At 28.2% G+C, this 119736-nt stretch overlaps 2 protein-coding genes and 1 long non-coding RNA gene across 12 annotated transcripts in view; 2 read left to right on the top strand and 1 right to left on the bottom strand.

Annotated features, from left to right (window-relative positions):
- Nucleotides 1–23721, bottom strand: part of deltaCO (coatomer subunit delta) — a 26368-nt gene extending 2647 nt beyond the window's left edge. The window contains exons 1-12 of one of the 3 annotated variants that reach the window (XM_016054946.3): nucleotides 23391–23721; nucleotides 23094–23184; nucleotides 19556–19595; nucleotides 17936–18159; nucleotides 15924–16103; nucleotides 10916–11112; nucleotides 8281–8375; nucleotides 7596–7665; nucleotides 6265–6430; nucleotides 4386–4533; nucleotides 1938–2049; nucleotides 1242–1437 (exon numbers count right to left, since the gene is read on the bottom strand). In XM_016054946.3, the coding sequence (XP_015910432.1) occupies nucleotides 1242–1437; nucleotides 1938–2049; nucleotides 4386–4533; nucleotides 6265–6430; nucleotides 7596–7665; nucleotides 8281–8375; nucleotides 10916–11112; nucleotides 15924–16103; nucleotides 17936–18159; nucleotides 19556–19595; nucleotides 23094–23096 (1431 nt within the window). In that variant the 5' untranslated portion in view covers nucleotides 23097–23184; nucleotides 23391–23721. Of the gene's footprint in view, nucleotides 1–1241; nucleotides 1438–1937; nucleotides 2050–4385; nucleotides 4534–6264; nucleotides 6431–7595; nucleotides 7666–8280; nucleotides 8376–10915; nucleotides 11113–15923; nucleotides 16104–17935; nucleotides 18160–19555; nucleotides 19596–23093; nucleotides 23185–23274 lie in introns of all 3 variants that reach the window. The other 2 variants (XM_043052428.2, XM_043052427.2) reach the window with 2 other exon arrangements.
- Nucleotides 23722–30150: 6429 nt separating this feature from the next.
- Nucleotides 30151–84587, top strand: LOC107441620 (DENN domain containing pinstripe). Of its 8 annotated transcripts, XM_071184068.1 has the most exons (30): nucleotides 30151–30469; nucleotides 33124–33233; nucleotides 35588–35758; nucleotides 38990–39264; nucleotides 41760–41866; nucleotides 42492–42617; nucleotides 43069–43253; nucleotides 44971–45310; nucleotides 48739–48935; nucleotides 49587–49772; nucleotides 50813–50909; nucleotides 52035–52194; nucleotides 53582–53675; nucleotides 54050–54085; nucleotides 56107–56232; nucleotides 58441–58593; nucleotides 59791–59887; nucleotides 60879–60914; nucleotides 62461–62547; nucleotides 65476–65608; nucleotides 67024–67152; nucleotides 69082–69203; nucleotides 70584–70729; nucleotides 72002–72120; nucleotides 73084–73181; nucleotides 74077–74148; nucleotides 76135–76217; nucleotides 76884–77007; nucleotides 78089–78272; nucleotides 80338–84587. In XM_071184068.1, exons 1-30 carry the CDS (start codon nucleotides 30367–30369, stop codon nucleotides 80519–80521), a joined length of 4080 nt encoding a protein of 1359 aa, XP_071040169.1. In that variant the 5' UTR covers nucleotides 30151–30366; the 3' UTR covers nucleotides 80522–84587. The 8 variants fall into 8 exon arrangements, with proteins under 8 accessions (XP_071040169.1, XP_071040174.1, XP_015910435.1 ...); XM_071184073.1 differs by lacking the exon at nucleotides 54050–54085; XM_016054949.3 differs by lacking the exon at nucleotides 60879–60914.
- Nucleotides 84588–95590: 11003 nt separating this feature from the next.
- On the top strand, nucleotides 95591–101780 carry LOC139426205 (uncharacterized). The gene is made up of 2 exons (XR_011637409.1): nucleotides 95591–96403; nucleotides 101623–101780. It is a non-coding gene; the product is annotated as an uncharacterized lncRNA (long non-coding RNA).
- The last annotated feature ends 17956 nt before the right edge of the window (nucleotides 101781–119736 follow it).

Here is a 119736-nt window from a genome sequence, read left to right as displayed (position 1 = left end):
CCAATATAATTTAAAAAGTAATATTACTGATATATTTGCTATAAATCACATAACAGTATTTATTAAAAGAAATGAAATATTAATGTATATTCTCAGTAGTTTTAATTTGCTAAACCAGGTAGTTTTTCAAGTAATAATTGTCTCTTATGTGAACTGAGGAAAAATATAATTTCCAGCTTTATTTTTTCAATTGATAATTTTTATTTTCACTAAATGTTAAGTATCAATGTAATCGTTTTTATAATAATAGATTTAGTATGCAATTGTATGTCAACACATTATTTATTACCTTAAACTGTCTGGAATTTATTATTAAAGGGCTGCGCTTGCGTAAAATTTATTATTGTGGAAATTCAGCTTTTTTGCCTTTTGGCTAATCTCATCCCTGTTTCTAAAAACATCAATAAAAAAACAATAATAATTAATTTTATTATAATGTACGCACTGATATAATTGCAATAATTAACAGGGCTTGGCAAAGAAGTACCAGGCTTTTTTTGCAAACACGGGTAGGGTTTTTTTAAAGAGAAATGCATTAGAATGTGTTTAGTTTATAATGCGCTCTGAAAATAAAATGCACCACGAATGAAGTAGAACCTGTCCCTATATAGATTTGGTCTCCCAATCATTGGCAAATGTTAAAACTGTTAGGGAACTTAGAAGTAAATCATTTTTGCAAATTTTTTTTTTTTTTCCCAATGGCAGGCGCTGAATTTGAATCTTTGCCTATACTATGCCAGAATTGTTGCTCATTTCGCGCAACCCAGTGGGCACCTGTGAACCAAAGTCACGGAGGAGAGCAACATTGCCCACGCCACACTGCCACAAACCCGTTTTTGGCAATAGATACTGATATCTTTGCAAATAGATACTGATATCTTTGTGTGCCATCAATGTTTTTTAAAAATTATTATAATAAGAATATTACCTTAATGTACAAAAAAAAATTTTAAAAATCTATTTTTGTTACAATAAAATTATTCTAAAAAGTGATAATCTAACTAAGGATTCAGAGGTAGAATACAATTATTCTTATGTGACTTAATTTATTTTAGAGTTGACTTCAGTAAGAACCTAACTTTATTATTGCAAAAGTGATGAAAAAGATAAATATGAAAATTTATATTGTAATAAAATCATCAAGAATTTTACTAAACCATATTTGTAAGAAGAATGAATATTATTGTTTTAAAGAGTAGTTATTTAACCTTTCGGGTAGATTATATTAATAAAAATATTACCTTGATATTACAAAAGGATGAAAAAGAGTCAAACTCTACTGTTACAGGGAAAAAATCTGAAGGTTTTCCGCTACATGTGAATTCCATAGAACCTGATTTGTTGTTAGAATCAATAACTGGGAGTTTCCAAACAAGCCTATTTTTTCGACTCTCATGCTCATACATTCCTTCACATTCAGTCACAACTGGCGTGCTCCTAAAAAATTGGAAAAATTTTTGAGAGAGGAAAAAAAACTATTTTTGCAAGTTAAGTTTTAGTAGTCTTACACCAAACAAAAGTCCAAAATAACATGTATAAGCATCTTAAATTATAATAATAACTGACACTGGATTACTCAATTTTGAATAAAAATAATTTTGAAAATTATTGAATTTTTCTTTTTAACTTGACAATAAAAAAAAATGTATCTCTAAAAAAACAATTTAGGCTGATTTCAAGTTAAAATAAATAATCAAATAAAAATAAATGTTTGGAAAACATCAAATGAAAGAAGAAGTTTTCCATTGCATGGTGGGAGATAATAAAAAAATTACAGAAAATATATTGTGTCATTTTAGGACAAAATCTTTAATTTAAAATAATAATAAATCATATAATGTTTTGAAATTGAACTCTTATTTAATATGAATTCTAAATAGATTGAAGAGTTTTAAAATATTGTATTGTCCTTAGAGTATGATGTAAATTGTCCTTACGGCACAGGAATTTGAATTTCAACATCATTTAACTCTAATGCTTCATTCTGCAATTCATACTCAATATTTACATCACATCCACCATTGCCATTCTCAGAAGGCCAGCAATTAACTAAAATGGAAAAATGAAATTAGTTTTCTTTCAGTTTTATATAAAAGTATAACTTCAATAATAACAATCAAAAATACCAATTTTGAGTAGTTTTGGTTTTCAATTAAAACAAATAAAATAATATTTATAATAAAATTAAATTATCAACTCAATAACTTATCAAAATCAACTTATTTTTCAGTACATTCCCAAGAAAAAACTTTGCCATACAACTTAGTAAAACTGGCTTCAAAAAAAGAACTTGGAGCTTTTCTTAAATAAATCTAGACATAAATATAAGTTATATTTAATATTGTTTAGTTATATTTCCACATAATTTATAAAACAAGCTGTGCAAAGAGTTAAAACCAGTTTTTCAAAATAAATTGTTTAACCATTTACTGGTTAAATTTAAAAACCATTATATATCTGGAATTATTCTAAAAAAAAAAAATTCTTTCGGTAATTATAAACCTTTTTGGTTTTAAAAAAAAGTTAAACTGATTTTGATTGTCAATTTAGAAAAATGGGAAGATATTTTTTATTGTAATCACTTAAAATATAACATCTAAAAAAAGATAAACCGGTTTTGAAACAATATGCTTATTTCAGATATGAAAAAAAACTATGTAATTTTATAATTAATTTATTTCAAGCAAAGAACAATTCAAAAAAAATATATATATATTTCAAGTGAACTAATCAATATCATTAGATAAGTTGATAAATATGTAGCAATGCAGATTTTATAATTTATTTTCGTAGGTCCCATCAACTTGATCAAATATTAAAAACTACTTTAAAACATATTAATAATTATAAAGACTGTGATTTCCCCCACTTAAATGTTATGCTTTCTTTACAAGCATTTCTAGGGAAAGGAATGAAGAAATCCAACTGTTTTTTTTTAAACTTTAAATGTAGCGGATAATTAACTGTATGCTTTCCTTAAATAAATAGATGCATACTAAAATGTGTATTTGATAAACACTGTTTTCACCAAATAATATTGTGTATAAAAAAAATTCAGCTCTTTTGGGTGATCACAGGGGTTCAAGTGTTATTCTTCTATGATTATTTTTTCAGGAACATTTTATCAAGCAACTTATATACAAAACAAATCCAATGAGATACAGCACAAAAAATTAATAAAAAATCACTTGATTTCCTTATTCTTTTAATTATGTAATTTAAACATACATAAAATAGGCTCCTAACTTTTACAGTTTTGTGAAGGACGTTATTACAACACTCTTAACGTTTTCAAAAATCACAAATGTTAAATTTATCTTTCATCTACATTTTAATAAAATGGAAGAGTATTTCTATCACATGATATTAATTATTTAGACATAAATGTAAAAGTAAAGACATTTAAAACTAATCCCATTTTTAGTTTGCAGTGTATGTTGAAATCTAAAGAGTAACACTGATTTAATTTTTAGAGGACTGAACCGAAATTGCATTTTATTTCAATTTTTTTAAATTTCCTGTTAATATTTAGACTAATAAATATCTTCCTTAGACACTCTGTATTTGAAAAACAAACCATATTTTTAAGCAAGAGATACATCATTTAAAGAATAAATAAAGCATCATATTCAACAATTAACAATCAGATTTTTAGAGGCAGAAGCTATATTATTTAATTTTAAATAAAGAATGCTAGATCTTCTTTCTTTTTTCAAATCATTAAATAACCTTTTCTTTTTTTATTTCACATGTTTTAAATATTTACACCATATTCTGTTTACATATTCACAAGGCACATACTAAGAATTTCAAATTATCAGCCAGTAAATTAGCCAAATATCAGAAACATTCTCAAATTTTTGAAAATCTTAGCCAAATGCAAACCTTAACAATTTTTAATGATTAGTTTTTTTCTATACAAAACTATTTTATCATTGTTTGTTTCAGGCTTATATTATTTGGACCCAATTCTAATTGGTTATGCGGCGCATCTGAAGAAAATTGCCTAATTAAATAAAGAATACTGTTTTGTTTATAAAAATTTATTTTGATGAAATTTCGAGGATCGAGTTAAATATATATTTTTCGTTGCAGAGAAAAATCATTCGCCAATACTTTCTCCAAAACACAATTTCATTCGCCAAATGTACAATTTTATCGCATTTGGCGAGGTGGCGAATGGTTAGAGAGGGCCCTGTATACATACAACAAACCTCATATTGCACATTGGTTTAACCTAAGTACAGAACAGAATTTTTTTTGTGTACATTAGAAAGGTTTAGGTACAAAGTAATCTTATGATTTCCAGTAACAGAGCAGTTACAAAAACTACTTTCAAAGCTCTGGTTTATCATTAAACAATAATAATAATAATAAAAACTTACTAAATAGAGGGATGTGGCTCTCATCCTGTGTTTGAAAACGCCATTTCAAAACTCCAACATCCACATTGACCGGGAATGGTTTAGCAGAATTTTTCATTCCAATGACTTGCGAGCTCTTAAATAATTCCTTATCAATGTTAGGATGAGTCTAAAATAAACGAAAAAATATATATATAATGACTTAAACAAAAAACCAAACGCTATTAACATAAACATAAAACAAACAACTATTTATCAAAATAAGGAATATTAAAATGATAGATTTTAATGACAAACATGTTAAAAGATAAATCGTTAGCAGATGAAGTTTAAGTCAGATACAAAAAAAAAAAAAAAAGTAGAAGTTTAAGGAAAATACAAAAAAAAAATATTCTACCTATACAAAGAACCATATAAGTCCAATATCAATATAATTACTTCTCTAGCTACTATGCATTTTTTTGTATTCCATAAAATAAAAAAAAATTTAATTGAATTATCTAAACATTTCCATACAATTAGAAACTATTTATTTACTTACCATACAGTTTGAATGATACATTTTTAAAAAAATGAAAAAATTCATTTCCTTAAAAATCAAAGAGTTCAAATTAAACATCATTTTACTAAAATTAAAAATTCATTTAATTCAAAAGAAAATTGATCTAAGCAGAATTTACCTTGCAATAAATCTGTTTATTTTCAATGTGCATTGAAATATTTTAATGTTAGAACCTTTTAAATAAGTTTCTTGGTATCATTTTTGCATATTATTATTTTTAATAATTTATTTTCTTTTAATATAAAAATCATGTTTTTATATACAAAGTTAATATATTCAAAGCTCACCTAGAATTTGTTAACTACTGATGACCAATAGTAAATTGTTTATAACTAAACAATTATAACTGAATTTTTAATAAACTTGAAAAGAGGGGGCAGGAGAAACCTTATAAAACAAAAAAACTCCACAGCAGGAAAAATCATTCTATATACACTGATTTTAGAAAGAAAGAATGTTATATCAATTAATTGTCTATTGCAGACAACAGGAAAATGTACAACGGGGTCAATTAATCACAGACGTCCAAAAATATCATACCTGATGCTCAATATTTTAGTAAACTTTAACATAAAAAGCTGTTACTTTTTATTCTAAGACATATTAGCTCTTAAAAAAATGCTCATGACAGTAAGAAATTTTGCCCTTTTGTAGGCCTCTGTCTGATACTTATAAACAAATGCGCTAATAAACGAGTTTAAAGAAAATGTGCTGTTTATGTAAACATGGAAAATAAAATTTAAAATGCTTATCAAAAACATTTTTAATAATAATTAAATAATGAATCCTATAATCTCAAAGAAGAAAAATAATTTTCAAAAAATGGTAAAGTGAAATTTTAAGGTGAAAAAAGAATAAAATAAAAGGTAAAAATGCCTATTTATTAGTAACATTTTTACACATTTCAAAAGATGCAATAAGAATTTTATGATATACTTTTATAACAGCTACATTTTTCCATACTTCAGAAATCACAAAAAAAAGACATAATTTGAGATTTGACATTATAATTTGAGAAAGCATTTAATTAAGGTTTATGTCATTATTAAATGAGATTTAAATAATATTTTTATAATAGATCTTAATTACTTTGAAAATCATTTTGAAAAAAAAAAATGTTTAAATTTAAATAAAGCACATAATTCAATAATGTTCATGCTAGATTTAAAAAAGGTTTAACTTAAACTAGTTTAAGCAGTGATTTTTTTTTTTCTTTTAAAAATTCTGAAGCAGCCTTTAATATAAAATTAGTTGAAATAACTGCAAATAAATCCACTCACAAAAAATTTATAAGCATGTGGATAAGGAACAAATGAATCAACATTAATATAAACTTACCTGACTCTGAGCACCTTTATCATCCTGGTTATCTATTTTGACACGAATCAGCCCAACCTTTTCATCACTAATATTAAGGATAACAATACCATGGACTTCTAAATTGTCAAGGCCGCCATCTCTTTTACCAACAAGAGTTATCTTTTCCTCACAACGTAAATGAACACTGAAATTAAATTTCGTGTCTAAGACAAGAAGGATAAACAGATAAACAATAAACTTGATTCAAGGAAAGTACACTCTTAAAAGTGCAATAAAAAAATATAAACACTAAAAAAACATTGTATAAATGTTAAGTTATTTGGTAGCCATGAAATTAATACTTAGTGGAAAAAAATTATTTCCAAGAAACATTTTATTCATCCAACATGCAACTAACTCATCCAAACTGGATCTAGTCATGATTAATGCTAATTATAAAAATTTCATTTCTTACTTTTCAAATCAAAATAATAATAATTTTACACTATGCGGCAGAAATTAAAATTAATCAAGACAATAATATATATTGTAAATCTATTCCAATCTAAACAATTATGCAGATCAGGACAAGTTCTTAATCTGGATAGCTAGGTTTTTATTGTATATTGCTCTTTGGCACATAAAACCTAATTCTCCCTGCAACCCCCCCCCCCCCNCCCCCCCAGTCTTTAGCTTGAGATCTGGCGATCTTTAATTTTGTTCTTTTAAAATCCACCTACATTTGTATCTGACAAGTCTTGGTCTTCCCTTTTTTTCCAGCCATTAGGGGCCCAAGATAGAGCAACATTTGCATGTTTTAGTGCAAACTCCATTCACTTCCCCCTAATCTTATTGATTTCATCTTCTAATGTACTTAGGTTTGCTTTATCTAATATTGTTTTGGTTTTAATTTTTACAGACTAAATGATTTTAAAAAAATTTCTGAGACAATTAATTTAACATATCTCAAGACTTTGCAAGTCTGACTAAGACACTATGTTAGAAAACCATATAATAAAATAACTTTGACTATTTTTTATAGATCTTTTTATATTGCATTGAATGTTTGTTGGTCAAAGACAGAACTGAGATACGTGAATTCAACTACATTGTCAAATTCACCTTCACCAATTTTTAATTTACTTACTGCTATATGAGTTAAAATGGATAAAGATGAGATATATTGCATCATGGCTAACATTATTCCAATATGACTGATTAACAAGTTCGGATTTGGTCCATACTAATTTTCATTGTTAGAGTTTTACAGTACATGTTTTTCTATATCTTTTTAATATAAGATACTTTTAGCTACAGAATGTATAATGAATTGATAACATTAAATATATGGCAAAAGGGCAAACATTAACCTTTCAGTGTGAACTTGAGTAGGAGACTTTGCCCCAACTGGTGACTTAGCACTAGAAGGATCAACTAGACCTGGAAATAAAATAAACAAATGTGAATTGGAATAAATTAATATATAAAACGAAAGAAAAATAAATAAATAAAAATAGAAACAAAATACTTAGTTCCTGTTGCAAAGATAACAAGAATGTACTGATTATTTACAAAATCATTTGTAAGGTAAACAGGTTAAAAATATCAATAAAACAATTTTAAAAATGTAAAGCTGGTTAAAAATTAAAAATCCATTTTAATAGCACTACAATAGTTAGACCATGAATAGTAAAATTTAAGTTCAAGTTGAAAAATACATTTTTTCTTTTAAGAAATTTCAGCAAAAAATTAATGATGATCTAATTACAAGACTAAAATATAGAACGTTAATTACAAGCATTACAGTAATTTAAAATTACAAACTTAGCCATAAAAGTGCTTTAAAAATCAAATTAATAAACCACAGAGATGGTTATTTTAAATTTTATAAAAATTCACAGAAAATATTAACAAGATAAAGTTTTTTACAATTTTCTCTTTAAAGCATTGAAGTAATTATATTTTTAAAGAAAAAAAGCAAATTACAAAATTTAAAGATGAATATTAGGCAGAAATACTGTCACAATAAATCATTATTTATAAAAAGATACTTACTTTCACCTTCAGATTTCAACATATCAACAAATAAATCAATATCCTTATTTTTGTTTCCGAGTTTCATAGCTTTACCAGTAGCAGTTGGACGAGTACTGCAAATTAATATTATTTTAAGTATACTACTGAAAGACAAATTTATATAAAGCACACAATTCTGGCTTCATAATATAGTATCATCTACAGTATTAAAAAAACAAATATCTATTAGTCAATCAGTATTAATTTTTTCTCCTCATCTTTGCCTAAGTTAAAATAAAAGCAAAGAAAAAAATTAAACACTGGATGTTAATCTTCTAATTAGTTTTCAATTGCATACTGGCTCTCTGGTAAGGCTGGTTATTTACTGCTTTAAAGAAAAAAACTCACAATTTTCAATTAAAAAATATTTTAAATTGTTATTTCTTTGAAGTTAACTTATGAACTTTGATAAAGAAAATTATGAATTATAACTTAAGGTTTCTAAACTTATAATGACTTGAAATTTTATGTTACAGTAAGACCTCGATTATCCGAGCTAATTGGGACCGCTAGTACCTCGGATATCGAAAATCTCGGTTAATAGAAACCATGCATAAAAACCTTCCGTGCTTGCGAATTTAACTACTTTTAAAGTAAAAAACAATAGAACGTTTTTTAAATGATGAATTAAGCATATATGACTTATGTTTCACAGCTAAAAAGATTTAAAAAGGAAATCAACTTTAGTAGTAAATTTAAAAAAGTAAAATGGAATTTTTTTTAACTATACGTAGTTAAATATCAAAAGACGCATTCTCAAAAATAGCACAAATCTCAAGAAAATTTTGTATTTTTAAAATTTAATATACATTAATTTGTTAAATTCACATTCTTTTAAAAAAGTCTGTTACCTTTCGTCGAAAAAGTCCAGAATTTTTATCATGGGCTGCCCTATAGCGCCAATTTTTGAGCAACAGGAGATCCATCGGTGTAGCATCGTTTAAAAAAAAAAAGAAGAAAAAAAACTTAGGCTTCGTTATTGCCTCGGTTAACAGAAACCTCGGTTAATCGAAGCTCGGATGATCGAGGTTCTACTGTATATAATTTTAAAAAATCCAATCATAAAAAATAAACAATTAATATTATTTTGTTTTTGTAGGAAACAGTTTAAAATTATTACATTTCATAATTATCTAGGCAGAATAATTTTGATTTACAATTTTTTTCATAAATCTTGGGAAATAAGCACAAAACAAAAATTACACGAAGGACACAACAGTGTTTAATTATTGTCCTAATTATTATGACCATATTTTACAGATTACAGCTACTCATCAAATCTTAAGGATTGAAAATCCAAACCAATGGGGGAAACCAACATGTTTATTAAGAGAAAATGCATGATTTCACACCTAATAAATAGCACAGAATTAATAAACAGCATATTTAAGGAATGAAAACATTGGAGTTCCGTTTTGACATGTCAATGTAATTTTAATGAAACTTTCAATGTAAATTCATTTTTTCTAATTTGACTATACACAAATATAAATACAGGATAGCCACTAACATGAAGAGAAAAAAAATTTAATTTATCGAATTTCCCTGATTTTTATAACCAGTGGCATAAACTTAATTATTAATTTTCAGTTAAGTTTTAGAATTCTTAATGAGGCATAAATGAACAAGTAAAAAGGATTTTGTAATATATTTTATATATAAAATATAAAACATGTATAACCTGATATTAAGTTTGAAAATAACCAATTATTTTTGCTAAGCAAATTAGAACAAGATTAACTTTTAAAAAAATTGAACTTCCAGGTACTTTAAACACAAATGAACTTATTTCTCCTGATTTTTTAGGTATTTTTATTATATACCCTGACATTTCCAGATTGACAAAATTCCCTAATTTTCTTAATTATCTTATACTGTGGTCACTCTGAAATATTTCAGAAAGATGCTAAGGAGAACAAATTAAGTCCTTAATTACGCAAATATTTCCCAGGCTATAAATTGCAACCCTGTGTATGTACATTTTTGGTAGAAATATAATGAAGTAATATTTCATATTACATTAGAATATTTTATAAATTTGTCAATACAAATAAACAAAATATATAAACAAAGGAAATGATAAGATAAATTATGAATATATTAATTGACATCTAATATTAACTAACAATTAATTTTAAACTTCTTAAATACCTACAGATCCTAATAATCTCATTCATAACAAGATTTTTTTTTATATAGAATAGTTATTTAAAGTTATTCTATTTACAGTTCATATTTTTATGGAAAATTAGTAGTTTATCATTGGAAAAAATCAGTGCACTGTCATTGAAATGGTTCACTAATGATTTAGTTTCTAAGAAATAAGTAAAGTAACAATCAAAACAATGTAGGTAGGTACTTTATTTACGTCACACTAGAGCAGCACTATGAACTATTGGTGACAGTCTGGAAAACATCCCTGAGGATGATCCAAAGACATGCCATCACAATTTCGTTCTTCTGTAGAGGACATACAAAACAATGTAGACTTTATTTAGTTTTATTTTTTATAATTTTTTTATATAAAATCTACATTGCAAACAATGTAGACTTTACATCAAAAAAATATCCTTGTTTGTAACTATGGAGATAAGCAAAGATGAGAAAATTGTACCTTGGAGTTACATATGGCTGTTTAGTAGGTGCTTCAGGAGAAATAGGAGCTGCGTCTCCTACAACAGGTGATGGTGGATAATTCATACTACTGGATGAATACGATGGGTTGCGTCCCTTTTTCATGGCTTCCTGTTTTGCCTTTTGCAATTCACGAGCCTTTTCTTTCATCTTCTGCTTAGCCTCCTTCTCTTGAGTCTGTAAATATCAAAATTTCATGTAGGGGTGCTCAACCTGCGGCCCGCGGGCCAAATGCGGCCCGCCAACCCTCGATGTGCGGCCCGCGGCCGCAATCTGAACAAAATGAAAAAAAAAATTAAATATTTGTTTTTGAAGAATAATAAAAAAAATTCGGTAATTTAAATTTACACTTTTAAGTTTTTGACGCACCCAATCTCAATCAATGTAGTTTTTCGATGGTTAACGCTACGGATTTCAGCATAGTTTTAAAAATCCCAATATTTTTAATACATCATTATTACGATTTACGAATTTTAATTACCACTTTTGACGCTTTTCGTATGTGCCGATTCCAATGACTTTTCGGTAGTTATTGCTACCCATTTTCAAGTAGTTTCTGAAATAGCGATTTTTGAAAGTTATGAAACGCTTTATTTGTGCAAACCTCATGGAAAATCTAAATGACTTTAGATCCTTTCTTCAACAGTTATTGCTGCACATTTCCGCCCGGTTTTTAAAACTTCGATATTTTAGCACGATATTATTACGAATCGCGAGTAAAGAATCGCTCATTTAGATAACCATTTTTTGACATGGCTTATTTGTAACGATTTTATCGCAAATCAAATTATTTTTCAATCGTTATTTTAGAAATTATTGCTACACATTTCTACAAGGTTTTGAAAGTACCGATATTTTTTATACGCTATTGCGACATTTTAATTTCAAATCCCGCATTTAAATTACATAAAATTTTGATGGACTTTATTTACTCCAATTTCATCTGAAATATAAAAGTATTTTGGCTATTGTTTTAGTAGTTATTACGTTTTCCCCGTGATTTAAAAAGATTATGATATTTTTAATACTATGGTTTGACAGCAAGCGAGTTTTGAATCGCGCATTAAAATAATTATTTTTTACGTGCTCTGTTTGTGCCGATTTTATCATTTGCGTTGTACCGATTTTAACACGCATTTTTTAAGAGGTTTTTCGAACGTGTTTTTTCTTCTTTCCCGTTATTGCTGCATTTTTATTTGTGATTTAGAATATACCTGATATTTTCACACAATATTACAACTCGTGAAATTCGATTCAGTTTTAATTTTTTTTCGTAACTTAAAAAGTAATTACGTATCTTAGCCAAATCAACACCTTCCCAGGAAAAAAAAACGAGATGTGTTTATATTAAACGCGGTCCGTTTTGCAAAAAAAATAATTCAAAAAACGGCATAATTCTTTAGTCCCATGAACACGTGCAAGTTTAACAACACACATCGAACCTATTCTTTTTGTTGTCACATGTAATTTAAAAGTCATACATCGTAATTTGTATTTACGCTATCTGAAAATTGCGCATCGCATTTCGTATTAACATTAACGAGATTTAAAAATAATCCATCGCGTTTCGTATTTACGGGATTTAAAATCACATATCGCGATTCGTGTTCTGGCGTTTAAAATATCATCCGTTGCTACTTTTCTCGCAATTCATATGCACGCGTTTTAAAAACCATATATCGCGATTCATATTCATGCATTTTAAAAATCAAGTGTTGTGAGTAGTCCTTTCGCAATTTAAAAGCCACACGATTCGTATTCACGCGATTTGAAAAACAAGCATCGAGTTTTTTATTTACGCAATTTAAAAATCACACATGGCAATTCGTATTCAAGCAATTAAAAAATAACACATAGCAATTCGTATTCAAGCAATTAAAAAATAACACATCGCTATTTGTATTTCCGCGATTTAAAAACCCAGAAAGGAAGAACACCATCTAGGACAAATTCCAAAACTGATTATGTTATTTGCTCTAAGTTTAATACTACCCACAACAACAGCTTCTGTCGAAAGACTGTTTTCCAGAATGAATTTGGCCTGTTCAAAATTACAGAGTAGTCTTTAAATACAATCATTACATTTTCATTTAATGGCTCAAAAAATATCACATGATCAAGTAGATAAAATTATCACAATATTCAAAAATTTTGCAAATTACAGTATAACCATTAAGAAATTTTTTAAACCATTTTCTACCTTCTTGGAGCATTTTATATCATTTATGATTATATGCTGGGAAATGATTTGTATATCATTAAATTTTAACTGTATAAAAAATTTAATCAAGATAAGTTTCGTAAAGTAATGTAAATTTTATTGATTGTTAATTGATTGTGTATTAATTGTAAATAGTAAGTGTCATGTTAAAAATATATTCGTCATAAAAAGTTGTAAACAAGTATCTTAATAGTTTTTTATTATTAAGGAATATAGTTCCTTAAAATTTAATGTGTTTTCTTTCTTTCTTTTTCTTCCCTCTCTCAGCCTCTTATTATTAATTTAAAATAAAAATGTCTGAAAGTTAAAGTACATTCCCTAATAAATGCTAAATCTTATTTTCCACTTAAGGGGTTTTGTTTTAGTTTTAATCATTTTTAACCCTATAAACTTTCTTTAAATCAAAGTATTTAACTTGAATTTATATTAATAACTAGAATATTTATTTATTTGAAATTTAATTCTATAAAAAAAAATTTAACGTTAAAATTTATGTTTAAATGGACTTTTGTATTTTGTAATGTGATAAAAAAAAGTTCAATTTTTCCATAGTTTTTTAATTATTTCAATTTATCTAAATTTTTTCTGATAAATTGATTCTGATTTTAAAATTCTGTTTTCCTTCTTAAGTAATCAGTTTTGCATTTTCTAATTTTAAACGTTTTAAAGTATTGTATATTCTGCAAAGAGATTACAAGGTTAACCGACAAAAAGAATTTAGTGTTATATAAACAATAATGTTTATATAACAATCACCACCAACAATTGCTTTCAATATGTCGGTCTAAACACTTTGGCATGCGGCCCTTCATTGGTCAATCTGCTGTGCATGTGGCCCTTCACTGAAAAAGGTTGTGCACCCCTAATTTAATGAATAAAATAAGAATAAAAAGTAAATAGGTTTCATTATAATAAAGAAAAATAAACATTAAAATAAGTCCTAAAAGAAACTTATTATCTCTTGAACATCATGTTTCATGATAATTTACACTTGAAAGATATATAAATTGAATACTACAACAAACAACTTTCAGGTTCAAACAAATGAAATCACATATAAAATCAATCCTATTTAATCTTCATTACCTATTTAATCGAAATGATGATAACTATGAAATAACACATTTAACATCATTTAGATTGAACAGGACTAGAAAAAATACTTTAGTTTCAAGACAGTTGTAAGGTTAGTCAGAGGTTGTTCAATAAAACGTTAATCTTAATTTACAATAACTCGTAAATGCAATTAATATTCACAGTTATAGGTTCTCTTGTTCTAATACAGAGTGCTTAATAAATACCATTACATTTAATGTGATACAGAATAATTTTAGCAATTTAGTAAATCTTTTATTTCTATTTATTTAAACAAAAGCTTAAATAAAGCAGATTTTTTTTTAATGATAGTAACATAGAAAAGAATAAAACTAAAAGACTGACCTATATAGAAAAATTATTACTGAACAGATTTTTTAAAAATGCATCCCAAAAGAAATTTTATTTCTTCTAGAACGTGATGTTCAATTTTAATTTAAATGTGTAAAGGATTAAGAAACAGATAAAATAAAAAAAACTGTCTTCGAGTTTTAAAATAACCAAAGTAAGCCTTTGTGATAAAATTGAATTTGATAGAAAGAAAAAAAAATTTTAAAAAATCACAGATGGAATCTTTAGTAAAACCTACAAGTGTTTCAATGTAACATTGGTGCAACTTCATCAGAAAAACAAATAGTTAAGCAGATATTTTGTAATTCCACAGGAGTAACAATAAAGAAATAAATATTCAGATTAAAAAAAGGCAACATTAAATTGGCAGTAAAAATCGACAAAATTAATGCTTTCCAAAAATATGGTCTAGTAATAAGGTCATTAATAAGAGTTTTTAATGAAGTGGAAAATTGTGCAGATAATCAGGCTAATATATAATATACATTTTTATTTTTGATTTGCTTATTCAAACGTAAAACTAAAAAAAAAATTTATAGTTTCTTTGCTTAAAAATAAAAGTATTTTGTTTCTTTTTTTTTTACTTTCAACTAAATTTCAAAATCACAAATATAAGGATACTAAGATGTCATTAATTGAATTACCTTTACAATTCTATAAAACCTTAATCTATATTTATGCTAACTTATTTTAATTTAGATTTCCAATAACAAGTTCACTTATTTGAATAAAAAGGGATCAAAGTTTGAACAGAGCCTGTTTGGAGAAAAGGGATTAAAATCACTAAAGTTTTATGCTTTAATAAAAAGTTTATTCAGACAGTTATAAATTGACTAAGGAATTTTAATGATGATAGATGTTGAGCTAAATCTGATCATTTATGTTCTGTTGATCTATAAGCCAACTATAGAATGTTGACTGTTAACATGAATCGGGCCTAGGCGTTCTCAATAACATTAACAAACCAAAAGGATAATATCACAAAATATACATAATGATAAATAGTGAATGTTATTATGGGTGTTGATAAACTTTGTTTAGGTATCAATTATACTAAACAATAAAAAAAATATAAATAAGTCAAATTAAAAAAAATATATAACAATATTGTTAAATATCAATACTTTTTTACAACACATCTCAATCTTAAAATTCGAAACTATTGATTACAGTAATCGAAATTTGAGTCGGCGATGACTTGGAAAAGCAGTCTCTAGCACATGATCCCTATTATCAATAAGTTAACCTTAATATTAACCTTTATTTAAATGAAGAAATGAAATCGATATCTTGTAAATAAGTAAATTCGTAAACTACATACTTGGCGCACTGCTTGGAAAACTTTTTCTTCGTGTGAATCCATTTCCACAAAGGTTCTTATCTGAGCTAAGTTCACATTTTCCCTATATCCAAGAGCAACAATTTCATCAAAAGCAAATATCAAATTATATGCATTATTCACCACATCCGTTTCATCCATAAATTTGCAGTATTCAGGAATCTAAAACATTCAGATCTTGAAGTAAACTTTTTTTCATCAATTCCTTTATTTAATCACAAAATCCTAACAATATTTCACTAAGATTGCTTTTTTTTGTGATGTTAAAAAACAAACATAAACAATATTATACCAAACATATTTTCTAAGTATTTCCTTTTAAAATTGTAATCTGAAATTAAAAATTTACAAAGCAATTACAGGCATACCCACACAAACCTTCTCTAAAACCAAAAATTCTGAATGGTTTTTACTCACACTATGGTTATTTCCCGATCGCAATGGTTTTATTTCAGATTTTCCCCCTTTTCTTAAATATACTTAAAATTAATACAGAACCACGATGGCTCAACAGTTGGGAACTCATTGTGAAATATTGAGGTTCAATCCACGGTGGCAGCTTGATGCAAACCCAGTTACAGATTGATAGGCACAGGCTGGTCCTGCAAAATAAAAATAGCCAGTGCTCACAGCAAACTGTCCAAAATTGTGACCCCCTGACCCACAACAAACAGTTGCAAAAATGCTTTACATTTTTATTATATTTGATATATGAGCTTTTTGAAAAATAGTTGAATAGTTAGTTTTGGTTACAATGTGTAGCAGTTTCAAGACTGGGTTGGGTATAAAGCTAGTTACTTTATATTGTAAAATATTATTGACGATTCAAACCAAAAGCACATCAATCAAAATTCTCTTATGGGAAGTAACATAAGAGAACTAAAGTAATAAGGAAATACAAGACAATTAATATTTATTAATGGATCATAAACTTGATTTTTATGAATACTGTATAAAAACAGAATTACAATTCAAATCATAAAAATTTGTGTCGCATTTCCCTGTTATTGCAAAACAGAAAAGTAATGATCATGATTTGCCTTGCCATACTATCTCTTATAGGAGAATTTCAAAACAATGGCTAAGTTTAATTTTTTTTCATAACTTTTTTTCCTCTTATTTTATACTACAGTAGGGAACCGATTATCCGGAACGGTCGGGACCATCGCTATTCCGGATAACTGATTTTTCCGGTTTTCTGAATCGCTACAAAAAGCCGTTTTTTTTATTGTTAAACCCTACTAAAAAAAAAAAAATTGGAAATAATCTTAAAAATAAGAAAAAACGATGAAGTAATACACTAATGATTATTTCCAAAATGATGGTAAGGTAAAAATCTTTAAAAAAAGAGAGAAAAATCGTAAATCTTATGAGGAAAAAACTTTTTTTTAAAAAAATGGTGAGAAAATTTATCGAATTTCGTTCCGGTTTTTTGGTTTTCCGGTTTTCTGATTTCCGGATAACGGGTTCTTTACTGTATATATATACAATATAATTAAAATTAAAAAAAGCTTGAGTTAATTTCCAAAATACACTAATTATAAATTCTGATATGCTATTTCACATTTAAAATTCGTTTCAGGCAAATAAGCTTTTATGGCAATAAAATACATTGCTACATTTGTTAAATATTTTGAGGTGCTATAACATGAAAAATATAAATAAAAAGCATATATTATAATTGTAAAAAACAAGAGCATATACACTTTAACTAAATTTTATAATAGGAAATAGAATTTTTAAAATTTAACATACATTGAATTTCAAAATTGAACATTATTGACTAATCATAATATATTGAAATTAAACATGGAGGGGAAAAAAAAGTAAATTGATAATTTATTGCCACCTGACAACTAAAAACATTTTTCTGTAAAAGGTTGCGCAATCCTACTTTAAACTAATAATAAAAACCATCAAAGCATATTTAATTAGCAAAATAGTATTTAAGAAATAAAGTTGTATTAAAATTAAACATAAAAGCTTTTATTTACCACTCTAGTGAAGAGTCTTAAAGTTTCTAAATCTTCCAAAATGTTACTAGCTTTGGTAGTAATCAACAAGGTATAGAGCTTCTCCATAGGCTGATAAACATAACGTACACTTTCTGTCTCAACAAATGTGTGCTGCCGACTGCCAGTTAATAGCTTAGGAAAGGCAGCCAGTAGACCCTCAATCCTAGCTCGAGTCATCTCCACAAATTGACGAGACACAATTGCTATTCAAAGAAGCGTAATATTCAGATTAATAATTTATCACAATTAAGCTATAAATACTGCTGCTACATGTTTAGGCAAAAAGAATTAGGTTTTCGAACATGTCACATTTGAGCGAGACTATAAAACCACATAACATGTTTTCCAAATTAGCAAAGAATATCTACATTTCCTTGGTTTTCATCAGCATAAAATTAGCAAACAATGTATCTAGGCATTTTGTGTTAACTAATTATTCCTTATATACCTATATTTTCTGGTAGTATTTATATCAATTTTGAATATTATTTAAAATTAAAGGCTTAAAACAAAAAGGAGTATTCTGGTGCTTTTAACTTATTACACAACATTTTATGATAAACATAGTTAAGATGGTTTAACACTTATTAGCCATTTTACAATTATAAATCAATAAATAAGTTATATTAACTTTGATTATGCTCATGTGAAAGCACATGTGAAACAGTTTTCATTTAACATATGTAATTAAAATAATGAATACCAAATTCTAAATATTATTCGGAATGAGCTTTCTGCATTCCATTAAATAACACACTTGATGAAAAATATTTATCAAGTTATTATATTAACCAAGAATTAAGTGGAAACTTAAAAAACAAAATAGTAAATAAAGTTGCAATGGTAACCAAAAAAATTAATTAAATTTATATTTCATCCCAAAAGATTTGGGTACAATATTTGTGTGGATACAATAAAAGCTTTGATTAATGAAACGTTAATTACTACTTACTATCTATTATTAAGAAGAAAAAAATTGTGAGTCACAATCAAAAACCATTTAAAAAAATTAATGCATTGCAACAAAACATGCACTTTTAAATAAGATATAGGTTTTTTCTTGCAATGTCATAAAAAAAACTAATAAAAATATTAAACTATAACATGAAATTAGGAATAAAAATTTAAAATTTCGAAAAAAAATTTTGATAAAACACCTGATAAGTAAGTTTTTTCTTTTTTTTTTAAAAAAAAAAAACCAGCTCTGTGAAATTTTTGAAAAATTGAATAACAGATAAAATAAATGAAAAAAAATATCAATCAACAATTCTTTTTAAAAAAAAAAATGTAGTAGAATTAGAATTTTGGATTAACTGAAGTAAAACTTTTTGAAGACATTTTTTCTACTACTTTTACATTTAATTAAGAATTGTATTTATGCATATTATTTTATTAAATTTTATAGTTCATTTCTTCATTACAACAGCAGTATTTTAATTACAACAGTGTATACAAGTAAGTAAATCCAAAATCATATATTTTTTCTATTCTCTGCATTATCTTCCAACTTTCCTTCTATTTTTAAGAAAAAGAAAAAAAACTATCCTTTTAAGAAAATTGAAGAACAAAATTAATGAAAAAAAAACTAATCAAAGTCACCTTTTCCAGACTTTGTAGTAACACTTGCCGCAAGGAGAACCTAAATCATGAATAAAAAATAACTTGTAATTTATGGTACAAATAAGCTTATTATATTTAATAAACATAAATTTATATTTTTAATTTTTGATTATTCTCATAAAATGAAAATAAATGGCATAAGTTAAAATAAAGAGACTTATATGTATGGGTAATTTTCTTGTTAACTTTTGCAACCTTAAGCAATATAAACATTAAAATATTTATTCTCACTATTCAATGGTAAGTTTTGCTCAAGATACTCACAAGAAAAAGATTTATGCACCAGACACATTTTGTATTATCCCCATTACTGACCCTTATCCCCAACACACATATCTAAACTTAAGTAATTTACTAGATAATGAAAGTGTTATAGTGGCAAATGCATGTACTTGAATGTACAATCAATATTATTAGAATAATTTGTACATTTTGTCCTAGGCATAAGTTTGCATGTTCTTCTAAAACGTAACGTAAAAACACAGAAGTAAAAGTACTTCTGTGTAATTACTATCGCAAGTATGAAACGCGCCAATAAAACACTATAGATGGCTCTATATCAATAAAATATAACTTACAGGTTTCAAAGTACACTCTTTTCTACAAAATAGTCAAGTTCAATAGTAGAACCATTTCATTTAGGATCAATAAACTTTATTTCACCTTTAAAAATCAATGGATGACTTTATTGAATGTAATTACTGCCCCTCTAATTTTCTTCTAAGAAATTGCCAGCAAGTAAAAAAAAATTTATTTGTACAAAATGTAAAAGTTTACTTTAAAAAATATGGATAGTTTAATTAAAGAAATAAACAAGTTTTTCATCTATTTGGCAAAAACTACTGTTTTGCAATTACTGTCCCCACCTAAAATAAACTTAAAGGGGACAATAATTACTCATGGGTCTATGATTACTTTACTTTTGAAAAACTATTTTGCCTGATTTGTTGGGTTACATTATCACATATTAATTTTAAATTACCCTCCCTTTCTCTATTCCTAGGGAGAACTCTGTATAAACAATACAAAGTTCAAAATTCTAGTTATAATTCCTTTTCTTAAAAAATATTAATAAAATTTTAAATTAGATATTATTATAAAAAAATTTCTATTCTTACTAATTCATAGAAAAAAAAATGAATATTTTCTTCATGTGTTTCTTAAAGCGTCTAAGTGAAATAATTATAATTTTCTTCGTAATTACAAAAAGTGTCAAAATTTTTTAAAAAAGTTTTTTGATTGCTGGTCATTGATTAGTATACTTAAATGTATGGTCTATTATCAACCTTAAATTAATTAAGAGATGAATTTTACCAAATTGTCTTCGGTAAAAGTTAACATTTTTAGAAAATTAGTACCCTTTTACAATATCTTAAACAAAAAATGATAAAATAAATACATAAATATCTCAATTGAAGTAAAAGTATACAATGTGAAATTTTTATTTTCTAAAAAAATTGAAATTTTTTATTGAGAAATTGAAAAAATTAGAACAGTTTTATGTTTAAAAATAAGTAAAACTCTAAAATTAATTCTAAACAATATGGAAAGTTATGTAATGAGCAGTTTGCTCACCCATCATTATCTTCAAATGCAGTAACAACTAATTTATGTTATTAATAAATACGATGGTATATATATGAATAAATATTGGGGATATTTCCATATCAACGCCTGTTTCTTTGTGCCAACTACCAAAGCTAAGATGCAAAAGGTTTTTTATATTTGCCAAATTTAAAAAAAATATAAGTTGCTATTTCCAGAAGATCCTTTCTGAGATCTTTTTGGTGCAGGTATTGCTATAAAACTCTTCTTTTTACTTTATATTAATACTTTTGTATAAATTAAAAAAGAACTGGATGAATTTTAAGTTTGATTGTATTAACTATGCTTAAATTTTTACCACTTACAGGATGGCTACAATTGCTCAGAAAAAAAAATTCCTCTACTTTTCCTGAGTAATTTTATAGAATTTCTCTGAATTTAGTAATTGATGACATAAATTTTATTATTAATTTTTGCTATACTTGCTATTAGAATCTTATTAATTTTAAAAAAATATTTGAAGATTATTTTCTTGTAAGATTCTTGGACTTTAATGTACCTTGAACTAAAAGAACTCTTTTTCCCTGACTTTATTATTTTAATTCATTTACCTAGCTTTTCAGAATCAGTAAAAATCTCTGAGTTTTCTGTGGCTACTCTGCATTTACCTCTATAATTTATGCTTCATAGTTATGTTATGTAGAAAACATAGAATACGTGCAAGTATTACATTTGCTGACTAACATTGCAAAACTACAATCTTAAGTGATAATTTTAAATCTTATAAAGATGCTGCATGTTAAAAAAGTTTCATTTCTCACTGTGTGATATTTTAATTTATTTATTTCCAGTTTATCTCTTGCCACTACGGAGTCGTCGACAAAACTTGGCACCAATACAAAAATTTGATTGAAATCATTTAATAAAATAAAATTGAATCATTAGAACAAATCCCAAGCTAAGCATTGACCAGCTCCGCAAATACGTTAAAATCTAAAATACTACTAAAATACTTGTGTTTTGGCAAAAGTATTCACGAATTATTTTTTAGACCAAAAAATATATATATACTCCCCTCAATTCTACTTTTTATTCAATTACAGTATTTTCAGTTAGATACACGTTGCATAACCAATTAAAATTATATTTATGTAAGCTTAGAAGCATTAGACAAACTACTGTAAAATACAGAATATCACGGTCATTGTCGGATCATGCAACATTACGAGACGAAATATTTTCCTACAGTTTGCATCAATAAAACAGATTACGAGACGAAATATTTTCCTACAGTTTGCGTCAATAAAACAGATTAAGTGGTAACAAGATGAATATTATCATCTAATTATTTATGCAGAATTATGCTTTCATATGACAATAATATAATCTTGCCAAAGGTGTAACCTTATAATACTGCTCTAGTATAAAAAGTTAACCCTTGATCAAAAATTAACCCATTCCTATTTCTTTTCCCATATGATGATAAAGCAATACCTAACTTTTTTCATCCTCTTTCCCATTCATTGCTCCTTTACTGCTCTTCAAGTTCTCCTTTTGATTCTTGATTTGAATTTTAAAAAATTTTAAACTCTTCTTGATTTGAATTTTATAAATAATTAATTTTATAGTAAATTTGTATTTTGATTTAGAGATTTACATGTGAAAAAGCAATAAAAAAAAATTAAGATTTGCCTTTAGCTCAGAATTTTGAAATTTGCTAATACTTTTGATACTTGGCTAATAATTTAAAGTTCTCAGTGTGGGCCCTGTGGAAGATACGTCAAAATTTATTAATTCCTGTTTCTCATAAATTAACGTGCTAACTATTACACAAAACCTTTAAATATGAGCAGCAGGCGCTTTTAAACTCATTTTTAACTTGAACTTAACATGATAAAAATATAATATTCTCAAAAATAGACTAAATATTTAAAAAATTAAATTAATAAAAGACAAAAATTGTTTAGGATACCATTTTAGTATTTATAAAATCCTTGCTATTTTTCAAATTTTACAAGGCACTTCTCAATTTTAAATTCCTGAAGACCAAGTAATTTGGTTTCCTGAAAAGAAAAGAAAAAATCTATTACAAGACTGATAATTAATAGAACCAAATCAAGATGGATTGTAAAGAATACAATTATTTCACAAACATAAACAATGCAGGATTCAGGAATATATACTAGAAGTTTGCTCTTTCAAAGTTAAATGATATTAAAAACTTGGATATTTTCGAAAAAACGATTTTCATTTAGCACAAATTACACACCTTATTGAGAAAAACTGTACAATATTCAAAATATCAACATAAACATCAATTACGTCTGCTACCGGAGGATAGCACTAGTGACAACTCAGATCTATCATTAAACATATTGCCAATTTAAGGTTTAAAATTTTTCTACATCATTTCCGTTCGCGAAACTCAACCACATTAATCAATGAAAACTGAGATAAATCTATTAAAAATTTCAATAAAACCATTTAAAGTTTTATTTTAAAATTAATTCGAAAGGAAATCTCACGATATTTGATAAGTTGTCATTAAAGGATTATTTTCACTGCATTTGCGTATGGAGCCGCATGTCTGGTTGTGGATTTGTGCGAGCGATTGAATTGGCGATCACAACGGGTCTCTCCCCAGATGGCGAATACGCCATCTGGGGAGAGACCCGTTGTCCTTCTCCCTTCCCTCTCCCTAAACTTGCAGCCTTCGAACACGGACGGGGACGTCACTATTCCCCTGAGTCTATTCTATACCTCCTTTCGATAGTAAAACAAAATCCTAACCTCGCAACCCCCGGGGGGAGCGGTGAGGGGAACCCAAGCCCTCGAAAAAAAGTTTGGACCCTCCCACTAAGAAGTGACGTTTTGTATCGATATTAAGAAGAAAGAGACCAATGGCTTTTGTTTATCCTTTAATCGTTCTCCCTCTGCTTGGGGGTCGTGACCTCTTTCGAAACAACGATGTGTGAGTTCACAGAGTTGTTTATCTTTGATCTTTCTTCAAGAATTTAATATGTAGTATTTGTTTTAAACTTGTTTGCATTATTGTATTTATTATTAGAGAATCGATTCACTTATAACTATATTTACTAACAGTTTGCGAAAAAAAGAAATATTCTTATAATAAAAAATAGCATCAGATTACAAATCAAATACATCTTTATTACTTTTTCTAAAAATCATACTTTGAATGTTTTTTAAAATAAATGTAATTGATTCATTCAGAAATTTCATTACTAGATTATGAAACTTTAAATTTTTTAACTTTCTATTTTTACTTATTTTATTATTTAAATTTTTTTTATTATATTTATGATTATTTTATTACCTTCTATTATTTATAATTATTTTTTTTATATTTGCAATTGATAAAATGCGTAGCTTTATACCACTAAAATCTTTTAGTTTTAAAGTTACATTAAGTATCAAAATAACGCGCAATAAATAAGTTTTAATAAATAGGTAGAATGCATGAAATAAACTTCAAATTAGCATTTTTTAAATAATTGTTAGTTTAAATAATCAGAAAAAAATTTGCATTACAATTTTAAAAAAAACTGCCTTTTCAATTTTTCACTTTCTTTTTTGTTATGACTCTTCTTTTTTTCGAAATTGCAAACTTATTCATTTAATAAACGAAATTGCGCGTTAGTTTTTCAAAAAACATTATTTTCTTCTCTTTTATAATATTTTTTATAATAAATTACAATTCGCAACACAAACAGTGCAATATTATTTTTCAAATTTAATAATTTATCACTTTTTGGAAAATTGCATTTTCAATCGTTGTGTCATATTGAACTAGGTTTGGAAAAAAATTCTTTGCTATTAATTTTTTTGCCCTTCATTACCCTCTTACATTAAACCCAACTCAGAAGACAAGGATACCAAGTAGTCACACTTTATTTAAGAATTTCATGTTAGAGTTTTTAGTAACACAATTTCACTGTTGTCGTTCTAACCATATGGGTATTTCTTGATTTTTTTTATACCACAAATTCGTGTTTGAAGTTTAACTCGTTACAAATATTTTTAATACTTTCAATTAAACACATTTTCAAATATAAAATATCCTCAATTGTTTCTATATTTGATGCGGAATTTTATTTTTTCGCCTTATCATTTACCATAGTGTATGTAAATAAATTACGAAAAAGTCATTCGGAAAAATATTTGTTTTAAGTGACACATAAATTTGTAAAAGACTTTTTGAATTAGCATAATTGCATCAATCAAGATAACTTGAAATATTATTTGAATAAAACCAATAAAGCACTAGTATAATAATGACCAATGAGTAAAACAGAATATGCTAGTTAATATTTAAAAATTAAAAATACTAAGCTAATTATTAATACTTAGCTAATATTTTTAAAAAATCTCAAAACAGAGAAAAAAATTAAACTTGATTTTTTTCTCTCCCTAAAATTTGTAATACCAAGAGTAAGTATTTTCAAAAGTTCAAATGTCAAACAACAGTTTAAGAAATAACTAAAAAGTTTTCTTTAGTCAAGCATTTTTTTAGTACAATTTTTAAGCAAAATTTTTAAAACAACGCGATTTTAGAAATTTTTTAATATTTATTTTAACAAATTTTTTTCTTAAAATATTACATAATTTTTAAAAAACAAATTTTCGAGCATATTTCGTTATTATAGTTATAAAACTAGAAATATAAGTAATTTTCTCTTGGAATATTTAGAACAGGAAAATTAAGGAAATAAATAATAAAAAAAAAGTTTCCTAAATCTGAATCTGCATCTAAATTTATCAGCAACTTTATAATAATTCAAAAACAATTTTATTTAAAAAGTTTCCTTTCTTTGTATTCCGGTCTTATATTGCCTCCATCTTAGAAGACAAGGATGCCGAGCCGTAAGAACTTTGTTAGAACTTTTGGAAGATGAAACTTTTAGTTATACAATTTCATTGCTGTCGGTCTAGCCATATTATTCGCGATTTTATTTTATTACAAATTCATGTTAGTAGTTTAACACGATGCAAATATCAATTAGTTTTCATTGCACGCCTTTTTAATAAAAAAAATCTCGCAATTGTTTTTCTGATTGAAGCAAGATATTTTTTTCTTACGATTTACCATTCTGTATGCAAATGAAGTATGCGAAAGTAATTCAAAAGAAATTCTCTTTTTTAATACGTCGCATAAATTCGTTAAAAACTTTTGAAGATAATTAATCGCATACATTAAGATGATCTAAAGTATTATTTGAATAAAAACAAATTACGCTAATAATAACAAATGAATATAAGTGAATATCTTTAGAATAACTTAGCTGATATTTAATAGAGAATCTCAAAACAGAAAAGAAAATTATGCTTAAGTTTTTTTTCACCCTAAAATTTGTTATTTACCATTTTATTAAAGAGTAAGTATTTTAAAAAGGTCAAACAGAAGATTTAGAAATAACTCTAAAACGTTTTCTTATTTAATTACTTTTTTTAATGCTATTTCTAACAAATTTTTTTTTAAAAATGTGTTTTTAGAAATTTTTTAATCTTAATCTTAACAAATTGCCGACCGGCCTATGTAGGGGGCAGGGAACTGTCCTTGCATCAGAAAGGTTCTGGGTTCGAATCCCGGGAAAGGCATGAATGTTTCTTTCTCTCTATATGTGTTCTATGTCCTTTCTCCTTTGTGTGTGAATGTGACCCGCCCTATAAACGGGTTGTGGTAGTGTGACGTGAGCGACGCTGCTCCACCGCCGTGGCTTCGCCACAGGTGGCCACTGGGTAACGAAAAGAGAGTTAGCAGTTCTGGCACTTTCTGTGGCCAATGGACAATAGTTCCAAGTGCCCGTCATTAAGAAAAAAAATCTTAACAAATTTTATTCCTAAAATAATACATAATTTTTCAAAAAATATATTGTCGAATATATTTTGGTATTATAGATATAAGAGTAAAAATATCGTTTTGTCTTAAACAATAAAAGGGGAAATTTTCGCATTTTCAAAGATGAACAGAAAAATAAAAAAATAATAAAACAGTTTCTTAATTATGCATCTAAATTTATTTGAACTTTATTCGCGATCGCAACGAACTTTAGGGGGCGTTGTTGTATGAGACGAATACCTGCGATTTCTCTATGAACGATGCGATTTCTCTATGAGTCATTCAGTTACTCTGGAGGCGTCTTTAATGCAGCGTGTAGCATTGTAACGTTCTTTCTTTATTGTGGCTTATTAAATTTAAAAAAGAAAAATGTTTGATATCCTTTCTTATGCAACCGAAAACAAGATGGTATCTCTTTTTTTAAAAGAAGGAACATCCGAAACACATCTGAAAAATATTTGCAAATAAACAGAAAAAAATATGTGTCTTCTTATTAGAGTTAAAACCTAATGCCTGAGAAATAGTTTTACGAAATTTAATGATATAACCTGAAAGGCCTATTTAAACTTTACATTGCATAGTTTTAAGAATCATATTACCTCAAACATTAAAATAAGCAAAAAGTATACATAAACTTCAAAATTTTATATAATTTAATTTTGTAAAGAAAGTTTTTTGACAACAAACTTTATCAAAAAATTTTAAGTTTCAATAAAAATCATTATTTAGAAACTAAAAAACGCAAAATAAAGAATGCTTACGATACAAAACAAAAAAGAAAAAACCAATTCTAAAAATTCCTTACATTAAAATAAACAACTTTCATGTTTTTTTCTTTTTTGATTCATAATCGGACGTAGAAAACCATTCGATAGAAAACTGTATCATCAAATAAGAAAAAAAATTTTTAAAAGAAAAATTTTTTATTTTATAAAAATTAACACTTACCAGCTTTATAAATCAGAAGAATTCCAAAATGATTTGTTCTTCGATTTTTGTTACCATTTTTTAGTGCTACGAAAATGCGTCTTTGGGATTTTCCAAAAATAGAACAAGATGCAATTTTATTTTTTCAGGAGCGAAATATTTTGCCCATTGTCCACTGAAATCCGATAAACTATTTGATTTTAAATAAAGTGTTTTATTTTATGATTTGCCGCAAAAATTTTAGGTGTAGATTGGTGACACTTAAAAACCGCCAAATCTGAAGTTGCGGTGGCATTAATACGTAAGTACCGAATTTTTATTCTATACTTTTTTGAATCATATTATTTCAAACATTAGACTATACAAGAATTATACATCAACACGTAATGTTATACCATTTAATTTTTCAAAACAATTATTTTAACAACAATTTTATCAAAAAATTATAAACTAAAAAACGGTAAATAAAGGATTCTTAGGATAAAAAAACGATTTTAAAAACTCCTCATATTGAAATAAGAAACTTCCATATTGTTTCTCTTTTTATTCTTATAGTTCTTAATCAGACGTAAAAAACCATTCTGCAGAGAACTATCATCAAATGAGAAAAAAAAATATTTAAAAGCAAATTTTTTATTTTAAAAATGATTACACTTGCCTGATTTATAAATCCGTAGAATTTCGAAATGATATGTTCTTTGCTGGAAAACTTTATTCTCCAATAATAGATACATAGTTTAACCCTTCATTACTTTTAGATAACATACTACACAGCAAAATTTTATAGTTGATATGAATTTGAATATGTAGCTAAAAACAGAATAGCTGAATTCTAGTTGAAATTAATTCTTTCAAAACTAAAAAATACTTACCAGGAAACGATGAAAATAAGTATACAATTTATAGTAATTCTTATTTTTATTATATACGATTTAGTTACAGTAATCTTATTTATTTATTTTGTATTAATCTCAGTCATAACTCACCAATTTTTTTAAAGAAAAAATTGGAAAGTTTTACTAAAAAACCAGTTTTCCTTTAAACTATGATGCATTTTTTTCATCGAATATTTTGAAAATATTACAAGGTAGTTATAATAAAAGTTAATAAAAGCACGGTAATAATTATACTAAGCATATTATGGCGAAGAATACGCAAAAATTTGGAACAAAAAAATTTTCACGTTTTATTTAAAGTTGTGCAAGATTATTGTAGATTTTACAATAAGTTCTTCAAGAAACTAATTATTTAAGATTTATTATATGAAATAATAAATTTGTGAGAGAAAAAAAGATGCCTGAAATATATTCATAAAATATCTAAGTAAATGCTTGTAAAAAATCCTAAAATACGTGGGTATAAATTATCTTTGAAATCAAAAATCTAATTTAATCCCAGCGTTAAATGCATCCTATTCGAATCGCTTTCACCAGCAAATTGTTAGGTGAAAGACATCCGATAGATGGGAGGAAAAATGAAGATCGCAGCCCGTTAGCAAAATCCGTTCGAAAGCGCGAGGTTGCAGGTTTTCGCTAGAAGTAGAAACGTGACGCAAAAATGACGTCATTTTTCTATCCCTAGCTCGTTCAATGGTTGCGAGTTTAGAGCTCTTTTCAGTTGTATAGGAATGTACTACGATATTTTCCCTTTTTATTCAATAATTTTTTAATTTTGTTGATTTACGTCGCACTAGAGCTGCACAATGGGCTATTGGCGACGGTCTGGGAAACATCCCTGAGGATGATCCGAAGACATGCCATCACAATTTTGATCCTCTGCAGAGGGGATGGCACCCCCGCTTCGGTAGCCCAACGACCTGCGCGCGAAGTCGAGCACTTTACGGTAGCACAGTTTAACGAGGACCAATACCGCACATCCTCGGTCCCTACGCAGACTGATCCAAGTGGGTCACTCACCCGCACACTGACCGCAGCCAGTGATGCTTGACTTCGGTGATCTGATGAGAACCGTGTCTTAACGATCAGTCGCCTGCGGGACTTTTATTCAATAAAAATATTTTTTAAAATTTCCGTGATACTTTTCTTTAGAACTATGTTTAATGCAGTTTTCAGTTCCATATAGTTTTTCAATTTAAAAGATCTTAATATATATATGAAAATCAAGAGAGAGACTAATGTACTTCCTTTCTCTATGACTTTCCACATGCTAATGGGGAAAGCATGTGAAGTGTTGCCATAGGTAGAGAGTTCTGCTCGACGCCACCTGCAGCCCATTTCGATCGCCAATGGTTGCGTGAATCGCACATTGCTTTTTTCCTTTTGACGCACATCAATAAACAATTTTAATCATGGGGGTGATTGACATGCGCAAATGTGTTTCAAAACCTCTGTTTAGGCCCGTTTAGGCTGTAAACAAGATGGCGAGTTGTGTTATAGGATTTGCTAGTTAGTTTTATAAAAAATACTACATGATGACTTTAAAAACTATAAATAAGTAAAATATGTCTGATTCACCTCCTCCCCTGGTTGATAAACGATTGGCTGATTATTTTGTTATATGTGGACTTGATTTGTGTTCTGGCCTGGAGCCAGATCAGTTAGCAGGTATTATTTTGTTAAAACGGGATAAAAATTAATCAACTTAGTTATAAAAACAATAATTCATTTCTAACGAATCTGTGGCCCAATATTTATTGGTATTTATGAATATCATGCAAATCCTTGATTTGCTTAGTGTTGCTCTGAATGAAGATTACGGTCAATGTTAAAAATTTATATGTTTTTGTTTCTGTTTCATGTATATATTTTTTTTATCATTTTATAAATAGCTTGCAATTGTCCTTATATTAGAATAAAAATAGTAGTACTTAGTTTTTATGGTGCTTATATTGTGCAGCTTAGAATATAAATAATATTTCGATGTGCCAGTTTTATCTCTTGAGAAACAATACTAAGAATTCTGCAGTTTTATCGTAAAACAAATCGTTATAGGGTTCCTCTATTATCTTATCGTTTTAATGTGTTTAAATATCATTTTCTCTTATTAAAACTTTTCTTTGAACAACTTTCCTCATTTGTTGATTTGTCTGCTTTCTTCCCCATCAAAATATTTTTGCATTGTTGTTTTTTTTAACGAGATACATAATTTTTTTTACAATACATAATTTAACATAAATTTTTTTAACGAGATTAAGTTCCAATAGAATACGGGGTCCAAATTTTAAAATTTTTTTTTAACCAGCTGTAAAATTTCACTAATCTGTCTACATTTATTTTGGTCCATTCTCCTCATTCCTCTCTCAAATTAAAAAAAAAAAGAAAAATGAAATTTAATATTAAAATTACATTGATAGCTTATTCATAAATCAAATGTTAAAAAAAAATATTAAAGGCAAATTATCTTAATAAGTAAAGAGAACCTTTAATAATTATAATGAAGTATGTTTCAAAAGCACAGATTAAAAAATCAATTCTATCTCATGTTTTTTTTTTTTTTTGCCAAACCACTGATAATTTTTTTTGTGTTGTTCGAACCAGATTTTAGTGGTCTAAACCTCTGTTAATTTCGTGTCCAGCAATGTATGGTTGAAGCTAAGAAAAGCACTAAAAGTACCGCATGAGAAGAAATACTATAGTCAGAGCGTAAAATTTATAATTAAAAAATTTTGAAGTAGGGCAAAATGCAATAGTTTCGGACTTTAAGAGAGATATTAGTTAAATATGTAAAGATGTGCATCACAAAAAAACTGCAATTTATGTCACCAGATGTGTTAACACCTCTGCATGTTTTGGCACCTTTGAAAACCTTGGATTGGCCTTCTAAAGAAAAAATTGTTGAATATCAAAAGGCATTGGTATACAAATATGAAGTGTTAAAATTACAAGAAAATTTCTGATGTCTTAATTTTTCTAACATTCTTTATCTATTAATCATTTTTAATAATATGTCGATAACATTCGAACTGTTAACATCTTTTTTTTTTAAAACTGATATCTGTGATTTTCAGCTGTTTCTCGTTTTTATATTCTTCTATGGTTTTAATGAACAAAAAGTTGGGGATATTTCCGTATTTAAACTTGTAAATTTTTTTTGAAAAAAAAAAACATACCAATATTTTCCCAGGGATGGTTACCAGTTACTCCTTTTGAATTGGTCCCTTTCTGTGATGTTTTTTATTTTCTCGCTGGCTGCTGCCCGGAAGTTGCCATGGCTTGGCAATTATTCTGCCGTAGATCACAATATGGAAATCTCCCCAAAAAGTTTTTCGTACTGCCTTTGTTAAAATTTTGAAAATTGTTTATAAATTTTCATGAAAATAGTAGGAGCAAAAATTTTAGTCTGGCTAGTACTTTAAGAATGATATTTCATGCTCTGCTATAATTTTGGTTCTATAATGACGAATCAATGTCCAAACACAGAACTAGTTTTAGACTATGTTTGGACACTGATTGAAGGCCCTCCTGATCTGAAACTATTGTATCTAATCGTATTGGTAAGTTTTGGACACATGATAATTTTTTTGCCATATTTTTTACTATCAGGGTATTGTGTAAAACCTTTTCGTCAAAGACCTCAAAAACCCTCACCTTTGGTGACGTTGGATTTTCATGTTAGTTCAATTATTTAAAATTTAGAAGAAAAAATAAATTTTAAAGCATAAAATTTTAATTTTTATTTAAAAGTTGTAAAAAATATTTGACAAAAATGACTTACAATTATTAGACAAAATATGATAATGGATTTTTATAACTAAGTAACTAAAACAGTGCTGAACTGGTCACTTGCTCCTGCATGCGACCCTGTGACACAGTGACCCTGATTACTAAAAATGCCGTCTTATGTATAATTGTGTTTTGCATTAATGTGAGTTTTCAATTAAATGAAAGCTAAAATTCAACAGGATAACAGTGGTTGTTTAATTAGTTCATTGTTAATTAAAAATTTTAGATAAATATTTCAAGTTATATACAAAAGTATTGTAAAAAATATCAATGCTGTATGGATATATCAGCAACAAAATAAAATCTTTAAAATCCTTTATTTTTATAAACTTATTTTTTATCATTTCTATTTAATAACATATTAAAATAAATATGTAACTATATGTGTTCTTAATAGCAATCATAATGTTCTAAATTTTCTTAAAAAATTTATTGTTCGATGTACCATAAGAAAAAAAGTAGGTTATTGAAAGTTTTTCCTCTGGCATGTTATAAACTTAACCTTGTATATAATTCATTTTTTTATTTGTTTTTAGGTGAAAGTTTGCACTGTACTCCATTGGATAGACCTTATCGGTCAAAAGTTTTATCACATTATCCTGAAAATGTGCCATGGAATCCTTTTGACAAAAGTGCAGTGGGCATGGTAAGCAAACATATTTATCTAATTAACATCAACATTAATAATGTGTGAGTGCACTATACTTTAGGACGACTCTCTATTTTTTTAGATTTTTTCAAAACAGGGTTTCCCAACAAAAAGCAGGGCCTAAGGCAAAATTTATTTTTAGAGATGTATATGTACATGCGTGTGTGTAATAATTATTATAATAGACTGCTAATCCTAGGTTATCAGTGGATCTGTACATCACGAGATAATGCAAACTAATGCAGAAGCTGCATCAATTCTTTAAAATAATTATTAATTCATAACATTTTTATTTTTGAGAGATAGATTTCGTACTTTTTTTTCAGTCTGCATCAGAATTCTTAACATTTATTCAATTCAATAAAACATTTAAAAAAAAAGTTAATTTGCCATTAAAGTTATTTGCTACAGTAGTTTTTCGCAAAATATTCTGACACAAAAACAAAATATTACACAAAATTAAATTAAAAGCAAAATTTCCGCAAAATATTATAGCAATGTTACTATACAGTGTTATAATGTAATTTATAAGAGTGTAATGCATTAAATTCATGTTCTAAATTTTTTAAACATTATTTTTTTTTGCGACCGACATGGGGATATCTAACCTTCATTATTACTATTACCTTGCACTTTACAATTTTTCTATCTTTCTTTCACATCAAAATTACATTTTCAAAATCTTCAAAGGAATCCGTAATGCAAATAGACACAATCATCTTTATTAATTTCAGAACACATATTTTTTCAACAATGTGAGGTAGTATTTCCAAATTCATAAATTATTTGTATAACTTTTGATTATCTTTTGATTGTATGTCTCTGTAAGTAAATTTTTAATTAAGTTGTGTGCAATCTGGGAAAATTATAATTATGCTCTATATCAAAATAGCGTTTAGTTAAAGAAATAGTGCCAATAACTTCAAGAGCCAATAGTGCCATATCTGAGTTAATTAATGTACATCATTTTCTAAAGTCCCATCTATTGGCAATATCATTAACATCAACCATTTTTTTTTATCTTCATCTCTATCGTTCCTTTTGAGAATTTAAATAACATAAATAATGTTGAATTTAAACAAAAAGTGTGTTGAATAATTATTGATTATTTAGGGACTATGAAGCCAAATTGGTCAACTCGTAGAAACATTGTCAGATTCTAGCTGACCCTGACGATCAATAATACATATAGATATATAAAACATGGCAAAATTGCTAGCATCAATGAAAAACCATAATTAGGAAATACAATTAAATCTTTATCAATAGTATAACATATCAAAAATATAATATTGAGAATACATACAATAATTATTGAATATGGCATTATTAACCCTTTCGCGACGCAAAGCGCGAAAGCCCGCTTACCGCTGAGGCCGGCAGTCTCTCTAGCGTGTGTCTCCCCAGGGCCGGAGGGTTTTTCGATGTTAAGCCTAATTCCATGAAATTACCGAAATATCAGCGAGTTGTTTAATATTGTTCTGTAGAGTATTTAAGTGACATATGCTTTATATATATTTCTATGGATACTTTATTTACTTAAGTTATTTCTTGTTTAAATGTAATATAAATATTAATAAGTTTAAATATTTCGCATAATTTCCTCTATTTCCAGCTCAGTTAAAAATTTTCGACGCTTCGACATTCTAACGGTAAAAAGAAAAAAAATTCAAGCCTACAAGATCTAATTATCCACTAAAAACTAATCCGAAAATCGAAAGTAGCGAGAGATAAAAAAAACTCCCTTACTTACTGTAAATAAATATCACGTGCTAATTTAAAGAGCCCTCATAAAACATTCCCCCCTCCTCTCCTTCCCCTAAAAACCACGTGAATGTACTTTCATCTTGAGTAGAAGGTCAAATCTACATGTATCTGAAACCATAAGGACATACAATGCCATCTTTTGGAAGAAATTTCATTTTTTAAAACGTTCCGAAACGCTGGCACAAATATGTGACGGTCGGGGGTGAACGAGAAAACTCTCTGACACGCGGGTGTGTCGGCCGGGAAGTGAGCGCGTTTCTTGCTGTCACATATATGTGACAGTCGGCTCGAAAGGGTTAAGAGTGTTGATAAATTTTATTTGGGTAACAAAATTCCTTGTGTAAAAATAATAAATTTGAGAAATATAGCTTTATATTTATAAATATTGACAATTTGGCAATGCATGTCAATTTTCAAGTTCAGAATATGGAAACTAGTGCTGAGTTGGAGACAACTTGGAAAACTAATGCTAAAACATGATTTCTATATTTATAACCAATAAGTATTGTGAGTCCCATATTTGTACTATTAGTGTATGACTAAAACAAATATTAGTGCTTTACTTTTTTTCTATTGTTTTTTAGCTGTGCTTGCCAAAAGGGCTTACATTTCGCTCGCAAAAACACAAACGTGCTCCATATTTCCATTCTTTCATTATAACTAAGGAAGATGGCTCCCGAACATATGGTCAATGCTTTACTTTCTATGAAGAGGTCAATGATAGGAAAATATGTGATGCCATGCATACTCTTCAGGTATTATATTTTTGAAAAATCTCACAAAAAATACATATCATTAAAGTTGTATAAAAATTTTAAAATGTTTAATTTTTCTTTAATTCTTTTATCAAGAATTAATTTCTGTATATTGTTTACAGGTTCAAATTAAATAATGCTGCTACAAATCCCCCATTTATAAATCATATTTCAAAAAATATTCTTTAAAAACATATAACTCAGTTAAAAAAATTCAAGCAGTTCTAATAATTTTGTGAAACTAAAAGTTTTTCAAACTTATTAAAAGTTAAATTATTAAAAGTTATAGTAAGTGTAAATCCCACTAAGACGTATTTTCTTAAAAATGACTAGAACTGCTTGATTTTTTTTAACTGAGTTATTTGCTGCTGAGTTACAAGCCTGCGAATGCGACATTCCTACATGGTGGTTATTAAACACTGTGACACTAAAAAAAATAGGAATTAATTTTAATCGTTTAGTGAAACAATTTTTCTCTCCCAATTCTTGTGTGTGGCACTTTCTATAAGTGCAGACGAACAGCTTTTTGATCGCATATTTTCTGCAGTGGAATCTTCAAGCAATTAAAATCTCTTATGTTTAATAAAACATTTATATATAGAACTATAAATCGATTATTAGACACTTATAGCTGTTAAGATCGATCCAGATCTGGTCGTCCGCGTTCAGTTTACAAAAGAGCGCATTAAAACAATTCAAGAAGAGATACGAAGGAATCCACAATGCTCTGTTAATAAAATGGCTGCTGAAGAGAACATGAGTCAGAGAACTCTGCAAGTTATATTAAAGGAAGACCTGGGTTTTTGCCCTAATCGCAAAAGAAAAGTTCAAGGTTTGACAATTGCAGAAAAATTAAAAAGGTTACAAAAATGTAAGAAATTGCCTTACCAGCCCGGTAACAAAAGTGTTGACAGAATAATCTTTTCTGATGAGAAAATATTTTCCACCGAGCAAAGTTATAATGCTAAAAATAATATTGTATATTGCAACACCCTTTGATGATATACCTGAAAGTGTACAAACTGTGTAATGCTTTCAGAACAAAAATTCTGTAAGGGTTTGGGCTATAGTGTTGTAGTGACAGAGTGTATCACAAAATCAAGTGGATATTTCACCAAAGTTCTACTCAGTAACACCGAGCCAAAACAACACAGGCATGGCGCCATATCAATTGTTCGAAATTTATTAAGCAAGACGAGTGGCCCTCTTCTTCATCGGATCTAAATCTTTTAGACTACTGTGTTAGGGGGACTCTGTCTATAGTTAATGCTAAGCAGCGCAGAGGTTTAGACACTCACAGAGCTTCTTGATTGCATGAATGGGACAAATTTCCTCTTAATGTGATTCGTGCTGTTATCAGACAATGGCTTAAGATATTATTTTTTTAGTAATCGTTGATAATGGTGGTCAATTCAAATAAATATTTTTAAGATAAACTTCCATTTATAGTGTTCATCATAGTTTGTAATTTATCATTTTCTATTTAATATCTGTACAATAAAATGATTCTTTGTAACAGCATTTTGTAACCACCCTGTAAATGGAGTGTTGCCCCCAAGATTGTATAAATTTCATTCTTTTTAGTTAATTTTAGCTGTTTTGCTTCTATCTTAATATTTGTGCTGACACATATAATGTGAATGACTCTTTCATGTTGTCGTTTTTTCCTATGAATTTGATGCAAATTTGTCAAATAATATTTTCTATTGTTAATATAAAGCATTCTATATTTGTTTGTATTTTAGAATTGGCATTTGTATGATCAAGTTTCAGTTTTATCTGCTGCAATGAACTTGCTGAGTGTGTTATAACAAAAAATAACAGATTTATTCACTTGTAATGAGCTAAGGCAATGACATCTTTTTATGTTAAAACTCCATTAAACAGCAGGGGCACAGAAATTTTTTGAAGATCTACTATTTCTCCCTTAGCAAATTTTGTTTATTTGAAATTTCTCCCAAAATTATAGTGCTTTTTATAGTTTCTATAACTTTTAAAAATATTTTTAGAAAGTAAAGTTTGTATATTCTTAAAATTCTTTGATAATGACTTTTTATTTTACAAAAAAAAGAAAAAATAATAATAATTTTTTTTACAAAATTCTTGAATAAAATAGCATTTGTGTAAAAAATAATAGAAATCAAAATATATTGAAATAGGGTATATATTGATATATATAATAATTCATAAAACTAAATTTGTAGTCTTATTCATAAGCTTAAGAAATTCAAACTAACATGTAAAGAAATTGAGGTATTCCATTATTTATGCTTTATTAAACTTACCAAAAAATATTATTTTTCTTTTTAGACAGTAAGTTGATTTGGCATGAGGAATTGTGTGTTAAAATAAAAACTAAAAATGTATATTTTGATATATAAATGATAACTTTTCCATATTTATTATGCCTTATTTAACGAAATATTGTTCCAATTTTTTTTTTTAAATTAAGCATTTTTATTACATTAAAAGATTAGCCTCATTTTTATAGAAAAAATGACCAAAAATTTCCTCCTGAGTAGACTGAATTTGTCCCGAACCTTATTTGTGCAATCGGACATAATCTGCACCCCTGTTGAAGAGTAATAATAATTCAATTTAGAAATTAATTTTTTTTTATAGATAATTTGTGTAGAATCCTATTAAAATGTAATGATATTTCTGTGTTATTAAAACAAAAGTCTTTTAATTTATTTTCACTTTTTTGTTTTGTTAATCTCTGTTCTTAATAAAAAAAAATGCTTTTTATTCTTTACACAGATCAAATTTTAAATTTTATAATAGCAAAGTATCTAAAATAGCCTGCCAATTTTAATTATAAAGATAATGGCAATCTGATGACTAATAATAAAATATTTACAAAGTATTTTGCTGTATATTTTCTTCCTTTTTTTTACTTATATATTCTTTAATATTAGTCATAGATTGCAATACATCATTAAATGAATACTTATCTATTTGAATAAAAAAGTAATGATAACAAAAAGTGATCACTCACTTTTTTCATTATTTGCTAAGAATTTATAAAACCCATATGATCCACTTTAAATGTAATCTTCTTTACATTTTAAGACTTAAATTATGTTATTAATTCAACTTTATTTGCATGTTTTGGTGTATTTCTTTTAACATGCTTTCAATTCAATAGCTATTTATATAAAAACTTTATATAAACACTTATTTTTTATCTGTTATAGTGTAATTAGTGCTTAACTTTTAATTGTATTTTAGGCTATGCACTTAACTGAATTAAGCAGTAGTAAAGTACCAGGTGTCCATGGCATTGCTGATGTTGGCAGTACTCGCTCACTTCCTCGCTCTTTTAAGCTTAATAATCGTCAATCATCACATAACCATTCCGGTGCATTGTTTGATTTGTCAAGGGATATTTTGTTTGTTACAAAATGTATTTGTTTAATAACGCAACTTCCTGTGGTTGTGACTTGCCGAAAGTTTCTTGAAGGTCTTCATAACCAGGTGATGACCAGGGATCTACCTGCCATGAGGTATACTCTATTATTATATTACTTTTTTTCTAAGTATTTTATTTTAATGTTTAACATGTACAAAGTCTTGTTTAAAAAAGCTAAATAAAATCTATGAATTTATAAATGATTTATATTTTTTTGTATGAAATGCCTCCTTAGATTCTTTTGTATTTAAATTTCGAAGTATAAGTCCATAGGTTGACTTATATGTTATTACTGATCTTTAACCTCTACAATGTATCTTCACAGGATATATTAAAATAATCCAAAATGAAAAATGTATTTATGTGAAACGGTGATAATTTAATAAATTTTTTTATGAACTATGATAAAATCATAATTTACTTCAAAGGACGGGGAAAAAATATCTTCTACTAAATATAGCTTTTTACATGTTCTTCATAATAACTGCTTTTAAACTCAAAATTCTAATTATTCTTTTTATGTATTGATTATTTTTATCTTTTGCTTCATTCAATTTTAGATTTGTATTGTAATTAAAAAATTCTTATTAGAGTTAAGAGTAAAACTTTGTTTGAATTTTACATAAAAATTTTTTTAAAACTTTTCACAAGTCATTACACAGTGTCCTCCCTTAGTGTTTTTAGAAGGACAGCCCTTCCATGGTGTGTAGCGTTTTTAAAAAGTGCTTAAAGGTGCTTATTTTCATTTTTTAAAAGCCCTTAAAGGTGCTTTTTTCATTGGATGTTTCAAAAAAGTTCTTAATTTTCCCTTTTCCAAAATTAAATTTTTTTCTTGACCATATCGATTTTCGCCTCATATTATTCAAAAACGTGCTTTTCACATTGTTCTATTCAACGTTTTCACAGTTCATTTAACCACAATCTATTTCGACGTCCCGTTGGTCCATATCGTATGAAAGCACCAATCCCTTAATATTTTTGATGAAATACTTGTGGCTCCGCAATGTATATACTGAGCTGGGTTCGGTGAGATTCTTGCATTCTCATGCATTTTGTAAGATATTCTCAACTTCGGGCATCATTTTCCACCCTCTGATATCGAACTGAAAAACCTCTTGACCTTTTTATAATGGCTAATATAACCAAGCAAAGAGTTCTTTGTCAGAAACTGGTTATTTTATGTTAAGCATGTAAAGTCTGAAAATTAATTTGCATTTTGTGTACAGTGCTTAAAAATATTTTTTGAGTGCTTAAAAAGTACTTAAAAGGTGCTTATTTTTTGTTGAAAAATTTGGTTACGTACCCTACCCTCCTTCCTGCCTTTTCTGTGCCTTTTTCTGCGAGGAAGCGCCTTGCATGAATGAATTAATTAAAACATGAATTATTTTAAAAGTTTAATTGTATGTAAAAGGTTGATTCTTTAAGAAAAGATGCCGGAGCAAGCAGGCATGCCGAAGTCGGCTAACTTTCTCTTGTTTGCAGTTAAGCTAAGTAAAATCAATATAAAGATATCAATTAAGAATTTAAATGCCAATATGGTAAAAATGAATAAATCTGAGAAAAATAAATTAATGTGAGCTAGTAAGTTTATTACTCTAATGAAAACTATGAAACTAAGTTAATAAAGTTATGCTGTTGAAATTTTGATGCAAGTGTGATGCGGCAACATTACAGTGGTCCCCTGGGTGTGTGAAAGGGAAACTAAGGTAATCAAGTTATGCTGTTGAAATTTTAATGCAAGCGTGATGCAACAACATTACAGTGGTCCTCTGGGCCAGTTATCATTGTGAATGGATGATACAGTGTTTTGATTTACAGTTTCATGTTTTGATCTGTGTTTCTTTCTACGAAAAAGCATATTTTATAATAATTAGGACATTGCACATTCTCCGTATTATAAATTCACATTGTTACTTTCGTTAGAAAAAAAACAATTTTAATATAGAATGTGTATGGAGTAGTAATATCTTTTCGTTACTGGTCTTTAGGACCAGTGAAATTTTTTAATTTCTACCCCTGTAGATACTAACATTGTATTAAAATATAGATATAAAATGTCTCTTTTAATAGTTTATTATACAAAAAAATTGATTAAAAGTTCATATTAAAATTAAATAAAATGTACAATAAATTAAAAAATAATTATCTTGATTTTCAAAGTTTCTTCATAAATGTAAATTATTATGATATACTGTTATAATCTGAAGATTTTGCTTATCTAAAATAAATTCGGTCTCAATTATTTCAAGTAATCAAGGTTCTACCATGTTTATATTTGCGTCATATTATAAATTAATTCGTAAGAATATGTTACAAAAAAAATTCTTAAGATATAAAATTAGGATTTCTGTTGATAATGCAGCAGTGTTAAATCATTACAGTTTTTTTTCTTGTTTAATGCTTCATAATTCTTAAACTTAACTTTATAAATTGCATCGCACAATGCTAACGTAGCTTGTTATTGAGTAAAACTGGATAAAAATTATGTGATTAATAAGAATGTGTTAAAAAATTTTGTTCATTTTTTTCATAAAATATTTTTTATGCTTAATATAATGTTTATTTTCTTTTTCAATTTTTGATGCATAGTTTGGAATCTTATGTGTACAACATTTTATTTGAGGTGCCTCTTCCTCCTCCTAATCGAAGTTTAAAATTTACTTGTTTTGGTCAGCAAGTTTTGTGCCAAAGACCAGGTAATTATTTATATTTTGAAAGTCCTTACAATATTTTAACTGTTGTTGAAATTCAAATGATTCAAAAATTTATACTCGTAAAATAAAGCATTCCATTTCTAATATCCCAAATTGGCATCTTTTTTTTATTACCTTATTATTGATGCGACAAACTTTTCTATATAAATTGGTAACTTGTTTTGTTCATTTTACATTGTGTATCTCTAATTTCTGAAAGTAAAGGATTTTGTTTATTGTGCAAAGCTGCACTGATGATCTTGATGATCAAATAAAGCTCTTTTCTTGACACTGTTTACCAATCTTTCAAATGCACCTTCTGGTAGCAAGATGCTTAACTAACATTTTTTTCTTGCAAAATTTTTTATTATGCCTTTATTAAGGTTATCAACAAATTTATTGACATCTGGTCCTGACTGTAGACTATTTCGATTAAAGACTTTTTATCTTTTGAAGTTTCTAGGCAGTTAGTTATTTTAATATATTTATAATATTTGTAAGTATTTTGAATACATTTATTATGTTTAAAATATTCATATGGTATGAATTGAAATTATATAGGTATATTATGTCTTAAAGTACTATGTGATTATTTCACAATTTAAAAGTATCAAAATTATTTTTTTAGGTCCATGTGAACTTCCGTTTTTTGAGTACTCTTATCAAACTCTTTTTTCCACATTGGGAGTTGATAACGTCATATTATTATATACCAGTGTTCTTTTAGAAAATCAAGTTCTCCTTTTTTCTGCAGGTAAATAATGTATATTATTTTCCTTTTATCTTTTATTTAGACATTAAATTCTGTTAAAATTCTAATTGTTATAAGTATATTAATATTTTTTAAAGAATTTATTTATGCTTCATGTTATGGTTTTCATTTTTTAAAAATACTTTTCAAAAAAATTAAAAGTTTGATATAAACTAAAATTAGATAGCGATTTGAGAAAAATATCAATAGCATTAGATAACTGTAAGCAAAGCCGGTTTTGTTTTATAATACAACTTATAAGTTGCATGAACATGAAATTTTTAAATATTGGATGCACATGTACATCTTCCAATATTTTTTCCTGAATTTGTTTTAAAGGTTTTGTTTTACTAACTAACATAGCTCATTAGTAATAGATGTTTTTGAAAAATTCTGGGTACTAATATTTTATTATAAATTTTAGTTATTTATTAATTTTTTTATATATCTACAGATTATGATAAGTTGATGATTGTTGCTGAATGTATTGTGATGTTATTATTTCCTTTCACTTGGCAACATGTATACGTCCCAATATTGCCTGCATCTTTACATCACTTCCTTGATGCACCTGTCCCATACATTATGGGACTGTGTTGCGGCATGGAAGAACGAGCTCAATTATCCATCCCATGCGAAGTAAGAGAATCTATTTTTCTTAATAGGTGAAAGTTTTACTTTCAAAAGAAAGCATTTTTGTACACTTTACATTAATCAATTTTCTAATGATTGATTAGCTTATCTAGGGAATTTTTTTTTCGAGCAATGTTATGATAGAATATTTTTTGGTCTGAGTTTGATTTTGAAAATTTATTTTGCTTATTACCTAAAAATTGAATTATTATACAGTACAGAACCCGTTATCCGGAAATCAGAAAACCGGAAAACCAAATAACCGGAACGAAATTCGATAAATTTTCCCGCCATTTTTGAAAAAACAAATGTTTTTCTCCTCATAAGATTTCAAGATTTTTCCTTCTTTTTTGAAAGATGTTAACCTTACCATCATTTTGGAAACAATCATTAGTGTATTACTTCATCGTTTTTTTTCTTCTTTTAAAGATTATTTCCAAATATATTTTTTTAGTTGAATTTGACAATAAAAAAAACGGCTTTTTGTAGCGATTCAGAAAACCAGAAAAATCAGTTATCCGGAATAGCGATGGTCCCGATCGTTCCGGATAATCGGTTCCCTACTGTATTATAATTAATTATATAATTAAAATTATTGTTTACTTATTATATTGTTATAATTATTATATCTATTATATTTTTATTAATATTTGTCAAATAAAGTCTAAAAATTATTTTAAGATCCTCTTTTTTTTATTTTAAAGATGGGTGGGATTTTTAAAATTTTATGTACTCTAAAGAACTGGCCATAAGCTTAAACTTCTGTAATTATAAAAAACCAAATTTATAAATTCTCTGTTCAAATGAACTCGATGAAAAATGATGAAATGAATGAATACATAAAACTCAAGAAAAAATAGGTCCCCAGTATTGACCTCTCTCTCCTTGACCCAGGCTAGCCTTCACCATAACCCATATTTATGCAAACAACTGGTATTTTTAAAAATATTTTTTAATGTTATTAGCAGATGGGCACAATGCATATACTTCTCACAACCTTATAAAGGAATTATTTATTATAAAGGAATAAATTTTAATGTATTTTTTATCTTTCTGTGCCTTGTCATTAGCTCAACTATTAAAATATATTATGGTTTGTACATCGCTTCCAACTCTACTGGATTTACTAATAGACTACTGGATTTTGCCAGTTTCTCCTGGTCTACTGGTTTAATAAAAAAATTTTGTTTTTGCATATTTTAGAAAATTTCCTAAAACTTAATAAGTTTCCTTAAAAAAATCCCTATTGAAATAGAATTTTTACACAATTTATTGCTTGTTTAAATATTTGAATAAGTATTACTAATACATAATGAAGCAGGCCTCATTTATAGTAATTATTTTAAAGTTCATTTAATTAATTTATTTATTTTTTGTTCTAAAAGTTTTTTTTCTTTTAAAACACCCTTTTTTAACTAATAAAAAAATATTTCAACTATCAGTAATAAATTACTTGCCTATTAGTATTAAAAATTATGAGTTAGCTTAAAAAAAACAGTTCAAGTTTTATAAAAGTTTTTGTATTTTGATGACAACAAAAATCCATAAAATTCCCTTTATGTAAAATATTTAGTATATTATGGAACAGTTATCATGAAATTTATATTATTTTGTAAAATCTACTGTATTTTTTCCTATCCATGTTAGCAGCTATGTATGTATTTCATAGTTTGAAATTATACTTCCTGTGTTTTAATTGCTGTGGTTATTTTGTTTGATACAGGCCAACCTATGTTGTGTTGACATTGATAATCAGGTGGTCGAAATTCCAGAAGACATTCCAAGATTTCCATCCAGAAATGAATTAGTATTAGAATTAGTTGATACAATGAAAATGTTTGGTGTATCCTCCTCTGGGAAGGGTCTAGATCGCAATTCAAATGAGAGATCTTCAAGAAATCATCTTCGAAAACTCTCCTGGACTTTTGATAGTGGGGATTCGGGTGTAAGCAGTTCTGACAGCAGTGCCAGAAGCTCCTATAGTAGTCTTGCCAGTACACATAGTCATGTTTTGCAACAAAGTGAAGCCTTACAAAAAGTTGCAGCTCTTGCCAAAAAGACAGGTTAAATTTTTTTTCTTTCTATTATGTTTTTCAGTTACCCTAGCAGCAAAATAACTTGGTCCCTCATTGGACCAATATTCAGAAATCTTGGCTCAATGAACTTTCAAAGGGTCATTATTTTCCGACATTAGCCTTATATAGAATTTGCTGATTTGCCTGATATTTTACAGACACTTTACAACCAATATCAGCCCTATATAGAGTTGTCAAATTCTTCCGATGTTTTATATTCATTATTCAGCCCATATAGGTTCTATATTGACCATATATAGGCCAATATTGGCCCTATTTAGAACCAATATTAAAAAATCTAGACATCCCAATATTGATCTCTTGGTGCATGTTCATATAGGACCCATATTGAGCCAATTTTAGGCCATACTGGGTCCAAGATAAAATTAATGCTAGGGCGGTTCGTACTTAAAATAAGAATGTTTAAGCTCTACATTTTTACCATAGATAATTATTCTTCTGTATGATGTTTTAAATAAGAATATTTTAAGAATCAGGAAGAAAGAGTTTAGCTCTAAATATAATAAGCAGAGCCTTTTTTTTTAGGAATTTAAAACCAGTTTTATGAATTAAGGGGAGACTAGTAAGGCTAAAATTATCCTTTATATATTTATTTCAAATTTTTTGCAATCCAATAAAAGATTTATTTTAAACTCTTCAATTTTACCATTGCAAACTTTTCTATATGATGTCAAGGGGAGAAAAAAAACATTTTAAGAATCCAGAAGAGATAAAGAACCAAGTGTAAAAAATATGAACTTTTTAAGGAGCTTTAAAAACAGGTTTATGAATAAATAGGGCACATTGGTTTTGAAAGGTATAAACAGGGATGAGATTTTTCCGCTTTTTAGCGGATTTCTGCTTTTTTCATTTTTATCTCTTGTATTTCAGCTTTTTTTATCAAAAATTCAGATTTTTTTAAAAATTTCACTTTTTTTTAATAAGTATTCCACTTTTTCTGAAAATTCACCGATTTTCAAAGAGTAACAGAAAATTCAAACTACATAGCTACCAATCCTTTCTCATTTTTACTTATTTTAGCTATTTTCTCCCCTTTTACTCGCAGCAGATAAGATTTTCCGAATATTTTACCCGCCCTCCAGATAGATCCGATTTTTGTGTCAAGCCCTTTAGGGGTCCCAAGCCTGGAATCTGCTAATATCTCGATTCTTATTCACACGATTTTAATATCAAATATAGCTTTTCATATTTGCGTGTTGCGATTCTTATTCACGCGATTTGAATATTGTACGCTGCGATTCTTATTTACGAGATTTAAGAATCGATATTGTGATTTGTATTCACGCAAGTTTAAAATTCAAGGTCTTGATTTGCTCATGCGGTTTATAATATCAAACATTGATTTTCGTATTTATACGTGATTTTAAAAAAAGCCGTTGGGATTCGCATTCACGCATTCTAAAAATTATGCATCATAATTCTTATTTATGCAATCTAAAAATTACGCAGTATGATTCGTATTTACGCAATCTAAAAATTATGAATCGTGATTTGTATTTACGCGTTTTAAAAATTCTATATCCCAGTTTGTATTTTCTCATTTTCAAAATCGTATATCTAGTTTCATATCCATGTGAGTTCAAAATCCATAATTGTTATTCATATTCACGCAATTTTAAGATCAACTATCGCGATTCTAGTAAGAAGTAAATTTTTTTAAAATTAGTTACTATAAAGGTGACTGCTTTTCTAACGACGATTATTAGTATATGTAAGTGTTAAAACATCAGAGAACGTGGAAGGGAATATATTCAAAACTTGCATTGTGTGCTTGCAAAGAAGAAAAAATAGGATTTGTCACAAGATGTTTGAAGATGGACTAACGACTAAATATAGCAAACATAAAAGATATAGTAAACAAAAGCAATCACTTAAAAAGGGATTTAATTTAATTATTTTTTTTTGTGGAAAAAGAGTTAAATTCATCAAAATTTTATTTATAATTGCAGTTATTTATACTATAAAATGCAAAATTCTTATCAAATAAAAAGCAATTATCTAAACAGTTGCTGATAGTCATGTAATTTTTCAAACTAAAATAGCAATTTTTGTATGTTAAGGAGTTACTATATATTTCTACTTCACTGTTATTGATATGTTTCAAAGGCTCTAGTTAGATTAGACTATAATATGAACATAATAATTTGGTCCATTGTTAAAGTTTTTTTTCCCAATATAATTTAAAAAGTAATATTATTGACATATTTGCTATAAATCACATAAGAGCATTTGTTAAAAGAAATGAAATATTAATGTATATTCACAGTAGTTTTAATTTGCTAAACCAGGTAGTTTTTTAAGTAATAATTTTCTCTTATGTGAACTGAGGAAAAATATAATTTCCAGCTTTATTTTTTCAATTGATAATTTTTATTTTCACTAAATGTTAAGTATCAATGTAATCATTTATATAATGATAGATTACTATACAATTATATGTCAACACATTATTTATTACCTTAAACTGTCTGGAATTTATTATTAAAGGGTTGCGCTTGCGTAAAATTTACTATCGTGTAAATTCAGCTTTTTTGCCTTTTGGCTAATCTCATCCCTGTGTAAAAAAATTATAAATTTTTTGATATAAGAAAGAGTTATTTTATTCAAAGTTCACATGAAAAGACAACATTTCAACACTATTTTGTAATATTTTCTCTTAAAATTAGCCGTTCAAGCTGGTTTTCGGAGATCTCGTAGGAAAAAGAAACCTTACAGTAGTCTGGATAACTCATTGGTGCCCATCCCATTGCTATATTGTGGCATGGTGAAGTTTTAAATGTGGCATAGAAAATTTATTTAAAAATTATAATCTTCCTTTCAAAAACTTGTCAAAGTTGATAAAATCCTACTCATAATCTTTCTCAATAAAAACTAAAAATCCTGCTCATATACTACTCAAAATTATTGTGCAGAAAAGCAGCACTATTTTTTTTAACATCTATCTAAACAGAGTGATTTAATAGCATTGGGGCCGTTGTGTCTTGTAATGGTTATTTGTTCTAAAGGGAGCATGGCATGTGATATTTCAAAAATAAATAAATAAAGCATTTAAACAGAATAACTTCACAAATAACAAATTTTATGTTATAAAAAATCCAGCAGAAAAAAAACAATAATAAAATTTTTTAAAGAAAGTAAAACTGAAATCTTGTATTAAAATTAGCATTTTAATTATTTACTGTGTCATTGCTTGGGTGTTATAAACACCTTTAGGTAAGCAATATTTCTGAGGAAAAAAATAATAATAAAGCATTTAAACGAAATGACTTCACAAATAAAAATTTTTATGTTACAACAAATCAAAAAAAAAAAAAAGAGAAAGAAACTTAATGTTTCAATAATATAATTTTTTTAAGGAAAATTAAATTAAAATCTTATATTGTATCATTGCTTAGGTGTTATAAACACCCTTAGTGATCTTGAGAAGCCAAAGAAGACAGATAACGAGAGCAGAAGTCGAAGTCGTGGTAAAGAAGAAATCCGAGGATACATCGACATGTTAAAGCTGAATAATGCTGTGAGGGAAATTTTCTTAAGCCGATTCATTCATATGTTCAGGTCTTACGAAAGTTTCGTCATTCAGCCGAATCAGGTTTGTTGTTACACTTTTTATTTTTAAAACTTTATTTTGAAAGTATGTATTATCTTATTGTATATATTAGAATATGTTACCTATGCTGGAATTTGTCTAAAAAATAAGTTCTTAATGTCTCTAACAAGAGCAAAATTCTTTTTAAAACTGATATTTCTGCTGTAGTTTTTAGAATCCTTAACCTTTTTGAAAGAAATATAAGTAGCATTCATACTTTTCCCACCTATAAAACCATTTTGATGCTAAGATAAATGAAGAGCTGTGAAAATTATAATTTTTAAATAACTCATTTTCGTTACTTTGCTCAATCTCTGTATTTTTATTATATTTGTGAAGGTGCAACACTCAAAATGTTTTGTGTGTATAATTTCATGACCAAGAAAAAGCTGTATAAAAAATAAATTCAGTTTGATTTGGGAATTACAACTTCAAATGGAATAGTTTGATGGGTGAAACTAACCTTGTAAGTCGGAAATATTTGCTTCGGACTTATTCCTCCTTAGAGCCAGTTTACTGTATAAATTATGCTAATAATTTTTCTTAATTTGCATTTTTTATGCTTTTTATTTTACAATGTTCAAGTTATTGATAACTGAGTTGAATATTTTAATCATTAATATTATTTTCAAATTGTTATTATTAAAATTTCAGCATGACATGGAACAGTGGTTGAGTACGAGAGAAACGATGCAAAATTTTGATAAAACTTCTTTTTTATCGGATCAGCCTGAACCTTATCTGCCCTTCCTGTCTAGATTCATTGAAACTCAAATGTTTGCCACCTTCATAGACAACAAAATTGTGTCATTATGGGAAGACCCTGATCCTTATTTAAAGGTAACTATATACAGGGTTTTACATAATGGGGGTTGTATCTCATCCTTTTTGTCGAGGTTGTCATCTTGAGAAGACTTTATAACATATACTTTGTGATTGTGAGGTCTATTCTGCCCAAAGATTTGAACATATAGAGCAACATTGAATTAAGGCCTAGAAATTGCAAGATATCCATGTCAGGTGTTTGCTGAGCTTTATTTCAGCTATGAAGCTTTCTTGGTAATCATGATTTAGGGTTTGGGTACAATAGACGTTTCGTCGATGTGCCCTGCTCTTTGGAGCTGCTCAACCTCTAAGTCTATACAGGGTTGAGATTTAAATCATTTGACTTTTTTTTAATCATTGATTTAATTCAAAAATATATTTTTTACTGTCTGATTTCATTGATTGGTATTGAAGGTTTTGTTTTAATGAGGGAAATAATGCCTAAAATATTATTTGATGGTTAAAATTGAATAATAAATAGGAAAAGAGACCAACGCATTTTCCATGTAAAAATTTTTTGTTTAATATTAATTTAATTTTTTATTATAACCGTTTAGTTTTATGTTAAATACTAGAACTTTTAAAATTTATTTAATATGTAGTTTGTATACACACAAAAATAAGGAAGGAAGACTTGTTGAGCCAAGAATAATTTCAATTTTTTTTCTCAATCTATTCAATTTTTCTTTCTATTTCAATCATTTTAGTTTGAAATATACTTTAGTTTTAATATTGTTTTCAGATAATTAAAATGTTTCCATTAATACATTTAATCTGAGTTTCGATTGGTCAATGTGAAACAGTTTTTTTTTATTTATTTAAAAAAAATCATGATTGGTCAATGTAAAAAAAGCGTTTTTTTTTAATTTAAATTATTTAAAAAGAAAAATCATGTTTTTTGCAAACTATGATTGCATGCCATGTGTAACATAACTTCAAAAATACAGTCTTTACACCATACTCTTGACATTTGCCAATAGCAGTTCTTACTTTCATGTGTATTAATAAATTCATCTGCAATTGTAACTGAATGAAATGTGTACTTATTTCTGCAGCTATTTGATGCTAGAATGCGTCTACTGCAGGGTGAACATTGTGGAGATGGGGTGAGAGTAACAACATATGAAAGATGTACAACTTATCAAGAAACAGGTAAATTAAAATAATATAATAATCATAATTTTGTCTTAAGTTTTGAATGTAATACTAATGTTTAAATTATGCATGTTATAAATTATATATTTTATGCCAAAAAGCAAAATAAAGTGATCCTCCATTTAGAATGGTTTATAAAACTTAACTTTATATTGGAAACACAGTTCTTAACATTTTTTTAAAGGCATTTAAAATAAATATAAATTAAAATATTCATGAAAAATAAAAAAAAAATAGAATACAGAAATTTTTTTTGTATTGTATTGAAATGTTATAACTCAATATATTTCTATCAAAATTTTTTTTAAATAATATATGAGTTAATGCTTTTAAAAATCTATTCCAATTCAACCAAATAATGGCAGTTTGCGATTAATTTTTGAGCAACAGTTTTTCATCTCGTTAAAATATTCAAACTAAATATGTTTCTTAAAAAAGGTGTCAAAAACTCAGTAAAATTTTAAATATAGGGTAAGAAATAACTTGAGTTGTTTATTTATTTGTGTCTAATTTATTACATCTGACAATAAGTATTCCCTTTCTTCTAAACAAAAACTTACATTTACTTTCAATGAAAGAACTTTGTTTTTAAAGATTTAAAAAAAAATTTTGTCATTTATCTTCATAGCGATCGATTTTTATGTGAAAATGTGTTTTAATTAATTTCAGTTGCTATTGTAAAATAATGCTGATATTCTGATGCATGATAATATAATATTGCATCTATGGAATAGAAAACGAACTTTTTAATGAAAAAATGGGTAAATTTAAAGAGTGTAGACGGCATACAACTTTTCATTAAAATTAATAATCTTTTTTTTATCTTTATTTCTCATGTTTTATCTATGTTTTCTTACCATGTTGAAAATGTGTCATCCTGTCTGGTACAATTTGCTAGTTCAAGATAATCACCCAATAGTTTGTTAAACTAATGATCCTTATTAAAGTATTTTATTTATTGTTTCTCAAGTTATACAATATCAGTGTTGCAAGCGTGCTTATTTCTATCCGGTTCTACATGTTCATTCACTGTACTTACCTAATATTTAAATTTTAAAATAACAAATCTAATTTAGGAACTATTTTTGTAAGCTTGTCTAAAGAATATCTCTTTGGTTGCAGAGAGCCAGATTGAAAGGAGGATTAGTAAGGTAGACATTGTTGCCCCTTTACCAAAACCTATTGAAGGAACAACTGATGTCTCTATTAAAAAAAGATACATTCCTAGTCATTTTCCTTTGCTGAACAGTGAACTTCTGAATGAAGAACCTGCTGCCCATAGGTAAAGTAGTATTTATTATTCTGTTATGGAAGAAAATAATTTCTCTCTGTAAGTTACATTTTGGGAAGTAAATTTTTCTTGAATTAAAAGAAATTGTAGAAAAAAATAAAGCTGTATAAAAAATATCATCCCAAAGCAGAATGAACATTTTTATTTATTAACATATTATTCTGTATTACAACATGGCCCTATATCTCCCCTTAATATTGACTCATAATATTTAAACTAGACTACATATTATATTTCCAGGTACTAGTGTACACTACCAGAGGAAATAATTATAGGCCTAATAGGGGGCCCACAATTTGACACTATCGGTTACTATATAAGTATATATATAATAGTGTGTTGAATAGCGTTAAAATGAAGAAATTCAAAGTCAATATTTTGTATTACAACATGGCCCTATATCCCCCCTTAATATTGACCTTATATCAAGCTAGACCACATATTATATTATCGGGTTATTATATGTTATATAGTATAATATCTTTATAATACATTCATTGAACCATCAGGCTTTGTGTTACATTGAATTTTCTGTTGTTTAAATAATTTCACATATCATAAAACTTACCTTCTCTACAAAGCAATATATATCTAGAATAAATCAATATTAATATTTTCAAGTAATTTTTGAATGAAAATACTTTAAAATACAAAAATATGCACTGAAGTATTTATTATTTACAGAAAAAAAGTTTTATTACCAAGAGCATTAGAAATAGAATCCAGCAAATTTATCTGTTTTTGTTAGCGTTTGAAACAGTCAAGTTAATGCTGTTTATAGAGAATTTGTAGAGCTGTATACAGCTATTGAATAGAGCTGTATACAGTTATTGAATAGAGCTGTTTACAGTTTATTGAATGGCATTATATAGATCTTCTGTTGTCTATTTCAAGCCTGGATTTGACACGTAATTGCCTATTTCAAGCCTGGATTTGACACGTAATTGCATCAAAAAAATAAAGCTTTTTATTTTAAAACGATGCTTTCCATTTTTTTTAACAGAACTTAAGTTTAATTTGTAATTGAAAACTGTCTTTTTTCATTATATCTCTATACAAAAAATTCAAATTGCAGGAAAGATTTTTATTTTAAATTACTAGAAAAATAGTACTATGATATTATTTTTCATCAGAAACAGACAATTATTAAATTACAGTAATGGCTTTCCAGTTTAGCTACAAAATGTTGTAACATGAAAACTATAGATTCACAAAACTTGAAACTTCAAGAGAAACTTCACATTTTCAAATATTTATATTTCTAATACCTCTGCTGTGAATTGATTAAATATTGTCTGTTTTAATTATTTCTGTAGTATGGACAAAAATTAATGGGAATTAAACGTATATGATGGTTATTATGTTATATCTTTGTCAGATCGAGGAGAAGAATAAGTAGCGCACAGTGGAAACGTCAAGGTCGTAGACATCAGCAATCAGAACATTTGCAAATAAATGCTCGCCAAAGAGAAGTAAGAGCTGAGTATTTTAAATGTATATTTAATTTTTTGTGATTTCCCCCTCTTTTTTTTAAATTTATATTTTTTTTTACAGTGAACATTCTGTTTTTTTAAAATATTTTTTAATGTCTGTTTACATCATTTTTATTTGTTAAGTTATTTAATTGTAAAACAAATTATGAGAGTTTGGAAACAAATATGGTTAAAGCTTGCATTGACAAATTAAGCCTGTGTTTTCCTTTCTGTTTTGTAACATTTCTGTATGTAACTAACATGTTAATTCTGCTTTGTTTTAACCTTTTTTTTGAGCTATTCTTGTTGCATGCTTATATTCTTGGGCTATTTGTGCATGACATTAATGTATTACTATTTGTTTCGTCTGTTAGTTTGAACTTGCTGAAAAACATGCTGGGCTTTGGAAAGTAAGTATTGGCTGTGCATGTCATTTTGCTTTTTAACAAAGAGTTCTTTAACTAACAATTATAAACAAAAGGACGACTTTGTGGCAGTGTATTGTAAGGTAGCAAAATATAAATAAGTTGTGCCGTCTTGAGGTATTGTCTACATTTTTAAAACTTACAGCAAACTACAGTAGTAAACATGGAATGAATACCAAAATTGTCTTGGTATCAAAATTAAACTTAAATATCTAAATTTAGTTAAATATTCACCGAAAAATTACTTAACATTTTTATTAAAATACAAAGACATGAATATATTTTACTGTCTGTGTAATTCATTTATTTTAAACTCTTGTTCAACATTTTCTTATAAATATTATTTTATATGAATCCTAACAAGATAAAACTTTTCAACTTGACAAGGAGGAATAAATAAAATGTAATATTGTTTAGTTTGTTAAATTCAAGTAAATCTCATTGCCATATTTTTGTTTGGTAACACATTAATTTTCTTTTAAGAAGCTCTTTTGCCAGAAACAATAAAAAAAAAAATGCCACAGTCTAAATACCTTACACTTGAAGAAGAGATTTGATTTTATGCTATATCCGAGAGTTCTTACTGTATTGTTAAAAATCGTTTTATCATCAGGAGACTAATATTTAAATATATATATATTAAGTGTATTACACCTCTATAGAAGAAAATTATTAAAATCTGTGATTAATTTGTACGTTTTTTATCTATCCAAAAACTGCAGAGAGTTAATCTATCGAAATATTTAAAAATTAGATCACAAATGTTTTTTTTTTCTCACTTAGTCTTGATTTTTCTTCATAATGATATTTTACATCGCTTTCATAATTAGCATTAAAGGTGTGGACTAAATATGATCTAAGCGTAACTTAACAATCATAAATAACTGTGAAAAACCAGCAACAGCTTTAAAAATAAAATATTATTTGAAGCATTAATTCCTGTGATGACAGTTAACAGGTTTTGAAACTTTGCTTTGGATTAAAAATTTATTAAGTTGCATATAAATAACGTAATGCTCCCTCCCACCCCCTTATTTATTAATATTTGTATTGCATTAGAACTACAAAATCATATTTACTCTCATGTTGAACATATGAGAAATATTAGTGTTTGTAGATATAAATAAAGTTTAAAATATAAAGTAAAAAGTTTGCAGCTATTTTTTGTCTTAACCAAACCTCAAAAAAAGTAGAACTCACCAATTACTTGAAGACGTGTAAAAATTTAAAAAAATCTGTTTAATATTTTGTTTACATTTTTCAAGGAAGAACATCGATTTTGTTTTTTAATTTTGTTGCCTTAAGTACTTCTACTGTAATTTTATTAGCCTTTAGCATTTTTTGTTATTGTGAAACTCATTCCGACAAATATTTTTAACTTCAACTTACATTAAAAAAAAAGAAAAAAAATCTGTAGGATTTGCACATAATTTCAAGAATTATGCTAATTATTTGTAATTGCTTCTTTACTCCTGTTATATTGATTTTCTGGTACTAAAATAAGGCAATAAGACTAAAAAGCAGAAACCACTACATACTGTGTTAAAGTTTTAACATTTTTTTGTGGGGATACTGCAATGCTTATTTTTTTTTAAAAAAGGGTAAAGTAATTAAAAGTACCTAAAGAATTTTTACAAACAAGATGGAAAAAAATTAAATTTTGTCAATTTGCAGCAATTGCCAGTTAAAAGCTTCCAATCTCCTAGTATTATTTCTGCAGCTTGCAAAAAAAGAAAAAAAAAAGAATAGGTTTTTTTCTATCTTTAAGTTGGTTAATTTCCAGAAACAAATATTGGTCTCTCACCTTGCCACTCAATGAAAAGGTAGTATTAGACAGTAAAATATTCTTTCAAATTTGGAAGGAGTTATTATATGACACATCGAATTGTTAAGATCAATGTGAGCGTTTCCATAAAAGTTCTAAATTTTTGTAAAAAGTTCATAATATTTAACTTTCTTATCATCCTAAATACATTAGAGAAAACATAATAGATAAAATCTTTTAGAAATATATCCAAGAGGCCAGGACTAAAACTATTAGGAATCAAAAACATTATGATGTTTCTCCAGCATCTATATCACAGACGTACTGGAAATTTGTTGTTGCTCTTCTGAAGGAGGCTAAAATGAGGGTACGAAACTTCTCTATTTCTTTATATTTATGTGTGTGTGTTTATTTATGTATATATATTTAATGTATATGTGTAATAATTATAATGTACTACAGTGAAATTATATCTAGTAATTAGAAGTTATGGTTTTTTTCTGTTCTAGGAGAGGAAGTGCTTCACATTGTAATGGTATTTTTGTTTTTTAAACATCTGTGTAACAGATCTGTCAAACAAAGAGCCTATTGAAGGGGCTGGGCGAATTTATATTTCTGGTGTACATTTTGTTTTCTGTTGTTAATTTACAAAATATATTAAGGGAATTATATTTTAATTTAATGATAGAAATACTTTTTAATGAGAAATTGTTGTTTGAGTACTTACTTGGGAAAATAATTTACACTATTTTTTGCTATATTACTCCTAAAGGCAAACCTAAGAATTTCTCAAAGCATAGTAATATGATAAAGAAGCTAATAACATTTAATAATCATTATTCTGAATTAACCAATTGTGATAAAATTAATGTTTGAAATATTTTCATATTGTCATGAACTGCCATCTCTCCAAATGCTGTTAATTGAGTTGCAGTGCAACCATGAAATGAACCAAATTTTTGTGGCAATGCAATAAATGAAGATAATTTGCACAACAACTGTTAAGTGCTTTTAAATCCACATCTGTTTGTAAACATGAAATTTATGTGAGTTATTAACTGAGGCTAATTTAGAAAACCGTCTAAGCTTTGAAACATATATCATAAAACAAAGATTTACAAAAATGAAGTGAAAGAAAGAATAAATGAATATTTCATTAAGACTCAAAAGTTCATTATGTTTTAAATCATTGTAAAGCAATAATAAAGTTTTATTTTTCAATTTGTACTTTTATTATAATTTTTATAAGCATGTTTACCTAATGGGCAGGTGGTTGTAACATTCAACACCATCAAAGTGGCTAATTGAACCATTTGGGTTGGTCAGGCTTACATCATATTTTATAAAATTTCACTCTTGTGAATAAAATGTAACAATTATCTGAATATGAGTGGTAAAATTATGTACTATATTATAAAAAAATAGTAAATTAGTTTCAGTTTAAATAGTGATCCAATACTCTATTTCTACAATTGTTTTTTAATTTAAAATTTTTAATTCTTGGTAAGGTAGGTTTACATACTTTTTTCACTTATGTTATAAAATTATTATAAAATTATTTTTATGTTATAAAATTGAAAAATCAACAATTTAATTAAGCACTGTCAAGCGACATGGGTCACTCATAAGTCTTCAAATTTGTGACTAAATTCCTCCAATGCAACCTCCCTAGACATGTGGCTATGACCAATTTTAGGCTTGTGACAAAGCATAACTTTTTCATGACTACCACCAGTTTTCAGATAAGAGCTAGTTTGGCATTTAGTCTGGAAGAAACGAAGACAAAATGGAAAAAACGAGAAATTACCTTTACTATTGCTTATCAATATTAAGCTTAAATTACTAAATATAGCTTAAATTTAAACAAATTTAATATAATGCCAAAATTTTTTTTTTTAAATTCATATTTTTTTCCATATTTAAGAATTAAGCATCAGTTTAGAGTATTCATACTTATCAGTATCTGATTATAAAAATTGGTACCCTATTTGTAATTATTTCCACAATTACAAATAGCATCTCTCTGTCAATGTGCAATTTATTCTATGTGTCTATGTTTAATATGTAATTTGTTAATCTAGAAGCATTTATAAAATTTGATTATACTATTTTAACAGTTCTTTATATAATTATAAAATTGTAAACTAAACAGTTATTTTAGAGGAACCATACAGTTATTTTAATTTCTTAAATTAATTGCCTTTGCCTATTTTTCCAAATGTTGTTTATTTTTTACTTGTTTTAATATTTGATATTTGTTTTTGAAAAAGGGTTAACGATGTAACGGAATTTTATAATCATTAACTGTATTTTAAAGATATTCTCTTCTTGGGAAACATTTTTTTTTAACGAAGGAAATCAGTGCTGAGCTGCTAAAAGAAAACTCAGGTTTTTAAACTCCTAGGTCCAAAGGAAAGCAACTTGTTACCGAACCAATTTTTATTTGATGAATAATAGATAAAATTGGGATGTTCATGAAAAAACTTTAAGAAATACGGGGTTTGCAAAATATTTTTTTTATTTAGCTATTTAAAAAAAATCTGTTCTAGATAGTGATTGTTTTTTCTATACTTAGACAAAGCGAATGCTTGTAGAGAAAATGGGTCAAGAAGCTGTTGACTTGGGTCACAATGAAATCAGCATTACTGGAGTTGAAGAAAACACTTTGATTGCTAGTTTATGTGATCTATTGGAAAGAGTCTGGGCCCATGGTTTACAAGCTAAGCAAGTATGTTTACTTTAATAACTTATTCTTCCCATTGATTATAGTCTTATTACTCACATTTGCCTTACATGAAAAGGGAAACTTAAACTGTTGGTGCGAGGCGAGTGCGGAATTTGTATCAACCAGCCATGGCTGGGATTCGAACCCGATTCGCCTCATTGGAAGCCGAACACTCTATTCCCTGAGCCACCAGAGCTTATATTTATGCATTAAAAGTCAATTATGATTTCAGTTTCATATCTTATAATAATGTCAGTTTTGTCATATATCTTGTAAAAATAAAGCTATCTTGTAACGCGTTGCTGTTAACCAAGGGGGTCATGGGTAAGGCTAAATAATTTTGAGACCAACAAGATAATAGCAATGTGACCAACATAGTGCAGTGTCCACCTTTTCGAAACAAGTTAATACCCATCTATCTGAAGCTATGCTGGTTTTCGAGCTGCTACAGGGAATAGAATCCTAATATTTACAATGACTGCTCAACCACTGTAAAACTATATCTCTAGAATACTCATTGGCTTAATATTAAATAATAAAAATATGCTATTGTTAAAAAAAGAATGAAAAAACATGTCTTAGCTTTTTACATTTGTATTATATTACAATTCATTGAAGTGCTCATATTTTAGCAATTATTTACAATAATTTTTTAGTAATATGCATTGACAGAATTGCAAATTTTTTTACTTGTAGCTTTCCAACTAGTATTTTTCTCTCAATAATGATTTTGATAGTGTTTAAAGTGTCATAAAAATATCATAATAATTTTCCTTTAGTGAAATGTAAAATACGGCTAAAATACAAATTCTGAATATTTGCTGTTAAAGAAGATGAAGATTTACAAAATGACATTAGTAATCCTCAACTTTACCAAAATTGTGGGGAGCCACTAGAGGGCAAGTTGTATCATGCACCTAATTAAAAATATATGAAGAAGATTGAAAATTCAGAGAGGCTGGGGCATAGAAGGAAGCTGGGATTTTTTTCTGTTGTGTAATATATTTGAAATATTTCGTCAATTTAAGCTGCTGAAAGCCATTATAATAAAATTTGCGTTTCTTCTGATCATCAAATAATTAGATTACTTTCAAAGCTAGTATCTGTTGTCACAAGCATCTTAGTACCTTTAATTGTGCTATTAATATGTTTTAATTTCCTTAATAAATTATTAGAAATCTAACACAAACTATTTCCCAGGGTAAATCTGCCTTATGGTCCCATCTGGTCAGTTACCTGGAAGTTGAAGAATGTAAATCATCTGGTAAACCTATTGATCCTAATTTTTTAACTCCTGGTGAGTAATTGACCATTTTCTGATTACTTTTCATTTTTTCTTATTACTTTGAAATTAAATTGAATTTTAAAGTTTTCCATTAAAATTATTGGAAAAATACTATTTTTTCCTTCGTATGAACAATTTATAAACATTTTGTATATAGAGTAGTGTTTTTTTTTTTTTTTTTTTTTTTTTTTTAAGTTTATGTTTTTTGAGCTCTATTACTGAAAAATAGTACACAATCCAGTAATCAATTATGCCATTTATTTTGTTGTTGAAAAACAAACTTTATTTTTATAATTTTTTAAAAAATATTTAATTTTTTCATAAAAATTTAATATTCTAATTGCTTTTAAGCTGTAATTATTGTTTTGGGTGCAGTCTGACCAGCAAATTTATGTGCTTCCATAGCATTTGTCATTCTAAAGTTATTGAACTTGTTATTTATATTGCTTTCTCCAATTACTTTCAAGCTGTTTTTAGCTATCAAAACAAATTAAGCTATTAAAATTATTTTTATGCTATTAAAACAAATGAAAGAGTTAACCATTTCATTATAAAATTTTATTTTTATCTGCAAAATGACTTGGATAGGATAATTGTCATGCTAAAAACAACTATTTGTATTATACTTAAACTTTTTATATCTTATTTGACTTATATCGTTTAAATTAGTAACTGTACCAATCATATTTTAAGTTTTATTTAAAAGCACTCATAATCTATTATTAAAACAACTCATGTTATTTTTAAAAAAATTACTCGTGTTATTGCATTATTAACTTTAATAATCCTTTTAATTTTGTGATATTGTTAGTATTAATATCATGAAATATAAATTTATAATGATCACATTTATGTATATGCTCAACTTTCTATATTTTCCACTCAATGTTTTCCGGCTATAAAATTTTTTTCTAATTCTATTCTTTCAAGTCTTATTACTAATTTTAATGTTGTTACATAACCCTTCTAATTTCAATGCACTATTTTTCAATCCTTACTGCAGCTCTGGCATGGTGTGTTCTTAGGAAAAGAATTGATTGTAGGTGAACTAATATTTTGCTTACTAATTATTTCATTAACATAAATTTTAGATTATGAAAATCAGATATTTGTTTTCATTTCAACAAATGTTTCACCTAATTTTGCACTAGCTCACAACTTTCTTCCTCGCAATTAGTCTTATTTATTAGTTTAACTAAGACTAATAACATATTAGTTTCAATTGTAATATTCATTAATATTAGTCAATATTTAATTGTTTTTTATGACCCTCTGATAGCTTCATTTTAAACTACTAAATACTTAAAGTTTCATGTCACTTTTTTATTCATGACTCTTTTTTAAATAAAATTTTAAAAATCCTTATTTTCATTCTTTTTTTTTTTTACTTGCTTAAGTTTATCACCATAATTTCGTGAAGATATGCCCCCCTGGGATCCACCCGCAAAATTTGAATAAAAATAAAAAGTTTTTTATCAGGAATACTGTACCACCGGATACACTGTGCAAACTTTTACTGCTTACTAGATCGCAAAGTTAACGCATCTGTTAAATAATAAGTTATTTTAATTATTAAATGTTTAAAGATCATTAAAATAATTATTAAATATATGATAAATTAATATATGCGATCTTACTTTGAATAAAAAATTATGTATTTCAATAATTTTTGTAACTCATTCAAATGTACGCAAAATTGTACCATGTACAATTGTGTGCATTATGTTAATAAATTCCAATTTAATGTATTCAAATTTTATGTAAACCAAGTAATTAAGAACCTGAATGTACTAAAAATAAGTTATCGAAATACAATAAGTTTATGAAAAGAATCTTACTAGGCTCAAAATTGTACCATGTAGAACAATTGTGATTGCATACTGTCCCGTTATCTTAACTTGATTTGAAATACCTAAATATTATTAAATCAAATGGTTTAACGGCTAAAAATCCTTACAATAATGCAAAGAAGAAAAAAAAACATTAATAATGATTGAATAAAATTGAATAAAATCTTGTTTTGTGCAGGATTACACTACACAAAACAATAATGAATGCTTTCAATTCTTTTTACTAATTTTAAGAGTAAAAGTAGAGCGTCTGTTGTGCTATTGTTATATTCATTCTTGCAAACTGTTTACCACCTGCATTGCTAATTTTTTAAATTATTATTGGTCGTATATTATAAAAATAAATTGCTGCAAAAGATAAATGGATGAAGAGTAATAATGAAATTTTAGAGAACCATTTCAGCAAAATAGAATTTTCAAGCTCAAATAGTAAAGAAAAAAAAGCACCCAATAGGTTGTTCTATTAGATACGCTGCACATATCATGTTTTAAATCATAAATGCTGTCGTCTCCTCAAAACCGAGGTATTTTTTATTTTAAAAACTTATTATTTCTTCTTTTTGTGTTTTTTTCTTGCTTTTTTTCTGTTAACATTTTTATGCTTCTATTCTTTGCGTTACTTTTATTTTTGGTTCTTTTTTTATCTTTAAATCTTTTTTTTTCTTCATGTATTATGTTTATTTTGTTATAATTTCATTTTGTTTTCCCTTCTCTTCATTTTATGTTTTTGTTTAGCTCGTACTGAGCCTTTTTGGAACATTGGCTTACTTCTAGTCAAAACTGGTGCTCTGAGCACTCTTGTTAGTCACCTAACAAATATTGGTAAGTGTTTAGTGTCCCAGTGTACATTTTTCTCCGTACTTCTATACATTTAACAAAGTTATAAGCTTTTATGTTAGCATCATAATTTTTTAAAAAAAGTGACTTATCACAATTTTAGAAAACAATAAATAAAACTTATTTTAAAAAAAAGCCAGTAAAAAATTTATTATGTGTTATAGTTTTGCATTGTATTTGTGTTGTGAAACAACAAAAATTAACTTGCCATTTCTTGCTGAGCAGTATCTTTCTCCCCCTCCCCTTTTACCCTTCCTTTTCATCTCATAATACAGGGTTATCCTAAATTATTCATCAGGTTTCAAAGGACTTTATTTACACTTATATGACTCACAAAGACAAGCCATGTATGTCCTCCAACCATGGTTGAGCACCTTGTCCAGTTTTTTAGAGCTTTACCTTTTAATGGCCATATTAGGAATTCCATGTAATTTGCCATGCTTTGGACTGCTCCTTAATATAATGTATCACTCTCTCCAAACTACTGTACTATCATCAATGGAAGAACTTTCAGCCACAACAGATTTAACATGCACCTTGTTGCTCATACACGTGTTTAGTCGACTTCCAGAATCCAACTCACGACCCGTAGCTCTGCACTAGTGCAGTGAACGACGCCTTCACCAGAGTGCTATAAACGAGTGATGCATAAAAAAATACCTGCACTCTCCAAGTTTCTGGTACATACCACACAGATTTAATGTATGACCCTTGGATACAGGGCAAATATCTTGACAGCAATCCATTTCTGTCTATATAACATGTATTTCTCATTGTTCGTCAGAGCAGCTGCCGTGCTGCACACGCCAAACTCGAATAGGATGAGGTCTGGCAATCTAAAAGTTCATGGCAGAAAATTTGGAAAAATGTTCCTCCTATTCTAAACATGCAAAAACTCTTCTGCATTGCTGATATCCTATAAATTGCAGTCGCTTGCCAGCCATTTGGGCTTAGATCTCAATATATTGTATTTTAAAACCTGTTGAATCATTTAAACTGACTCTGTTGCGCTTTAACAGCCATTCAATACTTTTGCTATTGTTTTTATTATAATTTAGTTTATATAAATCAAACTACTTTTTGATATATGAGAAAACTACTATTTGAAAGTACAACATATTATACTCTTTGATATGTTGTGCTTTAACAGCCATTTATAACTTTTGCTATTGTTTACTTTTAATGTCATTTACTTTGTAAGAATAAAACTACTATTTAAGTCCATGTTTATATTAATACATTTCAATTTTACTTAAAGTTGAAAAATTCACCATTATTATGTCTGGAAGAAGTGTTTCGAAATTATGTTTTATGAAATGTTTTATATTATAAATAAGTTATGACTTTATTTTTTTAAACTATTTGCTCTCATGTGCATTTGCCATTTCACAATTTATTTTTCATTTAAATGGCAAATCTTTATTGTTAAAATTTATTAACTACCACATATTATTTCAACAATTATTCTAAAACTGATGTATTATTTTCTTCCTAATTTTTTTTATTATTTTGAAAAATTCAAATTTTTTTGAAATTTGGAAGGAAAAAAAAATTTCTTTTTGAAAATTGTTGAGAGTACTGTCATAAAACCAAGCTCATATAATTCTCTCAACCGAATCAAATACCTTTATAAATTTGACAGATGTGTTGTAAAATCAAGTTACAAAAATAAAAAAAATAAAAGAATTTGCATCTATTAATCTAAAACTGGTGTATTTAATAATACAAAGTATTTAAATTGTTATTTTTATGACATATCTTTCAAAATAGTAACAAGCCTCTGTCTTTGGAAATGTTTTACCCTTAGGAAGGATTAAATAACTTAGTTAAAAATATATTATAACTATTTTTGAAGATTAACAAGAAAACCCATGAAAAATTATGATTTTAAATAAATGAAGATAAAAATATAATTTTTTTTCCTATCATATTTTTTTCCTGATGATCTAGTTATAAAACTTTAACTGAATATCTAGTTAAAAAATTTTTTTTATAATCTTTGCTATGTGAGATATGATTGAATTGTGAACTTTTCTTAAATATTGTAATATTATTTTGAAAGAAAGTTTTGAGAAAAAAAAAATTATATTTTTCAAAGAATTGTAGTAAGTAAAAACTAGTTTAAAGTAACATGAACTAGTAAGTTAAAGTAACATTAACTAGTTTAGCTTTTAAACTTAATTTCGTGTAAACTAGAAGAAAAAAATCATTTATAATCTTCACTTTTTAGGGTATATCAAATTCTAACAATCTCTTGAGTACTAGAGCTGATCTAGGTTTCACCTTACTCTTTTTTTGACAAATTTTGTTTATAACCTTTACTTTGTGAGATGTGCTTCAATTATCTTGAGATTCTCATGGATATTTAAGAATTTTATGCAAAACCTGGTCATAAAAATTATAAAATAATTAAGTTCTGGGAAATTTGCAACATTTTGTTATTTATTTTGTATTGTACTAAATTTTCTAGATACAGGGTTGCCACTCTACAGGGAATTTAAAAATCACCTAAAATAACAGGGAATTTTGAGTTATTTCTTACAAACTGAAAAAATACAGGGAATTTTATTTCTTATTTACGTCTTTTAAAAGTGCATGGTGTCCACTCAAAGCGCAATCTAAGGGGGAAATATTTAAGGATCATATTTCATCCGTACTAAACTATTTAATTTACTACAGCATTATATGTTTTAGGTATGTTAAGCTGTTCCTTATTTCTTTGAATTTTTCCAGTAATTAAAACTAGTATAGTTAGCATAATATAGCTCACTCAAGATTGTGTGTCTTCTATTAATATATTGTGTATAATTTGTACAGAGAATATATTTTTTTTTCAGATTTAAGTGGCAACCCTGAGATACCTTTGTTAAAAAAAATTTTGGATTTTATTAATTGATTCTGTAATTTTTCTAGATATTTCAAATCTAAGTCTAGAGGAGGACCCTGTATCTCCTTACAGAGAAAATAATAAAGAAAGAAAGAAACCTAAAACTCCTGATATGCCCTCATTAAAGTCACTTCCTATATCTCTTGTATATGACACAAAGTAAGCCTCTGTCAACATTGATTGTTTAAAATTCTAAACCCAGTCGGATGTTCCAATTTTAAAGTAAATTATTATGCATTTTAAATGAGAGGCATATTATTAGTTCTATTAGTGCTAAAGCAACAACAGGGTGCATAGCGTATTTGAAAAGTGCCTAAAGGTGCTTATTTTTGATTTTCTTTTTTAAAAAACCTTTAAAGGTGCATTTTTCATTGGGTGTTTTTAAAAAGTGCTTAATTTTCCCTTTTCGGTGAGATTTTTTTTCTTTACCGTCTTGATTTTCGTCACGTATTATGCAAAAGCATAGTTTTCACATTGTTCTATTCAACGTTTCCACAATTCATTCAACCACAATCCATTTCGGCGTGCCTTCGGTCCGAACTGTATGATAGCTCCAATCATGTTACGTGTTTGATGATATACTTGCAGGTCCACAATGCATATACTGAGCTGGGTTCGGTGAGATTCTTGCATTCTCATTCATTTTGTAAGATATTATCAATTTCAGGCTTCATTTTCCACCCTCTGAAATTGAACCGAAAAATATCTCGATCTTTTTATGGTGGCTAATATAATAAAAAAAAGAGGTTTTTATCAGAAACTATTTATTATATCCTGATCATGAAGTCTTTGAAAATTATTTTGCATTTTGTTAATGTATATATTGCTTAAAAATATTTTTTGAGTGTTTAAAAAGTACTCTAAAGGTGCTTATTTTTTGTTGAGAGATTTGGCTACGCACCCTGAACAAGACGCATTTTACTCCCCTCGGTGATGTGGGGAAAAAATGTTTTTATAAAATGCATATTAATCAAATTATTTTAGACTTTATATGACGTTTTTTTTTTACAATGAAATCTAAATCATGCTTTCATTATTAATTTAATTTAGATGAGCGTAACTAGAAATCCTACTGTTTTATCATTATTTCTGAAATAAAGAAAAAGTCAGCATTTTTTTTCTCTCATTACTCCCATTGAGTTTTTAATTGCTTAAATTTCAAAAAATAATTTTTTCCCTTTTTTATGGTTCAGTTAAAGAAATTTTTTTTTAAAATTCTTGATGTTGCTAAATTTAAAACATTTACAGCTTTTGTTTGCAAATAGATACATTTTATGTTGAAAAGAAAATAATTTTAAACACAAAACTGCTACTTACTGAAATATACTGTCATGGAAAAAAGCAAAATATGCCAAAACCATGGTAAGGGAGAGAGGGAAAATTGTGAAAATAAAGAAATTGCATAAGTTTAAGACATCTATTCTATTTACAAAGAGGGGTGATTTTAATGCTTTAGTTGGGAACTTATATTTCATTTTGTTGTGTTATTATGTAATTGAATTAATATGTCTTAATTAAAAAGTAATGTTTTAATTTTTAAATATTAATAATTTTTGTGAAACTTTTATATACAGAAACATCCAAGCCATGTCCGAAATTAAAACAGACATAGGATATGCAAGAGCTTGGGTTAGGCTCGCTCTTGAAAAGAAATTACTGCATAAGCATTTGCAGAAATTGCTTTCAAACCAAGACTTATTAAGGTAAGCAAATAATCACTATTGAATTTATTTGACAGTGTCTTATATTTCAAAGCAAATACTATCTAGAGTGTTTAAATACTAACAGTAGTTTGCCGGTTAAACTTTATTCGATATTTCTCTGTCAACCGGCATGCTATATTTCATACTATCTCCTAAACATGGTTAAGTCTTATACTGAACTAAATGCATGCAGATGTACTATCCAGTCTTGATACTTATATTTTCCTAGAAGAAATATTTCCCCTTTGAATGTTTCAACATTACATGTTCATTATAGAATTGCTTCTTAAAAGTTTATTATGCTTAACTTGGACCTTGAAACTGGGTATATGCTTTAGCTGAGATGGGTCTAAGTGAACACCACAATATTTCCTCTATTCCTTCAACATATGAAAAGTTTTCACTCCTGCCCACCTCAACTAGTGATCCTGGACTATTGGAACACTCAACTTTCTCATGCACTTTTAGATTGCAGCACTACAAAAATCCAGACATCACAGAAAAATATAGTATTTCCCACCTACCAGGCCAAATGGCACCACTAAATTATCTAATTCAACCGCAGTTCACCCCCTGCAGCAGAATTTTTTAAAACTTTCTGTAACAATTCTCTCTAGTACTAATACCTTTCTGAGGGACATTTTTAATAGTAGCAATTATATATGTTACTAATGTAAGGTAACAGAAACACTTTCTGTTTAGAAAAAAAGCCTTCATGTATAGAACATTATATATATATTTTTAATTATCAATGTAAGAATTTTTTTTTTAAATCTAAGTATAAAAGAATACATATTCTAATATTTTTGGCGATATTCTTCTGTTCTAAAAAATATTTGTATAGTTAACCTTTTTTAAATTTTTGCTATTTGGAAATGACTTTTTCTAATATCAATCTGAAATTCTACCTAACGCCAATCATTGCAGAATTTTTTTATTCTCAAAAGAAAGAAGAAAAAAGAATAAAGAGCGTTTTTTTCCATCTCTGATATACGAGAAAGGCATTTTTTGAATATAATTCTGCAGAAAGGGGGAAAAAATGTTTCAAAAAATTCTGCAGATGAAAAAACCCAAACCTCTTTGCCTCCCAAATAAAAAATATTTCTACAAGAACTCTGTAATGTTCTGCGACAATGTCGCCGTGTTGCCACGATTCTGCCACAGGGAGTTCACCTGACTATGAACACAAGTCAACAGCAACTTAACTCCATTGTCAAGTCACTGACCTGCACTGGCAGCCACAAAACTTGACTAACTCAACATTTACTTAACTCTCTAGAATGGGAACATTGTGGTGAACACAACGTAGGAAACCACATAGCTCCTTGGCGTATACTTTCGTCAAGAAGGCTAAATTGTCACTCTTCTGATCGACTCCTATTGTGAGAACCACAATTTTTCCTCGATTCCTTTAACACATGAGGAGTGTGCACTCTCTTTAAACCCTTCTCAAAATTCTTCCTTTAAAACACCAAAGTCAATATTTATTCATAAGTTTTAAAAGTTTATCCCCTTGAAAGTCATGATTTTTTTTCCTCACAAAAACAGCATCTTATTTTGACACATTTGCAAATACTAGTCACTGGGAGAAAGAGTTCCATTTTATGCTTATTTTGAAATCAGAGAATGGGCTGATTTTTCAGACCACTCTTGTTTTTCTTCATAAATTTTCACAAGGTTTTCGGGTCCCTACTTTCACAAAATTGTTGATACAGTTTTCATAGTTTCAAAATGACAAGACCTTTTCATAAAAAGTCTGGATCAACCCGTGCTGTGAAAGTGTATTGTATTGATAGTTTGCACCAATTTTTACCTAAATACTGTACTAACTCTTTCATTATATTACAAATGGTAAATTTCTAATGATCAATATTTTAATGCTCCCTCAATTTACTGAAAATACTGATAAAAAAATTCTATATGTTTCAGGAGTTCCTATAAAAGGTATGCTTTCCTTCGATCTGATGATGAAAAAGAACAATTCTTGTACCATTTACTAACATTAAATGCTGTAGACTATTTGTGCTTCACAAATACTTTTACTTCAACAAGTAAGTTATTTGCCTTTGAACAGTATTTTGTCCTCCATATGGACACAGATAGTAAATGTTGCTTATATTTCTGTTGCAACTTAGTTTTAATTTATTATTATTTATGTTGTTATTGTAAAGTATTATGCATGTTGTGAACATATTTGTGTTTTAATTTATATACTCATTTATTCAAATATTTAATTAAAATCCCTTCTAAGAAACTATTTTATTCTAATAATTTATGTAAATGCAAATAGTGCTTGTATTTATGTTGCAACTAGACATTGGTAAATTATTATTATACTTGTTATAAAATTTTATGCATAGTGTAAACAGGTTTGTCTTTTATTTAGTTAGTCATTTTGTAATATTTAATTAAAATTTCTTCTAGAAAACTGTCTTATTTTTTAAAAAAAATCTTTAAGATTAAAACTTTTTATAAAGAAATAGCAAGCTCATGAAACTTTTTTGAATAGTTTAAGTGTTAGCAATATTTAGTACTAAAAAATATTTTAATTAAAATTATTTAACCCAAAACTTGTTCCTCTATAACGTTTTTTAAAATTTTTTACATAAAATTCTTCTTTATTTTGTTTTTGATGTGTTAATTTCTTAATTATGCACAAAGATGCTTAAGTTAGACTGACAATTTATAAAACTTAGTTGTAGATGAGTAGTTGACATTTCAAAAAAAATTATCTTTAAACAGCAAATTCGTATGATAAGGCATTGATATTTCATCCCAAAGCTCCTGTTTTTGATTCTAAATTTTTCAACAGCTGCAAGAAGCAAACGTTTAAATTATTTAAAAAAAAAAAAACTAAAAATCACATCTCATTTTTTCGAAATCTTCAGTGAATGAAAATCGCATCGCAATATTTGTGCACTATCTGCCATGAGTATGTTAAAAACTGAGAAAGAAATTTTCATATCTCTAAATACAACAAAAAAGCAGTGGATGGGACATAATCTACTATCAGATTTTTTTAAATTAAAACCCTTGGTTTAATTAAAACCCTTTAATTAAACTCCAAAAGAAATTTAAATGTAAAATTTTATTTTAACTTATGTTATAAAAAAATCAAGTGGTTTAAATCTTGTCAGCTCTGTTTTCTGTTAAAAATTTTATTTAAAAAACTATCAGTCTAAGTTGCACCCTATAGTATACAAGTCAGTATACAACAATTTATTATTTAGTAGTTTTAAACATTTGTATGTATATTTAAAAAAAAAATCCAAATTCTAAATTTATTAGATTCCAGAAAATTTAAAGTTTATTTTTTTATTTTTAAAAAAAAAAAAAAAAAAACCTTGACATTAAAAATATGCATAATTATTTGATATTCAGTAATAATAATAGTCAATAATATTCAATAATGGTGAGAAATTCTTTTCTAGGTATACCATATAGAGTTGTTGTTTTTCCTAGTCGCAAATTAAGTGCGTCCACAACATCTGCTAATGCCTGGATTATTATGGCTGGAAATTTAGGAGAGACCAAGCTTATACCTCTACCACGGCAAACATTAGAAATAGTTTTTCAAGTAATTTATTTTCTATTTATAAGTTAATTATTAAAAGTGACTTCAAAATGTTATATGTCGGCTTACTTATCAGTATAACTTTTCAGAGTTTGCAGGGTTCGTAGTTGTTTTGATATTTGTGATATAAAGTATTCTGAGCTTATTTGTCATGGTATTCTTTCTTTTATTTTTTTAGAGCATACTATTTTGAGGAACATATGATTTCAAAATAATCATGTAGATCTTTTGTTTTCTTTTTAAATGTCTTTCACTAGAAAAGAAGTAAGAAAAACTAGGCATTGCCAAAACTTGTGTTTTTATTAAAAAAGGGAAGTGCCAAATTTGTTTCGTATGAAGAAGTAAGCATGAAAAACAGAACCTTTTCTTTACCTTCTTCTTTTCCTTAGAGGAAAGAATTATTGCTGAATCAGTCTTGAAATAAATTTTGTTTTAACCACACCCTTTTCACAGAATCATTTTCTATTTTTGTCACTTTACACCTCTTTTCACCATAAGACAGTAACAGTCACTTGACCCCCAAGGTCATACTTAGCAGATATCTCAAATATAGGCTAGTGAAGCAGAGATAATTTTGAAAAGAAATAAAACCTTTCTTCATCTTTACAATTTAATTTTTATTTATTTATTTTCATTTTATTTATTTTTTTTAAATTCAGGAATGCACCATGCACTTTCTGAATTCTGAAATATACTGGATGTGTAAGTTAAATACTGCCTTACCTTATTATAGAAAATATACTTAAATACCTTATTATAGAAAATATTGTAAATTTATTTATTGCATTATAAATTTATTGTGTGTTTAAAATTAACTATGTTTTTTTTTCTTAAAATAGTTTGTGATTATCTTGAAGTTGCCTAAGAGGCTTGATATTGTCTGTCATTTTGGTGTATTTTACAGGCATTTTCTTGTGATATTTTATTTATTGTAACAGACACTGTCTTTTTTTAAAATTGATTTCTTCTACGAGAGGTTGCAGTGGTATTGTGCAGTCTGACTGATTAAATTTTCTCCCCTTAATGCCTTTAATTTTGCACAATTATTGTTTAAAATAAAAATTCATTATCTAAAAATATGATTTGTAATTACTCTGATTTTAATTTAAGTATATTTAGATTTCTGATTATTTCAATGCTTTTTAGAAATTACTTTGCATTTTTTTTAACTATAAATGTTTAATTAAGAACTTGACTTCTAATTTATAACTTTTCTTATTTCTGTAAATATTTATAGCCAGATTAATTGGTTTTTCTTTATCTTTTTCTCTTTAGCATAAAAATTTAGGAATTTTGACAACTTTAAGAATTGGCCATGACAATACTGGTATTTCACCTAAATGGATGGTTGAACATGTGCTAGTCCGAAACGAGATTTCTGGCCACACTTATAAGTATGAAACCTCATATTTGTGATGTTCTATAATTTATTTAATATGTAAGCCCCCTATCAGTTAAAACGACGGAAACTTATTAAATGATATTTTTGTTCACAGTAAAATTTATTAGATTCTTCCTATTACTCTGCAACTGAGATGAGTTTTTCATGTTCAAAATTGGTATGAAAGCTGCCAACTTCTTAAGTTTTTTTTGAAGAGGATTTTCCCCACAGCTGCAAATTTTGTTCTTTAATGTTTGGATTTCAATTTGGGGGCAGTTCATAATTTTCACTCTTTTTTTTTTCTTCAATATTTTTTGCTCTTTTTTTCCCCCTGTGATGATTTAAAAACCTCTGTGCTCCTTCTGACATGTCACAATAAAAATATATTACAGTTCACAGAAATGCATGTTAGAGATTACATTTCAAATTTCTTCTTTGTGTTTTAATGGTATTTGTAAGTATAATTGTAATAATGATTGCCAGTGTTCTTATATTGATAAAAAAAATATATATAAGCACTGAAGAAATTTTAATTTGTTGATTTAAATATTTTTATTTTAATTAAAATGTGAGTTGTTACACTTCTTGTTACTTTTCCTTCAAAATATTACCATGTAATATATTTTTGATAGTGTTAAACATTTTTAAATTTCGATGTTAACAAAACCTAATTTTTGTTGTAAACGTAGCAGAAGATGTGTCAGAATAATACATACACTTTAGTACATAACTGTTATGTGTTTCAAGAAAATCCCAGATATTGAAATTAAATATTCAATAATTAAATATAAATTATATTATATAATATTAAACAATTAAATCTTGTTTATGTATTAACTATACTAAATTGCTGCTGAAAGCTGTTAGAAAATGCATAGGAGAAAAAGAAGTGCATATACTTTGGTAGTTAATATATTCTAAGTAATTCTAAACAATGGTAATTTATTTTTATAGAGTTCCGATTGATTTGTTTTAGGTTTCCATGTGGTAGATGGCTAGGGAAAGGTGTTGATGACGGAAGTACAGAACGTTTACTTGTCGGCGAAATGGTCCCCAGGGATTATGATGCTGATGGTAATTTTCATATATGTTCGAATCATAATAATCATTATCATGAGTTTATCATTTCGTTGTGTAATTGAATCTTTACATCTGCTATTGATCATAATTGTATGTTTCTAAATTTTTTGTAGGGCTAGAGAACTTAATCAGATTTGTTATTGTATACAACTTTCACGCCAGAAAAATCATTTCTGAATCTTTACATCTGCTATTAATCATGATTGCATGTTTTTAAATAGGGATAAAAAACTTTATCAGACTCTTTATTGTACACAACTTTCACGCCAGAAAAAGCATTTCTGTTCATTCTTGGATAAAGTTTCAATGTAATTTTTTTTGTTGAAATTTTCTGTTGAATACATAAATTAATTTCGTAAATAATTCAATAATTTGAATATCATGAATTAACATTCAATTTTAAATAAAGTTACATAGTTCAATTATTGCTTTAAGCATGCTATTATTGAGTTACTTTGAACTTTATTATGCATTTTAGTTGTATTCTAAATGGTTTTTTTTTAAAGTTATTTTTTATAGTTGTGCATGACTTAACACACTTACCTGACCAAATTTTTTCCAAATTATTGGTCCAGATTGGGATAATTTTTTGATTGAAAAAAAAAATTTAAATTTTTACCTATTATACTCTAAACTGTTTTATTTCTACTAAAATTATATATAATTGTTATTAAGAAATAAATTTAAACTTGGCTTAAAGAATCGTGTGTTATTCAGTTAAAAAAAACACACACAAAAGAAGAATTTTTAATGATTATCAAGTAATCTCGAAACTTATTTATCATCCTTTCAACTTAGAAATATTGAGAGTATACTATATATTTTTATATTATTGGTGTATATTAAGAGATCACTGCTGAACTTATAGCATCTGTATTTATTTTCTCAGAACTAATGGAGGCTTGTAGAACCCCGCCAAGGTGTCGATCTCCGAGTGTTCCTAGAAGACCAAGCGAACCAAGTATGTTTCAATACTCTTCATTACTTTATTTAACAATACAATTTTATAAGTTGACTTAGATATATAAAAACACCACTAATAGTAAAAAATTCATGACAATATATATATATGCACAGTACACACACACAATAAAACCTTGATTAAGGGGACACTTGGGACCAAAAAAAATTTGATTTACTGGAGTTGTCCATTTAGGGGAAGGGCACACTAATGACAAAAGCACATGCCATAAATTGTATTTAATTAATTGCAGTGATCAAGAAATAATTAAATAATCTATAATAATTATTTACACTGATATTTATTTAAACTTTAGGAAATAATAATATTTACCTAACAAAGAGTAGAGGAATAAATTAGATACATGCCTTTGCTTTATATTTATCCCGGTGAAAAGAAAGATGTGATCGAGGTTTGTTTTAAGTGACTGCAACTGATCACAACTTCATAGTAAATTTTTTAATCATTTCACATTCTTACACTAATTTTATAATTTTTGGATTGATAAAAAATATCTCAGTTTTTCAATACAAGTTAACTTATAGTTTTCAATTTTGATTTGTTTTCAGAAAGCATCAATTGTATATCAGTTTCTCCATTTTCACTCTTGGCGTCATTATTCATCACCATTTCAAAAAAAAAACAAAAAAAAATTTCTGTATTTAAATCATTCTTTTGACATTCAATATTCTCGTCAATGTTTACGAATCATCACCGTTGATAACACTTTCTCCAGTCAGGGGAATCAAATTTGTTCATTCATAAACAGGATCATTAAATTTTGTGTCATCTCTGACTTATGCAAAAATATTATTTTCTGTTGTATTCTTTTTGAAGTTTTTTTTTTTTATCCATAAAGAAGCTTGTAGGACATGAATGTTTAGGATTTCTTTATTTGCCCAATCGAAGCTCGTAATCAAGTGTTTTAAAATTAGTAGCCAATTTGAAGTTTTTGATAACGGATTTGTCATTTCAACTTGTGGTGTCTCAAGACTGAGTAAGTGGGGTCTCATTATTCAAGTGTGGGGTCTACTGGATCATCCAGATGAAAAGACCGAAAGATGCTCAGTTCGAAGTGTTTCACGTGAACAGTATTATTTTCTCTTTTTTCTTGGCAATGATAAGGAAAGATGACAAGAGAATAATTTATTCTTTTGGCTTTACAATTAGCTTAAAAATTTTTTTATATATGAATAAGGGAATGTAGTTTAAAAATTTTTTTTAGTTATGAATAAGGGAAAAATTTACGTGCTTTTAAAAATGGTAAAAATATGCATTTTTTTAAACTGAAATAATTGTTTTTCTTCTTATTTTGAAAAAGTGGTTTCTGATTTGAAGTGTTTCAAAGGAATATTTTACGGCGTAAGTGACTGCTTGCGCACAGTTACGAGAGTGGCAACTTTGTGGAGAGGTCACATAATGGTTTTCGCATAGTAGAGTTACAGGGAATTAAAAACGAATATCCATAATTTGGAGGCGTTTGTTACCATAACATGAGGTTTCATCGTGTGTGTGTGTATATATGTTTGTAAAAAAATTTCAGTATAATAATAATTTAAAAACTTATACAGAACTTTTCATTTACTAATCAAATTAACTAAGTTTTTTTCTTCTTCTTTATAATAAAATTTGCTCATATATTTTTTCTCTAACTTAATATTACTTTTTATTTCAAAATAATGTATAATTGAAAGAAATTTAATTTGTGAACATGTTTAATCATTTAATGTTGGCCTTTTTGAGAGAAAATAACAGACTTTAATGTAGTCTAAAGTTGGATCATTATTTGTAAATTTTCATGTAATTCCGGAGTTAACAAAAATATGTGAATCCCTTCCCTGTGTGTATGTATAAAAAATATGTGAATGCCAAAATATGTGAATTTTACGGTATGTATTGTAAAAGCTTACATAATTTTTATTTAAATTAATTAATGAATAACTTCAGTTTTTTATTGAGATTTTAATGCAATCTGTTTATTTTTAGAGCTCACCATTTCAGAAATACAGCAACTATTGGGAGATGCAGTAAATAACATTGTTAAATACTACTATAAATCTGAAAAAGAGGTTTGTATGGTTTCAATATTTTTATTAAGGTGTAATACTGTATAAAATAATATCATAATTTTTTTTATTATTATTATTTTTAATGAGTTTTGTTTTTTGCAATCAGATAAGTGATCTTGCAATGAAAAATTTAGATAATAACAATCAATCAAGTTCTGCATAAATCTCTTTCTTTCAGTTATTTAATATCAGTTTGATGTCTTTGTAATTTTATCTATTCAGGGCCAAGAAACAGGATAAAATCAGGGAATTTCATCAATTTGTGAAAATCAGAGAAATGTCATGGAATTTAATTAAAATACTTAAAGAGTGATGGAATAGAGTTTGTGAAGTATCTAAAAGTTAAATTTTTTTTTATTTTATGAAAATTGTCCTTGTAATAATTGTTTTTTAAAAAAATTATTTTTAACTTTTAAGGCAAGAGTAAGGATTTTGCAATATATTTTAACTATAAGAATAAGACATAATATTAGTAATGAAATTCATACCAATGGCTTCAAAAATTAAAGAAATTCTATAAAATCATTCTGAAAAAAAAAAAAAAAAAAAAAAAAAACAGGAAATTTTTCTGAGGGTTTCTGATAATTCTGTTATTCAATGTTTTCAATCTTTTTTTTAGTTATTTTATTTAATAAGGAGTTTTAACTTAATTTGTTATTTTAACAGAGAGGAAGCCTAACCATATTATTGTGTGGTGAACTTGGTCTTGTATACTGCCTTGAACAAGTTTTCAACTATGGATTTAAAGCAAAGCGCTTTTTTAGGCACATGTATCTGTGGGACTTCTTTGGTAAGATTTTAATTTAACTCTTTTATTTTATTTATTTATTTTATGAACAAATATCTTTTTTGTATGGTAGCTCTCACATTGAAAAACTAATTTTAAAAACTTCGTAGTTGCATTAGAATTTTTTCAATCATATTCCCTAATAGAAAATCTGCAGCATAAAAACGAAATAAAATTTGGGAGAGTGCTAAAGCAGCATGTGCCCAAAATTCTTAAGGATTTAAAGCAAAATGCGTTTTTAGGCTCGTTTATCTGTGAGACTTCTTTGGTAAGATTTTAATTTAACTCTTTTTTTTCTTCTTCTAGATGTAGATTGCAAAGAAATCTTATTTCTTATCTTTTAACATATTTCTGGAATATTGCTGTTGTTTAATATCATGGATTGTTGAAAGCTTGCAATCTGATCTTCTGCAAATTTTAATTTGAGGCCAGATTGCTTAAAATTAAAAAATAACAATAATATTTTTTTTATTATCATTTTCCTAGATTTTCTGCACAATTTTTTTGTGCTATCAAATTACATTATCTGTGTTAAAAAGTAATTTTATTTTAAAATAATTAAAATAAATAATATTCATTTATTAATGACAACAATTAGATTATGTCATAGTTTAATCTGCAATCTTATTACAGCTGACATATTTCCTTCTGTAATATTGTTTATATTGATCTTACAGTTCTATTTTTTTTCTTTATGTAGATATTCCATAATTATGTAACATAGATAGTTAAATAACATAGGTGGTTAGATAATATTAATGGTTAAATCACTCAAACACTTATGTAGAGTAGAAACCATTTTTGGAGAAACAAATCGTGTATTGTTACTCAGTAGTAATATTGGAAATATATACTCTCATAGAAATGTTGTTTTATGATCGCCAAATAGTGAGTAAAAACCTCTATTGGTGAAACAAATTGTTACAATTTACTCTGAGATGATATTGAAAATGTGCTCTCATAGAACTTTTCCTTTATAATCACTGAACAGTGTGTTATTATCATAAAAATACCTGAGTTCTAAATTAAATAAGCTGCCTGTGATTCATTAAAAAAAATTTTTTTTGTGCCGTTCTATTTTCAGTCAAAGTTGGAGGCTATTTTGAAGATATTTTGCAGGAAGATGAAAGCAATTCCACTCCAAGACAAACGTTAGAACATGTGATGGTTATGCGCTCATACTGCAACTTGGTTGAAAAAATTGACAATGCATCATCTTCAGTTGGAAAAGATGGAAAATTCCAATTGTTCATATGCTTTGCTGCCAGGTGCGTTTTATTGTTTCTTATAATTTATAATTCAAATTGTGTTCAACTCATAAGCATTTTAGTAAATGCTGCATCACCATGTGTACAAAAGTATAGAAATTGTATTGTAGATACTAGACTTTTCTCATTGATTTTCTAATACAAAAAAAAAATTAAACAGATTTTAAATTCATAAGCACTAGACGTAATTAAAAAAGTAATTAGTTGCAGTTTTATATCGTAAATTAATATCTATTTATTTTATACATCTTAATCATCATTACAATGAAGATAGAAATGAAAAAAGAAATATTTTCTGGGGATGCACTGTATTGTCAATTCATGAATTTTACTGACATTGTCAATGTATTTTACTGGCATTATTGTCAATTAATGAATTTTACTGACATTGTTGTCAGTTTATGAATTTTACTGATATTATTATCAATTAATGTATTTTACTGACATTGTCTATTAATGAATTTTACTGACATTATTGTCAGTTAATGAATTTCAATTGACATTATTGTCAATTGATGAATTTTACTGATATTGTTGCTTAATGAAATTTACTGACAATATATCGCCATTACATTTACTGACATATTTTACTGACATTATATCATGTTTTAATGAATTTTACTATTACCATTAAATCTGTTAAAATAAAGAATAAGTTTCATATGTTCAGAAATGTTTTGAGAAAAAGGAAGAAAACAGGTACCACAGGGGGGCACATTTTATAGATTATGAGACACACACCCTTCTAAGATTACATAATTAATTTTTCACTCCATATTTGTGTAAGGAAATTTGCAATAAAAAAAATAGCTAATAGTATTGGTTCAGAATTTTAACAATAAATAAATAAAAGCCTCTATTTCAAGCGAGCTTTAACATTTCCTTGGTGAAAACTGCTGCCAAATTATCCCTTACTCTTCCCTCCCTCAAGCGTCCCTATTGCTGACCAATGAGAGGATTCTTGGTTTTAAATCTGAACTGAATATTAAATTTAAAAAAAAAGTGAAACAGAATAGATAGAAAAAAAAACACAGTTAAATGAGAGAGGGCGAGATAAATAATTTACAGGTACTTAGACTTAGAAATTGGGCAGCTCCAGAGAGCAGGGCACATCGACCAGAGGTCTATTGTACCCAAACCCTAAATCATGATCAGCGTGAAAACGCTATAGCTGAAATAAAATTCAGCAAACACGTCCAGGTTTTAATGCAATGCTGCCCCTAATGCTTAAATCTTTGAGCAGAATAGACCTCACAATCACAAAGTATATGTTCTGATGTCTCTTCTTCAAGATGACAACCTCAACAAAGAGAATTAGATTCAATTCCCATTATGTATAGGTGTCTCTTGAGGATGCAGTGTCCAGTAAGAAGACCAATGATCTTCCTCAAACTGTTTCGATTAAGCTTTAACATCTCTTTTTGACGTACACTAGGACAGTCACGATTCAGCTCCTTAGCTTGTCTCTGACCGCCAGCGATGCGCCATTGCTCATGGGCAATTTTGCCATAGAGCTTGAATATAGATGCCCTGAAGGAGGTGGGAGAAATTCCCAATGTAGGTTCAGGGCCCCAGATAATTGCACTAGTACCAGCCCATGCTGCTTTATCAGCTAGCTCATTTCCGAGAATACCCATATGTCCAGGTACCCAATGCAGGTATACCCTGTTATGAGTAGATAGGTCACAGAGGACCGAAAAGCATTCCCACACTAGCAAAATTTACAGGTACACTATTTATTATTTTTAATTTTAAAACAATTTGAATGTTAAGTTAAAATTGCAAAGTTAAATTCTTGATTGCCATTTAGTAAGGTTAGGTTCAGATAATTTGGACTGATGCTAATATATATGTATGACCAAAAATGTAGTGGATCACAAGAAAAATTTTGGCCGATAGAGAATTCACTTAGCTATTTCAAAGTTATTTTACGAAGAAAATTTCAAAATATTTTTGTTTCTTAAGAAATAATTGTAAAACAGAACTCTGACTGTAGTTAGTTGAAATGACTTTTATCAGAACTCTATAGAAAGTAGTTATTATTTTTTATTAATTTTGCTTCCAGGGACCATCTTTTACATCGCATGCTTCTTCACATAGCATCAACACCTGTCACTGCCAGCATGTATGAAGAACAGTCATTTCTTCGTGATCCAAATCTTGTCACCTTTTTAGTACAAATCTTGGAATCCCTGTCCGAATTTACCATCACATTAGAAGCTTCGCTCACCAAAGGAATCGAGAGCTGAGTTTTGCCCACAGACTTTGATAACCCAGAATTTTTCTGAATACATTTGCTCATACTGTAAATCATGGCTCATACTCCAGGTTAATTACATATATATAGTAGAAGAATGTTTATGTGTGGCGAGTGCAAAAGTAATTTAATATCCAGACAGTGCTGCATTTAAGTTTTTTTTTTTACCTGTTAAGATAAGTTGAGGTTTTAATAGAGTGTTTATTTCATCAGTCATTTTTTCCCCTTCTAATTTTTACCTAATAAAGATGTCTTGGTTAATGCCAGGGGGTGTATTAGAAGGAGCGAATACGGAGGAATAATCGGGCGAAGCAGCGTACTCCAGTAATTTTTTTCATAAAATTTCTTTTTATTTGCAATTTTGCGGTTTTTATTTATTGTAAAATGTGTTTATTTCTTCAACTTTTTATGTACTGTAACTTTTTTTCCATTTAACAAACGTCCTTCATATTGTTGAAGTATACTGAGAATCAATAATTACATATGTATGGTGTTTGTATTTAGTAATAGTTCTTTTGTTTATTTAGCGTTAAAATAAATAATAAATTTTAATAAGATGTGTAAAAACCATTTGCAATTACAAACAAAGGTTTCCATCACCCTGCATATTATTTTCAGGAAATTTTTTTTTTACTGTTTGAATAGTTTTAAAAAGAATGGTTTTTAAGTTTTCTGTGAAATTTCGAAATTAGTTCATGTTTATATTTTATGGTATAAATGTTTTTTTTATACGGGTATATTGTTAGAACTGAGATTTTTCCGTTATATCATTCTTTTTTTGTTTTTGTAATTAAATTAACAATGTTTTACACTTTGAATACCATATTGCTTCATTCAAATCAAAAATTAATTTGCATGGGTATCATTTATCCATGTTTGTGTTAAACTTGATAGTTAATTTTGCTTACATGTATTCCCTGAAATAGTTAGCAAAATTCACAGCTGCTGCTTGTACTAGGTAATCATAAAATGATTTAGGCAACATAAAACCCTCTTGTGAGTATACTGAGAATATAATATTCTGGTAAGCATGCCAAGATTATAACAATTTAATCAGCTTGGCCCTTTTTGTTTTCTTTTTCTTTTAGCCTGGAAGTTAGAGTTAAAAATTTTATTTTTTAAATTAGGTGTTGTTTTTAATACGCAAATAAGAACTAAGATCAATTTATTCTTCTTTTTTTCTCCATTTTTTAAATTTTTTTTCCAACTTAATTTGTTTGTATAAATTAATGTTGATGCAGACATTGCTATTTGATGTAAAATTTGGTATTTAAAAATTCAAAGCATAAACAGGGCATTCTGTTTGTTTTTTCCCCCACTCATATTACAACAATTCACTTATTTATCAGGTTAATATGCATGTTTAACATTTATGTTTTTCATCTTCTAAAACACATGAATTTTTCTTTTTTACAATTCAACTACATTGTCACAACTATTTTGTTTATTTTAAAATTTTAATAGTTAATATATTAAGCTTTATATTTAAAGTTGGGCATACAATTAAAAAATACTTTATGTGCTACTGTAGATTCTGTTCAAAAGAATTTATTACCATACCCAAAAATAGCTTCTTCTAGAAATAAATCTTCTTAAAACTGTGTTGTAAAGTGGCTCATTGTATACCCAATTGAATATTATATATATTCAATTGAGTATTCGTATATTCAATTAATATTTATAAATTAAATATTTCCAATTGCATACTCATATATTGAATTACATATGTATTCAATATGTTCAATTCTTTTACCTTTCTTTTTTTTTCCCAATATTAAATGCAGCAATCTTGTCAAAAATTTGTCGTTACTGTGTTTTATTAAAGAAATTATTCAGAAAAAAATTTATCTAATTCAGAATGCATGGATTATGAGCAGAAACTTAATTGTTGAAGAGTGCTTTATTCATATGTATATATTTGTACATACTTGTTAAGTTTTTGATTTTGGTTTAGTTTTATCTAAGGAGATCTGTTTGAGTTCAACCTTTGAATTTTTAACAATAAATCTTTGAATTTTATTTATTTATAAGGAAGGAAGATCTGGTTTATCTAATAATTTAAATTTGTTTTTATATTTTGCTGCATTTTATTCATTTACCTGTTGATAAGAGTATATTTTAAATTACTCTACTGGGGTGATTGTATTCCTAGTTTTTGTATCATTCTTGTGGATCTAAAAACTAAAGGCATGAGATTTTTCTGCAAAAATCACATTGATTCTCGAGATCATTGGTTTACGGACTTCCGCGATTCAAAGACTTAAAATCCGATAAAATTTTGAAATTTATGCTAAATCCTGTTAACAAGACGTTTATATAAATGTGATTCTTTCGGCAATTTAATTTTTTTGGTTTGACAAATTTTCGCCATTTTGAATATTTGGAACTATTCCGGAACCCTAATATTATGATTTGTACTCACTTGATTTTAATATCAAATAGAAATTTTCATATTTACCTGATTAAACAGTTCTATGTTGCGATTCGTATAAGCTCAATTTAAAAATCATTCACCGCGATTCATATTCTCTCGATTTAAAAATCCCATAGAATGATTTGTATTTGCACGTTTTTAAAACATTCATTATCGTGACTTAATGTTCACGCGAGTTTAAAATCAAATGTTGTGATTTGTATTCACGCATTTTTAAAGTATAATGTTGCCGTTTGTATTCACGCTTTTTTAAAATCGAATATTGCGCTTCATGTTCACGCGGTTGTAATATTAAACATTGATTTTCATATTTATATGTGATTTGAAAATCCAATATCGCAATTTGTATATCCGTGTTTTTCAGTCTAATATCTCGATTCATATTCACACGATTTTAAATTCTGATATCGCGATTCTTGTAAGAAGTCAATTTTTTTAGATAATTATAAATATTAGCTCAAAAAGTTATGTTAAATATGAAACTTGTATGGTATATAAATTATCTTGATATCGTTTTTTTTTGCATGTAAAATTTTCAGTTTTTCACTTTGTGTCGCAATCACCCTTGACTCGAGACATTCAAATTTCCTTTGGGCTTGATTGATATTTTGCTGATTGATATTTGCTGATTAATAGTTGTCTTGCTTAACTTGTTCATTGTTAAAAAATGATAATGCTTTTAAAATATTTTGAATATCTTATAGGATTAATGCATAGAATCTTCGTAATTTGACTTTTCATAATTTTTTTTTAAAAATGGCAAATTAAGTAACAATTTGCATTACAGGAGAAAATTAAAATCCAACTAAACAATTGAAGATTTAAGTTAGTTTAATAACTTGTAATGTTATCATATGAATATAGAAGTAAAGCAATTTAAATTCAGTTTTTCGTTCATATTATTGAAAACATTCTGACACAAAAACCATTAGTTTATTTCATAGAAACTATATACTCTTTATATAGTTTTATAAGGATATTTTCCAGGAAGGTTATCAAAACAAAAATGAGTAACACAACAATCTCAAAGCATTTGTTTTAAACTTAAGGTATAAACTATAAATAATGTGATTAGTTCAAAACAGCGTATTTAAGTTGACTTATATTTACTTCTGAATAAAGAGATAAATTTAAGAAATGTCTTTAATTTTTACTTTTGGCTGTTCTTCCTGATTGTTATTAGTCTGCATTCATATCTTCTGTTTTGTGACAATCCCATTTAGGGTTTAGGGAAAGCAATAAAATACAGCAATTAAATTACTGATCTGCCTTGGTAATAAGTGTTTTTATTTCCTGATTAAGTGATGTAATTATTTTCTAAATTTCTTCACAATAATTTGGTGCCATTTATTTTTACTTATTTTTCTACAATTACAGAACTAATGTTGTTAGGTTGTTTTAACTTATGTTTTGTCATTTCTATACTCTTCAGCAATTGAGTTTCTTGATTTACTATGTGTAAAAGCCTTAGATGGACTCTATTGTGATATGTAATTTTTGTGTAAATGGATTTCATGTTTCAAATGTAATATATTGCATTGGAAATCATGTATAAATGAAAAATCTACTTAAATAGGCTTTTATTATTAATTAAAGAAATGTAAATAAAGATTGTTTTTTTTTATTTCTTTGAAGTTATTTTATTTTTATGTATATAAACTAATTCACTTTATCTAACAAATAAACTATTTATATAAACCATTTATTTACCCTATGACAGTGGTCGACAAAGTGCGGCTCCAGAGTCGCATGTGGCTCTTTGGCTCCTTAAGTGCGGCTCTGGCACAAATATCCACGGAAGGCACAATAATATTTTAATTTTAAAAAAACTTGAAAACAGCAGAGCAACTTTAGCATTTGTCAAAAATCTTCTTAATGCTACGATAACCAAGTTGAAATTTTCCCTTTTTGAAATTGACATTGGTAACTTTAAATACAATTGCTGGATTTAAAAAACAAGGAGATATGGCGCTCGAAATTCGAACGTCTTTGTTCTGAATTGGAAATATTGTGTTGAATATAATTGGAAATAGTTCGGGGGGTCCAGGGTACGAACCTTGGTTATAGTCAGTACTTAAAAAAATAGGGTTTTTTTAAATTTGTTTTACAATATTTTAACGCAAATAAAATATTCCTTTTCTTTAAATGATTATTTTTACCTCTTATAAGTGCATTAAAAAGCCTTAAAATAAGAAATTGTTGCTTATATACTGTATAACTGTACATATAAATGACTCCTTATCTGCTCTTAATAGCTAAGGGGTCATTTATATGTACAGTATTTGAGCAACAATTTCTTCATTTGTAAACTATTAATCGCAATTTTAAAAAAAAGAAAAATAATAATTTAAACAAAAGGAATATTTTATTGAAATATAATTTTAAAATATTCACCATTACCGGAGTTCGAACCCCCGAACCTAGGGGACCCGGACACTCAGAGCTAGCAATTTCTAGTTTCCTATCACTTAACCTTAACGATCCCGCCACGCCTGGTTCCGTATTGGGTCACGCTTCCTAGTTTGTGACTGTGCCACATTGTGGGCAAAATAATTTATGTATAATTAATTCTTTTGGTATGGTAACCTGAATTATAACAAGCTTTAAGTGCTTACCCGCATTTTTTCTTTGGAACCATCTTATGCCACATTGTGGCCCCATTATTTTGTCTTAAATTATTTACTTTGTTAGATATTATAATATAATAGATATTATAATATAATATCTGGTTGATTTTGAAAATTATAGATTAATATTAACGGAAGCTATATGGCCATTTATATGTACAGTATATGAGCAACAATTTCTCCATTTATAAGCTATCATTCGCACTAAAGGAGAAATAATATTTTTGAGAAAAGGAAATATTTTATTTACGTTACAATATTGTAAAATAAATTTAAAAAAAAATTGTCTTTATGAAATACGATTTTAAAATAATGACATTAACGGGGTCAGAACTCCGTATTCTCGGAACCAGCAAATTGTTGAATCCTAATATTTAACCCTAACGGCAACACCACGCCTGGTTGCCCGAATTTAAAACAAGCTTTAAGCACTTTCCCTCTCTTTTTCAATGGAACCCTATTGTAAAAACATCGTGGGCCCCTTAATTTGTCTTTTATTATTCCTTTGGTACCGTAGTATAGTATACTATAATAATATCTGTTGAAAATTATTGAGTTTGAAAATTATTGGTCAATATTAAGGGGAGAAATGTGGCCATTTATATGTACAGTATACGAGCACCAATTTCTCCATTTTTAAGTTATTATTCGCCCTTAGAAACGAGAAAAATAATAAATTTAAATGGTAAAATACAAAACAAAACATTTATTTTATTAAATATAATTTTTAAGTATTGACCATCACGGGGTTTGAACCCCGGATCCTCAGGACAAGCAATTTCTCGCTTAATTTCGCGTAGCCATAACAGCCACAACATACCTGGCTGTCTGGCTTATAAAAAGCTTTTATTTACCACGTTGTTTCTATGGAAGCGAATTGTGCTACATTAAGGGCCCCTAAATTTTACTATATAATTATTTCCCTCGGTATGGTAAATAAGTATATTATAATATGATAACTGACCGAGTTTGAATATTATACATTAATATTAAAGGGAGTTATGGGACCTTATATATGTATCTATGCAGTACGTAAACAATGAACCACATAGGGTCATGACCTCTAATTTGTAATTGTGCCACGTTGTGGGCTCTCTAATTTTTGTATAATTAATTCGTATGGTAGTATAGTACATAATAATATAGTATCAGACAGAGTTTGAATATTATAGGTTTGTATTAAGGGGGTGTATGGGGCCATTTATGTGTGCAGTATATGAGCAACAATTTCACCATTTTAAGCTATTATTCGCACTCGCATTTTATTTACGTAACATTATTGTAAAATAATTAAATATTTTATTTTTATTAAATGTACTTTTTAAAGCTTAATATAAGCGGAAAAAACCGTGTGCGGCGTGGCCATTAGTGTTGCGGGATAGGAGGCAGCACATTGCTGGACACGAAAGTCCGGGGTTCGAACACCGTTACGGGTAAATAGTTTAGAAATTATATTATTATTTTTCTTTATTATAAGAGTGAATAATAGCTTAAAAATGGAAAAAGTTTTGCTCATTTGCTATGCATGTAAATGACCCCATATATAATATTAAATTAAATTAATATTTTTCTTTACGTTAATTACCTTAAATTATTATTTTTCTTTTTCATAAGAGCGAATAACAGCTTAAAAATGGAGAAATTTTTGCTCATTTGCTATGCATATAAATGACCCCATATCTCCCCTTAATATTAACCTGTAATTTTCAAATTAGACCATATATTATATTTTAGTATACTAATCAATCGTAGCAAAGGACATAATTATAGACTAATTAGGGGCCCCAGGAAGGGACAAAATATGGTTTCATTGAAAAAGAGCGGGAAAGCCCTTAAAGCTTAATATAAGTGGCAAAGCCATGTGTGGCGTGCCTATTAGTGTTACTTAATAGAAAGTAACGAATTGCTGCACTCTTGGGTCGGAGGTTCGAACTCCGTTAAGGTTCAAAATTTTAAAATTTTCATTTCATAATTTTTATTTTTTTTCCAATATTGTAACATTAATAAAGTTTTTTTTCCCCTTAAATTATTATTTTTCTTTTTTACAAAAGCAAACAATTGCTTAAAAAATAAGAAAATTTTTGCTCGTATAGTATGCATATAAATGACCCCATACCCCCCACCTCATGTTAACTTATAATTTCCAAATTAGAGCAGATATTATAATTTAATATACTATACAATCGTACCAAAGGAAATAATTTTAGACAAATTAGGGGCCCCAGGTTTGGACAAAATATGGTTCAATTAAAAAAAGCGCAGGAAAGCACATAAAGCTTCATGTAAGTTGCAAAGCCGTGTGTGACGTGGCCATTAGTGTTATACGTGATAAGAAGTAGCGAATTGTTGGACCCGAGAGTCCGGGGTTTCGATTCCAGTTTAGAGTCAATATTTTACAATTAGAGTCAATAAATTGGAGTCAAATAAATTAGAGTCAATATTTTATATGTTGTAAAATAGTTTATTTATCGAAAAAACAAAAAGATTAATTCTTCCAAAATGTAATGGAAAACAATGAATATCTAACTGACGTAATTAAATTCTAAAATCGTGGAGTTCATTACATGTTATAATTAAAAATTTCCTTGTTAACTAAATTTATATTTTTACCTTGTGTTAATCCAATGTAGGTAAATTCGTGGCTAAATATCTTCTAGTATTCAAGTAGGATTTTTTTTTATAAAGCGTAAAGCCAATTTCTAAATTTATTTATTAATTTGATATTTAAAATCAACATTTATTATTAACATTTATATTATTATCTAATTAATTCATTAAATGTAAAAATTTCTCTAAAATGTTCAATATAAAAAAAAATATAATTAAATTTCAACCTCATTAATATTAAATTTGATAATAAAAATTCAGCCTTATTAATTCTATAACCGTCGTTGAACAGTCAATTATGGGCTTACGACTACTAATGTTGAACTCTATAGCTTTGTAATTTGGAACCCTACCCAGAAGACAATGGAACTCCTGGATCAAGTATTGGAAGAGAAATTTTGCCTTCGTTAAGGACTTTTTGATGGAACTAACCAGCATTTGCGTTACATGGCAAGGAAAACCATGAAAATCTCCCACGGTTAGCCCGACGGCAAGGGGGCTCTAACCCATGATCCGTCTACCACTGAGGATACTTACGACAGCACTGTGGTCCGTGCGAGACGGGTGCGGAATTCGTATTAACCAGCTATCGCTGGGATTCAACCCGTTCACCTCATTGGAAGGTGAGAGCTCTATCTCCTGAACCACCACGGCTCCAGCCTCATTAATCTTATTTTATAACAGTCGTGGTACAACCGACTACTAATGTTTAACTCCGTAACCTTGTAATTTTGAACCCAATCCAGAAGACAAGGGAACTCCATGATCAAGTATTGGGAGAAATTCGCTTGCATAGAGGACTTTTTGATGGAACTAATCCGCATTTACGGTACACGAAGAAGAAAAGCACGAAAATCTCCCGCTTTGAATTATCCAGTATAATATTTTTACCTTGTTCACATCCAGATTCGGGCCAATCAAAGGTAACTAACAAATCAAACGTGCATCTGTACTTCAGTAAGAACCCGCCATAAATTAATTTCATCATCCTCCATCAACGCTTCTATTTTCATATTTTGTAATCTGGCAAACGTGTGACGAAAATATTTTAAATCCTTTTTTAAAAATGCCGCTAAGTGTAAGTACATTTGAATTCGCTACTCGCTTTATATGTTGCATTTTGAGTTTTATTCTGTATTTTCTTGATTTCTTGTTTCCTATTTTTTGCTTGATTGTTTTATTTTGCCTTTTTTTTTCTATTTCTCATTTTTTCCTATATTTAAGTTATATTTTTGTTTCTATTTTTTTGGTGCTCCCCCCACACTATTGTATTGATATATTTTGCTCTGTCTATATAAATAAAATATTAGAAAGCACATTTTTTTTCCATATATAACAGTGTAAGCTGATGTTGTTTTAGAAGTTATTTTTCCAATGGAAGCAAAGATAGTCTATACATATTTCAATGAATTAGAATTGAAAAGAACTTTTTTTTTCAATATTTACTTATAAATATTTTGAACAATACATTGAAGGTCAGATATAGAAATGGACATGCTGCAAAATTCTTTATCAAGATCTTACAAAAATTCTTTTTGTTTTTAAAATTTTGGCTTTAGTTTGCTGTCACTGATACACGTATCTCAAGCAAAACTCAAGTGTAGAAGGATTATGCAATAAGTTCCAAATATACTAATGTAAGCATCCAGTATTGGTGATTATTAAAACTGCAATAATACTAATCTGTCCAAAATGGAAATAAGAGTCACACGGCTCCTTGAAAGATATATGTACCGGAGAAAATTACTTGATAGCTGTAAATTTTGACTAACATGAGTTGGTCGCGAGCAACACCATCACGCCAAGTAATAATAAATACAGTTTATTCTATTCTGATGGATGAGCTACAAAAAAAAATGTTTTGCTTAATATAATAACGTAAAGTCACCGGGAAATTCAAGGAATAATAATAAATTTAAAAAAAAACTATTTTAGCTTTATTATTTGAAGAACTTAGACGAAAAACCAGGCAAGTGACATTTTCAGAGAGGCTATAATCCGGGTAAGAAGAAAAAGGTGATCTCCGTTACGACTGTTTTATGACCGATTTATTGGAAGGCGGGACTAATAATTCTATACCATTTACCACTGCCTAATTTGAAAATAAAAATCGTGCAAGCATATTAAAATCTAATGTGGATTAGTTATGTTATGATCTAAATGAAAGGAAAAGCAATTCTGTAACATTAAACATACCCATATTGATGCAATTAGCAATTATTTTCACTGATTCATAAATACCCCTAAAAATGTCACGTACTTGGTTCTTCTTCTAAGCTCTTCAATTGTGTCGGTATATGTATTTCAGTATTGCATATGATTTTGTAGTATTGTTTAGTTACTGCAGTAGTACTGAATAATTATTTTATTCACCTCATTCGAAACGGGTATTCAGTAAGTATTATATATACAAACCTCCGTTAGGCGGACCTTCTTTCTTGGGACCGAAAAAATTGTCCGTTTATGAGCTTACAGGAAGAGTACCCTAATAACGAAGTTTAACACTGTTAATTGTTATTAGAATATTTTCAAAGATGTTCAAAAAATTTACAATAGCTATCTGCAAGGGTATTTATTTAAACTTTAAGAAAGATAAAAAAGAATATATAAAGAAGTTTGATATAAATATATAATTTTAGATGCAGCTACAGATTAATGAATATAATTTTCCTATTAGCATGGATACTCAAGTCAGACATATGATACCGAATAGGAGCTTTCAGTCCTCAGTTGGTTTCACTTATTAGGTTTACATCCCCTTATGTACCTGTCATTTGATAAGGAACATGGTTAATACCTTCTTGAAAGTAAACCTCTCAGGATTCACAGTCAAGTCAATTAGGACCTATGGAGTTGATTATTCACAATTGATCAGCTATCAAGTGACTGAATTAGTGTTTCATTTATATGAATACATCAAAGATTACATTTCTGTTCGCTTTCTTACCCCAGCTGTGTTAAATACAGCCTTCAAATTGATAAGAAAATTAAAGAAATTTTTAATGGGGAAAAAGCATTAGAGCATTTAAGATGTAATTTCAACTTGAGGGGTCTCATAGCCTGTAAGGTCCAGATGAAAAGATCAAAAGATGCCGCTGTCTGAATTATTTCAGGAGAGCAGTGCCATTTTCTCTCCTTTCTTTACAACCATAAGGCAAGGTGACAGGAAAAAGATTGATTCTTCAATAGTGAAATAGCGTATCAATATTTTTAGTTATGGATAAGGCAAAAAATTTACATGCTTTAATGAAGGCGAAAAGTTGCATTTTTTCCCCTTGCAATTTAAAGCAGAAATAGTTTTTTTTCCTTCAAATTTAGAATAAGTAGTGTCCGGTTTGAAGAGATAGAAAATAACGTTTCAGGGCCAAAATGACTGTCCGCTTCCGGTTACGGGAGTGTCCGCTTTGCGGAGAATGTACATAATGGTTTATTCATAGTAAAAATATGTCCGTAGTGAGAGGCGTCCGTTTTGCAGGAGTGTCCATAACAGGAGATTTCACTGTATATATATATTCTGTACTGTACTACCATTCGACTGATGTCAATGTTCCGTTTTCCGGTACAGACCTGGCCATTCTACTGATATAGACCAATACACTGATACAATACAATGATATAAACTTACTCTATTGATATCAACATCTCTTGACTAGTCCATTGTATTGATCTACTCTCTGAAATCAGTGTTCCATTTCCCAGTATAAATCAATAATTTTTTTTATTGATTTCGATTGATCATTTTTTGCAGAGTATGCTATACATTAACTTTAATTATGCTACTTATATTTTTTTTTTACTTATTTATCATTATATATATATAATTTAGTATTAAAGTGGTATCCGTCAGAAAAGTATAATAAAGATGAAATATATATTTATTAAAATTACGAATATAAATTTTAATCTTTTCTTTTTGAAATCAGTCATATTTTCTATTGTCACAAAGAAGCCATGATATTTTTATATGGAAACGCCTGATTTGCAAATAAAATATCATACCAGCGAATTATACAAATAATGCATGGAATAAGAAACGGCCATAAATTTATATGCATGCATTCAGTTTTACTATTGCAAATCGAACGTAAGCGACCAAGCTTTTTCTTGAGCCGAAATATATTATTCTAACATTTGCAAGTGGAGAAGGAGTCCTAAAAAGAAGATAGAAAGCATAATTTTCTTTTTAGTTGGATGGGCTGTCATTTAAACGTCAGCTTGCATTTCTCGATTTCGTCTCAACAAGAAATACACAGAACTGTAAAAAAAGTAATGAAAATGCGTTTGTGCTATGCTCAATGGGATTATACTACTGCCATCTATCGGCGTATATTTAGCTAAAGGGAGTATTGTGAGAGAAATAAAAATGGTATTGTGTATTGGACGTTTTCATTTCTAGGACTTTTTTTTTTCTATAAATGAGACGGTTTTTTCCTTTTCTTTTTTTACATGATAAGCAAATTAACTTAAATTCAAACCTTTGACTGGAATTTCTATGGTGGAAGGTTCAATCTAATTTAAATGCCGTGATAAAAAAAAACCGTATTTTTGAAATAAAATGATATAATTTTATTTTAAGTATAAATTCATTAAGGATTGAAAACAAATTCATTCGTTTTACTTTTAAACGGAGGCATAATAGAGAGATGTATACCAAAAATAAATTATAAGTGAGAAATTATATACAAAACTTGAAAATGTTCTTTTCACACATCTAATTTGTAATCAACCTTGAAAATTGACATGCTGTAATGAGGCCAAATAGCACTATCCGTGATTTGGTTTGGCAGATAAATTTCGAATTTTTAACTTTAGCCGAAAACGAGAAACTTTAATTATAATAGGGGCCAAATGTTCGTTGGAAATGCTTGTTTGAATTCAGTGCTCGGAAAAACTGCATTATTTTTGAAGTTTACTACATTTACAACTACTTTGTTACAGATGTAGTTAACTGCAATGACTTTTTTTAAATATAGTGACTACAAACTATTTTGGACTTGTAATGAATACTTTGTTACTTCAGGGAACCGAATTTTGTTAGAGAAATTAATTTGCGCCTGTATAATTTTCTCTTTATGTTCGAAATGGTTTTGAGCAAAAAATAGGCTTAGATCAAACATGAAGAATTAATTAGAAATATTTATTCACGTTTACATGAGCCAGTTTGCTACTCTAAAACATTTTTTTTTCGAATTTGTTTAATTAGTCATCAACTTTTTATGTCTTTATTTACAGCAAATATTTAATTTAAGAAATGCTAGGAAATTATTAAATACTTGCAATTTCGTTAAGTGTTTAACGTTCTTTTATTTCCTCTAAGAAATTAAGTACTTCGAAACTGTAATTTCTTCCTTTGAAAAAACATCACTGTTTTACGAGTGTAAATTCGCGTGTGAAAGTGTGACCAAAAGTGATAAATTATCTATTATTCATAATGGCTAGCTTAAATATAAGTTATACGTCACTCTAAATACTTAGTTCTTGTTAACTCACAGTCTCAGGGGCATTTAAAATTGCGTCCTTTGACAGACAGCGAAAATTTGTACCCATCAAATTCGAAAAATTCGCTGTGTTAGAACCCTGCTCATATACTAAACTAACGTAAAAAGTAGTTGCTAGGAACCGCTACAAACTAATATCTTTTTTGTTTTGTTTCGTACCACTCACAAAAAAAAAAAAAAAGAAATAGCACACAGCACCACAAACTACGAAAGAAGTAGTTTCACTATTGTAGTGCTCTACTTTCGACCACTGGTTGAATTAGTTAAAATGAAACTTGCAAAAGGGAACGGCAAGGTCTTATTCAAATAAAATGTAGGCATGCCAGATATTAGTTTAATTTAAAATATCTTTTAATTCACAGTGAGTTAAATGAATAAATATTACGATGCCTCCTTGTCTGGCATTTGTGTACAATCCATTTTTTAATCATTATTTTTTCCTTTACTCTGTGCTTCTATAACTTTTTTTAAAATCACAGTCACAATTCACATTTGATTAATAGTCGATTGCGTCTAGATTATTAGATTTGCGTCTATCAGCGTTCAGCTCCTTAGCCTTGCAGTTTTGAACTCAACCCAGGAAACAAGGAGATTCCGGAGCTCCCCGGCTCCCTTCCAGTCCATACTCTCTCTAAAGTCAAATCTATACAAAAGAATCCTTTTTCTCACCAGAAAAAGCCCTTTGCTTCACTATACTCCACCCCCACTCTCCTGACAATACCTTTTTGATTAAATAACTATAAATCATCAATAAATCTTACCATTTAAAGCTTTTCGCTCACAATGAGCTCATTTTGTGTACGTTACTATTTTATTGTTTCGAATGAAGAAGAAAGATGTTACTACCATTAGTAGATGTTTCTTGAGGGGAGATTTTGATCATATCAGTGGCCACACACACACACACACATATATATATATATATAAATGCTACTATATCTTTTTATAAACCTAATNATATATATATATTAGTATTAGTATTAACCGGGTCCGAATTATCTGAACTTCAATCGCAATCTGAACTGGCAATCACGATTTTGAACCAGCCATTTCATTTTCATCGTTCGAACTGTTTTAAAATAAAATTAATGTAAGTAATTGTTTACCTGTCAATTATTTATCTCTCATTTAACATTATTGATTTTATTCTGTTTCGCTGTTTTTATTTCTTTAAATTTTTATTCTGTTTACTGCGACATTTAAAACCAAGAATTTTCCCATCGGACAGCAATTGGAACATATATTTCCTCTGAGGGGGGGGGGGATGAGTAAGAGATGATTTGGTAGAAGCATTCACCATAAAAATGTTAAATCTCGCTAGAAAAAGAATATATTTTTTTTTTTAGAATTCAGAAGCTAAAAAATTATGTTTTTCTTAATTGTAAATTTAATCACATACATATTAAGTGAAAATTGTAATTCTAGAAGGGGCTGTGTTCCTTCATTTATTAAATGTGAAGGAGCTGAAGCCCCCTCTGCCTCTCCCCCGGTTCCACGATCCCTGGATCACACATTTATTTTTGAGAAACGCTGATCATATGAAGCAATCCTAGTGATTAGTGAGTAACCTTCCTTCTAAGTAAAAAAAAAAAATTAAATACAATTTTTATTTAATGAAGGATCAATAAATCTACAATTTTTTTAAATCTTAGAAGTGATCCCAGTAAAAATTATATCTTATTGGGTCTACATTAAACGTTTCGTTCCATAGTGTAGATTCGTTCATAAAAACGGCTCTTATTTGCTGTATTACGTATCATTTAATTATTTTTCAAATTTTATTTGGAAAATTTATTTAACAGCTTGTTATTTTCTTAAATAATCTTTATTCAATTTGTTATTAAATCCATGGTAGAGTTTTACTTCACTATTCTTACGGGGACAGGTTGTTCGCCTTATGTTGGCGAATATTCTTCCATTTAAAACGATCTTTATTTACCGTGTAATCCTGCTGAGAAAAGCTTTTCATTTGAATAAATTGGCTAGGAGAAAACATTATAAATACTTCGAATAAAATACATCTGCCTGTCAGAGAAGACTATATTTTACACATTCTGAGATTTTTCTTTTCTTTATTTATATTCGAGTCTTTCATTTAAACTTATCTCAATGAAAAGAAGGGATTTTCTGGAAAAGTTCCATTGAAGTTCGGAGTTACAATTTTAATCTCGATTTCATCTCCAAAGGCTTTTGTGACGTTAACAACAAAGCGTAGGATTTTCGTCTAATCAATGATCACAAGATTGTGTAACTAAAAGACTCTTTTCTATTGCTTTACAGAAAAGGATAAATTAAATTCAAAGGCATTCTTTAAAGTTCTCTGTTTACTTGGAGATGAAAATGTTTCATTTTGGAAAAAACAGCTATTTTTCAATCTCTTTGAATTGGGAAAATTTTTAACCGTTATTTATTTATTATTTTTATTTCGCGTTAAAGAACTCAAAGCAAGAGGGAAATGCGAATTCTCAAACAGACCATTTGTTTTAAAATAAAGATTATGTCAATTTCATTTTTAAAATTTTTTTTAAGGGCAACACTGCGTATTTGTGTCTTGTTCCTTACGCTAAGTCTATGGGGAAAATACATATTCCTCCATCGATAGATCTGGTTGTCCTGTAGCATAGACCTAGCTAAAATATGATATCCAGTTGTCATTTAGCGACAAGGAAGGTGAAGTAATAATGGTGGTTGGAGAGCGGAGCCTCATAGTAAGTAAAATTAAGTAGGCATTGTTTTTAGTTAAGGAATAATTAATAGATTTCGTAGAGAAATATAGAAAATCAAAAACTTTTTAATATTATCTTTGGAGTGTTCTCTATAATAATTACAACTTCTTAAGTACAAATCAGACCTTTCGATAAGAAGTTATTGTGGAGGTAAAGCATTTATTTTAAAATAAACTGCTCTTTCTTGTTTTCCTATCATTTGATTGTATTTTTTTTTAATTTTAATTTTCGGATTTATTTACTAGATGTCTTTTTGAAGTAGGAATACGTTAAAGTTTATTGTTATTATTTTGTTTGTAAGGGCACTATACCGTTCATTTCGAATTTTGTCAATAGGGAAGGACATAATAACCGTCTTTGAACAGCAGACCTAAACTGGAGTTTCCAATTTTTAACTCCGTAGTCTTGAACCCATTTTGAACCCAATTCAGAAGACAAGGGAGCTCCTGGATCAAATAGTGGAAGAAGTTTTACCTTCGTCGAGGAGATTTTGATGGAATTAACCAACATTTGCCTTACATGGAGAGGAAAACTAGGAAAACCTCCCACGGTTAGCCTGGCGGCAAGGGGACTTTAATCCATAATCCGTCTACCACTGAGGATATTTAATGTCAGCACTGTGGTCGGTGCAAGCCAGATGCGGAATTCGTATCGACCAGCCATCGCTAGGATTCGAACCCGGTTCGAATGCTCTATTCCTTTAACCACCACGGCTCAAGAGGAAGGATACGACATGCGCCAATATGCCTCTAAGGGCATAACTAATTTGAAAAGTGATGCAATTTTTTTTTAAATGGAATATCTCCAGAATGGAGCTAATAAGCGATAAACGAATCTTCACGATCGACAATTTCGCTATGACCGGTTCAGACTGTACTTCGAGCTACGAACACCTGTGATTCGAATGAAAATGAATACTCTAAATTGGAAATTAAGATTTTTAAATTAGGAATATGTTACTGCCATTTTGCGTCATATCGTTAAAGCGTATACGAAGGCTTCTGCTTATAGATCTTGTTGTAGATTTTTATTTATTTTCCTTTTCTTTTGTTTTTCTCTATAGGAGAGACATGGTATGTTTAAAATGTCGCTAATGATGTTAGTTTCTAGGAAAATAAAATATAAATTCTTGTCCTAGGCCTAGGTCCAACTTGATCTAGCTAGAAATTAAAATTTAACTGCTTTTTGTAATAAAAATATGCTAATGTTTTTTATTAAGAAAAAAAAACATTAAAAAACATAAATTCGTCTGCTAATGCTAAGTCTATAGTTGTGGTGAGGAGGTATCACTGGTTTCTAGAACAATTTTCTAGAATTTTCTCCATAATTTAGAAAAAAAAAAAAATCATTAGTTGATTTTATGAGTTTGTTTGTATTTAAAAAAGGAAATATAATCTTGCAATGTGTGATTTTAATCTGTCTAAGAGAAAAAAATTAAGAATTTTTAAATTTCTAAAGTCAAGATTGCGATAAAGATAATTAATATTTTTTAGACAAATTGGATTTGCAAGATTTTATTTTTATTTCCTCGAGTACAAAAGACGGCATTAAAATCGATTCGCAACTTTTTCAGTCATAGCTTTCTTTACCTTTTCTTAGATTATAATCCTTTACACTTATAGTTAGTCGATCTGCTTCGAAATTCTATTCTATTGTTTCCTTTTCTAAAATTCTAGTAGCGCCTAATAGATGGCGCTACTTTGTTAACGAAGAGGACCAAGCTTTGAGGCTTCCAATTAAATAATTATGTTGCCGTAAAATAATGTTGCAAGCATCAAATGGGTCTGGATTACTTTGCGTTTGTTACTGAACATCAATATTTCAACAAGCTTTGGGTCTCTATTATTTTGAATTTTGGAAAAACCAATTTCGATTTTTGGAATTTTTTGATTTTTATTCATGTTTGAAATAAAAATGTTTGATATTGAAGTACTTAAAGGCGCTTTATTAAATGTAACAGTAACTCAAAACATTTAACTTTCACTTAGAAAAAAAACTCTTATAAAATTACGTAGGTAAAAATTGTTAAATAAATTAAGAATGTAAGAGACTTGAATGTATGAGATATTAATTGTTTCAGCCATAAGTAAGCAGGTTTAGAAAATATTAAATATAGCCCTGCTTCATTACAATTCCTTTTTCGGAACACTTAAATTTTTACCAAGCTTTTCCAAAATGCTCTTTAATGAAAGAACTATAAAATAAAAGGAAAAGGGAGGCAAAGAATAAAAGGAAAAGTTATAAATTTTCGAAATGTTCAAGATTATTTTTAAAAGAGTTTCAAGCCCAAAATATTTACGATCTTTTCAGTTTGGCAATAAAAGTTTCTGTGTATAGATAGGGCTGTTATTGAGAGAAAATCAGAAAAATTACGCATAGAATCTATTTGGAAATAGACAACGCAAAAAATAGACACAACGCAAAAAATATCAACTTTGAAAAAAAGTGTCTCTTATCATTTACAAAAATAATTTTTTGTTAAAAGAACAGATAATTCCGATTACCTCATTAATTTAGAGTTATTATCTTAAATATTAATTTTAAATATTATATCTTAATAAGCATTCCATGGTTTTAAAATTAACCATCGGAAAGTTGTGCGAAAAACAACATTCAAATTACACTATTTAAGAATTTTTAAAAAGTAGGGGAGAGTGGGGTCAATTGTAACAAGGTACGATTGTAACAGAGCAAAAAATTCGAGTGTTGGATTCTAGATTTGGTTCCTAGGTGGTGCACAAGGTGTATTTAATAAATCTACATGTACACCCCTCCTGGCAACCATTTTTATGTACTTTTGAAAGAGTTACATCGCAAAAGATATTTTCACGCTACGTAAGTACTTTTTTTGGTATTAGAATATTATATTGTAACAAAGTAATTTTGTTTAAACAAATAAAAATTAGTAACCGAATATGTAAGTGGACACCTTAATTAACATTTCAATAAAAAAAAGATTAGTTTTGCTAATTAACTAGCATTGTTTTTAACAAATGAAGCTGAAATGGCGTCTTGGGGACAATTGTAACAATAAGTAAAGGGACGATTGTAACAGCTGAAAATAAATAATCTTATGTTTACAAACCATTACTTAACTCTTTAAGAACCACCAATAGTTTCCTATATCATTTATATTATGTTGCATGTGCATTATTTTATTTGTCACCTTTCACAGCATAAATTAAAATTTTTAACCCCTTAAAGTTAAAAGTTTAACCCTTTAGGTCTCTGCTCATTATTATTTTTACTCCTAAAATATCACTACTATTTTGATCAATAAAAAAATATATCACAACTATGATAATATGTATAATTAACTATGTTTTAGTTGAATTTATGAACTGTTACAATTGACCCCGTAAGTGGGGACAATTGTAACAAGTGCACGACTGTCAAAAATTGTTAATAACTAATATAATAACATTTAAAATAAGGTATTTATTTTTTTTTCTAGTAGAGGATAGTCTACTTTACTCGTCTGTCAATTAATACTAATAATATATTGGATTTTTTGTTAGTTGAAAATAGTTAAGTAAAAAATGTTACAATTGACCCCACTCTCCCCCACTATATAAAATAATTTTTTTTCCAACTTTAATAATTTATTATATTAAAGAATAGTTGATGTTAAAATATAAAGTTATTCTCTCTCTGTATTTTTTTTATGTGGAGATTTATGTGTGAAAAATTAAGAAACTGAAGTAATGGTGATAAGTAGAAAAGAAAAACTGAAGTAACGAAAATAACCTGAACACATCGAACAACCCGTACTCCTTTTAATGAGCGCTGTACCACAGGGACAAATCGATTCTTTCCTGACGACGTCAGCATTTAATACTTTAACGAAACAATTAAACTTTTCGCTTGCAGCTTTCTTACATATTTTTCTTTCTTATACATACATCACCCCTAAAGTGAAAATAAAAAGCTTTGTTTGAAGTTAGATTAATTTTAAAATAAACATGGATGAATTGAGATTAATTTCGATAGAACAAAAACAAGTTATTTTATATATCCTTAATGTAAAATAAAAATACTATTTATTTGATATTGTTTTAACTGAAAAACATAAATCATTCGGATTTTTTTTTAATTGAAAAGAAAAAAAAATTACTTATCTCTATAAAAAATAAGTTTTTTTTTGTTGCTTAGTTTACAAAGATTGTGTGAAAACATTTAATTTAAAAGGAAAACAAGCTTAGTTTGAGAGTATTAATCTTAAAAGGAAAACAAAGATTGTTTGAAAGTACTTTGATTTAAAGTACTGAAATGTATGCTTTTTTGAGATTCTACATTCAAGAAAATAATTTATTTGATAAAATTTGAAAAGAAAAACAAAGATTATTACAGATTTATTTCAAATATAAACAAATATTATTTGAGAGAGCTTCATTAAAAAAAAAATTCTAATGTATTTTAAGTTAAAAGAAAACAATAAATTCTTTATCTAATTTTTTTTTGGGGGGGGGGGGTGAGATTGAAAACTCTTTTTTCCTTATGACTGTATTAATTGTTTTATTAGTTTTTACCTTTCTTTATTAGTTTTTAATAAAACATTGCATACAAAATTTAATATTTATTCTAAGTTTTGAAATTTTATCTTAAACGAAAATTATATTATGTGAATAATTTTCAAGCCAGTAATGATAGTTGAAGGCTAAGAACAACGCAAGTTTAATAATAAATAAATCAATAATCAATCAATTAATCAATAATAATTCAATCTAGTGCTTTTTAAGAAATGCGTATTTTGAAATCACACATATAAAAAAAGGATCAAACACAGTCCAAGAAAGAACACCTTCAACAACGGGACGAATTTTCAAGAGTTGGTTAGAAATGATATTTCGTTTGCTACGGCCACATAAATTAGTTAATAAATCAATCTACTAACAATATATTATTGAAAATTGCACATTTAAAAAAAAATAGCAAACGAATTTAGAACTATATCACGTAACCTGCTTGGAGTATTTTTACAATCGTAAAAAATGGCACTTTGAAAATTAAAAAAAAAAAAAAAATATAGAGTTCAATCACATGATGATCAATCAAAAGAGGTTAAATTGCATGTAATAAGAAACACAAAACACAATATTTTTTTTAAATTATGCCCCAAAAATTATTTATTCGATAAATACATTTATTACATTTATATTTGCAAATAAATGTATTGGATCTTTCGTATTAATATTTTACAGGATTCAGAAGAAGAATGTGACTTGACATTTTATAAAACAAAAATTTGAAGAAGAAAAAAAAATTCTGTAAGTAAGAATCTCAAAATGGACTTTTATATCATTTCTAATTTTGTAAAATAAAATTGAACGAAATAAATATCATTTTTTTACTCGTGTTATTTTGCACAAAATACTTACTTTCTCCGTATAAAAATATCCGTTTTATAAAATTTATTATTCTCGTTTTTTACTTTTTTTTATAAATGTGAGTTTTTTGATTATATTCTTAAATAAGTTTAAAAAAAGTACCGAGACCTTAAGGAAGAAACAAATTTTTTAAAAAAAAATATCGGAAATGTGTATTTTTATGGTTATTATTCCGCATAGTACCCACATTTGTATATTAAGTACTTATACAATAGCAGTAGTACAAATAACCATAATAATTAAGCAGCTTTGGTGTCAATAATAGTTAGGTGACTTTTCAATGACTCCCCAAAACGGAATAGTACCATTTGTTTTTAAAATTTAAAAGATTTTATGAAAGTTTATTGACAGAATAGACTTATTAAACATAACAGCAATATCAGTGCTTATTTTTCTTTCCCTTTAGAGTTTATTTTATACAGTTATTTAAAAATTATGCAAATGAATTCGGTGAATTCCTATACAAAACATTTTACTATAATTATTTGGTGAATTCAGTGTTTTGAAGAGAGACATTAAAAAAAATATTTAGAAATTAATCATATTGGGTAACAAATTCTTTTGTTGCTGTCATAGACATTCTTGATCTTGCCTAATTCAGATGTGGTGACTTCAAATCTGAAGTTAGTTTCGCTCCTAAAGCTACAGATTTTTTTAAATGACACTTTTAGCTTTTTAATAGAAAATTTTTGGCGAAATGTACAAGTTTAAAAATGTTATATATAACAGTGGGTGGCAAACATGTTGCCAAAAACTTTCAGAGGAGCTAGGGCACATCATCAGGATTAAAATTGCATTTCTACCCATGCCCACAAGCGTCATTGTACGCGGCTAGGAGCGCTTCTCTATTAAGATCTGTTCAGAAGTACACGAAGAAACATTACATAATAAGGAACGGTGTATGACGACATTTCGGGTATGGGTTTTAAATTTGTACATTTCGACAAAAAGTAAATATACTCAAAAAATAAAGTTAGTAAAAATACTCAAAAGATTAATCTTAACTAAATCTATGTTATATTAAAGATTATTTTTATACGTATAAAATGAATAATTTTTACGCAAAATATGTAAGTAGTTCTTTGTGTTTAAATTTTATGTTCTATAATGGAAATAGTTTGTAACAGTGCTTAATTTTTTAACAGCTCGTAGTTGTAGACATATTTATGGAACAGCAGCCGCAAGCGGGTACTTTGACCAGGGCCCCGCATTTTTAAGCCTCCAGGAAGTCCCGGTTAGAAAATATTTGATTTTTCTTTAAAAAAAGTGCAAAAACCCTCTATGATTTTAAATTTATTTTGGCATTGAAAGTTCGAAAATGTTGTTGGTTTAAATAATACCATATAGATGAAATGGAAAAGAGAGTGGTCAAATTTCTAGAGGCCTAAAAATTTCATATAGTCCACAGTTATAGAATGATTATGTAATATTTAATTATTTTTAGGTCAATATTTAATTTGTCGCCTGAAACGTGATTTTCTTCCTTTCTAAATGGTACTAATGCTGTATAGATAAAATACAGGTTCTGATATCATTTATATTTTTCGACTATTCGACTTCTATGTCAACATTCCTCAAAAAATAAAGTAGTCAAAAAGGCATTGTTTGAAACTGGAACAAAATTCCATAAAAGAACACTGGTGGACAAAATTAAGAGATGGAAGACATTTTCCCAAATATCTCAAAAAATACTTAACATAAATAAATGAAATTCGGTATGGATATAGCTTATTCCATGACAATAAAGTATGCATAATAGAAATGAAAGTACCATTCACTGGCAAGACCTATTGCCAATAAATCCAATGTAGTCTGAACTTAAGGATAAAAGATGACAATAAAAGTGAGGCTTGTACAGTGTGTGTTGCCTCTAGTATGGTGTATGGTCACCCCTGACAGACAGACAGCATGCACAACGAGTATGCATGCTGTTAATAAGGGAGTTAAGGAGCACTTGTGGAAGACCTTCCCATTCTTCCTCCAGAGCAGTTTTTAACTCCAGAATGGTTCTGGGGGGAGGTTAGCGCATCACAATAGCTCTCCCAAGAGCATCCCAAGCATGTTCAATAGGATTCAGGTCAGGAGATTTTGCTGGCCAATCCATTCGTTGAATTTCCTCGCTTCCCAGATACTCATCAACCATGAGAGCCCTATGTGATCGCGCATTGTCGTCCATAAAAATGAACTCAGGGCCAACAGCGCCCCTGAAAAGACGCACATAAGGCTCTAGGATCTCCTGCCTATACCTCTAGGCATTCACGGAACTATTGTCAAACACAAATAGCGGTGTGCGGGTATCTTGCATATGCGAATGAATGTGTGAAAATGTTTTCCATCTCTTAATTTTGTCCACCAGTGTATACATAGTATAAACTATATAATGTGAAAACTATTATTCATTCAGAATTGGGTACTTGCACTTCGAGAAGAAGAAGACAATCTATACCCACACATGTGACCTATGACATCAGCGCCAGCTGATCGTCAATAAACAAAATGGCGGGGCAAAGTTCAGCTAAGTTTTTTGCACATAAGTTAGAACGTTAATTAACGTGAAGTTAATTAAATACAACGTAGTATCGCACATGTTGAAATTTTAATTCGTTCTTAGATTTATCAATTGTTACAATAAAATACATGAACAATTTATCAATTGTTCATGTATTTTATTGTAACAATCGATATATTTTTGTTTTGTGAACCTGGCAACATCAATGCATAATTAGTTTGTTTATGTTCTACATGGGTTCGGGCCTATCTTTGTGTTAAGTAAGAAATGTGTGGTGGAAGAATTGAAATCATTGTGAAAGAGCATTTGTGAAGGATTATAACAGGTATCTCTTAAGAGAGTTGATACTTGACGGGGTAAGTTAACTCGAAATAAGATGAAAAGAACAGTTGGTAACATAAACAAAGCCACGTTTTTACAACCAATCAGGTTCGAAATACAAGTGACGTAGTGACAAGTACAAGTGACGGATACCTGCAAGTGACGTGCCTACGTCACTTGCAGGTATCCCATAAATACAATAAATTGCCAATTTTATTCATTTTCGTGTTGTTGAAAAATGAATAGTGCAATCAATAATTTAAAAAGAAAAAAAAGAAATCCTTTTAAAAAAATAGAGCAATTAAATTAAAAAGTTTTCTGTTTAAAGTCTGTCTTAAATAGTCTGAGTCTAACTTTTTTTTTATTACAATAATTTACCATTTTATTAGTTCGGTTGAAAGTGAGTCGAGAGATTAAATTCAAGACATAAAAATCTCCATCTACTTCATTAGGTATTGTTTTTTTCTTCAGTCTCACTTAATTGTTTTCCGTCTGATTTTTTTCTTAAAAGTTTTAATTGGGAAAAAATAACTTTTCATTTATATTCCTTCACTTCTCAGAATTAACAAGTTAAATTTCATGCAAGAATAACTTTAATTAATGTAAGACTTACTGAAACAAGAAGGATATGAATTAGTTTCATATTAATGGAGAACTGGACGCACTGTAATTATTTCTTTAAATTTACTATCCTAGAGTAATGTATTCATCTCATAATACGAGTAAATAAAAGTATATTTACTTATTTTCACACAGTAACTCATGTCTGAACTACATTTAATATATTTAATCATAATAATTGTTGTTGTTACTTATGTCACTTGCCAATACCAGCAAGCTTGGGTGTATTTCTCGTTTTTCAGTTGCTCCATCTATGGCAAAGAATACAACTTCAGCCAAACACACGTCACGATCCGTTTTACAGGGATGATCCATTTATATTTCATTCATTCATCCACAGATCGCAATTTTCACCTGAACCAGAGAAAGATCAATTTCCAATTCAGTGAGGTATTGATTTGTTATGGGATTTGGAGAACTTAGTGACTCCAACAGATTTAACTAGCACCAGTCAAAATTTAATACACGGGGATTCTTAAGCCGGTTGGATTCGAAATCAAGCTAGAAACTAAACGTAGCATTCCCTGGTGTGCAGGGGTATGTGAATGTCTGTGCATAAAACTTCGATCAGTGGTTAAAGGAAAGTAGGAAAGAAAAAAAATCAGAATTTATTTAAAAAGAAAAACATGTATTGGAAATGCATATAGATTTATAAAAATTTAAATTTTAAAATCAGTTTTATGTAAAGATAAGCAGAAATTCTTCTATGGTGAATTTTTTTTATTTTATAAAACACAATAATTTTTAATTTTTATTTCAAATGCAAAGAATATTAAATGTTAATGATCTGAAACTTCATTATTAGGTTTGTTTGAAAATCATTGTTTATTCCTGAAATATTTTGCTTTAGCCAAATATTTATTCGTAAACATATGTATATATCTTCACGTATATACGTATATATATATATATCTTCACGTATAATAAAATAATATAATATCTTCACGTATAATAAAATAACGAATTTGGATGTGTGTGTCGGTATACCAGATTACTGTACTCTACAACAATACAAAATTCAACATGAAGCTGAATGAGTACAATTGTAAACAAATGCCAAATCCCAATTTTTTAATTGGGAGATATTTTAAAAAATGAAATTTTTTTATTGACTCAGCGGAAGCCATTGTTTTAAAATAAATTATAAGCGATTCATTTTTTTTAAATAGTTTAAAGATAACATCAATAATGTTTGCTAACTTAAAGCTTTAATAAGAAAAAAGTTTCGAACAGGAAAGCAAAATGGGATACCTGCAAGTGACGTAGAGTGGGTACTTTTATCTTGATGGGTTGTTGAAACGAGGTATTTGTTTACGTTAGCAATTGTTCGTTCCATTCTATTTCGAGTAAGCCAAGCCCGTCAAGTATCAATTCTTTTGAGTGACACATTCTATATTCTTTCGCAAATATTCTATCGCAAAGATTTCAATTTTTTCACTTTATATTTCTCTTTTTACGCAAGGTGAGGTGTGAAGCTATGTGGAACATAAACAAACTAATTGGTTACTTGCACTTCAAGATTTTGCTTCGGTATTTGTTTCGGTTTTCGTCTTAAATTTTTGTGCACATACTTAAATTAATATATTTTGAATTCTTATATAGAATGATATATAAAAAAAAGTATGAGCATTAAGGGTTGCTGAATTATATTTAAGTGAAAACGAAAACACTATCGAAAATCTGATGAATCACTATTTAGGAAGACGGGACTGAAAATATCAGAATTTCATTCTAATAAACGTGTTTCAGCTTCTCATCTAATGGATTCGGATGCTTTAAATCTCGTTATTCGCCTAAATGATTCGCCAAATTTTGATACCGTTTTTTTCTCTTCTCATATAGATATTTATGTTCTTACTATCTTTTTGAAGAAATATTCTAAATATATACATATTTCATTATGTGGATTGGGAATTGCTTAGAATATTATGGCTGAAAGTGTCACTGTATGCCGCTAAGTATGCTTCACAATTTTAAACTGGCTGTTAGCATGCGTCTCCATTTGTACTTTTATTTATTTAAATTATCCTAATTATGTTAATCTTTATGTTTTCTAACAATTTTAAATGAAATTCGCATTGCATGCTCGTAAATAGTTTTTTTGATAGTAATTTACTTATTAAGCAACCAAATTGGCGATCTCTAGTCGCCAAATTAAGATGAACATCTAATTCTGAAATCTAGAAACAAAATTACGAGTAACAATTTCTAAAACACATTGTACTACATATAACATAAATATTATAAAACAACGTCTGACATTGTCTAAAATTTAAAAATATTTCACTTTGACGATAATTTAGTAATGGGATGTTCTCTAAAAGAAGAATTGTGTTCTATTAAAAATATTTTACATTCTCCTTCTGAAAAAAAATGGAATGTATTCTACGCTGAAATGATACATCCTAAATTGCCTATTTAAAGGGATCTGCTTGCTGTAAGCCTGCGTAGATCCATATCAATAGAAAGAATAGGTGGAAATCTCCCAACTTCAGGATAAAAAAAAGGGAGAGATTCTCTCTACCTTTTAAGAAACGGGATTCATTCCTTTAATCTAGCTCTATTTCCGATTCTTGTCACTTGCTTTGTTGACAACAAAGCGAAAAGCCGATTTTAATCAAAGATCAAGATCTCAAACATGATGGATTTTTTTGTTGTTCTTTAGAACAGGAAATACATTTAATAAAATAAAACGAAGAGATACTTTGAAGACAAAGAGAAACTAGATGTGTATTTAAAATATTCTTTTTTAATTCAAATTAGAAAAACCATTAAGAGGAATTTTAATTCAAATAAACTGGCCGCCAAATAAGCTACATATTAAGAAATGAAATATTTTGAATTGGTTATGGGACCATGTGTTGGCGACTGAATCGGTCCCTATAATCAATAATTACGAATTTTAATATCACGTTGTACAGGGTGTTTATAAAGTCCCAGACCCATTTTGATGTTTAATAACTCATAAAATAATAAAGATAGATTAAAATTAATAACATAAATGGTTAGACCAGAGGTCGCCAAAGTGGTCAATATAGACCCCCAGGGGTCTATTTAACAAAAGCGGGGGTCGATCTGAGACAGGGGGGCGAATGGGGGTCGATCCGAATCGGAAGGGTCGATTGTGGGTCGAGAAAAAAAACAGTTCTCAATACGCAAATCACACATGCCTAATTAAGTATGTAAAATTTGTGATTTTTTTTAAAAATTGATTCAATATCAGTTTCTTTATGAAACATAAATTAATAAACGTATATTTATTGGGGTGAAACAAGTATTTACGTACCACTGCGCAGTGGCACGAACTCAGGGCAGTTTATAAGTCACATGCATATGTGCGCTTGTCCAAATGTCACGTGTGACGAGCATTGACGTTACAAATGCAAATATCATATGCAGTTTCTGCTATCTTTGAAAACTGTGTTGAATATTTGCAGTGTCATTATTGAAACTTTTATAGTTTTGGATAATTAGTTATTGTTTCGATAAAACCATTCGTTTGGTTTAGATATCAATTTTAATTATCAATGCACAAAAAAGAAGGTAAGCATTAATAATATGGATTAGTACAGCCCGCGACAAAACTATAGCACACTTTGTATTCTTTTTAAGAAAATTACAAAATTGACCAATTTTGACGAAAATTAAAATTGAACAATTTTGAACCCAATATAGCGAACCTTACAAAAAAAAACACCAGACACACCCATTTTATTGATCAAGAAGCAGTAAATCTTTAGTTACTTTACTTATTATATCTACTTATGCATAATTACTTATTATTTAATAATAAGGTATTTAAATTTCAAAAATAATATATTTTTCATAAAACTATTGTTACACAATGTACTATTACTTTAATAAATGTTTAAAATGATAAAGTAAATGTACAAACACAGTATCTAATAGAGTTTTATTTTAATGAACAGAAAATTATTTTTGTGGGGGTCGATGGAGATTTCGAAAAATTATATAGGGGTCGATGATCAAAAAAGTTTGGCGAAGACAAGGGAACTTCTGGATCAAGTACAGGGAGAAATTTGCCTTTGTGGAGCATTTCATTGAAATAACCCGCATTTGCGTTACATGCAGTGAAAAACCACGAAAACATCACACTGTTAGCCTGACGGCAAGGGGACTCTAACCCATAATCCGTCTACCACTGAGGTTATTCTACGTTAGCACTGTTGTCCGTGCGAGCCGGTTGCGGAATTCGTATCGACCAGCCATCACTGGAATTCGAATAAGGTTTACCTCATTGGAAGGCGAATACCCTATCCCCTGAGCCACCACGACTCACTTAGTTGAATATAATCGCGATATTGTTTTTTGATTTATATTTGTTATAGTTAATGTCAGCGATATGGCTATTGATATGTTTTTGTTATTGTTAATGTCCGCGATATTGTATTTGATACCCCGGTATATATTAACGGTAGCCGGTAAGTGTAGACCAGAATCTGGCGATGCTTCTATGTATCGGAGAACTTAGCTTATTCATTCTTACTTAGCTTACATTAGCATACTGATTTGCCCTTCGTGATAAAGTTGATAAAAGTTGAGCTGGTAAATTTGATCTTTCCGACTAGCACCCCTAAAGAAACTTATGAGTGACGATTGAAGATGTACCTCATATTCACCCATAATAATACTTAAAAGTATTAATGTGGATATACTGTTGCAAATGTTATTTTTATTAGACAAATTAATGACATAAATAAGTATCGAAAAAGATGTACGAGCATGCTAATATTGACGTGAAGGGAGTACTTAGGCACCGTCTTTAGACTCGTATCATCGATTATGCAGCTGATTATTTCATCGATTTTGATAAAAAAGTTATGATTTTTGAAATTTCATCGATTATGAAAAAAATACTAATAACTTCATCATCAATATTTTTTAAATGCACGTTTTAGTGTTGATATTATTTCTCTTTCGTTCAATAACATGGGAGTTTTGATAAGAAAAAAAAATGGCGTAGCGTGAAATATTTTAATTAGATATTTTTTTTCTGGACTAGTGTAAGAAAATTCGTCTTTGTTTCATCTCAATACCTTTGTTTTTATTTGGCTCGATTTAATAATTAAAGCGTGAAATGAAAGCGAAAAAATCTCGTTGAATCCTTTCGTTTTTAATTCTACCTCAATAATTGTTTCCCGCCCAATCCGCGCTCTTGAATTCTAATTGAAAAGTATTTTTTCCCACTTTCTTTTCGGTTAAAGAATTAACAACTAGAATTTCACGCCACAAAGCTTTTAATCATTTGCTCAAGAATTATTGAAATGAGAAGAATTCCTTTATATTCTGACGAAAAATAAGCGAAAAAATAATAGTTTCGAATCCATTTGTTCTGCGTATGAAAATTTTTTTCATTTTATTTATTTATAATGATGTATTAGGCTGATTTGTTGTAAACTTCGAAGATAGGGAGGAATTTTTCTGGAACATTAGGAATAATGAGGCTTTTGTATCGAAGCCAAAGGTATTTGGAACTAAAATAATTGTGGCATAGAGTTATCTGAATTTTGTAATTAGTAAGCCAATTATTTCAATTCCTCGCTGTAAAAAGTATGGTTTTTGTAAAATTTTCGCCAACACTAATAAGCTCTTTCGGAAGGATAAAATTTAATTAGTTATTGTGGGGTTACAAAATGTAAACTTTTTTTTCCATATCGAGGATTTAGCAATTAATAGCGCATATAGTAGTTCTAGTATTTAATAGTACATTTGACTACTGCACCAGTTCACAATCTATTATCTATTTTGATATTTCTTTTCACAAAGTTTTTCAAACAACAATATTCCTATTAGTTAATGCAGACTGACCGTGCAAGAACATACTTAGGAGCCTTTAAGAATTCTGGAAGTCAACACGCATCCAATAACGAACAAAAATAACAATCTATAAAATAGCAATTTTATTATATGACTCTAAAACTTGGTGTCCTAATAAGTGCTTTACGAATACCAAAACAAAATATTTTGCCTTATAAAAATTAGAAATTAAACATTAAACAAAATAAACCTAACTACAATAGGAGATGAAATAAATAAGAGAAGGCGGAAATCGACGATAAACATATTGAGAATGCCAAGAGAAAAATTAGCACAAGTTTCCTTTTTTTCTGGGCCTCTGATGGCAAGAGAAAAAGAGGAAGGCCAAAAATGACTAGGCAGAAGTAAATGAAGTTTGATTCTAAAAGAGTGGAATTTATGGAATAATAATAAGAAGTCAGATCCCATTCCAAAGACATGAGAGCATGCAGAAATAGGAACGGGGTGAAGTGTCTAAGTAACAAAGTGTACTGACCAGGAGACTTCACTCCCTACTCACTCCTTCCACCAACGTTTTCTTAGAACAATTTATTGCTATTATGATTTTTTGTTGAGCACTTTGTTAATATGCTTATCGTAACAATATGAGTGCTTACCTGGATCTGAAAATTAATCAACTGTACTTGAAGAAAAATTTAACCAAGGAAGACGAAAAGTTAAATTCAATAAGATCAAAGAATTGAGAAGTAATTTTACTCATTAACGATATAGACCCGAATCTGACTATATTTCTATGTATCGGAGAACTTCGCTTACTCATTCTTACTTAGCTTACATTAGCATGCCGATTTGCCTTTTTCTATAAAGTTGATAAAAGTTGATCTGGTACATTTGGTCTTTCCGACTAGCACCCCTGAAAAAACTTACGAGTAACGATTGAAGATATACCTCATATTCACCCGTAATAATACTTAATTCTTAAAAGTATTAATGTGGATATACTGTTGCAAATGTCATTTTTATTAGACAAATTAATGACATAACTATATATATATATATATTATTATTATTATAACAGCACAAACTGCCTAAAGTTATTATCTCTCTTGAATTAAGATTTTTAAATTTTTAAACATTTTAATGTAAATCGTAAATCTTGAGCGACTGAATTATGAGCTTATAAAACAAAAATCATGAGGAGAAAGATAAATAAATTTTTCCATAACGATGAATAAATTGTCATTATGTGAAGCAAAAAAAAGTGTGAAAAAATTTACGGAAAATGTACTTAAGTGCAATAACTTTTGCAGAAATATTAGAAATTCGAAAAGAAAAAAAAATTCGTCAAGTTTTTCAATATAGATGGCTATTTCATTTCGTTAAATTTCAACCCTATAGTTGCATTTCTGAGGTCCACAGAGACTCATGTCATTTCTTGCAACAAGTTTAATAGTTGAAATTCTGAACTAGTGATATATATATCAAATGTTAAGTTTTCATTTTACCCATCGTATTTCCTGTTTATTTTTCTACGCCAATTTGTAATTCAAGTTTCTAAGTTCTACAGCTTTTGCGCAGTAAAATAAAATGTGACGTAAAGTTGAACATTTAAAACAGCGGCTGTGGTGTCACTTGCAAATTTTTTTTTAATATTGGGAGAAAGTATTCAAGACTTTAAAATGGCTATTAATCCAGTTTAGTTATAGTTTTCATATTTTTGCAGTCAACTCCGAGTAATAGAAAATTGCAAGTCATTAATTTCGGTCTTATTATTATCAGCATTTCACTTTGTGATACTGATCTGACCATGTAACAATATAATTGACGGAAAGAAACTATTGATTTACAGTTAAGGTTTTTGAATAAACAATTGAATAATTATTTCAAAATTTTAGAATTTAAATTTTTTTATTAAATTTAAGGAAACTTTGTACTTTTTCTTCCTCTATTAAAAATTTCTATTATATTAAACTGTTTCTTCATTTGATAATTTATCCTGCTTTTTTTAAAATAATAATAACAGTAATTGTTAAAAAAATAAAATTTGCTAATACTAAAATAATTATAAATTTCGAGCATTACTTTTATGTTAGTTTATTTATCGTTTTTACATTTTTGCAAAGAGATCCAACTAAGAGAAAATCTCAAGCTATTTGTTCCAAGATCGACCTGGTAATTCGTGGCCCCGTAGTTTAGCTCATATTCACTTTTGATCAATGATTTGTTCTCATGACGAAATTAGTGCACCAGCAAAAAGAAAACATGAGGAATGCAAAAAGTAGAGTAAAATTTGCACTAATATCGAAAGATTGCATAGGTTTGAGCTTGATTTATAAAAAATCAATTACCTCTACAATCTAAGAACATTCTGCAAAATTCAAAAAGTTGGCCGTTAACTTATACGAAAAAAAGCCCGGTGCCCGGATTTGTAATAGTCATCAGCAAAATTAGTTGAGTTTACTGTTAATTCAAATGCTTATGCAAACATAACTCAAGACGCGTACAGTATTTTCCATGGTGGTTACAGCATCAGACTGCAGACACAAAGAACCTCAGTTCGATTCCAGTCTGCACCAATGCACATCTCTCTCACACTTCCTCTAAATTGGTGATCACGGACGCGCAACTCTATCACTACATTATTTCACCTCATTCTACGGTTCGTCTTGATTCAAAAAATAAGTCGCGCGAAACCTCAAATAATATCAATGCCCAAACTGAAAATAAGTTATTCGAGCATAACGTTAATTTACGATCAGTGGCCGTATATTTTACAAGAAAAAAGACCTATATTTTCATGTTCCAATTAGCTTTACGGTTATAAATGTATTATTACGATAAGAGACTGGAGCATATTTTGCCGGTCTCTGACCATTATCTATCCATTAAATTTCTTAAAGCGACAAAATTGATTGTCTCGAGTTAAGTAATTAATTCTAAATTTAAATTTCATATTGATAAATTCTGTGATAAAACGTTTTTTTTATTATTTTTCAGTACTTAATGAATTTTTTACGCAAATTTATAAATCTATTTTTAAAATAATTTACCAAAATATTTTTAGATTTATGTTTATGTTTAATTTTAAAATAGAATTTATAATTTTATTTAGACTCATGAAAATAACTTTCTGAATTTTTTAATTTTTTTTAATGATAATTGCAAGTTAGGAATATAATTTTTTTTCTGATTTTATACATTTTTCACTCAGGAGAAAAAAAAACATGCAGAAAATATATAGGGAATTTAGAACATAGTTTTTTTTTCAGATTTCCTATATTTTTTTACGAAGAAAAAAAAATGCGTTATAACATTCATAAAAGTCTCTGTTCCACCAAATATTTCAAGATTAATTCCAGATTTATTTTTCATTTATTTATCTTTTAACACATTTTCAGATATTTTTAACAGGGCTTATTTGAGTCTTTTAACCATAGTTGGGATTCGAGTTATTTTGTTCTTGCTTTTAGAACCCTTACCTTGTTTTTAGAATCTCAAAAAGAATAAATAAATCAAAATAAAATGTGCACTTCCAATTCACACATAATATAATTTTCTAATTGCTCTAATTCCAGAACAATTGTTCATTCCTTACTGAATACTGATATGTCATTTGATAATTGTATGATCTTTAAAATGGGATTCGAAATTAATCTCCTCAGCAGGGAAATGACAGTATAGATATAATGTACGGCGACGTAATCTCTGGAGAGACTATATTCCCTAATTACATGACACACCAATTAATTACCAACTATAACCGCATGAAAATTTATCAATTAATTTATTTCGAATTCCCTTGCACTGGTAACTGATAGACTATATTCGTCTTTAAGCCTCGTCTGCAAATTCTAATTATCTAAATGTGGCTTAAGCCTCCGTTGAATTATGTAGATCAAGGGGATTGGGCTGCTCTTCAGTTAAACACGAGGGATTAGAATTTATTGCGAATGTTAATTGGTTCTGAATACAGATCCTAAAAGAACGTTTACATTTTAAATCAGACTTTCTCGCTGTTTCAAGTGAGCGACGCAATTTGTTTTAATCACATGATCAATGCTTACAACGTGCTGTGAGACACATAAATATTTAATTACTTCCATGCACACCATTTTTAAACATTATATCCTTTAAATTATGAGAGGATTTTAAATTTTTAAAGCAAAATTATGTTATTTTGTGAAAGATTATATTAGATATGACAAGTAGTTAAAGATAAAGTTAACTATGTTTAGATTAAGAGTTTGATTCAGACTGGCGGTTCCAAAAATACGTCCTCAAGCTTTTGCATTATCTATGGTTGTCGCTTTTCGTTTATTTAAACCAATATTTTATTTCGATCATTCTTATAAGTTTTTTTTTTATTTAAACTATTTTTCTATAAGTAAGATAAATAAAAAAAACTGTTGCATTTCAGCATGCATAGTTAAATTTTTTGTAAATAATTTTTTAAAAACATACTTAAATAAAGTTTTCTCCACCATATTATATTTATATCTAAAGCACTTGAAATTAAAACACTTTTAACTCTGACTCTGGCAATAGCTATCATTCCCTCACAAAACAATAAGTTTGTCCTTAAATAATCAGTTGATGGCAGCACATAGCTCACACGAGTCAAGTCTAGTTAGTATACAACAAAGAAAGTAATTTTTTTTCTTCATTTGGAGAACATTTTACATCGAAATAGAGCATGGTTTTTAGCATTAGATTAATGTATGTAGCATTAAATTAATAAAAGGTAATGAATATATATATATATATATATATATATATTCTGTTTCTTTAAATATTTAGTATTCGAGCATGTGGCTAAGCCTAATGATTTTATATCTTTAATTAAATGGTTTATGGAAGGAACTGCTCCCTCCCTCCTAGTTATTAGTCTCTCCTTTTTCTTCTTATACTAAATAATTATTATTCCAGGAAATTATCATATACAGTTTGGCTTATAATGTTTTTTATTTAATGTAGTATATACATGTACCAGCAGACTAAATTTTTAGAACAAATTTGCTTCAGTTTATTTTTTTTTCAAATGTCCACTTTTAAGAAAATTACCATTCTATATATAAGATTTATGGCAGTTTTATGACAACAGGTTCTTAAATAAACTCATTTTTAGTCAGTTTTATTAGTTACAATGGGTTCTAACTAGATCGAAATTTCTCAGAGTTAAATAATAGTTTGGCTCGTAACGACAACAAACTAAATAAAAAAAATTTTTTTTATTATCATACTAACCACCTTTCGCGATCAGATTGGTCTACTTTCAAAATTTTCCTGTACAACATCTTAACTTTACTGTTAATTAAACTGAATGCGCAGCATAATTGTACTTAAATATTCCTCTTCAAACTCTCCTCCAAACCTAACTCGTTAATTAGTTTTAAATATTACATTATTCAAAATTTTTCATCGTCTAGCTGCTGAATTCTCGGAACTACTTTGATTTCAATTTTCAAAAGATGTCCGAGATATTTGCAAAGCTCTTTATGTATTATATTATAGTAACAATTTAAACGACGTTAAGCATGTGTCCGGGATATTTCAGCATAATATGCAGAATTGTTAAAATTATTTCCATTGTCACGAGATAAGATAGTAAATTCATCTCAATGTTCTACTTCCTCTCTCACTTCTAGGGTCATAACTTGTGTAACGTATAATGTACTATTGTGGTTACTCGAAGAAGAGGCAAGCTGCGTCACCCATAATTGATATGACAGTATACGTCATCATAGCACCGTTTATGTATTAATTTATAGAGCCATTTTAGAAAGGATCAAAAATAAATCTAAGTAATTACTTGATAACTAATTTTTTTTCTATAAAAATACAAAATTGTTCTAAATAAATATTTAACGTAATACTTACTATTCAAAAATACTTAAATTTTTACTTAAAACAACCTAATAAAATGACTAATAACTTGCCAAAAGATAGAGAAATATACAAATTTAGTGCTACATACAGAGAAATATATATATATACATATATTTGGTCAGAATAGGCAATAACTTGTTCGATCGTGCTTAATATTTTCAGGTGTTAAATAACAGTTTAGCGAAGATAAAAAAAAGCTTGTAAGGACAGCAAGCAAGCCAAATAAATACACCTTTAGTTACCTTACAGTTACCACTTAGTTACTTTAGTTACTGTGGGGAGAGTAGTTACAGACCATGTCAACCGTTATCTATGAAAAGGTACCCCGACATAGAGTCGAGTTAACATGTCTTATATACTAGTGAAATGCAGTTGAAGTTTTGTAGTGGTAGATACGCTACAGTACTCCCCCACCAGAATTATATCTGTGATAGAATTCGATGAATGAATACCACTAGTTGAATCATTGCTGTTTTTGTGCGGTTGAGCCGGGAGAGCTGTATTAAGATCACCGTACTTTTTGAGTGCTGAATGTGAGAGGTGTATTAACTTCACGGTCGTAGTCGCTCCTGTGTTGCCATTAGCAGTCGAGTGTATGCAGGCCGACGTTGTGTGCTCGAGACTGAGTAGCAACAGTGCGAGGAGGTGGATAATGTTGCAGTCACAAGTAGCAAGTCAACTATTCAATGTGGACCATCCAATGAAGTAGGCGTTACTGCCGATGTAAGCGTATCCAGATCAAAGTGGGAGTTTTTTGCCAAGGTAGGCGTGTTCACATCACGTCCGAAGGTCACCAATGTGGGGAGAGTAGTTACCATGTCAACCTTCATCTATGAAAAGGTACCCCGACATAGAGTCGAGTTAACATGTCTTATATAATAGTGAAATGCAGTTGTAGTTTTGTAGTGGTAGATACGCTACAGTTACCTTACCACACATAATATACCTAGTTACAATGGCATTAGCATCTTCCATAATTTTTAAAACTTTCGACGTTATATAGATAAGTCTGGCGAAGATATTTTTTACAACTACAGTTTGTTGATTAAATTCTATTTTAGTCAATATTATGTCTACACACAATAGCACTAACTCGTTCTATAATGTTAAAACCCTACTAAGCTTTATTAGTGCTAATTATAAGTGTTAGCTATAAGTTAATTATATTACTTTTAAAATATTTTGCATAAATTGTAAACTATTGTTGTTCTAGTTTAAGCCGCAATATTTTTTTTCTTCAAAAAAAGTTATCCAAAAATAATTTTAAGTGTATCACAGCTTTGCGGTACTGATTGTGAAATTAGCAATTGCAAATCCTTTTCATTTGTTACAAATATTTTTTACACTACAATAACTAAAACTATTTCAAGTTTAAAATTTCCCAATGAATGGTTTTTTTGAAAAAAATTTAAATTTTGATTTTTACATCGATTTATTTTTCGAGTATTACAAAATTTTTGAACATAATAAAATGGCATTTTTAATAAAACTTAAATAATTTATGTTACTACCATTTTTTATACAGTTAGGTTTAATAGATCAAAGCTTATAATTTCTTAATGTTTACAATGAATAATAAAAAAGAAAAATTACTCTCCAATTCAAAACTAATTGCATAAATCTAATCTACTTAGACTAATGTTTAAGTTTCTATAATTTTTAAAGCATATACTTCAAGAGAATTTAATTTTTTTTCACGGAACACTTAAAAGTTTTAGTTCGTAAGTTCAATCCTTAAACCAATATTTGTAATAATTTTCTCGAATACATTTATATATTGACGAACAAAACTAATGGTATTAGTTTTGTCGTATTTAATATCATTATAAATTTATTATTTATTAAATATATATCAAATATTATAAATTAAATATTTTGTTCTTCAACAACAAACTGGTCTAGCATTTAAAATTATTGGCTCCACTTTAAAAACACTGCCGATTTTAGTAATAGTACTATTTCTATACGTAAAATAACTGATTAAGATGATTTTGTTCAAAATCGATAAATTAATTCTTAGTTCGATTCTTTTTTTAGACATAAGCAACTGTATTAAGAATTTTAGGCCAGATATTTAGACGATCGTAAATATTTTTACCCATTGGCAAAATGAGTCTTGGTTTGGATTTAATGGCGTCCTCACACTTTTCAACTGTGTTCAAGAGTAATAGTAAATACTGCGCATGCGTCGTCATTGCATGCGTCACTATGGCAACAGCTGCAGTTTTTATTTTCATTTTCACTAGCAGGCATTTTTAATGTATATAATTTAAAGTATTTTTATATTCGTTTTATTATTAACGTATAATTACTTTCCTGACGGTTATTTATATATAAATATGAATGCTGAAGAAGGAAAAGTATTTTGTGACGTCTTGAAACACGTCATAGAGAACCAATCCGACGACAAACATCAATTAAGACAGTTTTTGCAACCCATGATTTGAAATGTTGTGGCGTTTAATGGAGCCCAATTCAGAAAGAAAAAGCATTTGACAAATGGGTAACCAGTGATCGTAATAAAGTGATCAAAACTTCTTTTTTTTAATGCTTATCTTTTTACATAATTTTGTGCTAAATTAACAATCAGCGATAGGTTTCTGAACAATGTAAATTATGCTTCTTGTATTTAAGTGATTTTTTATTATTCTTTAAATCATTAGGGGAGAGTGGGGTCAATTGTAACAGGGTACGATTGAAACAGAACAAAAATTTCGAGTGTCGGGTTTTAGATTTGGTTCTTAGGTGGCGCACAAGGTGTATTTAATAAATCTACATGTACACCCCTGCTGGCAAAAAACAAAACAGAAATC

This window comes from Parasteatoda tepidariorum, chromosome 1 (assembly GCF_043381705.1).
Source record: "Parasteatoda tepidariorum isolate YZ-2023 chromosome 1, CAS_Ptep_4.0, whole genome shotgun sequence".
Classification (NCBI taxonomy): Eukaryota; Metazoa; Arthropoda; class Arachnida; order Araneae; family Theridiidae; genus Parasteatoda; species Parasteatoda tepidariorum.
The sequence above is the reverse complement of the archived record's forward strand: the minus strand, read 5'-3'. Positions and strand labels throughout refer to the sequence as shown.

Coding starts and splice junctions, on each gene's coding strand:
- LOC107441620 (XM_071184068.1), top strand. CDS start 30,367: ATGTCTGATTCACCTCCTCCCCTGGTTGATAAACGATTGGCTGATTAT. Junction 45,311..48,738: donor AGCTCTTGCCAAAAAGACAG/GTTAAATTTTTT, acceptor ATCATTGCTTAG/GTGTTATAAACACCCTTAGT. Junction 73,182..74,076: donor CAGGGATTATGATGCTGATG/GTAATTTTCATA, acceptor TTATTTTCTCAG/AACTAATGGAGGCTTGTAGA.